Source organism: Lissotriton helveticus, chromosome 5_1 (genome assembly GCF_964261635.1).
Source record: "Lissotriton helveticus chromosome 5_1, aLisHel1.1, whole genome shotgun sequence".
Classification (NCBI taxonomy): domain Eukaryota; kingdom Metazoa; phylum Chordata; class Amphibia; order Caudata; family Salamandridae; genus Lissotriton; species Lissotriton helveticus.
In genome coordinates this window covers 1,328,912,040-1,329,056,218 of record NC_136065.1, presented here as the reverse complement: position 1 = coordinate 1,329,056,218, position 144,179 = coordinate 1,328,912,040, and positions in this window count along the sequence as shown.

Here is a 144,179-nt window from a genome sequence, read left to right as displayed (position 1 = left end):
ATAGAAATCATGACAAAAAACTTGGAGTGAGGGATGCACGATGCTCTGCACTCCTAGACTGTATTACAGACAGTGCCCCCAGGGGGCAACGGGCATGTGCACCTGCTTTTTATTCCCCTACAGCAGTATTATATTACAGAAGGGGACGCTGACATTTGTTCCTGCCCTTCTGTCATGCGTATAGCACTGGAGCACATGCAGCACCTCTTTTGCATGGAGTGTGGCCCCATGCCAATGAGGGAATCACTTTCATTCTGCACCCATTCCCTATCAATGGTGCAGGAGCAGAGGCAAACATGCCACTAGGAGGCATATTAACAATGCATCCGAAAAGGTGGCACATTATCTGTGTCCCCACGGGGTTAGCCCTCTGGAGTTGAGGAAGGTGGGTGGGGGAGGGTCCCATGGCTCCTGTCAGACATCCCTCTGAGGTGAGTGCAGTCACTCACTTCACCTGCCTGCAAGGGGATCTCTCTCCCCTCTTAAAAGTGGAGGCATGTTGCCAACTGCACTGTGCAACATGGAGCAGCTTTGAAGCACTGAATGTGCTGACACCAGGGCAGTGTGAGCTCATGACTGTCCATTTATTATAATAGGTCCCACTGTCCCTGTTTGCGCCTGGTGCACCTGTTTAAAAGGTGACGCAAAAAAAGACAGTGCGCTCTCAGCTTAATACAGGTCCTGATATAAATGATCTACAGCTCTTGGTGTGTCGTTTGAAAGGTAGTTTGTCATTTGGGTCACTTGATTTATTGCATTTGTATGTTAGATTATTAGTTTCTGTCTTGGCTTCTTTTCCTTCTTGGTGAGACAAGAGGTCATTGGTCAATGGTTAGGGCTTGAGGATATTTTGAGGGGTATTAGTCTCAGAAAAGCCAGGAATATAGTTGCTTTGCTTTTGATATGCATTTGGGTGGGAAGCAGGCAGATAAGTGGGAGTTTCAGATGATCATGCTAAGCTTGTTCCAAGGTCAATGCAGTCTAAGCAGTCTTGTTGTTCATCATTGTTGTAGTGGCTTTATGGTTACTCCAAATGGTGGGTAGATTTCCTGGTATTTTATTGAGTTCAGGCAGAGAGAAGCATGCTTAGAGGTTGTGCCTAGTTGAGTGATTTGGCTGAGAGCCAAGCCTGGAGCGAATTATTGTGATGTCTGTGGTGGCATTGAGAAAAACTCATGCAAACTCTTAGTTGTATGGTGGAGGTCTGTAAATAAACAGGAAATAGCATGACAAGGTCTGGTGGCTGAGGAGCATACAAATAGTGATTCATATTCAACAGTTGCACATTCTTGAAAGCTTATGGTCTGTACAGTGTCATTGAAGATGACTGCTTGTCCTGCTGCAGGCTTCTTGTTGGGTTTCTTGTGAATCTTCTGTCTCCAGAAGACTTGCCCTTGGTAATGATCAGGTCCATGTTATCTCTTAGCCAGGTATCAGTGACGGTTTGAAGATCCAAACTGAACACAGAGATTAGGTCCTACATATTTAGTTAGTGTTTGTTCATCAATTGTTCATTGATTAGGAATCAGTTTGCCTGGGGGAGGTAATGGAAGGATGGGGTGGGTGACTGTTCTGGCAGGACCGAAGATGGGAAATGGCAAGAGATGGAGCAGAGTTGTAGGACATCTTCATACTTCAGGAGGTGGAGTAGACATAACTTGAGATTAGTAAAGTAGGATCTGGTTTTATGGTTACCCCACTATTTGCCTGGTGCTAAGCTGTTATTAACTAGTCTGACCTGTTAATAATGACCCCAGTCTATCTGTTTTCTCCCTTAAATAGTTGGGGATAGTACTTAAGTACATCTCAGATTGGATACTGGGGTACCCTTATCAGTCCCCAGTATATGGTACTAAGGTACCCAGGGCATAGGTATCCCAGAGGTCCCCCATGGACTGAAGCATGCATTATGCCACCCATGGGAGACCATTCAAAATAAAATTACAGGCTTGCCATTGCAGCCTGTGTGAGCTGGTTCCAGCACCACTTACTAAAGATATACTTTTCCTATATCTAGGGTAACTGCACTTAAAACCTATAAGTCACCCCTTTAGCAGGACTTTGCAATCCTGAAGGCAGGGTGCTTGGTTCTAAGTGAGAGGGTGCCCCTGCATGAGCAGGACACCCCTACAGCCTACAGAGTCCTTTCTCCTGGGTTGTCAGTGAAGCAGCCATATACCATATAGGGGGGCACCGCGTAATTGCGCGATGACCATGTCGAAACTGGTTGCAATGAATCCTATCATGTTTGATATCAAACATGCTGGAATCATACCCCCCCATACCGTAAACAGTGTGGGAGGTCTGATTCCAAGCACTGGAAGAGCCCTCCGTTAGTATCTCTGCATTCCTGGTGCCAGCCTCCTAGACCCAGACAGCACAAAATGGTTGCTGCTGACCAGAGACACGATTCTGCCCTTCGGCTGCTGAGCCAAGCTTGAGCAGGGTAAGCCAGAACAATAGGCATCCTGACACAGGGAGGTGTGACCACCTCCCAGACAGGGTTTAGTGTATTGGGACTAGGTGGGTGCTCTTGCCAGCGCCACTAAGTCTGCATGAGGGGCACATTTGTTGTCCCCATGCGTAGCCCAGTTCAAACAAGTCCTGGAAGCCGTTGGCTCCCACTCTGGTGCGAAACTGAACAAAGGACATGGGAGTAACCTCCCCCTTGTCCAGACCCTCCCCTGGGAGGGTCCTATGAATCGTCCCAACCTTTTCTTTAGGGTACTTAAGGGCTGACCTGGGTGTAGGTCCCTAGATTCGTCGTGGGACAAGATTCAGATCAGACACCACTTCTTCTACCGTCTTGACACTCTGGACTACGCTGGACTTTGTTTAGGCTCAACTTCGTCTCCCTTCCAATCTGCTGCATCATCTGTGCACCATACAGGAACCTTCCAAGGCCTGTGACATCAAAGGAACCTGAAGGAATCTTCCTTGAAGTGAAGGAGTCGCTTCCCTGCATTCGCAGGCACCGCAACTAAGTCGACCGGTCTGCTGATCCTGAGCTCCTCTGGACTCCTTAAGGTTCTACAACACAGGTGGTAGTTTGCCACAGCTCTCAAGGTCTGCCCTGCCCTCTCACCAAGTTTGAGGCCAGTATCCCTCGTAGGGCCTACAATAACTGAACCCATGTGCACAGGGTCACCTTACAGTTGGAAAGACTTGTTGGCTTCCTTCCGGGAAGATCTTCAGGCTCCAAGTACCCCCAACCGTAAGCATCTCCAGTGACCAAAATATTTGGCCACATCATATTGTGTGCACCGGGGCCTGCATCTTTCGGTGAGCTGCTTGAGGTCCTCTTGTGACTCCATTTGAGGGTCAAATTTGCTTCTATTAGGCTACCCTGATTGCTCAGGGCCTGCCCTGACTCCCATGCTTGTGTTAAGGTCCCCTGGACCTTTCCGGTCCCAACGTTGCTCCTTCTTCAACTCCTGTATTGTTTGCATTAGCCAAGGATTGTTGGTGCTCCCGACAGACACCCACCCCTCAGCACTTACCATCCTTTGTGGGACAGCTCGTGCATGGCTCCTGGTCTTCCTTAGTGATGCCTGGTCCTCACAGCTGCAGAGTCAAGGTCATCCTCATCTCTCCTGCAACACCCGACATCGGAGGGCATTCATCTTCCAAGTCTCCTGGTCACTCCTGAGTGACATAAACTCTGCCCCCCCCTACTTTCAGGTACCTCTCATCTAGTATCCACCTTCGGATTCCACCGGACACTTTCTCCTTCTTTAGCAGTGGCACTTTCCTGAAGTCCTCCATTGGGTTCGACAGCGGTTTCCGACACCACTTCACACCTATGCACCCGGCTTCCCTGGTTAAGGTAATATGGGTACTAGTGTATCTACGGGTGGGGTGGCTCTCTAACCGTCTGTCTTCCACAAGGTTTCTTCAGGGTTCACTGTGAAGGGTCCTTAATTTTTAAAAATCCAACGCGACTTACTCGTAGACTTATACAGAGCACTCAGTCATGTTCCCTCACTGCACATGCTCTCCATGTGGTTCCTAGTCACTCACCTTGGGTGGTTCCTTGGGTCCCCAGCACTTCCACGTCCTCTCGACATTGTCTTAACCCGTGTTGTGGTTCTTATACCACTTTCTTAGTATATGGTTTGGTCCCGCCCCCGGGTCCACTGTGTTTTTTGCTCTTTACTGTATTTCTATGCAAAGTATTGTGTGCATTGTGTTTATCTCCGTGTAGGAGACATCTAAATGTATTAGAGAGTATTATATAATAAATATATATTTTTATAAATTGATTGTGTGGTTCGTTTGACTTTTTCACTTCATCTATACTATATGATTGCATTCTGGTTAAACAAGCTGCTTTACACTCCTTCTGGACTAAGCCCGAAGGCTGCTCTCCACATCTACCACTTAGGGAGATTTCTAGGGTTGTCTTAGACCTCTTAAATTACCATAAGGATTGTCTGGACTGGTGCACGGTGCCCACTTACATAAGCAGACATCATACACCAGGCCAGCTTCTCACAGAAAGGGCACAGGTACAGTGGACTGGGATTGATTAGTAGGTGAAGAGAGAAGGGATATTAGGATGAGGTGAGCATAGGGGTATGTGGAGTTAAGAGATTTTTAAGAGAAATGGAGAGAGAGTTGAGCAGGATTTCATAGAACTTTAGGCATAAAAATGCTCACTATGTTTGTAGTTGCAGTTCACTTAAGATAGATCCAGACGCTTTTAGCCGGCAGCTCAATACACAAAGAATGTTTGTGAGACTACCTTCGACTGAGATGTATACATTTGTCCATATTGATGAATGCTAGTAACTGATACAAACCCGTACATTCCTGGGTATTCCCAAATACTTTACAGGTCGTTCCAGACTCTGGGCACACACACAACACTAATTCTGTAAATGTCAGTATTAGGTGCCTTTTCAGGTCGGAAAAGTGTAGGAAACAGTCCATACTTTATGTGATTAAAAGGTTTCTACACAGTCAGGGATATTTTGCCCTTCAATTAAACAGGAAACAATTCTAGGCCTGATGTACTATTGCCATTTGCAACCAGGAATGTGCATCTTGCACACTGATTGGCTTGCAAATTGGGTTGCAATTTGCGATGTGACCGATGTACTAATGGGTCTCGTCACAATTTATCAATTACCGGTGGTCATTTTGCAACCTCTTGTGATTCGTCTTTGAATGCAGGATTAGAGGCCTGCAGGGGACAGTTAATTTCTGTCCCTGTATTGACTTTCACAAATGGGAACATAATTTTAAAAAGCAACCGTTATCCCATAATGAGACAGTTGCTGCCACCGACATTATTTCCAAAGAGAATTGTGTACATGGGGACAGCTTCCACTTTGCGAATCAGTTGCTATTCACACTCCAGGGCAGATTTACAAGCCCCTTGCAACACTTTTACGCCCCCGTTGCCTCACTTTTGTGACGCAGCGGCGGCTTAAACAATGCTCCACTATGCGACATATTTACAACATGATGCATCCAGTTAGATGCTTCACGTTGTAAATCCCTGCGCTACATTATACCTGCGTCAGGTATAATGCCACGGAAACCCGAGCGGGCTACAGATTGCATGACAGTACCACCTTCACAAGTCAAAAGGAGGACTAGCAGATATTTACAAAGACTCCATCAAGTGCTCAACGTCCACAGAGAGTACTATCCAATTCCAGGAGCAAGTGCACTTCAAGCTTCAAACCTCTGAAAACCTCACCATAAATGGAACCCTTGCCTGCTGACTACCTCAACTACACGCTACCTTCACCAGCCTCATCACGGTCTTGATCGCCGCTCTCACCATTGACTCCAAAGTCTTCATACTCCTTGGTGACCTCAAATTCTGCTCATAAGACAGGACTGGCACCTGCTCCACAGCACTCCTCGAAAGCCTGAACAATATTGGACTAACCCAGTTCATCACAGAACCAACACACACTGCAGGACACACACTGGAGCCCAATTTTACCACCAGCGACAGAATCAAGTACAACTGCACCTCACTGCTCACATGGACCTACCTTGCCATCTTCCACTTCCAAATTAACACACCGCAAATGAATGCACCCACCAGTGTCAGTCTGCCCAGCCACGTGTGGGGCAAAATCTCTGAAGCAAACTAGCTCAACACCCCTCAGAACAGATAAACTTAAGACCAGGAGCCCCAACAGGCAAAGAAGCACCAACGAGCAGGCCAGCTGGTATTTAGATGACCTGTGAGACTCCAAACTGCACTGCAAATATCTAGAAAGAAAATGGAGAGCAAGCCACTAAAACACTCAAAGAACCACCTACAGTGTTGCTCTCACATGCTACCACTAGCAACTGAGAAAAAAGAGCGCCTGCTGAAGGTATCCAAGGGAGCTCTAACAGCTGCATGAGATTTTCTCAATTATCAAGTACTTCACCGCACCCTCATCCTCCATCAACAGCAGCACCCCCTCCCGACCTATCAAACTTCTTCCACAGCAAAATTACAAATATATACAGCAACATCGCACATCAACCAGACCCCAGAAATCTCATTGTAAACCTACTAATCACCAACCAAGACAGCCGCCTGAAAGAATGGAAAACTCTAACCAGAGACAATACAGCGAATAACATGCAGACCATCCAGCCAGGAGCCCCAACAGACCCATGCCCCCACCATGTCTACAACCTCGGAGTATTCCCCTTCAGCACGCCCCTCACCAACATCACCAACACTTTCTCTCATGTGCCACATTCCCGGAAAACTGTTGCACTCTCTGGAGTGGGAATAGTCAATCAATCATATCATTTGTAAAGCGCACTACTCACCCGTGAGGGTCTCAAGGCGATGGTGTGGGGAATGCTGCTACTGCTCAAAAAGCCAGGTCTTGAGGAGTTTTCTGAATGTCAGCAGGTCTTGGGTCTGCCGTAGGTGGATGGGGAGGGTGTTCCAGGTCTTGGCGGGGAGGTGGGAGAACGATCTGCCGCCTGAGGTCGCTCTTCGGAAGCGGGGGACTGTAGCGAGGGCGAGGTCGGCGGAGTGGAGCTGGCGGGTAGGGGTGTAGAAGCTGAGTCGTCTGTTGAGGTACGTTGGTCCGGTGTTGTGGAGTGCCTTGTATGTGTAGGTGAGGAGCTTGAAGGTTTCCTCTTGTTGACCGGGAGCCAGTGCAGGTCTCTCAGGTGGGGTGTGGTGTGGCTGTGGCGAGGGATGTCGAGGATCAAGCGTGCAGAGGCGTTCTGGATGCGTTGGAGCCGTCTCAGGAGTTTGGCCGAGGCTCCTGCGTAGAGGGCGTTTCCATAGTCCAACCTGCTGCTGACAAGGGCCTGGGTGACTGTTCTTCTCGTTTCAGTGGGGATCCACTTGTAGATCCTACGGAGCATTCAGAGGGTGTTGAAGCAGGAGGAGGAGACGGCGTTTACCTGTTTAGTCATGGAGAGGGTGGAGTCGAGGATGACCCCTAGGTTGCGTGCGTTGTCGGTGGGTGTTGGAGCGGTTCCCAGTGCGGTCAGCCACCAGGAGTCGTCCCAGGCTGAAGGGTTGGATCTGAGGATGAGGACCTCCGTCTTGTCCGAGTTCAGCTTCAGTCGGCTGTTCCTCATCCATTCAGCAACGGCCTTCATTCCTTCGTGAAGGTTGGTTTTGGCGGTGTGGGGGTCCTTGGTGAGGGAGAGTATCAGCTGGGTGTCATCGGCATAGGAGAGGATGTTGAGGTCATGCTGACGGGCGACATGGGCGAGCGGTACCATGTAGATGTTAAACAGGGTTGGGCTGAGGGATGAGCCCTGGGGTACGCCGCAGATGATCTCAGTGGTTTCAGAGCGGAAGGGGGGAAGGCGGACGCTCTGTGCTCTGCCGGAGAGGAAGGAGGTGGTTCAGTCCAGGGCCTTCTCTTGGATCCCAGCGTTGTGGAGGCGTGTTCGTAGTGTGTGGTGACAGACCGCGTCGAAGGTGGCTGACAGGTCCAGGAGGATGAGGGCTGCCGTTTCTCCGTTGTCCAGCAGGGACTTGATGTCATCGGTGGCGGCGATGAGTGCAGTCTCGGTGCTGTGGTTGCTGCGGAACCCAGACTGGGAAGGGTCCAGGATGTTGTTCTCCTCGAGGTAGCGGGTCAGTTGTTCGTTAACTGTCTTCTCGATGACCTTTGCCGGGAACGGGAGCAGGGAGATGGGCCGGAAGTTCTTGAGGTCCCTGGGGTCCGCCTTGGGTTTCTTGAGTAAGGCGTTGATCTCGGCGTTCTTCCAGCTCTCCGGGAAGGTTGCTGTCTCGAAGGAGGTGATGATGATTGTTCGGAGATGGAGTGCGAAGGATGTGCTGGCTTTGTTGAAGATGTGGTGTAGGCATGGATCTGACGGAGATCCGGAGTAGATGGTGTTCATGATCTTGATGGTGTCATCGTCGTTGATGTTGGTCCAGTAGAGCAGGCGGTTGGTGCGGATGGTGGTCATGGGGGCGGAGGTCTCAGTGGTTGTCGGGGCGGTCGTGTCGTTGAAACTATCGTGGATGTCTGTGATCTTGCGGTGGAAGAAGGTGGCCAGCGAGTCGCACAGGTCTTGCGAGGATGGGTCGTTGGTGTTGGAGCTGGGGTTGGAGAGTTCCTTCACGATGTTGAAGAGCTCTTTGCTGTTGTACGCGTTGTTGTCTAGGCGGTCTTTGAAGGAGGCCATTTTGGCGGATCTGATGAGGTGATGGTGTCTGCGGGTGGCATGCTTATGGGCGGCGTGGCTGTCCGGTGTTCGTTCACGGAGCCAGATCTACTCCAGCTTTCGGCAGGTTTGCTTGGAGGCCCGGAGGTCTTCAGTGAACCAGCTGGCTTTCTTGTTGGTATGATTGTTGGAAGGTTTCTTGATCGGGGCAGGGTGTTGGCGCAGTAGTTGATCCACTGTCTGAGTTTGCGGGCGGCGGTGTCGGGGTCGGTATGGTCAGCGGGTGGGCTCTGGGCGAGGGTGGTGGTTAGCTGGTCTTCGGAACCCTCCCGCTATCCAATGCTTTCCCTACTGTTGCACTCTTTGGAGTGGGAATAGTAATTTTTACCCCTACGCTATCCAATGTTTTCCCTACTGTTGCACTCTCTGGAGTGGGAATAGTAATTTTTACCTCTACGCTATCCAACGTTTTCACTACTGTTGCACTCATTATTAATTACCATAAACACATTTATTTCAATTTATTTAAATATTATATTGTATTTATTTTTATATTAATATAATATGTTTATTTATATATTTATGTCAATCTATGTTTATTAATGTTCTAAAAAATGTATAATTAGGATTAATAATTATTTTATAATATGTTAAGTACATTTCTATTAATAAAATGTGTTCTAATATGTAGAGCCATCTTAGCCGCCATCTTGCTTTGGGTAAGGCTGGCAGTCTAGTTGTTCGTCCCTCCCGCCCTCCGATCACATTTAAGGGTGTGCCTAGAGCTCCTCGCCATATTTGTGTATTTTTCCCCTGAGGCGGAAGCCGGGGGATCTTTGCTTTGTTCTGTGCTAGATTTTCATAAACTGTTTGTATGCTCGTTATTGACTACTAATAACGATCTTTTTAAAAACTGTAAATATTTTAGCCAGCAACTTTTAATCACTCCTCCCTACCTCGGTGCGAGACTTGCGTCGCTCCGAGGCTGATCACCGACTCGCACGACACAGCGCTGCTGTTGCTAGGCGCTGTCCACGTCACTAGAGCCACCTTAGCCGCCATCTTGCTTTGGGTAAGGCTGGCGGTCTAGTTGTTCGTCCCTCCCACCCTCCTCCATCTCCCCCTAATCATGGATAAAAATAGCAGGCCATTCCGTCCGCGCAGCGGGCGTGCCGGCGGCGCGCCAGAGGTGCGCCAAAGGCAAGCCCGTCTGTGCCCGTCCGTGCCGGGACCGGGCCCAGGGCCGGGCCCAGGGCCAGAACCCCTGGCCATATTCCTCAAAAGGGTCCATTAACTTACACTAAAAATGCTTTGTTGGAACTGGACACTACCGCTAACACCCAATGTGTGAAACATAGCCCGTATAGTCTCCTGGATTCCACTGAACTCACATGTCTCCATTGTAACATCAGGCTACATATATCTAATGAAAAGGTTAAGACGAACACGACTACAGTTGCTAACACCAAAGATTTTTTGGTAGCCCTCATCAATGCTCGCTCCTTGGTAAAACACCGGCAGGAGGCATCCGATCTCATCTTGGACAACAACCTAGACTGTCTCTTTATAACAGAAACATGGACAGATGAAACGTCCAATCCAGATATGGTAGTCGCAATCCCCCCAGCCTATAAAGCCTATAGTTTAGACAGAACGGTGAAGCGCGGAGGGGGGCTAGCCATTATAGCCCGCGATCATGTAACTGTGAGAATGTCTCATATCCCCTCCACCTCGTGTGAAGCCCTCCAATTTGACCTTAAGCTAACCCCGTCGTCTCACTTTAAAGGAATCCTTTTATATCGACACCCAGGAACCCGTACTGGTTTCCTCGCCAACCTAGGCTCGATACTCGAAGCTGTGGCGATGGAAGACTCATTCACAGTTATGGGTGATATGAATTTCCATTTGGAGAAGTCCTCTGATAACGACACCCGTACCCTGATATCAGACATGGATATCTTGAGTCTACGGCAACTGGTCACCACTCCCACCCACAAGGCCGGCCGTACCCTGGATGGCATCTTTTTCAATATGGAAGGACTAAAAATAATAGAAACTATGCCCATGCCTTGGACTGACCACTATGCCATCTTAATGAGAATATCAGTCAAGTCGAATAGGACTAGAAGAGAATCCGTAAGGAAACCAGAAGCCTTTAAGGTCTGGAAAGATATCGATCAGACAGAGCTAACTGCTCTACTGGATAGGAATCGGCCTTGTCTGTCCACTGATCCCAACATTGCCACACGCCAATTTCAGGAGTGGCTGGGCACGGCTACAGACACCTTAGCCCCAATTAAACAGCCTTCGAGAAATAGAACAACGCCATCGGCCCCGTGGTTCACAGAGGAACTGAGCAAACAGAAACAACTATGCAGAAATAGGGAAAGGCATTGGCGTAGATCCTACAGTTCAGAAAGTAAGGCTAGCTACAAGGAAGCACTAGGGCTGTATAAAACCCTTATTGTCGAAACTAAGAAAAAGTTTTTTACAGAACAGATAGATAACGCCAAAAACTCCAGTAAAAAACTATATGACATCACCAAGATCTTAGCGGGAAACAGTCCGGACCTAGCTCCGCCACTTTCCCAAGGTTTCTGTGATGCATTGGCCAACTTCTTTTTTACCAAGGTAAATGATAGATATCAAGCATTTTCCGTTAAAACGGTAACCCACTCACCCACGCCAGATAGCAAGACTAAGGACACCGAACTGCTCCAGTTCACAGACCTAGCAGAGACACAAATTAAGGATTTGATTGTCACCATCAAATCCGGATCAGCATTAGATCCCTGTCCTCTCAAGGTCATTCGTCCAGTCATGGATTGTTTGGCCCCTGACATCGCCTCAATCTGTAACACCATGTTCAGAACTGGGATATACCCGGACTCACTGAAGAACACACTGGTGAAGCTTCTACTGAAGAAAGCCAACCTGGACAAGGAGCAACTAAAAAACTATTGCCCCATAGCTAGCCTACCTTTTTTAGCCAAGGTAGTTGAGAAAGCCATGAATACACAACTTTCAGAGTTTGTAGAGAAGCACCAACTACTGGACAACACCCAATTTGGCTTTCGCAAGTACCATGGTACTGAGACTGCCCTAATTAAAGCGACTGAGGATATATTATTATTATTAATATTCGGTTTTGTAAAGCGCGTAGTCACCCGTAAGTATCCCAGCGCTAAGATCCGATCAGTCCAGAGGGAAGCTGAGGGGGGTCGGGGGGGGGGAAGATCAGGGGAACAGGTGTGTCTTCAGCCGTTTCCTAAAACGGAGATAATCTGGTTCCATCCTAAGGTCCCGGGGGAGGGAGTTCCAAAGACGGGCCGTATTGACGGAGAAACGTCGTCCACCCGTGCGCACCTTCTTCACTCTGGGGATAGTGACCAGATTTTCATGGTCCGAACGGAGGGCTCTCAAGGCTTTGTAGGGCCTGATGAATTTTTTTAGAATAGGGGGTCCTTTGTCCTGTAAAATTTTGTGTGACAGGCAAAGAGCCTTGAATGCCACTCTCTCTCTCACTGGGAGCCAGTGGAGCTGTCTCAGGGCTGGTTTAGCGGAGGATCTGGCCGGGGTGTTAGTGAGAATCCTTGCTGCAGCGTTCTCGATTCTCTGCAGTTTATTGAAAGTTGCCTCGGGAGCTCCAAGATAGATGGCGTTACTATAATCCAGCCTTGATATAATAAGGCCTTGGATTAGTAATTTCTGGGAAATAAAAGGGAGCAAGGGCAGAATCTTCCTAATAGCTTTAAGGAGCCCAAAACAGGTCCCAGCGATTTTTATGGCTTGTGTCCTGAAGGTCAGGTCTTTTTCAATCCATATTCCCAAGCTTTTAATCTCAGACTTGGGGGTAGGGGGTTCACCCAAACCGGGGGGCCAGATGTTCTGCGGGAGAGAGAGCCCTTTCTGGCCAAGGAGGAGAATGTCCGTCTTTGAACCGTTAAGTTTCAAAGATGACCTATTCATCCATCCTTGAATTTCTACCAGACAGTTGTAACGGTCTGATGGTTCCTGGTTCGGGTTGGTTCGGGTGAGATAGAGACACCACTAGTTGTGTATCATCAGCATAGCTGATGATTCTCACTCCGAACGGGGTGACAACCTCCTCCAAAGGGGACATGTAGATATTAAATAAGGTCGGGCTTAATGATGAGCCCTGGGGCACACCACATTGGAGGAGGGTTTCGGGGGAGCGGGCGTCATTCTCCCAGACCTGAAAGGAGCGGTGGTCGAGAAATGATTTGAACCAGTTCAGAGCCGTGCCCTCAACACCAATGTTCTTAAGTCGCTCGATCAGCACCCGATGGTTGACAGTATCAAAGGCCGCGCTGAGGTCCAGGAGGATCACTGCCACTGATCCTCCTGCATCTAACAGGGCTCTGGCCTCCTCCACTGCTGCGAGCAGGACGATGTCGGTGCCCTGCCCTGGGCGGAATCCAGTTTGTGAACATCTGAGCAAGTTGTTGGTTTCCAGATATTGCGACAGTTTTTTGTTTACTAGTTTTTCCGCAATTTTGCTGGTACCGGGGAGAAGAGAAATTGGCCTGTAATTGGTCAACTCCGAAGGGTCCAGAGAAGGTTTTTTCAATAACGCCTTCACAACCGCCGCCTTCCAGCCTGTAGGGACTTTACCTTGAAGCAGTGAGGCATTGATGAGGTGCGTGAGAGGGGGGGCGATGGTGAGGGCCACTTTTTTCAAAATGCGTAGAGGGACAGGGTCCCTAGGGGAACCGCTTTTGATAGAATCTAAAGTGGCTAAAACCTCTTCAATGGTGACTGGCCCGAGAGAGCTTAAATGGGGAGTGGTGTAGTTTAAGTTTGTGCTGATTTCCTCAGCAGTGCTAAAGTCAACGGCCGGGAGGGAAGCGAGGATATTCTGAATCTTCTCCTTGAAAAATTTGGCCAGTTTGGTACATTTCTCTTCGTCTGCCTTGGAATCAGGCAGATGTTTTGGAGCCGAGTCTGGGACCTTCAAAAGTTCTTTATACGAGATATACGAGTGATCCGGGACCAGGGAGGAACAGCGATACTGGTATTGCTCGATTTATCCGCAGCTTTCGACACGGTCGACCACAAGATTCTGGTGGACCGTGTCGGAAAGATGGGCATTCTCCACCTGGCAAAGAACCTGCTTTCCACCTTTTTGGCTGGGAGAACGCAGGTGGGTACATTGGGGCATTCTCAATCAGACAAGCTGTCACTGCCGTGTGGTGTACCCCAAGGCTCATCCCTAAGTCCGACACTATTTAATATCTATGTGTCGGACCTGGCGTCTGTCATCAAGGCCCATGGGATGAGCCTCACCTCCTACGCAGATGACACGCAACTTGTGCTGGCCATCAATGGTGATGGAGAGAGGGTAGCAGAAAAGTTTCAAGGGGGCATGCGGGCGATTGGAGAGTGGATGGCATCCAATTGCCTGAAATTAAACTCCGAAAAAACGGAGGTGGTCATTTTCGGACACCTCTCACCCAGTTGGTCTAATACTTGGTGGCCACCTACTTACGGGACCCCCCCTAAACCGGTCCCCACTGTCAGAAATCTTGGAGTGACTTTTGACGGGAACTTGAATTTCATGGCCCACGCAAACAAAACAGCAGCCACCGCCCATCATAAACTCAGGTTGATTAAGAAAATCCTACCGTTCCTGCCAGTCGCAGCAGGAAAGACACTGGTAAGCTCCCTAGTGTTGTCTTCCCTTGATTACTGCAATGGCTTATTCATCAATGCCCAGGCTAGAGTGACTAATAAACTGCAGACAATCCAGAACGCTGCAGCCCGTCTCCTGTCTGGAACCCCGAAGTTTATGGCAATTACGGAGACCATAAAAAATCTTCATTGGCTCAAGATCCGGAACAGGATTAAGTTCAAAACCCTTTGTATAGTATACAAGGCTCTGCATAACCAAGGTCCTCACTTCCTAAAAGCCCATCTTAGGTTCCACTTACCCACAAGATCGCTCAGATCTAACAACCTCAATCTTCTGTTGGTACCGCGAACCAAAACAGTCACCTGGGGCGATAGGCGTTTCTTGGTGGCTGCTCCCAGATTATGGAATTCATTGCCAGTAGCCATCAAGGAAAGCCCGTCCCTGATGCAATTTCGCAGAAAAATAAAGACCTGGCTGTTTGGTCAAGAATAGCTGCCGACTTAGCCTCTGTGGGAACTCTACGCATTGCTTCTAGCACCGAGACGCCTAGGGGCATTTGTTCGCGCTGTATAAATTGTAAAAATAAATTAATAAATAAAATAATTATGTTTTATTTAATTATGTTCATTATTTAATTAATTTTTTTGTATTTTTAATACATTTAAAAAATTCGATATTTTAGTTAACTATATTCTAACATTCTATATTTTGGAATCGATACTTTAGTACTTACCTGTTTGTAGATATGCATTCTATATTCTATCCCTCGATATTTTGGCGTCGATATTTTGATAATTCGATATTTTGTCTCTCGATATTTCGATACTGATCCGTCTAACAATGGTGTCTGTACTGGGCTGGCTATGCCATAGTCAGGTATGTACACAAAAATTGCCAACACCACCCTTATTTATTTTTTTTTTTTTTTTTTAGTCCTCATTACGCAACTAATTTTAATGTAGGAGAATCTCAGAGTCACTCTCTCTTACTCCAGCCAGAATGTGTCTTTTCGGATACCCAAAACCAAAACCTTCTGGTGTTTCAGACAAAAAGCACCCCTTACTTCCATACATTTAAGAAAAAGAGGTCTTCGTTCCCTGGATCTGAGATAAGCTAGCCATGATGGCTACTTCGAAGTACCATCAGTTCCATTTCGTTGCAACGGCGTAATCATTGGACATATGTTAGGAAAAAAAAAAAACAACCACGAAATCTCACTATCCCACTACGTCCCATATCCCTAGTCACCCCTTATTAAAGTCTTCCCATATATCCCAAAATGTAAACTTTTTCGAACTCACACTCTTTCTTCTGTCTAATTTGTACACCCTTAAAATTGACGCTAGCCATTCATTTCGAGAGGGAGCTACCGGGCTTACCCATTTAATACAAAGCTCCCTCCTAGCCAATAAGATTAGAATAAAAACTAAGTTTTCCTCAGCTTTCGATAAAGCATTCATAGCCGGCATACAGGAGACCCCAAAAACAACCAAATCCGTACTTACAATTAGTTGCTTTCCTAAGGCTCGTTCTAATATCATACCAACGTCTTTCCAGAAACCTTCGAGGCTGGGGCACTGCCAGAACATGTGCAAGTCATCCGCTTTGATCATACCACATTTTGGGCAGCTTTTCGATGCATCTCCACTCAGTTTAGAAAGCCTCTTCGGAGTCCAATACGCTCTGTGTGTGGTGAATAAATGATTTCTTTTGAGGGCAGCAGAAGATACAATAGACCAGCATTTGCTCATAGATACTTGCCATGTATTATTTAGATCCAGCGTCGGCAGGTCTTTTCCCCAGATGCTCTCCGGAATCCGAAAGTCGTCTTCTCCTGCTATTATTAAAGCCCAATACCAGTAGGATATTTCTTTTTTGAATTGATTAGTCTCCAGGAATTTAACTTCCAGATCAAAGTTTCCTTTTCTGGTTTCTTTTAGAGAGTTCGACCAGCTCAACATCTGATAGTACTTAAATTTAGAAAGTGTGTAATTTGTCCGTCGTGAGAGAATTTCCCATTCGAGAAGTTTATTTTGGAAAAGGAGTTGACCCCATTCTATTATGCCTACTTGTTTAAGTGGACCAGCAAGTCTGTCCTTAAGGCAATCTGGTGTAGTTGGTGAATCCCAGATTGGGGCTTTCTCACTGTATAGAGGAATACCCAAGGTACATCTAACGCCATACCATAATTTTGATGCTGCTTTTAAAATCTTCAGTTTTATCTTTTTGAAGAATTTTGGGTGACCAAATGTATAAAGGAAGTGACTCGTATGGTTTGTTATGCTTTGAAAATACTGTGGATAAAGTTCGAAATGGCCCAACAATGTCCTGACATATTTAAATTGAAATGCCCGACAGTATTCTGATAGGTCAGGGCTAGCTATACCTCCCTGTTCTTTTTTTCTTCTTAACTTATACCAGGCTATCCTTGGTCTTTTTGCAGACCAAATAAACGTGGATATTTTCCCCTGATTTTTTTTTAAAGTCTCTTTTTTAAATTCTAAAGGAATTGCACTAAAAATAAAAGTGAATTTTGGCAAAATTGTCATTTTCATTATGTTAGACCTTCCTAGGAATGTAAGCGGGAGACTGCTCCAGACCTTCAAAAGTTTATTAACTTCCGTTTCTACTCTCTGTAGATTAGTTTGAGAGATCTTGTCTATATCTTTTACTAGGTCTATTCCTAGATATCTCATTTTCTCCTTACCAAATAGGGGAACAGATACCTCGTTCCAACTCATAACTTCTGTTTTAGTCTGGTTCATCTGGTAACCAGATATTTTACCAAAGCTTAGTAAGGTGTCTTCCACTATTCTTAAAGCCCCCCTCACATCTGATGTAAAAATCATGAGGTCGTCAGCATAGAGGGCTATTTTTTTTTGCCATCCTTGATAGAAAAAGGGCTGGATTGAGGGAAGATTCCTTAGACATTCGGCCACAGGTTCAATATAAAAATTAAAAAGGAGGGGGGAAAGAGGACACCCTTGACGAGTTCCTCTACCGATGTGTATATCGGTAGTTAGTTTACCGTTGATCAGGATTTTGGCCCTGGGGGAGTTGTAAATGTTTTCCACCATTTTGACTATGTTGTCTCCCAGATTAAATTGTTTTAACACTTCACTAAGGTATTTCCAGCAAACTCTATCAAATGCTTTGGCCGCATCTATTGCGATTATTGATAGGGGAATTTTTTCTGTGGTGGCAATATCTATTGCCCCAATCAATTCTTGCGTGAGATCCTGAAGGTGTCTTCCTGCAACGAAGCCCTTTTGGTTGGAATTTATTAGAGTTCCTGCGATTTTCCCTAATCTTTTGGCCATGATTTGAGTGAATATTTTGTAATCACAGTTTAATATTGAGATAGGGCGATAGGACTCGCATTTTTTTGGATTCTTGCCAGGTTTTAGCAGGACTGAGATAGTTGCGTCATTCCATGTTTCTGGAATTTTTCTGTTGTTTAAAAATATCTCATTGAAGAGTTCGGTCAGATGGGGGATTAGGACAACTTTCAGATGTTTATAAAACTCATAAGGTAGAGCATCAGGGCCTGCCGCTTTGCCTCTTTTTAGATCTTTTATTGCTGCTTCTACTTCCCCTGTTGTGATTGAACTGTTTAGTCTCTCTTTTTCCTCCTCTTGAAGAGTGGGAATGTTTTGAGCAATCAAAAACCTGTTAATCTCTTCTATGTCCGGGTTACAGTCTTCCAAGTATAAATCCGAAAAGAAGGCCATAAATTCCTGTTTAATGACCGTATCGTCTAGGCCATTTTGAGAGAGATCTCTTGGATCTATGCAGTTGATTTTATTTCTTACCAAGTCTGTTTTAGTCTTCCAGGCCAACAACTTCCCACAACCTTCACCATACTCATAGTGGGCAAGTTTACTACAGTCCCATCTGTCTCTGATTTTGCTCTCCAGTAGTTCTGTTAGATTTTCCTTTTTTCCTGTCTTTCTTTAGATAGTTCTTGAGTTTGAAGATAAGAAGGTGCCAGGGACAACTGGCGATCTATACATGTAATATTTTCCTCTAATTTTTTTATGTCTTTTTTCATCTCTCTAGCTTTGTTACAGGCTAACCCTCCAATTCTGCCCCTTATTACGGCCTTATAAGCCTCCCACACAATTTGAGGTACCGTACTACCCTTATTTTCTTTGAAGTATGTCTCTGTGTCTTGCTTGAGTAACTCCACTATAGCTGAGTTTAGAAGGATGGACCGATCAAATGTCCATCTTGGTGGATCTAAGTCATTTTTTATTTTCAGGTTTATTTCAACAGCCGAGTGATCAGAAAGGTGTGCGGGAAGGTGCTTTACCATCAAAGTACTATCCAGAAGACACTGGTCTATTAAAAAGTAGTCTATTCTAGAGTGGATACCCAACTTTTTGTTAGAGAAAGTGAACTTATCCTGTTTGATCCCCTTTTTGTTCCATATATCTATAAGATTTAGGTCTCTCTTGTATACCCCCAGCCACTCCCTCATTTTTGGTAGACTATTTTGATTACCCCTGGGGGAACGGTCTGTTCTTGGATCCAAGATAATATTGAAGTCCCCTCCCAAAATTACGGGCGATGTAGTGGAAATCAAGTGGGAGTATAGAGATTGAAGTGGGGTTGGGTCGTCTAAGTTGGGCCCATAGTATCCGGCCACCGTAAAAGTATTATTTAGGATACTTATATTGGCTATTGCCCACCTTCCCTTAGGGTCTGTCTCAGTGGAGATAATTCTTACATTCAGAGATTTTTTAAACAAGATTGCGACCCCTTTAATAATACACTCCTGGTCTGTACAGATATAACAGTCGACCCACTTGAGGGTATTAATTAGTTCTTCCCACTCTTTTTTGACTAAGTGTGTTTCTTGTAATATTATAATTTCACTGTCCAGACACTTTAGATATTCAAAAAATTTCCGGCGCCTACTCTTAGTTCTTAGACCATTAACATTCCATGTTGTTACTTTTAAATATCTTTGTTTTTTATCCATTATTGATTATGACAATATTAACAAAGCTGGGTAAGTTAACTTTTAAACAATGTTTCTCCTTTACAGAAGGCATGATGAGGACTTTTTTTCATTTTTCCCTAGTTTGCTCCCCACCCCCTTGTGTTCCCCGTCCTTTCCCTCTCGTGTATATTTATAAGGAAACTGTAAAGTAGTTGAAAAAATGTGAAGTTGAAAAGAAAAGGCACGGGGAAACACCTTCCCTCCCTGGGAAAGCCTCCCTTTTCTTTGGGCTATACTTTTAGCCCGTTTTGAGCCCGTGCCAAAAGGAAAAAAAAATAAATAAGAAAAAGAGAAAATGCCAATGAGTGAGTTCACCCCTACCGCCCCCTATTTACAATCATTTCATACCCCTTTCCTACCCCTTCTCTTTTTTTTTTTTTTTAACTATGTTTATGTTTATAAAGTATATCAGTTTTTATGAGTAAGGTTCACTTGGATATCAGCGCGGATCTGTTCAAGCAAAGAGTCAACTTCCAACGGGTCTCTAATATTGAACATTTTATTCCTCCACATGATCCTCAATGCGGCAGGGAATTTCATTTGGACTGTAGCCCCCAGTGATCTTAAATCCGGCATTCTCTGGCCCAGCTCCCATTGTCTATCCTGTGTTACCTTGGCAATATCCGAGCGGATTTTAAAAGACCAACTACCTACGCTGTACTCTCCATTTTTCAATCCCTCATTTAGAATTTTTTCTTTAGTAGTATATGACTTGAAATTTACTAAGATCTTCCTTGGATTCTTCCTTTCTTTAGTTTTCCTAAAAGGATCTCTATGTACACGTTGGATATCATCTTCCAAGTTTAACGCCTTGCTCCAAGGAAAGTGTTCTTCAATCAAGGAAATAATAAATTTTCTTATATCGGACCCTTCCTGCCCTTCGGGTATATTCAGAAATCTTAGATTAGATCTCCTTGATTGATTTTCTAGGGACTCCAGTTTCTCTTCTATCGATTTATCTTTTGCCCTTAAGTCTCTGATGTTCTTCTCTGAAACTTCTGTTCTCTTTGCCAACCCCTCCGTCTCAGCTTCCACTGAGGAGACCCTTTCGTTCAAAGTAGAAAGCTTATTGTCTAGAGATTCAAATCTCTCATGAAGCTTATTCTGATTTTCCTCAGAGACTTTAAACCTAGACCTCATCTCCTCCAGCATCAGCTCTAGCAAAGCCTCTGTAGTGTTACCAGAACCCTTTCGGGGGATGCTCTGCGGGTTGTCGCCGTAAGCTAATGGAGTGGGTTGGAAAACTGGATGGGTAACTGGCTGAGATAGGGTACTAGACCCTATTGGTGGGGGTTCCAGTGAGTCAGGCTGTAGTCTCAATATAGGGTCCTGCTCAGGACGACTCTGAATGAGGGTTTGTGAAGACACTGGTGTCGATGCCGATGCCGAAAGTTCCGGTTTCACCATTAGAGATTGAGGATCTTGCACACTTACTGAGTTTACTAGGTTCTCCTGCCCCTCCACGCTTTCAGGAGAGTGATAATCAGTTACGACTTGGAGAGCCGCGCATTCTGCCATTTCCTTACCACTGATCCTTTCCTGTGCTTTAAAGTAAGATCTTAAGGACGGCGTAATTTTTACTTTGTCACCTTTACCTCTCTTTTCTAGGGCCAAATTATCGCCCGGTGCCCCCTTTTTATTTACGGCTACCCCTACCTGTAAATTCAATGTTTTCCGTGTAACTCTCCTTGTAACTCTAGGGATTACCGCCTGCTTTGGAGTAGGGGGAGCCAAGGTTTTAAGAAACTGCTTATTTCTGAGGCTATAACTAGATTTTACTGTAGTGTCAGACCCCGCCGTTTTAACCGTATTGGCCTTACTTGCCTTACTTGCCTCTGTCTCTGCCTCAGTTAGAATTGAGTTCTGCTCAACTCTCTCCTCCTCCTCTAGGACTACCGAAGAGAGGGGTCCTGACTTTTTACTTGGGGGTATAACCTCTTTTAGATCTTTAGATACAGCTTGCGGTGCTCTATTGTCCCCTCTCAGCCCCTCCAGTTTCATACCATCTGGCGTGCCTACAACGCCAAGCTTTATATCAATTGTACCCAAACAACCAAAAGGATCTGACGCTGCAGATACCTGAACAATCCCCTCTCCTGCCTCACTGATATATGTTAAACCAGACGGCCTTGTTAACTGCTCTGCCACCTCTAGATTGTTTACGCAAGGGACATCGAACAAATAGGGCAGATTGTTAGACACCTGACATACCTCTCTTTTTCCCCCACATTCGGGTTCTTGGACTGAAGATAGCAGATCGGCCTGTGGGTTTTCATTTGAGCCGACTAGATCAGCAGAGTACTGATAGAGTCTTGGCCATAATTCTGCCCTACTCGCACTTCCTTTGAGTGTTTGGGCTACTTTACTAAGAGCTTGTAGACATTGTTTTCTAGCTCTAAGCGCTATCCGCCACCGTCTTAAACCACTCTCCGGGCAGGTAGTAGCGCTTTGGTTCGAGCGCTCACAGGCGGCACCTGTAAACTTAGAATTTTCCTCTGTGGAGAAAACCATCCCCCTATAATTACCTATAGTTCGCAGAGTCACTTCCTTAAACACCCCCTGGCTCTCTCCTTATTTGATACGCTAAAACTACTCAAAGCCAGACTGGGTCGGCCCCCCCTCCCCGCTTGCCTCACCTCCTCACCTGCCTCGCCCTTTCAATCCTCCACTGTGCTCTCTGCTCTGCTCTCTGAAGAAACGTCACCTCACCTCATCTTACAGTAGTAGCTGTTGTCAAAAAGCTGTTATCAAAAAAGCGGTGGAACTCCTAGTTGTTTGTTTGCTTTTCTGTTTACCTGCTGAAAACGGCTCTCTCAGTCTCCTAGTGTCTGCCCGGCTCCGCATACCATACTATGCTTCCGCGTTTCACGGGCTCCTCCCTCCTTTCGAACCGCCGAATCTGCAGCGGATTGAACGGATTGAGGCTGCTGTAGTTCGCCTATATCAGCGCGAAGCCGAAAACCGAAAACCACGGAGCCGCATCAGCTGCATCAGCTGTCATCAAATCTGAAAACGGGACCTCCTAGATCCCGCGTCTCCTTCCAGTGCACCAACAGGGGCATGCATAACTTCTCCGGCGTTTTCAGGGGGTAAGCGGAAAACGGCAATGGGCGGCAATGAGGCTCTCTCACTCCGGCATTAGCCTCAGGCACGGAGCTCCCGACCGGACTTATGGACCGGCCGCCATCTTTCCCCAGTTGCACTTCCCAACACCACCCAAAAGAAAATATAATGTATGATGGTTAAATAAAATTACTGGGTCTAACCAAAGAATCTCTTGTTTGACCTTCAGAATGAATTTTGTTCCAAAAAAACAAAACACCACCCTTATTTTTTAACAAAATTCATTCCGAAGGTCAAACAAGAGATTCTTTGGTTAGACCCAGTAATTTTATTTAACCATCATACATTATATTTTCTTTTGCAAAACTCTTTAGTTAATTTAAACATGAAAAAAGGATACATCTGTACATTCACATTCACGCTATTTCCATCAATTATATATGAGTATTTGAGTGGAAACGTATTAGGTAACACTGCCCGCTGCCTTTGCATATAGCATTGACAGCCAGCATTATTTTGCTGTCTATTCTCGTTTTTGAATGAGTGATTGCAGCTACAGAAGCCGTTTGCACAGCTGCCTTCGTGGCTTCATCAGCCAATGAATTCCTTTCAACATGAACGCCATCACGTTGATGACTCGGCGTGTGTATCACGTGAGTGTTTTGTAGTCCTTCTCATAACTGAACTACTTGTTCCCAAAGTGTTTTATGCTTGTTTGTGCCACCTTTTGCATCTTTGAACCCGTTTTGAAGCCAATTCTGTAAATATTCATTGTGCGATTGGACACAGTAGAAAGAATCGCACACTATGGGGCCCATTACGATGTCGGGCGGATTGCCTCCGCCAGGCTGGCGGTAGCCACCGCCGGCCTGGCGGAGGCAATCCGCCCGACATCCACACTAGTTTTTCCCCAGCCATATAAGTATGGCGGGGGGGACCTCGGCGGACGGAAAGACCGTCCGCCACTTTTCCACCCCGGTCACCTTGCGGCTGGGGCAGAAAAGGAATAATATGGTAGCGGTGTCTATCAGACACCGCCAGCCATATTATGATGTGCATTTTTCAATGCCTTTAAGGCATGCGGAGAATCCCTGCGGGGGCCCGTTGCGGGCCCCCAGGCACTCCGGGTGGTAGGGAGTGCACATGGGTGTACCTATGGTACCCCTCAGCAGTTCCATGCACAGCATGGCAGGCACCGCGCGGTGCCTGCCATGCTGTGCATGGAAGTGCACAGCATGCTTTCCTGCCAATGTAGCGGCGGTGCTGAGTGCACCGCCTGCCACAATGGTAGGAATGCGGGATGCGCCGGCCACTGTGGCGGGCGCATCCTAAAGCTGGTGATGGGACCCCCGCCCTTACGGCTGCCGGTCCCTATTACCACGAGGATGGCAGGCGGGCAAAGTCCGCCCGCCATCCTAATGACCCCCTAAGAATGTGGGGAATTCGCGATCCATATTTTCAAGTGCCATTGTAGTTCAGCTCGCTGAGCTGTACAATCTCCTAGAGATTGCGTTTTTGTGACCATAGGTTGGAATTTGCCATCGCACGTACGACCGTTAACGATCGCGCATGCAGCACTATTAGCTTGTTTACCCCCCGTAGCGGGTTGTGCTGATCCGTCAGTATAAATTATACATTCATACTCTTCTAGAGGCAGAATTTCAGTAGGCAGAGTACATTCTTGTTTGTGTTGCAGGAATGCTTGTGTTTTTAAATAAGGATCAAAAACGTATTCAACATCAGTTGCAGAAAGAGAATTAAGCCATTGTATCCATCTCAGATGCAAAGCTTTAGCATTTGGAATGCTCGCTTTTGTCTCTGCTGCTAAGGCAGGTACAGGAGTTACGACCATAATGTATTTTCCCTGTGCTAGGGCTCTCTCTTTTACTACAGTGGTTTGTACAACTGTCAGAATTTTTTCTGTGGATGTAAATTTCATTTCTGCTTGTGTGTACAAATGTGATTTGTAAGGTATTGGTACTTTTTAACCTTCGTTAAAAGTTAAGTAGGTGAATCCGCATTGACCCTGAATGATTCGGATCACTAAGTTGCGTATGTTTAAGCGTGTTTGCTAATGTTTTGTTGCTAACATGTCTGTTTGGAGTGAACGCAAAATTTCTGTGTGTTCTTTTTTCCAATGAATACGTTTCAAATCAGGTTTGATTAATTCGTAGAGAGGTTTAACCCTTTCTGCGTAGTTTAGAATGTAAGTTCTTCCGAAATTCAGGAAACCTAGAATCGACTGTAAGTTTTTCAGTGTTTTTGGAGTTTAGAACAGCACACAATCTTCTAAAAAGTTGGCTGCCAGGCTTTTGCCTTCACTTGATAATTCATATCCTAGGAAAAAGGCGTTGAGATGGGCAATTCTTGATTTCTTAAAATTGAATTTGTACCCTTCAGAGACAAACCCCAATATAATGGTGTTCGCCCTGTTCAAGTGCCTGTCCAAGTCATTGTCTGTCAGATAGATGTCATCGACATATGACAATGCCACGTTATCATAAGTTTGTAGTAACTCTGTTACCCTTGCTGAGAATAACCCCAAACTATTCTTGAATCCTTGAGGGAGACGACAGAAGTGACCCTGTGTCCCCATTATTGAGAAGGCGGTCAAATACCTACTTTCAGGTGCAATGTTTTGACAAAAGAAACCATTTAAAATATCTAATGTGGTTTTATATCTTTTACGCACAATGGTATTAATTAATGCTGCACTGTGTGCATTTTGCACTGCATATGTTTTGCAACAAGAGTTTAGATGTCTGTAATCCAATACTAGACAATATGTATTGTCTGGTTTGGAGACAGGAAACAAAGGATTGTTCATTGATGAGGTGCATGCCTAAAATCACCCCCTGGTATTCAAGTTGATCTAAGATCTCCCTGACCTGTTTTTTAGCTTTGTGCTTAACTGGGTACTGCCTTTGTGAAGTTGGTTGATTTTTAAATTGAATTTTATGGTGAAGTGAGTCCTCATACCATCCTACATGATTTTGTATAATGCTGGGGCTTGGGCTACTGCCCATTTCCTGGCATAAGTATATTTTAAATGTATTGGAATATGAATAGAGAAGTCTGGCATAATGATGTCTTTGCCATGTGGGCACTCCCAGACAAAATCTGGTGGCCAGTCTTGTTCAGCTAGAAAAATGTCATAACCCTTAGAAAGTCGCTCCTAAAAGAGTGCTTTCACTTTTCTTGGTATGTCTCCCTCCATCCAGAGTGTTATTTCATATAACCTATGTGGAGAACTAACCCTGGTGTCTGCAGTTTCAACTTGAATGTCTTCATTCAAGTCCACTGTCTCCAGAAGACCCTTCAGGTTCTGGCGAGCTATTGTGACTTCTGCTGCGCTGTCCAACATTGTCTGAGTCCATTCTCTGTTCTTGAGTTGTGTCCTCAAGATCCTCAGCATGTCTGATTTTTAGACCTGCTACCTTCTTTTTGGTGAATTGAGTTTTTTTATTCTTCTTAACGTGTTGATCGTCTTTGGACTTCACGCGTTCTTCCTTGTTTTCTGTCCGTCCTCTTCTTTCAGATTTCTGTGATGAAGTCTGAAAGGTACGAGAGGAACGTGTATCAGTGTCTTGATATCTATCAATTTTTTTCAAATTTTCTCTATTCCTGAGGTTGTACCTCCTTTCAGAGGGCTCCTTTTGAGGAGACCTGCCTCGGGAGTGAGAATGCTTCTCTTTAGAAGTTTGTTTGCTATGTTCCCACTTCTTTTTAGAAGGAGCAGGAGTGCTTTTAGTAAAGACCTTTTCAGGACTTTCAGACAGTTGGGGTTTCACTGGTTTCCCACCCAGAATGTCTCTGCCTAATTCTTCAAAGGATTTTCCAATTATTCTGGCTAGTTCTTGTGGTTGCTCTGTTACATTAAGTTCTCTTAATTTTTGGCGGATCACCACTGATGCTGCTACTCCTTTAATATTAGATAATATTAATATAGAGACCTGTTTGAAATCTTTCAGTAGTTTCATACCTAAATTTAGAGCAGGCTCTGACCCGTATTCGGTTTGAATCTGTTTCAGGACATCAGGTATTACCGCCATAGAGGAAACACCATGTGTTTTAGTGTAGATTGCAGCGAAGACCATACCCCAAGTGCTCCAGTCCTCCAGATGTGGTGTGATCCCCATTGGTAGCCATATTGTTAAAATTCTGTGTTTTTCATGAGGGCTAGTATTAGGAAATACTGCTTCGATCTGAGTAATTTTTTGAGCTATCCAGAATGGAATTTGTTTTATGTTTTGTAGGTAATTTTCCTATGACTGCATGTAAAGTCTGTGGTGTAATTTTTAGTGTATTCCCCTGGTGAGAGGTTTGTTGTGGAATAACTATGATAGGTTGGACTGTAAGAGTCCGCATGACAAATTGGCCCTATTGTCTGTAGATTTTGATTAACTCTTTGAGTTGAGCCAGTAATTCGACACCTGACATATCGTTAATGTCAGGATGTGGTGTATAGCCGGCTAACACCAGCCATGTTGCTCCTGGTCTGCCTAGTGGACCGAGCCTGGTAATGTGATTTAAATGTTTTAGGGCGCAGTTAAACCAGAGCTCATGCTCGTGGTAAGTGAGTGGAATTTCAATATCCTCGAAAGGAATATATTCTTCTGGTGGATCATCTTCTTTGTAGAAGTGAATCATACGTGTTACTGGATTTGCTTCTAGGACGACTATCCATGAATAGAATACCTCTGTCTGGTGATATTCATGTGCATCTATCACAAAAAATGCACTACCACCTCTCAATGATAGGGCATGTTTTATAAGTTTTATAGTGATGGCTTCCCTTAAATTTTGAGGAATTATTACAGCATTAGCAACGGTTTCTTGGAAACCTGTAAAGTTAAAAGCTGCGTCGTCTGTATCAGCCGCAGCTCCACTGGCCCCGGGATTATCTTCGACTGCCATTTTGTTGACTGAAAGTTTGCAGAGCAAGTTTCAAGGGAACAAAGATAAGGTGCAAAATATTTTGGAATACTGTATCCTTGAACGTTGAACAAACCAAAAAGCTAATACATAGGGTTTTCTGTCCTACTCAGCTATGGCGGATATTATCCAGGGGCGGCCCTAGGCATGTGCAAGCTGTGCAGCTGCACAGGGCCGCCAAACTCCAGGGGCCACCACGCCAATATATATCCTTAATATAATAATCCTCTGAGGATGGATACATATTTGCGTGGCGGCCCCTGCCAGGGATTTGGCGGCCTCCGGCTCTGTTCCACTTCCAAACACCCTGACCCCCCCCCTCTTCACTGGCCTCTGCTCTCCGCCCTTCCCGGATCCCCTCTTCCGGGGCCCCTACCTACGCTCCTTGGCCAGGGCCGCCATGAGTCTAGAGCCGCCCCTGTATTATCCCTTACCCACTCCAGATGTCTATTGGAGTATTATGAGTAAAGGGGTCCCTGAGAAAAGCACGACTGAGTTACTTCAGTATCTAGCGTTAAATTAGTGCCTTACGAAACCGTTGGGTGCCATGTAGTGTAGTTCCTATATCCCTAATAGGCTCTGCGCATTGGAATAACATACACTATAGATTTGACATAGGACTGAGGTCAATATGTCTCTATTGAGTATATTAAACTTAATTGTGTGTGTGCCAGCTAACTTAGAGGTCGAGAAACTTTCTCGAATAAACAAGAAGGGATTAGTCTCTGACAACCGCATAAACATGACAACTTTGTTTCCCCTAGAATCTAAACAATATCTTCAGAGTCATGGAAACAATATATAACTGGTTCACTCAGTCAATCATGCATGCTTTGTTTCTACAGGGTTGCACAGAAATAGTGAGACGAGCGTTGCAATAAAAGGTTTATTGAACAGTTTTATTTCTCATGCAAAAGATATGAACAGCTACAATCGCTAGACAGAATGCAAAGTATAATGCGTACAGCGTAAACAGTAACATAAAGTAATACTGTAATAGCATTGTCTGTAACTAGGACATATATAAAAATACATACATAAATAACACAGGCTAAAACACTCAACTGGTGCTTCTAAAATATGCCTACCCCACTGTACCTAACCTAAGTCTAGTACAAGGGAAGAAGTAGGTGCTGTTTTAGCTAATTTAGTTGTGCTAGAATTCTGCCAAAGGTTTCTCTAGGTTCCAATCAGCTCCATACCTTAGAATGAGAGAGGTTGTTATCTCTTTCCCGGGACTCGATTTCCCAACACTCCACAAGGGGAGTCAGAAGCACTGGAGCTGGATTCTCACCAGGAGGATGGCAGGGGCTAGTCAGTGCATCAGCTGGAGAGTTGGCTTCCTTCAGGACTTGCTGTGGCAAGCCACGTCGTGCAAGTAGGTAGTCGAACTGCACCAAACCACACCGTTCTTTGCCATAGCAAGTTAAGGTATATTTATACCTTGAAGGTGTTTAAGAATGCCAGTATTGACGTAAATTGGGCATATGATTGTCATAAATGAACCCCTAAGGAATAGATGTTCATGCATAATAAATGAGTTCTTGGAGAAATCAATATCCAAGCAAGGGGAAGTCCCTAACGGCTTAAGAGTCTGGTTTTCCAAGAAATCGTTGTGATGTTATTGAATGGATGGAAGTAGCCATGCCTGTATTTGGGTTGCATGGGCTATGCCTAAATAAGGACTGGATTTCTATGCCTTTATAAGGGCAACGTGTCAATTATACCTATATAAGGGCATGAATCGGGAAATGCATACAGAATCTAAATCGATACACAACAGGCTTCCCACATCAATTCACTAATTACTTTTATCCTCGACTTTTATCCTGTTTTAACTAAGCTTTGTGCCTAATATAAATTCTATTTTAGCTCTGTACCTGTTGGGGTAGGGGAAGTATTATTGTATTGCACTGTACCACTAAATTTGAATGTGTGCTGAATAATTTATTTTTAAATACTCTACTCTACTATCACTGACCTGGGTATGGATGGATACACACTCCTTCTGCTGATTGTGGGGGGCAGTTGTGGGTTCTCTGGTCGGCTGACACTAGTAGTTTGTCGACGACAGCCATCTTTCCTATTGGGACAGCTAGAGCAGCCATTTTTTAGAGAACACGCTCTGGCTTCCTGACTCTTCATATGCATTTAAACAGGGTCGCTGCGTGGACTCCATCCGCCTTGGTCTGGAAGTAGGGGAGAGAGCACTGTTGGTCTTGTTAGACCTATTGGCTGCTTATGATACGGTCTCACACCAGATTCGCCTGACACGGCTCCACTAAATTGGCATTGGTGGGGCTGGCCTGGGAATGGCAGGCATCCTTTCTCAAGGGGAGAGGTCAGGTAGTATGGTGCCATTCTTACTCGGCCAGGTCTCGCATGCTGAAGTGTGGTGTTCCGCAGGGTTCAGCTCTGAGTCTGACCTTGTTTAACATCTACCTCGCACCTATGGCTACGATGGTAAAATCCTTAGGGGGGGAAATTGTGTCCTACACTGATGACACCCAGTTTTTGTTCATGTGGAAAAACAATGTGCCCTGCCCTGGCAAGTTAATTAATACCTGCCTTTCAGCGATATATGGGTGGCTGGCTACGAACCAGCTGAAATGAATGAAACTGAGCTACTTTTATTTGACAGGGATGCAAAAATGCCGCTGCAGTCATTCTGGCCACTAGACGATCCCACCCATGTTATACAAAATCAGGCAGCGAAAAATTTGGGCTTTAAGTTTGACAACCAGCTGCTATTCCACATCCAAGAAAACTCAGTAGTGGGCACTTGTTTTGCCCTCCTGCGTCTTCTTCAGAATTTTTTGTTCCTTCTGTCTGTGGCTGCCAGACAACAGGTGATCCAAGCCCTGATCATATCTCGTCTTGATTACGGGAACAGCCTCTATTTGGGCATGATCAGGTGTCTGTTGGGCAGGCTTCAGCTTATCCAGAATGCAGCTGCCCGAACTATCTTTGAGCTTCCCCAGAACAGTCACGTGTGTAACCTTCTGAAGAGTCTCCACTGGCTTCCAGTGAGAAAAATAATTATCTTGAAGGCTCTACTTGTGACTCAGAAAGCCTTATATGGGATGGACCCTGCCTTCCATAAAGGCAGGATCTCGTTCTATGTCTCACTGATAAATCTCCGCTCTTCTAACCTCTTCCTAGCCAGCACTCCAAACATTAAAAAGACCAGGTTTGGGGGTAAGACCCTTTCCTTCCTGGACCCAGGCCTATAGAACAAACTGCCCCATACCCTCAAAAGCATTAAATCTACACCCTTGTTCCAGAAAAAGCTGAAAACATGGCTTTTCTCCAGCCCATAATCTCCCCCCATGCCCCATTGTTACCATTCGGCATCCAGCGCCAGGACACTCCTTGGAGTAGCAGCTGCGCTTTAAAAATACCCCCACATAGACATAGATATGCACCTACGGGTGGGTCTCAGTGTGGCATATACTGTGAATGTTTGTCTTCTGTTTCGAGAGCGCTGTGCGTGAGACGTCATTGCCAGTGCCACCAGTAAAGGGAACTTTTTGAAAGTATATCAAGTTAAGAACTTATTGGGGTTTCTGCAGGAGTGCACCAGGAGGAATTCTAAGGGATTTTATTTACAGAGTGAAAACACGCTGGTCGAGATTTTACTGGGAGTACATGGAAATCTTCGGTTATATGAGTAACCATAATTCTTTTTAGTGGAGCAGATAAGAGTTGTTTTATGTTTTGTGTTATTTTGCGTGAAATCGAGCAAAAGAAAAAAGGACAACGAAAATTGTAAAGGGAGGGTCAGGCGCTGTTCCATGCTGGGATTGGTTGGCTAGTGTGGAGCTACGTTGGGATTGGTTGTTGAAATCAAGTAGTGATTGGAAGCTGAAACAGTCACACGGAAGAGAGTGCCGCAGAAATAAGATCAGGCTTCAGTGAAAGGAAGAAATCATGAAACTTTTTAAGAGATTAAGGGTTTTAATTTGCACGGACTGGCCTATTTCTACTGGAGAAGGAGTTCCTGTAGCTCAGGAGGGTACACCGGCTCTGCATATGTCTCTAGAGGAGGGGTATCACACTTGTACCTGGTTAGAAAATTGAGTAAAATGCATTGAAAAATAGGGTCCCTTAGCTTTCCTACAATATGGAACATTTAAACACGGATTTTAGAACATTTGAGAAGACAGATGAATGATATGAAACTGACACCTAGACCCATCCATATTGGAGAACCTGACCTTATGGGCCAGGCGGCGCAGGGCACGCCTAAGATCTCCAGGTTCACCTGCCTCGACCGACAGAGACACGAGACACTCTGTTAGGCGTAGAAAAGTAGTTTTATTAGCTGCAGCTAAGTACAGTTATCTAAGGAGTACCACACAGGTAGGTTCTCAAGAGACTGCCACTTCAATCCGTGGCGCACAGTCTATTATACAGAACAAGTTTACAATGACAACTCCCAATATACACAAAACTGACAAATAGGAATAGTTCGAAAACAAGCTATCGGATGTCTAAAACGCACCCTCCTTTCAGACCCCGTGTGCTCTCCTCCCCTCAGGTTAATCAACACTAGTGCCCGTAATTCAATTTGGAGGTGGCAAAACATGTGTAGAATGCTTCAAAAGAAGGGCTATGTAACAAGAGAACACATGGAGAGAATAGTGAAGGCCAGTTAAACAAGATAAAGATGAGAATAATGGTGGGACCCAAACAGTGGAGTAAGACGTGGATTAATCAGTCTAGACATGGTTTTACGAACTCGGCCAGACCCTGACATCAGTGCCGTACACAAGGACAAAGGTTGTTCTTTAACGGGAAAGACATGGAGTAACAGAAAAGGCAGAAAAGACCATTTTACCGCGTTAGCCGTGCTGCCTGAGTGAGGCAACATAAAATGGCGGCTAAACACAAAATGGCGGCTGTAGCGAAACGGAGCCGAAAACTACGTAACCTCAGACCCTCCTTTTGCCATACTCAGGCAATGCACAAAGAGACCCATGTTAGTCTGAGTCGATGTCAATGGTCATGAGGTCATTGAGGTGTTGTTGCACCATCATCTTAATATTTTCCGTCTGCTGTGCTACTGGTTTGGAGACACAAATCGTGGCACAAAGTCCACAAATGGCTGGACCACACTGTAGACAGGGACAACAGGAAAAGATAATCGCTAAAATCATTCCAAGGAAAGTTAACACTTTCCATCCCCAAGTGGACAGTAGTCCCCAAAACCATCCCATCACAGACCAATCTCCAGTATCTTGGTGAATAGACTCAGAGATGACATGTAGCTTAGAGATGGCTTGGTATACTGTAGGGGCATTGTCAGGAATATAAATGCAACAACTGGATCCAATCAGTTTACAGACTCCACCTTTATCTGCAAGAACTATGTCTAACACCATTCTATTCTGTAAAGTCATAAGTCGATCTGCCTGAAGCTCGGCGGTCAAATTCTTTAATGCTCGGGAAGTTACATTGATTGTGGCATCAACCACATGAACTAACTGTCTGATATTTCTGCTGTTGACCATCGGACCCCAAAAGGGAAGAAACCCTTTTAGAAAGTCTCCTCCTTCTTGTCCTGGTGTATCTTCCGAATCTACAACTCCTCTACGAACTCTTGTCCTATGATAATCAGCAGGAGCAGTATATGTAGGAGGGAGGAGAAAAGCTACATAACACGTTCCCGAGAAGTATGTGGGAAGCCATGTATAAGCTTTGTCATGACAGATAAAATATGTACCTTGGGATGCCACTAGTGGTGCAGGAGTGGAAGGAGTATAAACATAAGTATGGGACCAATTACTCCTCTCTTGCTTAGTTTTGGTATTCTGGCCATTTATTTGCAAACACAAACGACCTCTTTGGGGTAGGACCCAAATCGGTGTAAAACTCTGCTGCTTAACCTTGTCAGTGAGGCTGAGAGTAAAACGAGTTATATTCCACCCATCGTATGCTTTCTTCTCATCTTTGGGAATCTTGCTAATGTCAGCAATCTTTGCCATCATTACAATGCCCTTTATCAAAGGACTGTGACTGAAATCCACTCCACCATTATAGGATCCACCAGGAGGATATCGAAGTAAGTTCTGGTATGCATTGGAGAACATGGCCAGATAGGCCCAAGCAGAACCTTCATATGAGAGTGGGAGGACTAGATACGGCATTCCTCTTTGTGTATTATGTGGTATGAGACCACAGACCCAACAATCAGTAACATTTACTATCAATTGATGCTGATGTAGTAATTGATTGAATGAATTGTTAAGATATTCCATTCTTCTCATTTGCTCATGGTCTGGGAGTGAGTAAAATTTATGCGGAGAAATAGTAGTAGAGGGAGTTAGAGGGACAGAAGTGAGAACAGGTACTAACTGTAGGACGTGAATAAGCCACCCTATGCATGCTAATAAACTACATAAACATACTAAAATACACAATGCTACGCCACAACGACTGAATAATAATTTCTTATAATGAGCTCTTTTCATTATTTTAATATCGCTTCCTTTCCCTGCACTATCCATTACTCTAAAGGCGTTGCTCACGATAATCTTCCTTAATCACTTGGCTGTGATTGTTAGCCGTCCTATGACACTGCAAGTCCTGTTGACCTAGTCACTATTCAGGTCACAGCTCAAGACTCCTACCGTGACCCTGCAGCTTGATGGATAAAGGAAAAAGGAACGTTTCTTTTTGAAATACAAACAGAGTTTATAAAAGAAAAACAAAATTAATTGTCTTTAGGCAACCTCCTTCTCAGGTTGTATCGTCTCTTTCCAAGTATCGTCTGGTCCTTGAATACATTTTCGGGATCTGTTGTGTTAAGTCTCAATTGTACAGGTACAGCTTCCTGTAAGACGTCCTCGTCTTCCTTCTCTGAGCTAGTCCAATCCAGGCGTGCACTGCTGAACGGTACAAACCTGGGTACCTTCTCACACTCACTATCACCGACACTTTCTCGGACCCACTGGTCATAAGGTAAAGGCAATGGTACCCTTTTGCAATGCACGCCGTGGATCCAGTTCTTCTTTCCGATGACTTTGACAGCTGTACGAGTTGTGAGTAACACTTGTCTCGGCGGCCCCCAACGAGGTTCCAAGTTCTTTTTCCTCTGGAAGTTCTTCAGACACACCCAGTCCCCAGGCTGGATGGAGTGTCCGGGGTCTGAGGAGGCCTCCGGCAAAGCGTTTTGGACCTGTTGACGACTAACATGCAATTTAGTGGTGAGCTCATGCAAGTAGTCAACCAACAACGGGTACGGAATATCTGAGTACTTTTTGGGTCTGGGGACTCCCCAAACATTAGCTGGGCGTCCGAAAACAATCTCGTATGGGCTAAGCCCCAAACGAGAATGGACAATCGTTCTAGTTGAAAGGAGTGCCAAAGGCAAGGCATCAGGAAAAGAAAGACCTGTGCTGGCCTGAATCTTTGCTAATTTAAGTTTGAGAGTGCCATTATAGCACTCTACCAGACCTGCTGACTGAGGATGGTTTGCCGCATGAAATTTCTGTCTAATGCCTAGACCTACACACACCTTTTGCATAATTTGACCTACAAATTCACTTCCATTGTCACTCCAGACAATGCGCGGCAAACCAAACCTCGGGAAAAATTCTTTCAAAAGTACTTTTGCAGTAGACAAGGCAGTGTTGTCCTTTAGGGGGTAGGCCTCTATCCATCTGGAAAAGGCACAAACCACCACCAGGACATACTTGAGATTGTTAAAGCGTTCCATATGGATAAAGTCTATTTTCAGTACCTCGAATGGGTATGTAGGGGGTTCAAAGTGACCTGCTGGAGTTGGAGTTCCCTTTCCTGGATTGTGCATCAAACAAACAATGCAGTGTTTCACCACATTTTCTGCACATTTAGGAATACCTTCATTTTGCCACACCGGAGCTAAAAGCTTGCATATACCCCTGGCATTAATATGGGCTGGTCCATGAGCCATAGTAACTACAGGCAGTACATACGCATCTGGTAACAACCATCGTTGATGCTCTGACAATTCCGTCCAACATCCCATACTATCCAACATTCCCGTACTCTCTCTCCACGTACCCAATTCTTTCTCGGTGGCCTCCTTCTGAATCGCTTTCACGCTTTCCACTGTGTCTTAACACATACCACCTTCTGCGACCCATCTTGCAGAGCCCGCAACATACATGCGACTTTCAACATTCCTCGCTGTTTCCCTCGCTATCTCATCTGCAAATGCATTTCCTTGACCTACGTCATCAGTTATCTTTTTATGTGCACTGCACTTCACAATCGCTATTTGAATAGGCAAAGCAAGTGATTCAAGAAGGTCAGTTACCAACTGACCATGCTGTATCTTGGTGCCGTGGGAGGTAAAGAATCCTCTTTCCTTCCACAAACGACCAAAACTATGGGCAACGCCGAATGCATACTGACTGTCAGTATAAACAGTCACTCTCTTCCCTTTCGCCAACACACATGCTCTTGTCAACGCAATCAACTCTGCAGCTTGCGCTGAGTTTTGCAAAATGCGTGCAGTTTCTACCACTGTGTGCAAAGTTGTTACTGCATAAGAAGTGTGGTTTCGCCATTAGGAAGTTTGAAACAAGACCCATCTACCCATAGGATCCCATCCGGATCCACAAGTGGTGTATCCTTCAGATCTATTCGACCCTTTGTTTCTTCTTCAGTGCGAAGAAAACAATCATGCTGATCTTGTACATGGTTCGCATCCAAAATAGGCAACAATGTTGCTGGATTCAGAACATTACATCTTTTTATGTGTATATGGCTGGCTAGAAGTGTCAACTCATATCCAGACAAACGGGCACTTGTTAAGTGCTGAGTTTTCGTTCTGTTAAGAAGAGTATCTACTGCATGTAGCACCATAACATTAAGAGTATGATCTAACACTAATCCAGCAGATTGACGAATCGAAATTGCCGTTGCTGCTGTTGCTCTGAGGCAACTAGGCAATGCCTTAGCTACCGGGTCTAATGTTGCCGAAAAATAGGCACACGGCCTTTGTTTGTCGCCGAATTGTTGCATCAGAACTGATAATGTGCAACCTTCTCTTTCGTGGACATAAAGCGTGAAAGGTTTACTGTAATTTGGAGTACCCAACACAGGAGCAGAACACAAGGCAGTACGTAAATCAGAAAAACTCTTTTGACACTCATCGGTCCAAGGAAGAGGCTGGGGCGTATCTTTAAGTGTACGTGCCAACAGAGGTTTAGCAAGTAGGGAAAAATTTGGAATCCACTGTCTATAGTAAGAGGTAATGCCCAAGAAAGCACGTACTTCTCTTTGTGTGGACGGTACAGGCATCCGTGCAATTGCATGAATACGTTCTGGGGTCAATCGCCTTCCCTTCTTCGACAAGAGATGACCTAAATAGGTAACTTCTTGTCAGCAATATTGTAACTTAGAAGATGATACTTTATGATGTAGATCAGACAAATGTCGTAAGAGCGACACAGTTGCAGTTTTACAGACATTTTCCGAATCAGCAGCCACCAACAAATCATCCACGTATTGGATAAGAGTAGCACCCGAGGGCAAAGAAAATGTGTCAAGCTGAGACTTCAAAGCTTGGCTGTATATCGAAGGACTTTCACAGTAGCCCTGAGGTGCACGCTTAAACCGGAAGCTTCGGCCTCCGAGAGAGAAGCCAAAGAGATCCCTACTTTCTTCAGCAATAGGAATGCTAAAGAAAGCATTCTTAAGATCAATAACCGAAAACCAGACCGCTGAAGCAGGAATCATAGTAAGCAAGGCAGTTATATCTGGCACAACAGGGAACTGAGGGACAACAATTTTGTTGACCTCTCGAAGATCAATTACAAAGCGGTACACGGGTGGCTGGGAGGGATCAGTACGTTTAAGAATAGGTAAAACAGGGCTATTGCAAACATTCCCTCTAGTCTCTTCAACCACACCTTTCTGAACCAAATCATGAACAACGGCCAACAAGGCTCTCTCACCATCACTAGATATTTTATATTGAGGAACACGTGGCATCTTAACATTGGGTTTAACGGTAATCACATATGGCGGAATTTGCAATAAGCCAACATCATTCGGACCCGTAGCCCAAAGTGTAGCAGGAAGTGAACGCAATTCAGTTGGTAGCTGTTCTTTAGACACATACATCGGAGAAGTCAATTTATCACCCAAAGTGAGGTGCACACCAGAGGGTGAACAATACAGTGTAGCATGTAAACGTTTCAATAAGTCCAGACCCAATAAATTATCTCCACAACCTGTTGTTTAAAGAAGCGGAGCTTCCAAATCGTATGGACCAATAGAAATGGGCAAAGGACAAGAAACCGGATTTGAAACGGGGGCGCCAGAGAATCCTACAGAAACATTTGTTAAGCCAGAGGTGCCCCAGGGAGTTTAGAATGCATTATAGAACTTCTCATAGCACCAGTATCCAAGAGAAATGGTTCTGTAACACCTAATGCCATAACATTAACATAAGGTCCTTCCTGATCCACTGGAACTGATACGACTCCCTTACTTTGCCTATGGCTGTCCTAGCTAGTATGAAAATCAACGTCCCCATTATCGAGACAATAGTCATCATTATATTATTGTGCAGATTGAGAAGTCTGCTGATCAAAGTAATTTGTAGAATCCTGAGGGGGAGAGGGACGTTGTTCCTGAGTCGACGCACCACGTCCCCTACCTCTGGATATGGACCGAGAATCACCACGACCCCGTGGTGCTAATGGTCCACCATACCGCTGCAATAAAATCAGACAAGTACATTCTTAAAATGACCATCTTCCTTAGAGTAGGCACACTGATTAGGACTCAATGGAACTCGTGGAACTGAGGGTACTGGTTTCTGCAACAACCTCTGAAACTGCGGGTGCTGTTGAAATTGGGGCTGAGCAGAACGAGGGGGATAAGCCTGTTGCAGAAGAACCTTCGTTTTAATTCTTTAGTCTTTTTCTCCGCTTTCTCCTTATCTTCCTTATCCCTATTCTCATAATATTAAGCAGTAGCCAATATCTGGGCAGTGGAAGAAACAGCCCACGAACTCTCAGATTTTTTCAATTTATGTGATAATTCTGGAAGTAAATTAAAAACAAATTTGTCTACGAACAATCGCTGTCCACCTTCAGTACTCATGTCTTGACCACTATGGTCTATGAAAGTCTCCTCGAAACGAGTAAAGAAGTCGGAGACACTTTCATCCGGCTTTTGCTTACACGCCGCTAACTTATCCCAGTTAACGTGCAACGCAGGCATCATGGTTTTCATCAGATCTATTATTCTTCCAGGTAATTCCGTGATCAAGTCATCCGGTTTGGCACCACCTATTTGTCCTGCATCCGCAGCTGTAATAGCAGCCCAATTACCACCTAAAGCTGCATCATGATCCTGTTTACGAATACTGGTCCATATTGCTTGTGGGACTACATTTCCCATAAGCAAATAAATCAATGTCTGCCAGATTCATAATACAAGCGTCAACAGTCTGGGACAACTCTTTATAATACCCAGCAGGATTCTTACGAGGGTCCGGTAAAGACTGTTTAAGTGCCAATACTTCTGACCTTTTCCAAGGGTCATGTACCCATATACGCTGAAAATGGGCAGGGACACCAGGAACATTACCTGCCTGTGCAACCGCATCTCTCCATATTGGAGGAACTTCTCGCATTGGATATTGTGCCATCTTACGACGAACCGCGGGATCAGGCTCCAGAGAATTTTGAGAGAGAAAGGCAGATCGAAAAGTAACAAGCTTCTGAACAGCACGCTCTACAGCAGGACCCACAATGAGTCCCTTATCAAATTGATCCTGTATGATCCTGAGGAGGTGAATCTAGATCCACATCTCCCCATTCTTTAATCAAAGTATTGCACATAACATTAAACACGTATCTCTGTGTGGGCGCGTTCCATTGAAGGAAAGTATCTAAAATATCACGTACACTGTACTGTACACTACTCATAATCCAATTACGAGCAAGAGAATCTAATTTAGACCGTTCTTCCAAATCTGGAAACTGACTACGGGATTGTCTTCTAGACGACGCAGGAGAAAAGTAGAGAGGCCCATGAAAAGGCGACAAAAGACCTGAAACAGTGTCAATTAAACGTTGTCGAGCTGTAGGGGAATCTGACACTAAAACAGGAGACAACGTATTCTGTAATACAGAAGAAGAATCTGTAGCAAAGGAAACGATGGATGGAGGAGGCTGAGGCACAGGAGATTGGGGTACAGAAGTCGCTGGCAAAGGGGGCGGAGCTGGAATCACAGGAATAGGCAATTGTGCAGGAAACAAAACAGCTGGATTAACAGCAGGTTGTAATGGCGGTGCATTAGCACCTAACACATAAGGTGGAGGTAATGTCATCAAATGGGACATAAAAGAATCATCATCGGGGGTTTTACTCTTCAATACAGTAGGTAACACAGGATAGCATCTATCTATTGCCATACGATGTTGTCTTTCTGACACCTCAATCACCTGATCAGCTTTGTCATTTTTAAACTGTTGGGCAGCCTGTAAAATCGACATACTCTGCTCCTTCTTATCTTTCTTCATTTGCTTAATTTCTTTCTGTTTGGCTTCCTTACGCCAGAGGCGAAAAGAGTCAAACATTGCCGGCCGGGCTTTTCTCTTGAATAGAACTGTTTCCAAATTATCTAATATATCGGGCTCAAAAGAACCGTTTTGTGGCCACTGCAAAACACCCTCTTTTTTAGTATACCGGATCCATGTTTCATTAAAAACAATAGGACCCAGACCATGTTTTGAGTAAAGCTCGTAAGTAGGAGTTCCAACTGGAGGAATCGGACAAGAATCCTCTAGCCAGGAATCCCTAGAACAACCAAAACAGCAACATTTCTTAAACTTACTAAATCCAGGCATTTCGTAACGAACTGGACTTCCTTACAGACGTCAAGGGATTTTCAGACAATAGAGTCACAGCACAAACATACTTACCCCTTGGCTTCGGTAAGCGCGCTAATCGAATAACAAAAACAAAAACAAAGAGTGGGCGCTACCCACAAATACTTAACTAAATGTTTTTCTCACGCCAACAGATGTCCGTCTAACATATCGCGATACCAATCATCACCAAAGGGCCAAGGCAGGGCGACAGTCAGGGCAGCAGTCGTCAGCAGCCATCGGGAAGGAGTAGCCACGCTTCAAAAGACCTTCGGTGCACTTCGACATGCAGGGGTCGCTCACGTGGTTCGCGAAATCCTCCGGAATTTTCTTGCGAAGCTCCTCACGACTCTCGGGCAAAACTACTACCGCTGAAGTCGCCCACACGTTGGGCCGCCAATTGGAGAACCTGACCTTATGGGCCAGGCGGCGCAGGGCACACCTAAGATCTCCAGGTTCACCTGCCTCGACCGACAGAGACACGAGACACTCTGTTAGGCGTAGAAAAGTAGTTTTATTAGCTGCAGCTAAGTACAGTTATCTAAGAAGTACCACACAGGTAGGTTCTCAAGAGACTGCCACTTCAATCCGTGGCGAACAGTCTATTATACAGAACAAGTTTACAATGACAACTCCCAATATACACAAAACTGACAAATAGGAATAGTTCGAAAACAAGCTATCGGATGTCTAAAACACACCCTCCTTTCAGACCCCGTGTGCTCTCCTCCCCTCAGGTTAATCAACACTAGTGCCCGTAATTCAATTTGCAGGTGGCAAAACATGTGTAGAATGCTTCAAAAGAAGGGCTATGTAACAAGAGAACACACGGAGAGAATAGTGAAGGCCAGTTAAACAAGATAAAGATGAGAATAATCGTGGGACCCAAACAGTGGAGTAAGACGTGGATTAATCAGTCTAGACATGGTTTTACGAACTCGGCCAGACCCTGACATCAGTGCCGTACACAAGGACAAAGGTTGTTCTTTAACGGGAAAGACATGGAGTAACAGAAAAGGCAGAAAAGACCATTTGACCGCGTTAGCCGTACTGCCTGAGTGAGGCAACATAAAATGGCGGCTAAACACAAAATGGCGGCTGTAGCGAAACGGAGCCGAAAACTACGTAACCTCAATACTAAAATAATAAAGAGAGAGCCCAAACCTTTGAGGCGGGTAATCTCAGGAGCCACAGCACCAATCCCAATACCCAATACAGCATTGGAAAGGGCAGTTGCAGCAGAAGGACATAGGCTATGTAGACGCCCACCATATACATTTAAAAGGTAAAAGAACTGTGCCAGCAAAGTAGTCCCTTGTGGGCGAGTCTGCGTTGTGCTATGGGCGTGTGCTGGGGGCGTGACAAACGCTGGGGGCATGTGGTACGTTCCGCCCTTCATGCCATGTCTCATATCGTGTGCTAATCCCACCCTGCTCCCTTTAAATACCCCTGCACCCCATAATCATAACCCACCCTCACTCCTTAAAATACCCCAACACCCTTAAACACTAACCCATCTTAACCCTATAAATATACCCTGTACCCCAAAACCCAAACCTATCCCTAAACCCTAAAAATACCCCTGTACCCCAAAACCCAAACCTAACCCTGAACCCTATAAATACCCCTGTACCTCAAAACCCAAACCTACCCCTGAACCCTAAAAATATCCCAGTACCCCAAAACCCAAACCTAGCCCTGAACCCTAAAAATACCACTGTACCCCAAAACCCAAACCTACCCCTGAACCCTAAAATACCCCTGTACCCCAAAACCCAAACCTAGCCCTGAACCCTTAAAATACCCCTGTACCCCAAAACCCAAACCTACCCCTGAACCCTAAAAATACCCCTGTACCCCAAAACCCAAACCTAGCCCTGAACCCTAAAAACAACCCTGTACCCCAAAACCCAAACCTACCCCTGAACCCTAGAATACCCCTGTACCCCAAAACCCAAACCTAGCCCTGAACCCTAAAAATACCCCTGTACCCCAAAACCCAAACCTACCCCTGAACCCTAAAACTACACCTGTACCCCATAACCCAAACCTATATCTGAACCCTTAAAATACCCAAACACCCCAAAACATATACCTCAGTACCCCAAAACATATACCCCTATACCCATACTTACCTTACCCAAACATTAAAAAAACATGCTTTTATCATTCATGCATTTACAACGAATTTCGTTGTAAATGTATGCGTGGTAAAAGCATATAAAATGTAATGCCATGCGTTATAATGGCATTGTGGAGTCATGGTACTTTCGTAATGAAAGTATGCGGAGTGATGGTATGCGGAAAGAAAGTTGCGGAATAATGGGTGTTTACCCTCCCCGGTAAGTACATTGGTGGCACGGCGGCCCACATCTCCAGCAACATACTCATATTTTTTCACCACCCATTTGAAAAATGCACAGGTCTCTCTCATTGATGGCCAGCACCGACATACACTTTTAGACACACATCCCGCCACAAGTTCTAGAATTGCGAACTTTAGAGCTGGGGAGCTGCGTTCGAATCTCAGCATCAGCTCAACATCCTGTGATTCCAGGCAAATCGCTTTGTCTCCCCGTGCCTACCACAAATGAATGTGTTCTTCTGTAATGTAAATTGTGCTCATGCCATGTTGTCGAGTTCGCGCTATATAATATTGCAAGGAAAAATAAAGTAGGGAAACTCGAGTTCACACACTACTGAACGCGCACTCTTAAGTGCATCAGCAGTGCACTATGAATCGGAGCGTTTTACAGGCCTGTCACAGATAAGAAATGCTATCTAAACGAAATCCTACAAAACAACATACTACTGGCCGGCAGCAATTCATATCCGGACAACGTCGGGAGGGGCTGCTAGTGCAGTATGAAGCTCTCGAAGGATGAGAACATGAAGCCCATCGGAGAGAGAAAGAGAAATGTCAAGGCAGACATAACAATACTTTAAATAAATATGCAGAAGGGGAATCACAGAAAAGGATGTGGAGGCAGGATGTTGCCATGGGTGCCCGAATGTATCCTGTAATGATAGCTGTGGATAAGGAAGAAGAAAAATGTAAACAGAAAAAGAAACATATTGAGGAGCCACAAACACAAGTTCTCACATTAACAGAGGAGAATTTGGATAAAATAGACGACGAATTGTTAAATGAGTTATTGTTGAATAGACCCCCACCTTATAATGAAGAACAAATTAATGCAGAAACAAACCCGTTTGATGGTATGATCCCAGAAGCACCACCTATAACCTTAGATTCAGTACATTGAAATATCTTTTTGTCTAGAGGACAACCTTTGGAAGGAGCATGATTTCCAAATTATACTATAACAAATAGTCCAGATGCATTATCCGTTCCAGTTACCATAGGTCCAATTGTACCATTATATCAGGACGAGGAATTTCACAAGTACATGCTAAAACGATATCTTGTGGGACAGTAGGAAATTATCATTCCTCGTCAGAGATAAATGAGAAGGTAATGGATCAGGATCAGAATACATCATGTACATGAGAGAAAACTATAATAATATGGAATGATGAGGGAATGAGGAAAGGAGTGAACTCCACCATAGAAGGAGAACTAGAAACATTAATTAACATTTCAGAGAAACGTTTTGAAACACCAAATAGAGGTCCCCAGGTGATAACAGGAAGGTTTTTTACAAATGGGGCATCAAATATTAAACGCTCATGTAACACAACGAACAGGATAAATTAATGGGGAGTCTCAGAGAGAGGAGACATTTACATTAATAGGGCCATCGCCAGAGGAACTTGATGATAGGATTACGGACATTATTCCTACAGCTAGTGCAAAGGGAAACGTGGGTCAAAAAGAAAAATTAGAGGAGAATGATGCCCATACTAATAAAGATCAAAGCAGACTGAAAGTGGAAGACATTATATTTGGAACAATTAGTCCAGAAAGGTTGGCAAATAATCGTGACAAAGAATTATTATTCATTTGCAAGGCTATAACATGTAAAGCTTTGAATACTCATGAAACATTTGCTGAGGTAACTCAACAATATAGTGTAGATGTAGAGAAACTAAGGCCTTACAAAAAACATATTGATTGGAATTTAATGACAAAGATCTAGAAAGTCTAAAGCCTTCAGGAAAAAGGTTGCAGATTAAAGAACTGTTAACTACCTTGGAACGTTGAGGAAAAGTATATTTTTGCCTCTATACCCAAGTATGGAAAAAGAGATGGGAGAGGCAGGAGCAGCAGCATATCCTCTGATAGAATTACCAGGAAGAAGATATGTTCATGTCCCTTAGAATAGACAAGATATTTTGTCTTTTACAAATGACTTTCCAAAATTAGGGAGACGCCTGTTGAATGGTACAAGCAAGTGGAAAGATTTGCAAAGGTTTCAAGGGTTTTGTTGAAAGATTTGGACTCTCTGTTTGATATTGTAGTACCAACTGATTTGTGGACTGAATGTTAAATTGCTATTGATTGGCCAGAAACAGAGCCTGTGAGAGATTCAAAAACTGGTGCACCATTGGTGAAGTGATGAGAAAGTATATTCAGGTTATTACTTATCTGAAAGGGAAGATTTTGCCGAAAGAAAGTGATTGTGTAAAAATAGACAGAACTATACAGGAATTAAAGGAGACAGTGCATGCATATTATGAAAGGCTTTTACAGGCATTCAAGCAATGTAGCGGAATCAAGAATGTGACAGAAAAAGACATGGGACATTTTATGTATCGGTTTCTGTATGGCTTAAGACCTGAAATAAGTGCCATGATACAACAACATTTGATCTGTTGGCAAAGTAAGCCCATTTATGAGATTCTTCATTTTGCAAAATATTGTGGATATGATATTGATTCGCATCACAAGAAATTAAAAGAGAAATTGATGTTGGCACAATCAGGCAGAAGGACAGACAGTTACAAGTGGAGTTGTACAGCCCCAGGTAAATAATGAATTGCCAGATCAATCAGTGCAGATATTGAGAGGTCAAAATCTGAATATCCCACAAGCTCCTATGATTAAATTGAATGGACAGGTACAGAGATACAATGCTATCAAATGATCAGGTAAATTCGAATGTACAAGTGGCATCACAGTATTTGTTGCAGACTGATGACAGTGACTCAGAAATATCCCAATGATGGTGCCTGAGAAGGGAGGAAGAATGTGTGTTTGACATGTCCGTAGCGATAGATCAGAATGCTCCCTATGTGGATGGTAAGGTAAATAGAACACCTATTTCATTCCTTGTAGATACTTGTGCTACATGTTCCACTGTGAGAACTGTGGAAATTCCTAACCTACCCCTCTCTGGAGAGAGTCCAAGTTGTAGGAGTGCCCAACAAATTGATATTGACCCCAGTGATAGAACCTGTACAAGTACAACAAGCATTTGCAATGCAATAGGTCTCGCATTAGGAAAGTTTGAGCTATTGGTCTTGTAAATGGCAATTTTTTTATTTATGTGTTGGTTTTGAAAATAGCTAAATTAATAGCTTTGTCTTTACAATGCCAATAGTTAGAACTTTTGCAAATGTGACACCTATAGCATTTGTAATGCAACATGTTTTGTATTTACGTGACTTAGATCTATTGATATTACAAATAACAATGGCTTTTAATTTTTTTAAATAATTAATACTTAAATAAAAGTGATTGTAATTTATTATGGCAATAGCTTAAACTTTTTGTAAATAACTTTTGTGAAGATTATGTTCAGTGTATTTTATTGTGACGTAAATCCAAGAACAGAAGTGAAATATTAACATCTTTTTGTGACATTTGTAATAAAGCTTGAAACATTGAGAGAACATATTTGAACCAGTTGTTGTTGAATGGTTGCACAGATTGATGCTGTGATGGCACGGAGTGATGTTGTGGTGGCGACGAGTGATGCTGTGGCGTTCAGTGATGCTGTGGTAGTGCATAGTGATGTTGTGGTGCCCCTGAGTGATGCTGTGGTGGCCCTGAGTGATGCTGTGGAGGCCCTGAGTGATGCTGTGGAGGCCCTGAGTGATGCTGTGGAGGCCCTGAGTGATGCTATGGAGGCCCTGAGTGATGCTGTGGAGGCCCTGAGTGATGCTGTGGAGGCCCTGAGTGATGCTGGGGTGGCGCATAATGATGCTGTGGTAGCGCATAGTGATGCTTTGGTGTTCCAGAGTGATGCTGTAGTGTTCCAGAGTGATGCTGTGGTGGTGCTGAGTGATACTGTGGTGGTGCTGAGTGATGCTGTGGTGGTGCTGAGTGATGCTGTGGTGGTGCGGAGTGATGCTGTGGTGGTGCTGAGTGGTGCTGTGGTGGTGCTGAGTGATGCTGTGGTGGTGCTGAGTGATGCTGTGGTGGTGCTGTGGTATTGCTGAGTGATGCTGTGGTGGTGCTGAGTGATGCTGTGGTGGTGCTGAGTGGTGATGTGGTGGTGCTGAGTGGTGCTGTGGTGGTGCTGAGTGGTGCTGCGGTGGTGCTGGGTGATAATGTGGTGGTGCTGAGTGATAATGTGGTGGTGCTGAGTGGTGCTGTGGTGGTGCTGAGTGATGCTGTGGTGGTGCTGAGTGGTGCTGTGGTGGTGCTGAGTGATGCTGTGGTGGTGCTGAGTGGTGCTGTGGTGGTGCTGAGTGATGCTGTGGTGGTGCTGAGTGGTGCTGCTGGGTGGTGCTGTGGTGGTGCTGAGTGGTGCTGTGGTGCTGCTGAGTGATGCTGTGGTGGTGCTGAGTGGTGCTGTGGTGGTGAAGTGTCATTTCAGCCAACAGAGGGAGCCTCCGACAGATCAGACCACATTAGTGAGTCATATAACGGAGGGGGTCCCAGAATGCCATTAGTCACACAACACGATATACACTTGATGTAGGAGTTGACAAATGGGTCTTAAAATAAACTGCTAAAACGTTAGTCTATACAACACTAGTCCTGCTTGCCTTTAAGTTTTTAAGATGTTTGTGGTTTTATATACCTAATGGCAAAATGTAAATATAGTTCGGTTGTAACAGGAACAAACAATAATAATCACCAGGTCATTGAATATTGAGATTTGTGTGGTGCCAAAAACAAGGGAATAATATATTGAAGAACATATTGGAGAAAATAAGAAACAAAATGAATTAAACCGCTTTTCATTTCATTTCGCGGCCGCGAAATGAAATTAAAAACGGCCGGGAAAGGCTCTCGGCATTGCGGGGGCGGGGGCGCATTCCTTTGAAGTGAAGCTCTCGGCATAATGAGCTAGAGCTAAAGTAAAAAACGGCCGTGGGCAGCAACCAACGTTAGTCTATACAACACTAGTCCTGCTTGCCTTTAAGTTTTTAAGATGTTTGTGGTTTTATATACCTAATGGCAAAATGTAAATATAGTTCAGCTGTAACGGGAACAAACAATAATAATCACCAGGTCATTGAATATTGAGATTTGTGTGGTGCCAAAAACAAGGGAATAATGAAATTAAAAGCGGCCGGGAAGCAACAGCAGGGGTGAATTAGGGGGGAGGAGAAGTGAGGCAGAGCGCGCGCTGGGGAAGCTTCACGCTTGAATGCCTGAGGCAGAGCAAACGCTGGGGGAAGCTTCAGATGCCTGCCCTTCACCACAACCTCCTTCTAGTAACTTAGGACTTCAAAGTCTCGTTGGAGAATAAGTCTGTTGCCTCCTCTTCTCTAGAAGCTTCCTGGAAATATGTGACAACCTAGAAGTCTTGTCCAAAGATCACTTCTTTGCCATTCAAGTCAACAGTCATATAGCCTGGCCAAAAGTTCTTCATTTTTCCCCCACTCCATGAATCTCAGCAAAAGTAAACCCAACATCTTCAATTCTAAAACAAGAGCAGTAGCATGAGTGAACTTGCGACAAAAGCTGCTGCTGGTAAAACAAAAGCATTTTAAACGTTTAGAAACCGCGAACCAAAACCTGAGCCTGGCGGATTGGCAAAGTAAAAGCGGCATAAGATACAACAGCCTGCCACTAAAAAGCTATTGGGGGAAATGCTGATAGAAAGAAAGAAAGAGGGGCGGGGGAGTAACGGGGTGGCGAGGTAGGGAGGAGGAGAGAGAGGGGCGGAAGAAACGTGGGCGGGGCTTAGGAGAAGTTAATCGGGTGGGTGAGAAAGAGGATTGGATGGGAGACGGGGAGGGCAGAGATGGGGTGGAATGGGGAAATGTAGGAGTGATAGTGTACGAGGGGGCAAGAGCCTGGAGTGAAATGGATCCAAAATAAAAAAAAACAAGTTAAAGGCACGTACTTTATGACGCGGAAATCAGGATGGGGCAAGAGAGACGCAACATGCACGTTCACCATTGAGTGGGCGAGGAACAAGATGCGGCTTGGGGGAATGAAATTAAAAGCGGCCGGGAAATGCTCTCGGCATTGCGGTGGCGGGTGCGCATTCCTTTGAAGTGAGAGCATGGCCTCGCGGCCGTGAAAGTGAAACTGCAGGGGTGAATTAGGGGGGAGGAGAAGTGAGGCCGAGGGCGCGCTGGGGTGAATGTCTGAGGCCGAGCGCATGCTGGGGAAGCTTCAGATGCCTATGGGAGGGAGGCTGATGGGTTTGATGTGGACGCGCGTTTCGCACGAGTGCACCACATGAACTGTACGAAATCGGCAATGGTTTCAGAGCTTGATTTGCCTACTATACTCTCGTCTATTTATCCCTGCGGGATATAATAGTCGAGACCTAAAAAGGGCCTTTTGAAGATTTACACAAGTTTGGGGTGTGTGATTATAGTCCAGTGAATTTATTAGGGTGAGACTTGTTGCGCAAAATTTAAAGTTCCATTTATTGTTACTCCAAAGGGAACAGAATTTCATACAAAAGATGAAGATGTGGTGTTTAAAATGGCTAGACAAAAGACAAATAGTAGAGGAATTATATTCCTTACTGAAAATAATTTACCACTTGATCTGCGAGATACAGTCCTACTGGAGGTGTGGGACTTTACTGGAAAGGATATTGGTTTGATGAAAGGAGTAGCTCCAATTCAAATCACAGTAAAGCCAAATGTAGAATTTCCTAGCACTCCAGGGTATAATCTGAGTTCAGAAACCATTGCAGGCATAATATCTTTGCTCAAAACCCTAATTGAGCAAGGAATTTTTAGAGAGATTTTGGGAAATCTGTGTAATTCCCCTATCATGGGAATTTGAAAACCAATCAGGAAATATAGAATTGTCCAGGATTTAAGAAAAATGAAGTGTGATACCATGTTGTCCAATTGTATTAAATCCTGCTATGATTCTATCCAAGATTCCTTGTGAGGCTGAATGGTTTTCAGTGACTGTCTTATGTCAAGTCTTTTTCTCGATCACTTTACATCTGGATAGCCAATATTTGTTTGCATTTTGGATCGGAAACCGTGTCCTTGCATGGTGTAGAGTTCCACAATGATATAGAGAGTCCTTCGATTTCCAACCAAATATTGAGGAGAAATTTGGAATCATTGGAAATGCCAAATCACTCTGTGCTGGTGCAATACATAGAAGATTTGCTGGGCGCATCCGGTAGTAATGAGGCTTGTGTTTATAACACTATTGCCTTACTGAATCATTTGGCAATAAGTGGACATAAGGTGAAGTTCTCTAATTGGATCACCATATTGAAAAAGGTGTCAGGAAGGTGTCTATTTTGAAGATGAATCCACCGAGCACCCAGAAGGAGGTTCTCATGTTTCAGGGAATGGTTGATTATTGCAGGGAGTGGATACCAAATTTTTCCCTGATAGCTAAGCCACTTCAAAGACTTATACATAAAGATGTGTCCGATCCCATTCCATTGGATGAGGAATGCATTCGCTCTTTTCTTGAACTTTGAGACAGTTTGTGTCAAGCTCCAGCATTCAGAATGCCCGACTTTAACAAGAGTTTTACATTGTTCTGCAGTGAGCGCTAAGGTTGGACACTATCAGTTCTAACACAAATGCATGGAACTTCTCGCAGACCTGTTATATTCTTTTCAGCTACTTTAAATCATGTAGCTGCTGTGTTGCTTGGATGTTTCAAAGCTATTGCTGCAACATGTATGAGTGTGAAGCACTGTGAGAACATTGTGATGGGTCATCCTTTGAAAGTGTATGTACCTCATTCTGTCAAGATTCTGCTTACTCGAACTAGAACACAACATCTTACAAATAGTCGGTTAACCAAATACAAGCAACTGATTTTGGGTGCAGAAAATGAGATTGTGACAAGCTGCATGAGTTTGAACAACCCAGCTACCTTGATGTCTTTGCCAGTTCATTAAGTTGTGATGGATAAAGCGGATCATGATTGTTTGGATGTGACTGACTGTGTACCAAACCGCATCCTGACATCCAAGATGTCCCATTGCCTGAGTCAGATCATGCTCTGTTTGTGGATGGATCCTGTTTGAGAGATTCTGGAGGTACCTTGCGAGCTGCATATCCTATCTGTACTGTGGTGGGTGTAGTTGAAGCATCGTAGTTGAAAGGAGTGTATTCAGCACAAGTGGCTGAAATGATTGCACTTACCAGGGCTTCCAGCATTACTGAACAAATGGCAGTAGCTGTATTTACAGACAGTCAATATTGTTTTGATGTTGTCCACAATTTCGAGCAGTAGTGGTCTCAATGTGGGTACATGACCTCTTCGAGTTCACCTATACGAAACGGAGAGTGTGAAAATCCTACTGATGGCACTATAACTGCCAGCGCAGATTACGGTGGTTAAGTGTTTCGCCCACCAAACTGGTCACGATTATGTGACGGTTGGCAATTGAAATGCTGATGAGACCGCGCGCTATTGTGCTCTAAGTTCTTCCGCATTCAATGGAGAATCTTTGAAGGAACAGACTATTGACACAGAAGGCAGACAAATGTTTTCAGTTGTCGAAACCTGGGAAGAGATCAAAGAATTACAAAATGCAGTTCCCCAAATTGAAAGAGAAGAGTGGATTTATGCAAGATATATTCGTTCACAAGAAGATGAAGTTTGGGTGCACACAGATGGGAAGCCAGTTTTACAAGACAGTCTGTCACCTATGGCAAGGAGTTGTCATGGTCCTGCACAAGTGAGAAGAGATGCTGTGGTAAGTCTCTTTCAACAGACCTGGTGTAATCCCCGATTCAGAGCCATTGCAGAGAGTCTGTGTCAGAGATGTGTATTATTTCAACAACAAAGTGCTGGAAGAAAAACCTTGGTCAGTACAAGTAATTTGAGAAAATCAGGAGGTCCTTTTACTCGTATGCAGATTGGCTTTGTTGAGATGCCCCCTTGCAATCGATTAAAATACGTCCTTGTGATTGTGTGTTTGGTCTCTCATTGGGTGGAAGCCTACCCTACAAAACGCAATGACTGTCTAACAGTCGCTAAACGACTTCTTAAAGAATCCATGCCGTGATTTGGATATCCGACCTCTTTGAAATCAGATAGGGGTACACATTTAAATAATGAAGTAATACAAATGCTTTGTGCTGCATTGCAGATTGAACAGAAACTGCATTATGCCTATCGGCTTGAGGCCCCTGGAGTGGTTGAACAGGTGAATGGAATTCTAAAGTCCTGATTGGCAAAAGTGTGTGCATCCACATTTCTGAAATGACCTGATGCTCTGCCTTTGGTGTTGAAGAGTTTGCCAAGCATGGCAGACAGAAGAACTGGACTGTTCCCTAATGAAATAATTATGGGGAGGGCTATGAGTCAGCCTACCGTCCCAGCAAATCAGCTTGTAAATATTACTGATGACTTGGTACTCGATTATTGTAAAGAATTGGGCGATGTGGTGCATTCTGTGTCTCACCAGGTTGGAGAAGTCGCAACTACAGTACAACAGGAGCACTGCCTTGACCTGTGCTTAGGTGACTGGGTACTGGTAAAGAAGCATGTGTGAAAATCCTGCCAGGAACCTCATTGGCGTGGGCCTTATCAAGTGATTTTTGTACCCACAACTGCAGTAAAATGTGGTGGTCTACCTAACTGGGTACATGCCGCCCACACTCTTCGAGTCCCATGTCCTCTTCAAAGTATGGGATCTGCAGTGGACGAACCGGTGGTGACAGAGAGACGTCCCATTCAGATCGATCACAAAGTAGAAGGGGCGATGGCTACTGGGTCTTAAAACAGTGGTTCAGACGAGAGTCAAGGAGAGTTGGTCCCAGTTGGTAACGGGGGTCAAATTGAAGAGGAACTAACAAAGCGAAGTATTTACAGTGTATCCGAAAAACGAGTGTGAAAGGGAGATCGTTGGCCCAGAAAATCTGAAAGGTTGAGACACATACTGACCTAAGGAAGGATACCTTCAACTGTGATGGAAGTTTCGAGTCCATCTGAGCAGAATGACAGACGTAGAGGAAACTGCAGTGTGCAGAACGAAAAGAGTGAGAATATCAAGTCAAAGTTATGCAGCGCCAGAATGGACTTACTTAGATGCCGCAAACGACTGGGAAAAAGAATATCACACTTTTTACTTCACAGATTGCAACTCACAAAAACCACCTTGATGGATCTGTTGTAAAGGTGCTAGGAAAGTAAAGGGTGAAAAGAACTTTGAAGGGACAAGAAGAGAAGTACGTGATTGGACGCTGAAAGAAACACTCCTGTCAACCCTTACAATACAAAGCATTGTATTAAAAAAATGAGTACCTCTAGATTTGAGTTAGAAGATCCAAATCAGTCTTCACTGAGGCGCAAACGTACATGTGCTTGCTATTGGCTGCTTGTGCTGTAATATTTGTCTTGTTATTGATAATTGTAAACCTACCTCATCATGTTTATTCTAATTCTAACCCTGATGTGACTACCAGTACTGAAACGATAAAAAAGAAAAAGTGGTTGCGACTAACAAATTAACAAACACAGATTTACATCATGATCAGTCTATCAATGATTTCTCACTAAACATGTGTACTAAACTTCTCTACGCGTACGTAGATACTATGGATGTGAGAGACTGTTATGTGTGCATGCAATTACATTGTACTGTGTCTTCGGGAGTGACCTATCATCACTTACCTCTAACTTATATCATTTCCTGTAGTGTACTAACAAATGTATTCTATTGTAAAGGACAATTTCAATATTATTATTCAAATTATGATTTGATCCTTTCAGAAGTTCCAGTCAAGAAACATTTTAATATAGTACCAGATGCATGGAATGCTGAAATAATGTAAGATTTTTCCAACCTACAATAACCATAGATACGGTATATGAGTATCAACATAATTTGACTTGTGCTTTACATAGTGTAGAAACAGTTTTCATAAATTCAGTAGAAGATGGACGAGGGAAGATGAAAAGAAAATCTGAATCGCAAGTAAGATATCCCCATGGGAGCACAGGGAGGCTGAATTGAAAAATGGAGAGACACATGCAGCTATGGCTCTGGATTGCAACATAGAGGTAAATTATGCATATTGTGACACAAAACAGACCATAACAATACATTTGTTGGTTCAAGTGAATTCGATCAATCCTTTCTACTTTTAGGAGTTTGGCAATAATATGTAGCAGGGGCAGATCCTGTATTTCCAGGAGTCTACTACATTTGTGGGAGGAATACTTATTCCAGGTTACCAAAACAATGGTATGGATGTTGCTATGTGGGAATAGTATTTCCAAAAATGTATCATATTAATGAAAACAGTGGAACTAATGGGAAAGGACACACTTTTAAGAAGAGGAATTAGTGTTGCTGATATTATTGGGGATATTTTTGGAGCTGTAAACCCTCAGTGGGAGTAATACTAAATTCACACAAAATTCGGAAACTTTCAACTGTAGTAGATCATCTGTCAACTGATACTGCTGGTGAATTTCTTGTCAATGATATAGAAATGGTAGCTATCCGATCTATGGCTTTACAAAACCGGATTGCTTTAGATGTACTACCAGCAAAAGAAGGCGGAGTCTATCGCATGTTAAAGGCTCAACAATGTTGTACTTATATCACTAACAAAAGTAATGATTTGCGGGGATATATTAGCAACATTACTAACTTAGTGAAATAATTAACAGAGCTTAAAGTTGATGGTGCTTGGTAGACCATTGGAAAGGAATTCTCAACTGTGGGAAGTTGGTTTGCAGCACTGGGAATAAGTCTAGTGGGAAAAATACTGTCACAACTAATAACAATTGCTGTTGGCTTACTAATCATAATAATCATATATCGTTATTGTAAACGTAAGAGAGTTGAAGAAGAAACTAAAGGAAAGAAAATAAATATAGCAGAAATGTTATTAGAAAATAGACAATATGGATATTATGATGAAATGAAATATTTGGAACAGGCTAGGTTGAAATGAATGAAGACAACTGCATTTTAAAGTGACATCAGAATGTGATCAAATGATGATAAGATAAGATTGAGTGATGGCTTGATTTGCCATCAAGGGGGGGGTTGATGGAGCGTAGATATTATCTGATGTCTACCTTTATCAATTCTCACCTGTAAAAGATCATTATGAGAAATATTTCTTGATGAAGACATGTTAACCTGCTAAGTCGAAAAACGTCAGAATACATACTGCATCGTAAAATCATGCAGTGTTCCAAAATGATTATATAAAATGTAAATAAAATAATGGATACCACGAGAACTACCCATGAACACATTTACAAGTTGTGAGAAAACACAACACCGTTAACGTAGAGGGTTGTGTGATAATTACATTCAAATGTGCATCGTATCTGAAAATATATATATGCATAATAAAGTTCTTCAAATGCAAAATTGTTTAAAGTTTAGTGGTTTTGATAGAGCGCGCGAGGCCACCCGACCAATAATTTTCGCCGTTTCCGGCTTCAGGGCCCATATACTTTCAAATCACCATATACATTGACCAGGTGACTTCACGAGCTCTACCAATTTGTGTGTGTGTTCCCTACTATTATTTCTCAGTGCACCCGACTTACCATCCACCGATGCGGGTACCTAATGACCACAATGAATCAGGGAGCTAGCTGTAAAAGGAAAGGCAGCAAAATACAAACCCAACCAATAACATTCAAAATACTGATGAAATGACCACGGACAACGGGAAGTTTTAAAATGTTTATCTAAAGTTAATTTTCTTCATGCATAAGGTACATCAGAATAAGGCAATCAATAACCAAGATAATGTATATAATGTAACTATAGAGAAATAACGACAGAGTAATCATTGAAATACTGATATAAAATGTAACGAGAAGATACTATGCTAATCAGTAATATTTAAGCATGGGCAGACTATGTATGTATAACTACAGGAGGGCCTATAAAGAGTAACACGCTTCACTTAAGGTGAACGGGCCTTTAAACAATCTAGGCAATGAGGTTCTAGACCATATCAGAAAATGACAAACTGCAATGCAAAATATAATTTCTAACAAGTGAGAAGACATAAGAACAAACTTATGGAAAAATGCAAATGACTTTCAATAGTTGCGGAAAGACATGGAAAAATAACATATGCAATGGGAAACTTTATTGAAGCAAAAGTTAGAAATTCAGAAGGTGCAAGATTTAAGAGGTTCAGAGCAATATTTACCTAGAATGGTGTGGAAACCAAACCCTGGCCACGGGTCAGTTAAAGACAGGAAACCCTCAAGGAAGGATACCCCTCAAAGGACAGCAGGTGCAGAATGGACACCCCGGACAGGACAGGATACCCTCGGATTAGGAATCAGGACAGGACCTCAGGACAGGACAGCAAACCCTCAGACAGGACCACTCAGGACAGGACCGGAACCCACAGTTCGGAAGCAACGCCTGCGCTCCACCCGCTCTGCAGCTATCGATCAAGACCCCGATTGGGTCAGCGAACTCCCAGCAAAAGTGCTTCGCCAGCACTTTTAAGGTTCAGTAGAACCTTAGTCTATGGTCAATTTCAGACAGAGTGCTCCGCAGCTCTCTGTATCTTCAGTCACCTACTGAGTACGATGGGTCAGTGACAGGTCAGCTAAACCAGACAAGTCGGACGGTTCCCTAGGTGAACCCAGGGTAGATATACAGTTTGGGGACAGTGTACCACCCCCCAATGTTGCAAAGTGTCAGAATCCCTCAATTTCGATTGGTCCTAAGGTAGGATTTGGGTAACACACCAATCACAATGCAATATTTCAAGCCTGTATTTGCATGTTTGGGCACCGCCTAGACAGATTGGGGTTCCCATGAGAAGCTACACGGCAAGCAGTAGCACAATATTACATTGTAACATATAAGGAGCCACATTCGCTGTTCTCGCAGGGCAGAGGTGACTTTCTCAGGAGCATCTGGCCCATCGCTGCCAACTGGCTATGTTCCATCAGTCAGGGTCTACTGTGCCACAGAGAGTTGCGCAGGCGCAGAAGGGACCTCCAATATGGCTCTCCTCTCTCTCAGACCCCCATTCCCCGCGGTATATGAAAAGTAAGCGAAAACAAATTAATACATAATAATGTCATCATGAAAACACATCACAGGGTTCGTACTTTCTACTTATCATCATAAAATATCCTTATGCAGTTTAAATGTTAGCTACATGGATACAGGCACAAGAGCAGTTGCACGAGCAGTACCACATGATGGGCACAGTTATGCATCACGCATGCGCATAAATTTCCCTCCACTTCTGCAGACGCGTCAGGACACGTGAGTGTGGCTGACGCATGCGCAGAAACTAAAATACAAGCGGCGGCCATATTAAAGGACACGGATTAAATGCATTAGAAATACACATAGGCAAGCTTCGTAAACTTTTCCCAAACAAAAATAAATGTTAGTAGAACATACATTTGTTACCTTATTACACATAAACGAGGTTCTTGACTTCGGCAAGCCGCAAAACATGCGAAGCTTTGCTTCATCAATCCCCTCTTTGATGATATTTACTATCATCACAAAAATGGAACCAGATGCCAACTTTCTTTCACACTTTATATAGTTCTATCTCTTCCAGCAATCGTTCTAACTTTTCTCTCTCAGTTTTAGTAGGGTGAGAAGTCTTCACCTTTTTGTATATCTGATCATTCACTTCTTCCAATTCAATCTCATCCACACTCCGTTTCAACCCTCTTGCATTTACCTCGTGCTTCTTAGTGCGCTTGCGGCATTTACAACAGATAAAAATGAGAAATATGATAAGACCTATAATACCAATTGGCATCAGTATCTTGAACAATAAGCTTTTACCTACGCTAGCAAGCCAATGACCTACATTTGACAAACCATCTACCAGTCTCTTCCAGGCACTATCAACCTCGAGTGGTTTGAGTTCCTTTGTCAAATTAGTAATGTTTTTCACATATCTTTTGATCTGTACACTTTTGTCCGGAATATAAGTGCAACAATGTTGCGCCTTCAACATCCGGCAGACTCCGCCCTCTTTCGCTAATAAGGTGTCAAGAGCAAGTCGATTCTGCAAAACCATTGATCTGATCGCAACCATTTCGGTATTGACCAGCAGAAATCCATGAGCTGTTTCAGTAGACAGCACATCCACTATAGTAGACAATTTGCAAATTCTGTGAGTGTTCAGAACCACTCCCACTCCAGGTATCAGTGCACTGAAAATACTACCCATAATTTCACCTATACTTTCTCTTTTACTACGCACTAAGCCATTAGTATTTTCACTGCTTCCAGCGCCCCCATTCACATGGTATATTTTCGGGAAGACAATGCCAAAATAGCAGCTTCCATACCAGTGATCCGGCAATTTGAAATAAGCCTTGTCCCCACAAATATAATAAATTCCAGGAAACACAGGCTCTGACCCATTTTTGAAACCCCAACCTCCAATTACCTTGTAATTGTGTTCGCATTCACTGGAACCAATGAAAACATTATTATAATAGCTAGTCTTCTCGCGGTGAAGACATAGTTTGACTTTCTTTTCAAAATCCAGCAACAGAGCAGGTCCCGCCCCACCATTTGAGGTGCCTTCCATGTTCTCTGCCCACTTTGGCTTTTTCTGACTTTCGTCATTAGCCTTCTTTTGTATTTTAATTCTTCTTTTCTCTGCCATGTTCAGGAACATCTTTTCCTGTTCACGCAAAGAACAAGTCAAGTTATCTCTGTGTGCATCAGCTATGTCAATGTTACCTATAGTCAAGAAGTAGTCTCCCATATATCTTATGGTGTCGCTTTTGGTATGTACAGGATTCAAGTTCCCACGTATAGGCAGTTCAGAAAAGATCACGTCATTATTAGAGTAATAGTACTGTAACGGTCCTCTTTTGTAAAATAAACTAGCTAAAATGCTACAGGAGATTCCATATGTCAATGGCAAGTGATGGTATGTCACGCCTTCAGCTACAGAGGTAGGTAGCTTCATGCAGACATAACAATCTTCAATTTCCATAGTCTCTACATAGTGTATTAACAAGTTCGCAAAAACATTTAAGTGTGTCCTGTTCTTAATTCCATGATAATGTAGTCCTCCCTCATCTGATGCTTCTAAGTCTTGTTTTGTTTGTCTCAGTGCTCTCTCATGTCTCGCTACACTCTGTGTTGTCAACTCCTCACTGTCAGTATTTACAATTTCAGTAGGGACAATGTTAGTATCTTTACTTACAGTGAAGGGTATAAAGATTGTTAGTCCTATCCAAATTACTATCAGTACTACTATACTACATATACACACCTTGCAGCACGTCTTGCAACGACTGCAACTAGGTCTACCATTCACAGTTGAATCAGACATTTCGGCTCAGAAGAAGTTTCTCGACCCCTCTTTGTGTCTTTACACAACTAGCTTACTTTGTGCAAATTCACGGTGGTTCGTCTTCTTCTTCAGCAGAGTACTCAAGGACGGGCTCTCCGTCGCTTACGTCAGTTATATCAAGATCTTCAAGTTCTTCCAAAACGAGTGTCCATTCAGGAGACTTGTACTTTTTGTTTTGTCTTTTTATTCGTTCACTCCTTCTTTTGGAAGTGTTTTCTTCTTGCTCTGCTATCCGCGCACTTCTCCTTGCTTCTGCACGTTTTTCTTCCACCGTCTTTATCCTTAGCCTTAATTTCTTTATGAACCTAGGCTCAAGGTTGTTTCTTTTCTTAAGTCTCTTAGTTGGTACTTGAACTTCACCTTCTTCTCTTATCCTCTTGTTCTCTTTCGCTTGTTGCAATTCTGCTTCACTTTCTTCTTCTTCTTCCCCTATCTGGCTAGTTCCAGGGCTAGCATCAAATTCTTCTGCCTGGTTACTAATCTGGCCTTGTTCAGGAATATTTTGTTTTTGGCTTTCGATTGTCTCTGTTTCTGTTTCTGTTTCTGTTTCTGTTTCCTGAACCCGTTCTTCTAACCCTATCTGATCCTGTTCAAGCACTTCGATCTCTTGATTTTCTTCTGCTCGAACTATCACTCTATGTCTAAGCTGTCCCTTATCCACATCAGGAGTTAGCGGTGGTGTATCGAACACCTGTTCTGTCCCTGTATGACCTTCTCCTTCCTCAGTTTTGATGTGAATCTCAGGCGCCTGAGGTTCTTCGCCTGTGCCTTGCTTTTCCTGACTAGTCCACTCTCTACCTTCACAAAGTCGCTCTCTTGTTCGGATGGGATCTTCGGTCAGATCAATCATCGGTATCCATTCTTCTGGCCATATACTTGGCAGCTCGTCATCAGCTATTCCTGGCTCAGCTTCCTGGACCTCTTCAGCAGGCTGGATTCTCGGCAGTTCGTGGTCAACTACTCCTGGGCCAACGTCTGCTGTTCCTGCAGCCTGACTGGTGCTGGGCTGTTCGTTGTCAGCTGCTTCTGGTCTGGCTCCTGCAGAGTCCTCTGCTGGATGCCCTTCTTCTTCAAGTTCTTTGTCTGGTAATACCTTCTGGGTGTGGCCAGCGTGGATCCACTGGGGAATACCTGCGACCTTCACTGCAGTGGTTGTTACCAGGATTACTTGGCGTTTCTTTCCCCACCTTGGTGCCAGACAGCTTGATCGAGTGTGCTTCTTTATTTTTACCCAGTCTCCTGGAACCAAGTTGTGGAGAGGAGTCGTTGGATTGAGGATGCCGTCGTCTCCAATCTGGCGAGAGATAGAACGCACTTGGTCACCCAATCTTCTGCAGTATTCAAGCACCAAATCATCAGTAATACTCAACAGTTTGCTTCCTGGCACCCATGCTTGTCTCATCACTCTTCCCATAATGATTTCATGGGGACTTAGGCCTGTCTTGCGGTCAGGAACACTTCTCAGTCCCATCAGGACCAGGGGCAGGGCCTTCACCCAGGTCATGCCAGTGGCATCAGTCAGCTTTGCTAGTCTGTTTTTGATAGTTCCATTTACTTGTTCCACTACTCCAGAAGCCTCTGGATGATATGCACAGTGAAGTTTCTGCCTTATTCCAAAGGCCTTACAGAGTTCAGCCAGTATTTCATTCTGAAAATGTCCACCCTTATCTGATTCAATAATGAATGGCACCCCGAATCTAGGTATCAGTTCTTTTAGTAAACACTTTGCTACTGTCAGTGCGTCACTTTGGGGAGTAGGGTAAGCTTCTACCCATTTTGAAAATACGCAAACAATGACAAGGACATATCGCTTCCCTTCACAACGGGGCATGGTGATGAAATCAATCTGTATCCTTACAAAGGGACCCCCTGATCTCCCAATTTTGCTCAGTTCAACCATTGTCCTCTTGCCTGGGTTCATCTGTTGACATGACAGGCACCTCTGGCAGAGGGACTCTGCTACTTTCCTGAACTTCTTACTGTACCAAGTCTGTTGAAATACCAGAATCATGGCATCCCTACCAATGTGTGATCCTTCGTGTATTAATCTTGCCATTGTGCCAAGCAAGTGTCGGGGTAACACAGGCATACCAGTTGGGCCCAAAATGACACCATCCACACGTCTCGGTCTACACCCATCCTCCTTCCATTTCTCTCTTTCTTGCCAAGGGGCCGACTCCTGCCACTCTCTCACTTCATCCCAAGTAGGCACTTCCTCAAACACTTGAAGTTGGCAGCTGGCTCCGATCCCCCCTCGTTTAGGATTAACGATATAGTGATCTCTGGCGCACCATTGGGCCACTCGATCAGCATAATCGTTTCCCAGTGATACTTTGTCCATGCTCTTCTTATGAGCAACGCATTTTACCACTGCCAGTTCCTTGGGTAACTGGATGGCCTCTAAAAGGTCATGAACAACTTTTCCATTTCGAATGGGAGTACCTGAGGAAGTCAGGAATTCCCTCTGTAGCCACAATTGGCCAAAGTCATGCACAACTCCATAACAGTACTGACTGTCAGTATACACTGTTATGCGTATGTTCTTCCCAATTTTGCAAGCTTTTATCATAGCAATCAATTCGGCTACTTGTGCAGACTTGATGTTATATAGGTAACCTGCTTCTTCAATTTTTGTTAAAGAGACTACTGCATAAGCAGCACTCAGGCCTCCTAGTTCATGTCTTAGACAGGAACCATCTACAAACAGTTCTTTATCATGCTCAGGCAATGGCGTTTCTTTTATGTCTGGGCGTGGTTTGGTGCTGAACTCTGTCAGATCAATGCAGTCATGTTCATCATCATCCCCACCTTCCATTTCCAGGGGGTCGGGGAGTAAAGTGGCAGGGTTCAGAATACCGCACCTAACAATGCTTACATTTGCTGCACCCACAAGAATCCTCTCGTATTTAGTCAGCCGACTAGGGGTGAGGTACTGCGTTTTGGTTCTGGTCAATAGAATTACCACTCCATGTGAAACATACACAGTCACAGGATGTCCCATGACAATGGACTCACTTTGTTCTAAACTTGCGCAGGTAGCAGCTACTGCTTTCAGACAGCCTGGTAACCCAGCAGCTACTGGGTCCAAGGTGGCAGAGAAATAGGCCACAGGCCTTCTGGTCGTGCCATGTTCTTGAGTCAGGACTGACAATGCGCAATTATCGCGAGTGTCACAGAATAGGGCAAACTCTTTGGAATAATCTGGCATTCCCAACGCAGGGGCTGTACACAGACAGTTTTTCAGTCTCGTGAAGGCCATTAGGCTTTCATCGTCCCATTCTACAATGTCTGGCATTCCTCTCGTGGTCATTTTTATCAAAGGCCTGGCTAAGACTGCAAATCCCAGAATCCATTGCCTGCAGTACCCTAGTACACCCAGGAACATTCTGATTTCTTTTTGAGTACGGGGCAACTGCATCTTTTGAATTATTCTCACTCTTTCTGATGTAACTTTTCTGACACCCTTTTCTATCTGGTGTCCTAGATATTTCACTGATTTGGCACAGAACTGTAGTTTGTCAGGGGCCACTTTATGCCCTTTCTCACACAGATGATTTAGTAGGGCAATGGTGTCAACTACACAGTCCCTATGACTTTTAGACGCCAATAGAAGGTCGTCTATGTACTGCACTAAGACAGAGTTCCCAGGTAAGGTCAAAGTCTCTAGACATTTTTTCAAGATCTGATTAAAGATAGAGGGGCTCTCTGTATACCCCTGAGGGACCCGGTTCCAGCAATACACGTGACCTTCGAAGGCAAATGAGAAAAGAAATTTGCTGTCGGGGTGCAGGGGTATCGAAAAGAATGCATGACACAAATCAATCACAGTAAACCACTCAGCATCCCAAGGAATCTGGTACAATATCACTGCTGGGTTCGGGACAATAGGGCAGCAAGGAACTACAATTTTGTTTACCTTTCTCAGGTCTTGCACTACCCTATACTTGCCACTAGGCTTTTTGATACCCATAATCGGTGAGTTGCATGGGCTACTCATCACTTCCTGTATGATGTTTCCTTCTAGTAATTTTTGTATTTCCAGAGTGACACCGGCTTTCACTTCAGCATTCATTCGGTAGGGCTTAGTGTTAGGATATACTGCATTGTCCTTGATGGCTATCTGTATGGGGTCCACATCTTTCATTAATCCCACATCTTTTCCAGTGAAATCCCACACCTCTGGCTTTACTGCTTCCTGGAGTTCTTGGGGCAAGTCCTGCAGGGTCAATCTTTTAATTTCTGAGTCAGGTCTGAGTAACAATAGTTTATAAATGCCATCTTCATCTGGGGTCTGAATTTCAACACCCTTTGGTGTGCAAAAGATGGTACAGTTCATTTTGCACAGCAAATCACGACCCAGTAGATTCACTGGACTGGTGTCACAGACGACAAACCTATGCATTTGTTTAAAATTTCCAATTGAAATCTCCATTGGTTCGGTAACAGGAGTACTAATCAATTGATTAGATACACCCACTACTTGGATATTTTCTCCCGAGAGGGGTAGGTTTGGAACGTCCACTGTTCTTACAGTAGAACGGGTAGCGCCAGTGTCCAACAGAAAGGTGACATCATTTCCGTCAACCTTTCCTTCAATGTATGGTCCAGACTGGTCTACCGGCAAGGAAGCGCCAAGTACGCACTCCTCGTCCTCCCCTCTCAGGCCCCGTCAGTACTGATCATTACAAAGGAAGGTATCATTCAGCAGATACTGTAAAGTTGCTGTATTTCTGTTCTCACCGCTTTCCCAAACTTCTATCTCCTCACCCTCTGCCTGTTTTCCCCTGTATACCTGCTTTGGCGCCCGAGGCACCTGCACTGTTTTTACCTGTGGTTGCGTTTTTCTTGGTCTTTCTTTCTGCGTCTGTGGAGTTAAATCAGGTGTTTTGGGGTTATCATCTGTCAAATAGGGACACTCGTTTCGCCAGTGTCCAATTTCGCCGCACTGATGGCAGGGAAATTTCTTCATAGCCTCTTCCCTGCTAAATTTGGGCCGGGGCTTTCCTCCACCCCCTCCCCCAGGACTTTTGTTCTCAGCATTTTTAACCATGTTACTCAACTGTTTTTCCTGCTGTTCTGCGAGCTTTACTTGAGCCCACATCACCTTTTCCTTAAGGGCCTTTTTCTTTTCTGCCATCTCGTCCTCGCAGTACTTAGCGTACCGCAGGACCTCATCCATTTTTTTTGTATGCCAACAGATTTTATTATCTTTTATCCACTGACAAATTTCAGGTCTTAAACCATTTACAAACCTGTAAATAAAGTGTGTCATGTCTTTCAAATCGATGTTATCAATACCACTATATGTTTTGAATACCTGCAATAACCTCTCATAGAAGGAGTGCACTGTCTCGTCCCTTTCCTGTGTTGTTCTATCTATTTTTGTCCAATCAGTTTCCTTTGCGGGCACCTTTTCTTTCAAATGCTGAATTACCTGCTCATATTTTCGCATGACATCCTTTGATGGCTCCCCTGTTTCCTTATTTCTTGGGTACTCTTCACTAGGCCAGTCTATGGCTATTTTACACTGGGTCCATAAATCTACCGGAACCACAATGTCGAAAAACCCATCCAGGTCTTTCCACAGACACTTCTGTACCTTCACGAACCTTTCCACCTGCCTGTACCAGTCTACTGGTTTCTCTCGTAATTTTGGAAAATCGTTCGTAAAGGACACAATATCCTGTCTGGACCAGGGGACATGCACATATTTCCCTCCAGGTACTTCGCGCATGGGGCATAACTGCTCAGGTTTTTCTACCTCCCTTAAAGCAAACTCAGGAGTCACTTGTCGGGAGCGAGCCTCTTCCCTCTTTTTCGCCCACCTGCTTCTCCATCTTTCCCCGTCTCCCCATTTTTGCAGTACCCCCAATAATTCTTTGATCTGCAACTTTTTCCCTGCCACATTCAGGTGCTCTATATCTTTGTCTGAGAAGTCTGCTCTGTACGGTTTCTGCAAGGGCTTGGATTTTGAGATATCTACCCCCATACTAGCTGCGGTGTCTGTCAGTTTTTCGTGGAGCACTCTGGTGTTCCTTGTAAAACTTTTACACATAAACGACAATTCTTCTTCAGAGTAGGTATTTAATCGATCCAACCCCACATTTCCTGCCATTAATTCTTCTATTTCTACTCTCAGCTTGTAGAGGTCTAAAGGTTTCGTTTGCGGAGTCTGTTTCTCTAATTCGCGACTCCAACTCTCAATTTCATCCGGAGTTACCAGAGAGACACTCCTAGTACCTGTTGCTGACTCTAATTTAATTTCTTTCACATTAAAAGGGTTATGCCTCTGCTGCATTCCCCTCCCGGTCGGTTTGTTTGGTAAGTCCATGAACGCAACTTCAGACTCACACTCACTGGACTGATCGTCTATGATTATCGGTTCCTGTCTCGGGGGTGCCATGACTGGGGTCATAACTGGAGTAATCGGATTTCCCTGACCATTTCCGTATAACGGAACCACTGGTCCAATAGTTACTGGAATGGTCAATGCCTCAGGACTGGTATTTAACTGGGAGATTTTCTGAATTATTTCTGTCCTTTGTCTAGCTAGAGCCTCTTGCTCTTTTTCCACTAGTATCCTCCTTAAAGTCGTATCATGTAATATCTGTGGGGTCAATGGAGGAGTAAAACTCGGGGCAGTAGGATGCGTTTCACTTGGTCCCCCACCATAATTTGGTTTCGGGAATAAAGTTCCAGTGTTAAAGGACCTGCGCTCTTCCTCATATGGAGGTTGAACAAAAGGCAGTCCTGAATTCGATGGTTTCTCTTCGTTTTCATACAGGGGTCTGGGAAAGAAAATTTTCGTACGTGAATATTTTTCTTCCTGACTTGCGGGCACTTTGGGATATATATCCCTTGTTTCCGCCGGTTCGGGTTTCTCAAAATAGGGCAATACTTGACCACCCCCTCCCAGTCCTAGGGATCTGTCTTCTTCCTTGAGGAAGTGGCGTCGGGGAGCATCTCCTACACTGGAAGGTCGGGTTCCCTCATTATAAGGTGGCGGACTTCTGGTACAGATGTCATCTATCAATTCATCATCTGACTCCCCAGGGGCCCCCCAATGCTTACACTTTTCGGTACTTTTCTCACCCGCTGCAGGGTTATGACATGCCGGCATCATGGGAAACAGACCCTCAACAATCATGCTCTGCCTCCACTGTTTCATCCTTTTATCCCTGGACTCCTGTTTCAGCCTGGGGTACCACTTGGTCAAACCCTTGTCCATTCGGGGTCTTTCTCTTTCAAAAGCCTCAATCTCCCATTCCTCTAATGCCTCATACTGCGTTAGTCTCGGTCTGGGATGCAATTCATTCATGCGGGTTCTCAAATTAAATAAAATCCTGCCATTGAAAGTGCCGTCTAACGGAAAAGCCAATACTCCGTCATCTTTTGTGTACTTCACCCAATTCTCCAACCACACACAGGTATTGTACCCTCGGTCAAACATCATGAATGAGGCAGGAGTATTGGGTGGTGGGACAAGAACACCTTCCCTAGATTTAATCGGTTTGTCCATTTTAAAATAATTTTTCACCTTACTTACAAGGGACATTTTTCTCTTGGTTCCGTACATAATATCGTATCTATTAGTCTTCCACTGATCCCTTTCAAACCCTAGGTGCCTTGGATCAGGTCGAGTTCCTGTAGTCTGCGAGTGCCACATACGACTTCTACGCTAAACTTTGTTTACCAACTACCTCCAATCAGAACGCGCTTCAGAAATCCGTGCAACCAATGGGTGCGCGACTCTGAATAATCTCCGCCAATGGGTGCGCGGCCCCTTCGTGAGACAGTTCCCACGCTCTGGCGCTCACCCCTCCTTTACAATCTCAGCTCCGCTACCCGCCCGCTGCTTCTACCAATCCCAGCGCGGCACAGAGTGACGTCAGAGGCGCTTCGCGACTGACTCCCTCCCTTCACAAGGTAACGGAAACTTTCTTTCTTTTAAAGTGCTCAGTGCTTGGTTATTTTACAACAAATACACATTCGCCACAGTGCTCAAGTGTCTAGATAGGAACGCTTTGTTTTACTGCAAGTAAACTACTTCCATTTACTTTTCACGCACTGCGAGTAGATCTCTTCCGCCTACCCTTCACTTTAGCATCGGTGAACCTGTTATTCCCCAAAACTCATCCACTTCTCCGGGATATATCTGAGTCTAAGGTTTCTCAGCGGACCCCTTTGCTTTCATCCAAGCTCCGAGGAACCTGCTACTCTTCCGATGTGACCCTTACTAGGTTACGCCACTATGGGAATTTTGCCAATGAACCCCGTTACTGACATTTATTCACACATGTATTCAGAAAACCCTAGTTAGTGCTTCCCGGTTATCTTAACCTGCACCTAACTTTCCTCGAGCCTGTGACCTCAGGACAATGGATTCTATTCACCACTTGCCCTTTCAATTCCCCGGGGAGTTCGGACAACACAAAACTAAACGGTTGACAAACGCATGGATTAATACATATAACAATATAAGAACAAGAATAATAACAATACAGCAATTCATGAATTGTTTTTACAAGATATTATTCGTGCGCATTCACAAGAGATTGATCAGGTCTCTTTAGAACAGCCGCTCTTCTAGCAGCATTAACATACTAGCAGCTTCCGACTTGACTAGACCAACTAGTCCCTGCCTTACTCTCAACTAGTCCCTAACCATCCTCTGGCTACCAGTAAAACTGATAGAGCGCGCGAGGCCACCCGACCAATAATTTTCGCCGTTTCCGGCTTCAGGGCCCATATACTTTCAAATCACCATATACATTGACCAGGTGACTTCACGAGCTCTACCAATTTGTGTGTGTGTTCCCTACTATTATTTCTCAGTGCACCCGACTTACCATCCACCGATGCGGGTACCTAATGACCACAATGAATCAGGGAGCTAGCTGTAAAAGGAAAGGCAGCAAAATACAAACCCAACCAATAACATTCAAAATACTGATGAAATGACCACGGACAACGGGAAGTTTTAAAATGTTTATCTAAAGTTCATTTTCTTCATGCATAAGGTACATCAGAATAAGGCAATCAATAACCAAGATAATGTATATAATGTAACTATAGAGAAATAACGACAGAGTAATCATTGAAATACTGATATAAAATGTAACGAGAAGATACTATGCTAATCAGTAATATTTAAGCATGGGCAGACTATGTATGTATAACTACAGGAGGGCCTATAAAGAGTAACACGCTTCACTTAAGGTGAACGGGCCTTTAAACAATCTAGGCAATGAGGTTCTAGACCATATCAGAAAATGACAAACTGCAATGCAAAATATAATTTCTAACAAGTGAGAAGACATAAGAACAAACTTATGGAAAAATGCAAATGACTTTCAATAGTTGCGGAAAGACATGGAAAAATAACATATGCAATGGGAAACTTTATTGAAGCAAAAGTTAGAAATTCAGAAGGTGCAAGATTTAAGAGGTTCAGAGCAATATTTACCTAGAATGGTGTGGAAACCAAACCCTGGCCACGGGTCAGTTAAAGACAGGAAACCCTCAAGGAAGGATACCCCTCAAAGGACAGCAGGTGCAGAATGGACACCCCGGACAGGACAGGATACCCTCGGATTAGGAATCAGGACAGGACCTCAGGACAGGACAGCAAACCCTCAGACAGGACCACTCAGGACAGGACCGGAACCCACAGTTCGGAAGCAACGCCTGCGCTCCACCCGCTCTGCAGCTATCGATCAAGACCCCGATTGGGTCAGCGAACTCCCAGCAAAAGTGCTTCGCCAGCACTTTTAAGGTTCAGTAGAACCTTAGTCTATGGTCAATTTCAGACAGAGTGCTACGCAGCTCTCTGTATCTTCAGTCACCTACTGAGTACGATGGGTCAGTGACAGGTCAGCTAAACCAGACAAGTCGGACGGTTCCCTAGGTGAACCCAGGGTAGATATACAGTTTGGGGACAGTGTACCACCCCCCAATGTTGCAAAGTGTCAGAATCCCTCAATTTCGATTGGTCCTAAGGTAGGATTTGGGTAACACACCAATCACAATGCAATATTTCAAGCCTGTATTTGCATGTTTGGGCACCGCCTAGACAGATTGGGGTTCCCATGAGAAGCTACACGGCAAGCAGTAGCACAATATTACATTGTAACATATAAGGAGCCACATTCGCTGTTCTCGCAGGGCAAAGGTGACTTTCTCAGGAGCATCTCGCCCATCGCTGCCAACTGGCTATGTTCCATCAGTCAAGGTCTACTGTGCCACAGAGAGTTGCGCAGGCGCAGAAGGGACCTCCAATATGGCTCTCCTCTCTCTCAGACCCCCATTCCCCGCGGTACATGAAAAGTAAGCGAAAACAAATTAATACATAATAATGTCATCATGAAAACACATCACAGGGTTCGTACTTTCTACTTATCATCATAAAATATCCTTATGCAGTTTAAATGTTAGCTACATGGATACAGGCACAAGAGCAGTTGCACGAGCAGTACCACATGATGGGCACAGTTATGCATCACGCATGCGCATAAATTTCCCTCCACTTCTGCAGACGCGTCAGGACACATGAGTGTGGCTGACGCATGCGCAGAAACTAAAATACAAGCGGCGGCCATATTAAAGGACACGGATTAAATGCATTCGAAATACACATAGGCAAGCTTCGTAAACTTTTCCCAAACAAAAATAAATGTTAGTAGAACATACATTTGTTACCTTATTACACATAAACGAGGTTCTTGACTTCGGCAAGCCGCAAAACATGCGAAGCTTTGCTTCATCAGTTTGACATAGTGCAAGTCTGATATTCTGTAACCTTTACCTAAGAACAAATGTATTAAGAGTGGCACGTTAATAATATGAGTTGATAAATGATAACGTACAAATAATACTTTAGAAATGTTTTAGTTGTACCTAATACTGAGATGTACTACCTGAAAGAAACTATAACTGCTATAATGGAGAGAATCGAAATTAATTTTTGAAAATGTGTGATTTATAATGGAATTACGTGGTAGTGATTCAGCTAATTTTCTTCTAGGTCTCAAAAGCTTCTCTTACTCTTTGTTAATGTAAACCTATGTGAGACAGTCACCTAAGCCCTATGAGAACGTTCTATGAGAACTTTCTGTGGAGTTTCATTTCTGTATTCACTAACAAAGGACTCACTTCCCTCTAAGAAGAATATTTCATAGATTTGTAACAGTGTTGTTGCGCCTTTGAACGGACGGACTCTAACCAAAGTAAAGCTCCACCTAATTCTGTGGTAATGACAAAATGGGAACATAAATGGACTTAATGGAACTTAATGAAATTTGCAAAAAGGATGACTTAATTCTCTTGGATTTGTGGGATTCACTGATCACCATACAACAGCCCACTATGAGTGACAAATGAGAGCCCATGGACTGATGGAGTTGATATGTTATGGGGTGTAAACCTGGAACACTGGAGGTATAATTGTCCCGTCGGAGGAGGAGTTCGGCTGGCAATCATTTTAATGTCTTGCCTGGCATGCTGTCGGACAGTATTTTCTTATTTCCTATTGTCTTTTCTATGCCCCTTTCCCATCCGCTCTGGGTGAAATGGACTTTTATGAACTGAACTATATCAAACTGCGACCTCAAATCATGTACTTTGCTGGCTGGTAAAGTGTACAGGGAAATAACCTTTCGGATGAGAGATTATCTGACTTTGAATGTGGCATATGGTGCTGCAGATCAGACTTGACCAGATCCAACTGAGAAAAAACTTGAAGTGAATAGCTTTGCTTAGGTTGGATAATAACTGAACCTCGATTTTTTTCTGTTTGTCTCCACAGAGAATTTTCTAGCTGTCTAATAGTGTTTTGTTTCCTGCTGTAGGGCTACTTGTAATAGTATTTTGTCATTAAATCTGATTTGAAATGTATTTTGTAGTTTTGAGGTAACAATTATTTGATTCCAGGTCCTCATAGAATAATTGTTCACATTTTCCTAGTATTACGATCCCTGTCAGCTCAACAAAAAGATCCATTGGTGGACTATGATTTGTAGAAATCAACTAAATTATTGAGACTATTGTGAGACTGAAGGTTTGTTGATCCGACTGGCCTAGTCAGATAAAGTTGTTTGTAAAGTGAAGACAAATATGGTAAGCTTCGCGCTGCATGAAGAATTAAGGAAGTCTTCCAAAACTAGATAAAGAAAGTACAGACAGTATAGCACTGTGTGGTAAATGTCAGTTATGACATTCTAGTGCATGCCGGTGGTGCAGAACAACACCATGCTCTCCTACTAAGCTGACTCAAAAGAATCAGCAGCATCAAAGCTAGTGCCAGTTACTGAAGCTGAACATCAAGTGATTGCTACATCTTGGCTGGGGACACAGCCTTAGCCCAAGAAAAAGTCCATGATCTCAAATCTGTGCCACCACTATGCTCACTAACTAAACTTTGTGTAGGCTGTTCACCCATAATCTAGGATTGCTGAAAAAAACACTGAAGCCCTCATTATGAAAGACTGGATTTCGCCCAGTACGATTACACCAGATGGAATTTCGCCACCCACAATCATGAGCATCTGTGGGCCCAGAATTATTGGGTCTGCAAACTCTTGACCTGGTAATTCTGGCCCATGAGACACCAGACCCGGTTACATGATGCAGGAGCAGCGTGCAGTACGACATGTGGCCTATACAACAGCACAGACAGAGCAGACAGTGCTCCCCAAGAACAGGCCTTGACCACATGACGAACCATCCCATTTGAAAACGCCAACTGGTCCTCCTACTGAAACAAATCACCTATTCTGAGGTGAACAGGAAGAAAAAATCAAGGACTTTCTCGTAAAATTTTATTTGCACTGGTAAATGAGGGTGTTGTGCACCTAAGTGTCAGGCGGTATGAGCAGTAGAAAGATATTCAGGAGCATGGGAGGTCTGATTAGTGGAGGGAGAGACAGAAGAGGCACGAGAGAGAGAGGAGAGAGGATGGGGACAGCAAGGGTGCCATTGCGAGACCTACAAGGAGTCATAATAGCTTTCCTTTTAATTAGATTTTCAAAGGCAGTAGAACTCATCAAGCACAGTCAAAGCTAGATAAAAGAAAATGATCAACAACGCCCACTTAGCGGCTTCACATAGATCTCAGTGCAGAAAAGAAAGGCTTATTAAACTATCTGACATAAAGATGGATAGTTAATATTAGTTTAGACACAGGCACTGCACTTCATTCCTCATATAGTTTTAAGATCCCAATGAGTTTTTCACTTTTCTCTCTTGACTGAAACTTGACCCTTTACATAATTGCTGATGTCCCAATGTCTGTCAAGACTTTTATTGGCCTCCAGAGCAACAAAATTAACATTGTGTAATATGCTGTGACTAAGATTAATGAAAGCTTGGACTGAGGAGACGCCCGAGTTATGTCATTTTCAAAAATAAATCCTGCTTTACTGCCCCTCTTTAGCACTGCCGAGCTAGAGGGGACCACCTGTGACCTGCACGGAGTCATTGAAACAAGCTGACAGAAGGACTGCTGTTCCTAGCAAGGGGCCTTGAATGTATTTGTCGTTTGGCAGAATTGTCTAGGCGCGCAGTTGTGCAAGACACAGACTGAGGGAAGGGGTTCATCTTAGTAACTGATGATCACCATATCTGACGAAAGGTATTAATGACCCTTTGCATTACCACCAGCCGAGGTTTGAGGGAAATCTTTCGTTTGATGCAGCTATGGTCAAGGGCGTGAGGCAAAATGATGGAGCCCCCTTGCAAGATGCGATGAAGGACCCCCGAGCCTCTCTTATCTCACTAAAGGGGGGCCAGCGGAAAGATTGGGGCCACTCTGAAGGGTTTGTGTCCCCCTCCGTCGCAGGGGCTGCATGGGCCTGAGTTTCACTCCTGGCTATGTGCATGAGGAGACGTTATAAGGGAGGCCAGAGTGTTAGGGTGAGAGGAGAAGTATCGGAAATGTAACTTGCATTTTAAAGAAAATAAAAATGACATTATTTACATTAAACAGCTGCTCTGTAGCTTAACATTTTTACATCAGAAGCCTTTGGACTGATGCAACCACAATGGAAGCAGTGGTTTCGTTGCGACTGCCACTAGCTTCTACACAAAGACCCCACGAAACAGGTCATATGAAGGTTTCCAGGACTCTTTAAGGTCCAATGTGAAGCTAGCACCCCTCCCCCCGCAGCAGCTGTCAGGACATTGATTCTCTCAACAACATCGGACCCAAATACCTCAAGGTGAGAGTTTCCTTCCTCGTACCCAAAAGGAACCTCCGCTCCGCAGACCTCGCGCTGGCTGAGGTCCCCCGCATCCGCAGAACAAGAACAGGCGGGAGAGCCTTTTCCTACATCGCAGCTAAAACCTGGAACGAACTCCCGTGCACATCAGACGCTCACCAACCCTTCAGGAAGAACCTCAAGACCTGGCTCTTCGACTGATCCAAAACTGCGACTGATCCGGAGCTGCTTCCCCCTACTCCTGGCGCCTTGAGAACCTCACGGGTGAGTACTGCGCTTTACCAACCCCTGATTGATTGATTCACCAAAAAAGTCAGAGTTGCCCATAGTGAGAACACTCCCTTTAAAAGCAGCATCACTGAGATGACCACTTGTCCCGCCCCTGGACTCTACAGCCTCCTGTTTCTGCTAATGGGTGACCACTAAGCCAAAGAGTGGAATCTAAGGGGGAAAAAGCGCAGCTTTTCTAGTTCCTGTTCCTGTAGTGGCCTCCATGGCTCATGAGACCAGGCTCGGGAGCCGCTGCTTCTGTAGAGTCAAAGGATGATGCCATTGTTAGCCAGACTCAATTGTGCTTTGGCGTCATCTGTACGAGGTGACATTGTCTTGTGGTAGCTCTTTGGTTAATTTTTAGAAAGCATTAACATATGATTTTGAATTAGATACTCTCGATTTATATAGTGCAAGCCTTATGTATATATGAGAGGGATTATGGGTGATTTGGGATCTTGCACAGCAGGGAGGGGTCTCTTTTAGTTGCATCCATTGCCAGGGAAACAGAAGTGCATTTCATAGATGAAAGCTGGATTGATCCTGAAAGAGATATGTTTTTGATTCTTGTCTACAGCAAAACAGAGAAGTATGAGTCTGATCTGTGCTGGAAAGCTGCTTCACGGCCTTGGTGTATGAATTGAGAAGGCTTGTTTCTCAAGTCTATGAGTGACTGGAAATTCCTAGTGAGCACACATTAAATGAAGAAGCACAATTGTATTAAATGTTGTTCACTGTTACAGTGGCGGCTGACACAATGAAGAGGTGGTAGGGCGGGTGGAGGGGTTGCATCGGAGCATGGAAGGGGAAGCGGGGTTTAATATTTTTTAAAACACACTTACCTGGAGCTGCCGTTCCACCTCCTGTGTCATGCCTTGTACTTTCTTGTCCCAGCAGGCACTGGGACTCACTGTGCAATCTCCGTGCTGCTCTCATACTATGAGAGCAGCGCATGGATTGACCTGCGCAGGCAGAAAAGACACCAAGCTTAGGCCAAGAAGTCTGTGCTGTTTCTCCAACCCAGCTGTTCTATACAGCCGGGTTGGAGAAACCTAAGTGCACATGTGTGTTTGACCACCCTGAGACAGCCGGCTAAACACACAGGTGCACTTAGAAGTGCACAGAGCACTCCTCCTCCCCCTCCCATGCACCGGACCCACCCCTCCCTTTACTGCTGGTTCAGAGCAGGGAAATGAAAAATATAACGATGATAGGACATAGTTTTCTTTTTCACCTGCTGGCTTTGAACTAGTGGGGCAACGCTTCTCAACCATTGCGGAGTAAACTGAACTGCCAGGGCGCCCTTGTTGGCCACCCCTCTCAGTTCCCCTGACACAGGGGGCGACTTATTCCCCAGAATGCAGTTTATGGGCATCTGGGGACTAACTATGACCCTCCTCTGGGCCACTCCCCATCCCACTCCAGGGATACCAGCGCCATAGGGTGGTAAAAGTCCTGTCCATGGGCCTGAGTCACCCTACACAAGGGGCAGGTGTACTGCTATGGGGAAACTAGCATATCCAATATCATGGTCTGGCTAGCCCCAGTGTCCCTCAGACCAGAGATTGGGACCCTTTTCACCTGGTGGAAGTGACGACTCTCACCCTGAAGGTAACATCCTTAACCTCTGAGTCTATCTCCTAACTTAGGGATATCATGGCATGGTCAATGACCTGCCCCTGGGAACTACTTAAGCCTAAAGCCTTATTGACCACCACTGTTGAGGACCCACCAGTGGGTGGTTTCATTGGACCTGCAGAGTCCCCCTGCTTGTGTCCTAACTAGGAGCACTCAAAGCAGCAGGTTTGAAAATGGGCTGCCCTAGGCCAACAGCCACGAGAACCACTGCAATGTTTCTCAGATGGGGCAAGGGAACCCTTTCCTCTCCCCCTTACTCTGGAACTTTTCTGGCTCATCTTTACCCTTCCCGCACTCTGCTGAAGAAAACCTGAACCATCTTTCTTGGGGTCACTCCCAGTACGTTCTTAGACACTCCGTTGCTGACACAGAGGTCCACCTCCTTGGCAATCTTCCTGGGAGCAGTCAGCTTGTTGCCAAATAGGTGCTGGCACAGCTCTGTAAAACAGGTACTGAGCATGTGCCCTCTCAAGATTAAGTTGTGCAGCCAAGCTTAATCATTAACCTTGCTGCCCCTCACCCAACCCTCAGTGCCTTGCTGGCACAATCCACAACATCTTCCCCAGACTGGTTGGGGAGTTGCTGACTGTCCCTGAGCCTTTGGCTGTACTTTTCAGGAGTCAGTCCAAACTTAGCTATCAAAATGGCTCTCATGGGAGTGTACCAGGTTTGGTCCCCAACCTTTAAAGTGAGAATGGTGTCCTGCCCCACAGTAGGCATGTGTTTCCATACCCCCCTCCATGTGTTTCCATAAACTCCCCTCGCCCCCACCCCCTAATGCTTCTAGTGCACCCTCAGGGCTACCTCATAGGTAGAAAAATATTTGTCAATGTCATCTCCCACCATGTAATTGTGATAAGCGTGGCTCAAATCCACCCGAGTGACTTACCGCACTCACCTATTGTTACCCAGTAATAAAGTCAGAAGTACCCCAACGATCCCTACAATCCCCATCAAAATCTTCCAACCCCAGGAGGAGAAGACACTCCACAACCACGTCTTTAAGGACCAAGTGCCTGTATCCTGATGAAGATCAGCTGCCAACCGATGAAGCTTTTGCACCGCCAAATTAACAGTCGGTGCCGAGTCTGGAATGTAAACACAACAAAAGGTCCCGATGACGCGACAAGCTCCACCCCTATCTGCGAGGATGACGTCAAGCACCATCCTGTTCTGGATCGTAAATAATCTCATAGCCTGCATCTCAACGGACATATTGGCAGCAATATCAGCCTCCGTATTTACTACCTTCTCCATTACCCTTAGAGACGCCTAATGTCTCTACTGTTAAAGATGGGACCCCAAAATGGCAATAAACCCTTGGAAAAATCTGTGAATTGCTGCCCAGAGGTGTGAGTCTGATCAACATCCTCAACCTGGAGTGCCCTCCTTTTACGCTGACCGGGCATGATGGCAAACCTCCGATGAGTTTTATGATAATCCGAAGGTGCCACATAGACAGGGGGAAGTAAGTAGGCTAGGTAACAGACCCCAACCCAACCCTCAGGCAATCACAGATATCCAGTACTCCCGCAAACAAAATAAATATTCGGGGGAGTAACTAATGAAGGACTAAGGGGCAGGTGAATTGAAGCAGTCACATTGCAGGAGCTGTCCCCCACCTTAATGGGACCTCTCCCCAAAATACAGAAATAAGTTGAAGGCCCAACAACCGCCAGGGGTACCAGAGAACGACCACTACTGTTTGTCGCAGGGGGATGTCTATAGGCCAAGGAGGAATTCAACTGCAGAAAACTTTCCCTCACTTTATCAGTGTCGTTGGGTGTCACAAATCGTTCTACCTTCTTCGAACACGTCTCTAAGAATGTCTGATCAAAACTTCCGTCAGTGAACAACCGTCCAAGGGAGGAAGTGGGCATAGGGCGTACTCGCATTGTCAACGTTGACCCAGTACCAGGCAATCGGGGAGTCAGAGAATCAGGCTGCTGAAAGAATTTCACCATGCCAATCAAAGTATACCAGCCCACACAGCTGTTCACAGGTGTCAAGGGAAGTGCCAGCAGACTATCCTTCTTGTATGCAGCAGAAGGGAGCAACCCACAGACCCAGCAATCTGTCACATTATACACAGCATGAGCATGATGCAGAGTTTTAATGAAAACATTATCACGATAGCCCTTTCTCATGCATTGTTCACCATAATCAACAGTAATCATATTATGCTCCGGCAACGTTGTAGGAGTGGGGACGAACTTATGAACAGGGTAAGCTTCATCCAGAAAAAACAGTATCCCCAGGATTATTAGAAATACAATGATGAAAATCACAATAACCACTATTTTTCCCTTTCGGGGCAGAGCACGCCATGGTGAATCTGGTTCTGGTCTACGGGGAGCTGCAAAAGGCTGCTCCTCCTCTGGAATAGGACGGCCAAAAGGATACATATCACCTAGCTAAAAGTCCAAAACTAGTCTAAAACAATACTACAAAAATTGTCCCAGACACTCCAAAACCGGCCAGAGGGTTTCTTCACCCTTGAAAGGGATCTTCTCCCTGTGTCCGTTAAAGCCTCACAGGTAGACTTTTATTCAAGGCATACAGGTAGTCTATCAACAAAGAATATTCAATTTCCGAAAAACATTCAGGTCTAGGGACACCCCAGACATTGGCGGGCCTGCTGAATATGACTTCGTGGGGGGAAACGCATGTCTTAGAGTTAACTGTCACTCTGGTGGAAAGCAAAGCAAGAGGAAGTGCGTCTGGCCAGCGCAACCCTGTACTCCCCTGTATCTTGGCCATTTTGAGCTTTAAGGTACCATTGAATCGTTCAACCAACCCCGCGGTTGGGGGTGTTGGGCTGCGTGAAATTTTTGAGATATTTGTAATCCTTTACAGATCTGCTTCATCAGTTCAGCATTAAAGGATGTGCCATTGTCACTCCAGATCACCCGGGGCAAGCCATATCTCAAAAAGTATTCTTTAATCAGCATTTTTGCTGTCCAGATGGCTGTACAATCTTTTGTTGGAAAGGCCTCCACCCACCTACTAAATGAGCATACCACCACTAGGACATATTTCAAGTTGTTTACCCTCTCCATCTCAATATAATCCATTTGTATAACTTCGAAGGGAAAAGAAGGAGGGGCAAAATTTCCCACTGGGACAGGTGTTCCTTTGCCAGGATTATGTCTTAAACAAACCATGCATTGCTGCACTAAATGTGTTGCAACTTTGGAAATGTTCTTATTGCTCCATACTGGGTCTAGCAATTTGCAGATTCCTTTTGCACTAATGTGCGCTGGCCCGTGGGCCATTGTCCCACTGGGAGGACATATGCATCTGGGACTAGCCATCGTCTTTTGTCTGACACATCCGTCCAACATTCATCCGAGTCCAACCTCCCCCCACCATCCTTCCATGCCCTCAACTCGTCGTCAGTTGCTTTTTCCTGTATGTTCCGCACACTCTGTACAGTGTTCGCAAATATATTAACATCCGGTACCCACCTAGCTGGTCCTACCACAAACATTCGTGGGAGTTTTGTCCGAGCCGTTTCTTTAGCTGTTTGGTCTGCAAATGCATTTCCCCGTCCTACGTCATCTACCACCGCTTTGTGTGCACTACACTTGATCACAGCCAGTCTTTTGGGAAGTGTCAAAGCTGTCAATAGTCGTAATATCAATGGGCCGTTCTGAATCTTCTGTCCGTGTGATGTCAAAAATCCCCGTTCTGCCCACAGTCGCCCATAGCTATGGGCCACGCCAAAGGCGTATTGGCTGTCAGTTTAAATATTCACATCCAATCCTTCACTCAGCTCACATGCACGCATCACTGCTATTATTTCTGCAGCCTGAGCTGAATGATATGGAATCCTAGAAGTCTCTACCACAGTTTTCAAAGTCGTGACTGCATATGCTGCAGTTGAGGTACCATCTGCAAGTTTGAAACAGGAACCATCAACATACACTTCCCCATCAGGATCATCTAGGGGGGTGTCCATCAAATCTATCCTTCCCTTTGTCTCCTCCTCTGTTCTAAACAAACAATCATGTACTCCATCGTCCTTTTCGTCTGAAGGGATAGGTATCAATGTGGCCGGGTTCAGCGTAGCACATCGTTTAATTGTCACATGGGGTACAAATAACATCATCTCATAACCAGTAAGACGAGCACTAGCTAAATGCTGCGTCTGTGTTCTGTTCAATAAAATGTCCACAGCATGCGGTACCATTACTGTGAGAGCTGATCCCAGGACGAGCCCTACCGATTGTCTAATTGAAACTGCAGCAGCCGCTGTAGCCCTCAAACAACTCGGTAATGCTCTCGCCACATTGTCAAGCATTGCAGAGAAGTAAGCGCACGGTCTCTGTTTCCCGCCAAAACATTGAGTTAGGACAGACAACGCGCAACCTTCCGCCTCGTGTACGTAAAGCACAAAAGGCTTCTGGTAATCAGGTGTTCCCAACACAGGTGCAGAGCATAAAGCAGTTTTTAGTAACTCAAACGCTTCTTGACATGCTGGAGTCCAGAGTATGCCCAAGAATGCGCGCACCTCTCGCTGCGTGTTAGGTACAGCCATGTTAGTTATCGCCTTAATGCGCTCCGGCGTCAGCCTCCTCCCCTCCTTCGATAGGAGATGACCTAAGTAGGTAACCTCCTGTCGGCAGTATTGAAATTTAGGAAGAGACACCTTGTGTCCTTTGTGAGCCAAATGGTGTAATAATTTAACAGTGGACTCCTGACACCCCTCCTCAGTGTCTGATGCTATGAGGAGATCATCCACATATTGCAATAAAACATTACCCTTCGGGAGTTCCAAATCATCCATTTGCGCCTTCAAAGCTTGACTATAAATGCTGGGACTTTCTGTATAACCTTGGGGAATTCTACAAAATCTAAAACTTCGGCCAGCCAATGAGAATCCGAATAGGTAACGGCTATCTGGGTGCACAGGGATACTAATGAATGCATTCTTCAAGTCCAGAACAGAGAAATATTTAGCAGAGGGAGGAATCATTGTCAAGATCGTGGTAATGTCAGAGACCACCGGATACTGGGGCTCAACCACCTTGTTAATGTGGCGTAAATCAATCACAAAGCGATAGACGTCAGGTGTACCATCACTGGAATCTGCAGAGGGCCTCTTAAGGATCGGGAGAATAGGACTATTACAACTGTTGGAGTCCGTCTCCTCCACTATTCCTGAACGAATCAAATCCTGTATTATTTGCAACAAAGCCTTCTCTCCATCCCTAGATATCTTATACTGAGGTATCCGAGGCAATCGGGCTCCCATCTTAACCTTTATCGACACTGGGGCAGTATCCATTTTACCCACATCAGTATCGCTGCTAGCCCACATACTCTCGGTAAACCCCTCCATTTTCAGCTGGGAGGGGCTCATCTTTTGAAAAACACCGCTGCGCACGCGCGACAGTAGGACCCAACGTGAGGTACACACCATCTGGAGAACAGTAAATGGTAGCATTCAATCTTTTCAGCAAATCCAAACCCAGCAAGTTCTCGCCACACTGTGACGTTAGGAGGAAAGGGGAATCAATAGTAAAAGGACCAATCGTAAGAGCAAGCTGTTTAGAGATGGGGCTAATCACCGGAGTACCTGAGAACCCTATGGAGATATTATTCTTGCCAGACAGAGCCGCCCCTGGGACCTGAGAATGGGCCACCGAACTCTTTGTAGCGCCCGTATCCACTAAAAATTTCTGGGGTGACCCTAACAAATCTGCTGTCACGTAGGGTCCTCGTTGATCAATATCCACAGAAACTGGTCCCATGCTCTGTCCTACGCTGTCCTAGTTATGAGAAAATCCAGTCAAATCGTCCATAGCATAAGCATCATTGTAATACTGTCTGTCTCTACCATTGTCGCCCTCTCCCTGAAAGTGTTGTCGGTCCCTATCTCCATCAAAGTAATTCCCTCCTGGTCGCCTACCGTCATCAGACTGTCTATCATTCCTGCGAAATTCACCCCGACCACGTCCCCTGCCTTGTCCGGCAGTAGACTGAAGTTCTGGGCAATCTCTCCACCAGTGCCCCTCCTTTTTGCAGTTAGCACATTGATTTTGCCCCAGATGCTCTCTCTTCTCTCCCCTGCCATAACCACTTCCTCCTCGACCAGCTACCATGGGCGGGGCTCCCCGTCCCCGACCCTTCGCTACTTGCTGCAGTAACACTCTTGTCTTCAAATCCTTCACCTTCTTCTCTTGTCTGTCTTTATTCTCATTTTCCCTATGCTCATAATACTGAGCCATACTCAGAATACCAGAGGGGGTGGACGTCGTCCACGTACTCTCCGATGCCTGCAATCGACCCGATATTTCCGGTAACAAATTTGTTACGAATCTATTAACGAAAAGGCGCAGGCCGCCATCTTGAGAAATATCTTGACCACTGAAATCCATGAAAGTTTCTTCAAAGCGAGTGAAAAAATCTGAAACCGCTTCATCCTTTTTCTGTCTGCATGCAGTCAACTTATCCCAATCCACTTTCTTAGGAGGAATAAGGGAGTGCATATATTTTATTATGCGTCCCGGTAACGCTAAAATTTCAGCCTTCGGCTTCTCCCCTGGCTTCCGCTCCTTGTCCCAATCCTTAAGTTCCTCCCAGGTGCCACCCAGCTCTTCTACATGATCCGTACCCTTTACCTGCCTCCACACGTCCACCGGAACCAACAGTCCAAAAAACAACTCTATGTCTGCTAATGTCATGACCGTCGAGGACGCTGCTTCTGTCAGCTCTTTGTCATAGGCAGTCGGATTCTTTCTCGAGTCGGGCAACTGGGCCTTCAGTGCTAATACCTCACTCCTTTTCTAAGGCGTATACACCCACTGTTCTTGGAAATGAGCATCGACGCGGACTCGAGTGACATTATTAGTGAGCGGGTCTATCACCTCAGGTATTTCAGGGTGGAAAATAGGGTGTACCTCCCGCATCGGATGCACCCCAGGGAAACGAGGTTCTCCCGCCAACGGCAGCTCATTTCTATACTCCAACAAGGACCTCAGACTACGTAACACATCCTTCATACCAGTATTAGCTCTGTAGGCATTATTCTTTATGTCATGAAGAATCGCCGGTGCTTCCCCACCATATCCCTGTTCCCACAACGCTATCAATGTCGTCGACATGTGCCATAAAGCATGCTGTTGCATCGGTGGTTCATAATCTTTCATCGTGGACCAAATATCTTCAATCGAATAAATATTATTCCTAGCCCACTGGCAAGCCTGATTAGCCACCACCGTTTTCTCATCCAACCCAACAGTGGAACGCGTGAGCAACTTCCGTACCTGATTGAGCAGCCCACTTCCCGCACCCCAAACCGGGGTCACCAACCCACCTTGAGGGGTAGCGCTAGCAGAAACAGTAGGGAGCGCAGAGGGGGCCACCGAGAGGGCAAGTGAGCTCGCCGCCAAGAGGGAGACCAAGGGCGCCGTCAACGAAGAAGTGACAGAAGACAAAACTTGTTCAACATCACTCAACAATTTTGGAGCAGAAACGGAGGAGGTGGTGGGGGCGCCAGATGAAGGAGAAGCACCTGCCTGCGGAACCGAACCCCCCGCGAGGAAGCAGAACCCGTCAACACAGGGTACAAGGGTTGCGGGCATATGGGGGAGGGGGGGCGACGTTCAAAATATCCTCCATCTCATCTTGTTCTTCCTCTCTAACCACATAGCTCTTACTATCCTGTAACCTGAAAAGCCTGTCTGCGCGCTCAATCCGCTGCTCATTCTCTCTCTTAGTATGCTCTCTCGCCTTTTGCGCCATTGTCTGTGCCGCTCTCTTTTGAGCTACCTTCTCTTCCCTCAACTGTCGCTCCTTTACTTCCTTCTGCCACATCCTCAGAGAATCGAACATACTCTGGCGACTGCGCCTAGCAAACAATCGATCTTGTAAATAATCTAATTTTGCCACGTCAAAAGAACCGATCAAAGGCCACTGCAAATCCACATTTCCTTTCGTATATCTGCGCCACAAAGTGTTAAACAAAATCGGAGGCAGTCCATGTTTAACGTACATCTCAAAATTAGGGGAGCCCTCCACCGGGGCGGGTTGGCTCTTGGCCAGTCTAGTGTCCGAAGAGCCACAGCAGCACCCAAGGCACCGCAGTTTACTAAAACACGGCATCGCCACTCACTCAACCTCACACCAACACAAAACTTTCGCTTCTCCGGGTCACACAATCACAACGAGAAATTCACACCCACACGCAGTTGCACTTCCTATTTCCCCAACACAATCCCTGCCAAACACGTGTTATCAAAAATGGGACGAGGCCCGTCGACAAAGTCCTGGGGAACCTGGACCCTTCCGCAGACCGAACAGTATACACACCGTTCCGAAATTGAGGAACACATCCACCTCCCGGGCGGCACTACAGATCGCTGCGCACTATGCCATGCGAGAACCGGAACCCGCACCCAGCGAACCACACACCCTAGGGTTTCGGGTATGTTCCAAAATTCATCCGCAGCAAGCCACGCCTCGACAGCAGTACCATCCGGTCGGATGACAAACAGACGTCCACCCAATCTCCACTAAAGTCTGTCAGGGCGCCACTCATACCCTGAGTTCCCCGGAGCACACTAGGCCCAGGAGCACACCAGCTCCTCCAATCACCAGAGACACACCGGTCTCAGAGGCACACCGGCCTCATGGAGCATCCCCGCTCCCTCAATCAACAGTCGGACCACTCACCTTCTATGCGCGGTACCGACTTCTACCGTTCTCCACCACCGGCTGCCAGGACCAACACGGTCAGCTCCAAAGTTACGCCTTCCGGACTCCGGCGCAGGATCATGAACCGGGACCGCTCCCGATCAGCAGGGCGGGGCAGCGCTGCAAGAACCAAGCTCGGCATCAAAGTGGGTACCCAGACCCACCGTGCTGACCAGAGGGTCCCCGGTCTTCTGCTACCCACCTACGGGTGAGAAAGATCCTTATCGCGGAGTCCCTGTTCGGGCGCCATCTGATAAGCGTGGCTCAAATCCACCCGAGTGACTTACCGCACTCACCTATAGTTACCCAGTAATAAGTCAGCCGGACAGTGGAGAAGAATGAACAAGGTAATTTTATTAGGCCACAAGCTCCCATATGAGAGGGCCCTGTCCGACCTCACCCATAAGAGTGCGCCGAGAGGACTGACCCATCCCAACACAGTAATACATTATATCAGGATACAGTAGAGAAAAACACGCCCAGTGTGGAAAAATACTGGACCCCTGGAAGAGCGAACAATGGCCTCACACAAGAGGCATCTGCACCTGCGATGGTAACATTCTTATCTCGGCCCAAGGCCACGGAGCCAGGCCTCAGCGTCTCCAGCACATGAGAACACCACTGATAATGAACTTGTTATAGTTTCGATCACAGTTAGCTGAGAAGGGAAAACTACTGCGTTAGCATTTCTTTTCTCTATTCCTACGGGAGGGGTGAGTGAGTGCGACTCGCACACAGAGAGAAACACTTCCAAAATGGTGGCACACAAGCTAAGCTAAGAAAACATGATAGTGTAACACGCACAAATGAAAATTAGATGAAGAATATGAGCAAGAATGCATAAATGAATATACCATTGGTTAGGAATGGCGTCCCTTCGATGCACTCGGGAAACAAATTTTCATCTCTTTCATTCAATAAAATTCAATAAAGTTTTTCATAGACCGGTGAATTCTTGTTCTTTATTTTAATTCGTGATCATTCTTTTCTTGTATCGTTATTAATGCATAACATTATTCAAGACTTTCTTCATAATTGTGCCCAATGCATTTCGGGCTGAACCCTTCGTCAGGGGACTTCAGACGGTTCGTAAGTCGGAATGGGATTAGTGAAGCCGGGTTCACTAATCCCATTCCGACTTACGAACCGTCTGAAAACGTTCACGAACGAGACCGCGGAACAGGGACAGTTCTCGAATCGCACCGTACACGATTAAACTTCATCGTGATTTAAAGCGTGCACATCGCAGCGACAGCACAGCATTTAATAAGGTCCCCTTACGAAGGGTTCAGCCCGAAAATGATTTGGGCACAATTATGAAGAAAGTCTTGAATAATGTTATGCATTAATTACGATACAAGAAAAGAATGATCACGAAATAAAATAAAGAACAAGTATTCACCAATCTATGAAAAACTTTATTGAATTTTATTGAATGAAAGAGATGAAAATTTGTTTTCCGAGTGCATCGAAGGGACGTCATTCCTAAGGGGTATGCCGCTTCTTTGATATGTACCTGCCCTGAGCACAGAGGGCTGCACTTCGATAGCACCAACCACGTTATTAACTTTGATTACATTCCACCACGAGGAGTGCGACTACAACTTTACCACATTTTGTTCTATACCATTGGTTAGACACATCCTGCTAACTCATAAATGTAAATGCAATGGGCGGGGCATCGGGAAATGACAATAAATCCTTGAGAATGTGAACCTTTCTGTCCCCTTCAGGCACTGTAGAATTGCTGCCACCATTGATGGAATCAGTTTGCTTTGCTTTGAGTTCCAGCTCTCTAAGTCTTCTTTCATGAGTCATTCTTTCCAGTGTTAACATCTTCTCTATTTTTAGTTTGGTCATTTGCAATTGGAACTCCCTCTCTACCTTCCTGTCTACCAGCTTCTATAGGGACAGGCCATATGAAGAAACACTGCTTCCTGCTCTGACAGGGGGATCCAACTCGGGGTGACATGTGAATCTGGCAATCCCCTTTGTCGTGATCTTTGCTTTCTCATTGCCTTTTGTTAGGTGGAGGTTGCAGTTTTGAGGAATTACAAAATTCCCAGGTAAGGAAAGGATGGCACCTTCTCAGGAAGAATCGTTTCTCCTAGCCTTTATTGGTTACCTGACTACAAGACATGGTTTTAGATTAGATTCAGCCAATTCGTCTATGGAGACTTTGAAGGTGTTTTTTGCATTAATTTGGCTGCTGTATGCTATGGTTGATATTTTTCCTTTCAATCAATGATATAGGTGTTAAGGTTCACACAGGGTCTGAAATAATGAAGAACCATGGCTTTATGGCCTTCCAAAAGGCAAGGTGGTTTTGTAGTTTCATTATAGGGTTGTGGTGAGTGGATTTAAAATTACATTTGGAAAAATCTTGGCCCATTTCTCTGTATTACTATTTAAATAAAAAGCAGTTTCTTGGAAGTGTGAGAGTCAATAATGATAAGGAACACACACCTCAGTTTTTAAGATGTGGGAGTAGCCTTGCTGCTGAGTTTTGTGGCCAATGCAATTTGTTTAGCAGGAACTTCAGAGTTCCTATTCAAAGTCTGTTACTGTAATTCACCTTAGCCAGACCCTTAGTGGTTTTCGCCTGAGCTCTGTGTGAAACACCAGGTAAGAGAAAATCCATGTTAGGATTCATAGGCTATTTACTGTGCCTGTTGAGGGTTGAATGCCGGTCCTAAATCTCCAGGCCAAGCTGGGGTTTCTTGTGTCAGTGGTCAGCTTCCACCTCTGAAGATTTCTATTTTGTTCGAGCAGAGGTTACTATGGCTAGCAATGATCCAATCCTTTAAGCCGATCAAGCAAGGTGCGAGCCTTTGAACAATAGCCTTGCTCTCGCATAGGGTACTGCGCAACACCAGTGGACTCACAAATTGTTGAATGAACTGGGGTAAACATTTTAGAGACAATAGAAAATGTATGTAGGGCAGGGTGGCACATGGCAGTCCCATCTGAGTGATGCAATTCCTTAAACTCCCTCCTTGTAGCCTACCAGCAAAGTAAGTGCTGCCTGTCCCCTCCGATAGTCAACACTCTTTGAAGAGGCCAATACATGGATGAGCATCTAGTCTGGACCCCTTTATTACAACGAGAGAAACTCGCTGTGCGTTCAGCCTAAACTTGAGGACTCTCAATCATGCTACATCAAGAACACCTATTTGTACCTTGAACTCACGCAAAAACCTAGAAGTGACTCCGTTCATAGTATGTGCTGTACAAGAGGCATATGTAAAATGAAAAACAAAACTGTAGAAACGCAGCTGGGAAAATAAGGTACGCTCAGGAAAGAGGGACATATATGTAGTTTGTAATTTGAAATAAAATATGTTAACTTTTACAGGGATGGGAGTGTCCCCTGCACGATATACAGTTGCGTCCCCTGACCTGCAAACCCCAAACTGCATTCCGGTGATCCTGATATTTGGTCATGCTACATACTAATCCCATTCCTGTGCATTGACTCTGGCCTGTTCTTGCTACAATGATAGGTTCTGAACCTAGGCCTGGATTGGAAGGGGAACAGCAAGCACACTCTCATAGTAACAGGAAACAACCATCCCTGTTGCAGGTTTCATGCGTGGAGCGTGGTGGTGGTAAAGCAACGTATTAGTAAACTATAGAGACAAGCTTTTATCTGTGATACATGAATGTGCACATAAACACCCTACCATCTAAAGTTCTGCTTCTCGTGAAGAACCCTGAACATGACATCCCATGAATTGTACATGACCATGTGTGCTAGACGTGATAGTGGATCGTGGCTGAGGGATACAGGCCAGCGGGTACCATTTTGGGAGCCCGCAGCCTGAACCAGAGTACAAGATGGAGGAGAGTTTGCTTCATCCAGATGATCTATGAGTACTGCTGGCATCTCCTAGATGGGAGATTGGACGCCATATGCAATGGTGAGGAGACAGGCTTTTATTAGAAGTGCTAAAGCCCTTTCTGATACAGGTGCCCGCAAAGGAGGACTACAGCTGCCATTAGGAAGATGGCAGGGGCACCTGGTGCAGCCTGCAGTATCTTTTGTTAGGGAAAGGAGACCTTTGAAGGGGCGCAGACACTTGTCTCTCTTCCAGATCTTTATGGGGAGGGGCTGTAAATTAATGGGTGCAGCCTGGTCTCATCTTTTTGTACTTCTGTGGTGAGCACTCCACTTGGAGAAACTCCTGCTGGGCAGAGAATCCTTTCATGGAGACCAGTCCTGGAAGGCAGCCTGGCCAGGACTCATGGTAGGCGAACCAACCAAAACTGGTTCCAAGGAATCAGACCAGGAATACACATCCTCCATCTGAGAATTAGATATAAATATTGGAGCACAAGATCTGTTTTGGTTTGTTATTGTAGTCTCTCCTACCAAGGATGGGATACTTCGCAGAGTACTGATGGACTACTGTGTAGCTAAGAGTTGGTGCCGTACTAACAGCCAACTCCCCCCGAAGGGATGGGAAGTTTGCCAGGAGTTTGATCTGAAGAAAAATTACAGGGCTCTTCTTTGTGCCAAGATGAGGGGATGGGACGTTTGCCAGGAGTTTGATCTGAAGAAAAATTACAGGGCTCTTCTTTGTGCCAAGATATCCTGACAGTGAGCAAGGTAAGTCACCAACCATCTGGAGTATAACAACCTCCATGACCCGTCCCAATCTGGATTCTGAACAAACCACAGCACAGAGACTGCCCTGATCGCAGTCATGGATGATATCAGGACTCTCCTAGTCCAAGGGGACACTGCAGCCCTTATCCTGCTCGATATCTCAGCAGCATTTGATATGGTATTCCACCACACCCTTCTAAACAGACTCCACCATTTGAGAATCCAAGGGAATGACCTCAAATGGATTGCCTCTTTTCTCACCACAAGAGCACAAAGTGTCCTCCTCCTGCTCTACACCTCAGACCCCAAGAACATCATCTGCGGGGTCCCTCAGGGGTCCTCTCTGTGTCCCACCCTGTTCAATGCTTACGTGGCCATCCTGGTCACATCACATTGTATGAACATCATCTGATACGAGATGACACACAACTCATACTTTCCCTATGTGCTGACCCCACTAACACCAAAGAAAACTTCCACAGGTGTATGAACACTGAAAAAACAGAAGTTCTTATCTTTAGAAACAACACTTCTCCCTGGAATGACAGTTGGTGGCAAGCAGAACTGGACCCTTCCCCCACACCAGGAAAACACTCCAGAAACCTCAGCATCATACTTGACAGCAGACTCACCACGAAAAGCCTGCTAACTTAGTATCCTCAGCTTACTTACTCAAGCTGCACATTCTCCGGAAAATCTTCAAGTGGAAACCCACTAGCTCCCCATCCACAAGCAATGCCAGGTCAAAATGCTGAACCATGCCTACAAGGCCTAGCATAACATAGGAATAGCCTACCTCAACCGCAGACTGAACTTCCATCAACCCACCAGACAGCTGCAATCTGCCTCCCTCAACCTCGCCCACACCCCGAGGTCAGCCGAATCAGGATCGACGGCTGATCTCTCTCCTACCAGGCCACCAAAATCTGGAACAACCTCTCCTCAGGACCTCCCCCACACTGCAAGAGTTCAGAAACAGCCTCAAGACCCAGATCCAGTTTGATTGCTTGATAAGGAAAAGACAACCGTCAAGGGAGGGCATATCATGGAAGGGAATGCTGTAATGGACCTTGGTGTAGGGTCAATCTGATAGAGACTCACTAAGCAAACGTACCAAAGGACTCAGGGACATGTAAGGCCCAGGGTTTGAGACCCTGGGCCAAACGTCTTTTTGGGGCCCCTGTTTGGAACATCTTTGAATGTATGATCCAATTTCAGCTCTTTCATGCCCTCTTTGGCCAGGTCACTGACAGATTTAACAACATGAGATTGTGGACTAGTGCACCTGTGCACTAATATTCATGGATAGACATGTGGGTTTTCAATCTTGTAACACAGCAGCAGCTCACTAATATTACTACATTAATCTCTGTGATACTGTAAAAAAAAACTGGCTCTATATATACTGCACCAAAGTGAGGTACAGTGTGTATAGAGTCAAAGAGTCCCCATAGCTAGGCAGAGGTTAAAGTTAGATAGAGCCTTACTCTCTAAAGTGGTAGCTTGGTCATGCAGTAAGACAGTATCAGAGGACAGTGTTAAGCATTTGATGTACACACTCAGTCAGCAAATGGATTCATACACTCAAGAACTGAACTCTAGGCCAGTTGTGTTTGTATAAAAATATACTGTTGTTTATTTTTAGAACCAAGCAAGCCTGGTACAGGTAAGCATTAAATACTTTCATTAATAAGTTACTGGATATAGAACAGTTTTAAAAGGCAATAGAAATTGTACTTTGTTTGATTTACAGGGCAGCAGTCGTACGTAACAATTAGCAAATACAGTACATTGAAATGAATAGGCTTCTACAGTAAATTGCAGGAAGGTTACTTTTCACGTTACTTTTCTAACTCAGTGCTGGATACTTAGATTCAGCACTGGCACATTTCCTGCAAACAGGTAAGTAAGCACGTTTTGGTTATTTGTGTAATTTTTAAAGAATATTTTTAGGTTTCAAAACTCCACACTTAGAAACTTTAAACTTTTTGGAGAAAAAGTGTCAATGTTATCCTGTCAGAGGAAAACAGGTTAACGGTTCACAGGTAAGTATTCGACTGTGGAAGTTAAGGTTCTGGGGTTAGGCTCAGGGGTCCCCCAAGGTCAGTGATGCACTGTTGTTGCACCCTCAGCGGCACTAGGGCGGCCAGGTGCAGAGTGTTGAGGCCCAATGTTATCTAATGGGGGATAGGAGGCCTCCAGTTGGTGGCTGCTGGCAAGCAGGCCACTGGGTTGTGGGAGCAAAGCTCCTAGGGTTAAGCTCAGGTCACATTGGGAACCAAAGTAGAACCAAAGGTGCATCCTCAGCGGCACGAGGGCGGCCGGGTGCAGGGTGCTGTTTTGAGGTCAGGTGCCCTTTTGTTTTCAATGGAGAACCTCTGGAACAAAGAAACACTGCAGGCTCAGGGACGAGGATCTTCTGGGTGCGACCACCACTACGAGGGGTAAGTTGGGATGTCATAGGTTGGTTAGGCACCGTCAGGTTGGGCACACAAGGCCGTGGGGTGTCGGGTGCAGGGGTACCTTTGGACGTTGGATTTTCTTACCCGCTCTGGTCACGGTAGAGGGGGTCCTTTGGATTGAGGCTGCAGGCGTCGGTTGGGGATTTGAGGCAGGTCAAGGGGTCGCTGGATCTCGGGTCAGGATCACCGGGGGGACCTCCTTGTGGTGTTTTTCCACTCGAGCTTGGGTTGGGTTCGGTGGGAGCAGAGTGGGCTGGAGTCGCGGTCTCTGGCTGGCAGCAGTTTGAACAAATCCGGTGTTCACGGGAGATTTCAGTCTTTGAAGTGAAGGCAGGCAGGTCCTCTGGGGGTTTTGAGGTTGCTGGCTGCAGGACACACCGGGGTTTCGCAGGAGCAGGTTCGAAGGGAGTCAGGCCTGTAGGGCTGGGGCCAAGTCAGTGGGCGTCATCCTCTTGTGAGCTCTGCATGGCTCTTCAGTCCTTCTTCTTAACTTATTTTCTTGTTGTTGCTGGATCTGCCTTCTTGGTTCAGGGCTGCCTCCTAAATATTGGATTTAGGTGCTGTTTTAGGGGTCTTGAGGTCAGTAGCCAATCGGCTACTGACCTTAGGGTGACTACACCCTTGGTGTGCTCACCCCACAAGGGGGAGTGAGCACAATCCCTAGTCCTGATTGGGGAGTGCCTGTCTTGTGCCAGATGGTGAGCACTGGAGAGTGGGCTTCAACTCGCCTCCCCCACCTGAGTGTTGGAGTTGGCAGAGTTGGGCACACCTCCTGGGCTGGCTAGTTTTTCCCACCCGTCTTCCCGCCGAAAGGGAGGGGAGAATGTAAGGGGGCCTGCTTCTGATAGCAGGAGAGTTTGGAGGTCGCATTACAAAGGCTGCCAGGCCTTTGAAGCTCCCCTGCCACAGATGGCTCTTCCTGGCCTGGGGGAGGTGTGAACACCTCCGCCCAGGAAAGGCTTTGTTTCTGGGATCAGGGAGCATAGGCTTCCGCCCTAGGGGTCCAGAAGCATGTCTCGTGGTGGCAGGCTGGTGTGTACCAGTCAGGGAACCCACCAGAGGCTGGTTGTTTTTCAGGGGGCATCTGTGAGATGCCCTCTGTGTGCATTTCTCATTAAATCCCACACTGGCATCTGTGTGGGTTTAATGGGTTGAGAAGTTTGATACCAAACTTCTCAGTTTTCAGTGTAGCCATTATGGTGCTGTGGAGTTCGTAATGACAAGCTCCCAGTACCATATACTCTTAATGGCAGCACAGCAATCAAAATACCTAAGAATGGACTTAGACACTGTAGGGGTACGAGGCTCATGCACCTGTACCCCCACCACTGGCATAGGGCACCCAGCTTGAGGGGTGACTGATCAATGCCAGGGCAATGGGTTGTAGGCATGGCACACAGGGATGTGTGCCATGTCGACTCTTTACTTTCTTCTGCACCAAAACATGCAGCCTGCAAAGGCCGTGTGTGTGTGTAAAGGTGGTACACAGACATAATATCGACTCCAAAATATCGTTTGGACATAATATCAACTCCAAAATATCGTTTGGGGGGGCGTGGCTAGCAGCCAAGCATGGCCGCAGCATAACATAGGAGCTCCTGAGGGCACTGTGGCCTACCATCAATCCGACACACTAATCCGGTAAAAAAAAACACCTGAAGCGGCGGCGGCTGGGACTGGGTCCGAAGCGGTAGATCCTGATCCGCTTTTGAACAAACGGCCGCTGCAATCTGCTCCGGCGTCGTCCGACGCGGTTGGGCCTGCACTGGCGAGGGAAGCACCGGGCTAAAGTGAGCCTCCGGCCCCGGCGGAAGTGGGACCAAACCGGCATACTAGTGGAGACGGCTCCCGGTGCCCAGTCGACACCTACGACTCACCCGCAACAGGGATCAGCCAGACGGTCGGGACCCGGCGTTACAGCCCCGGGGAGCAGCGGCCTGCTGAGCCTGCCGGTGAGTGCCCCAACTGGAAGGAGGGGGAGAAGCCTCTCGGGGACTGGCGGGAGGAAGCGCCACAGAAACCGCAGCGGGAACCCCGGGGAGACGCCGAGCGGCGGAGTGCAGTATTCAGTGGCAGACGCTTAAGTGAACGTCGCCGGCCCCCCCTGAGACTGTCGGACTCCGAGGGGAAAGGTCCGGCCGACGGAGGGAAAAGGCGAGTACCCCCGGGGGACTATCCAGCGCGCACTCAGGAGGCAGGCCGGAGCGGAGAAACAGCACGGATCGGAGTTGCAGAGACAAGTGGGGGCGGCGGAGCCGGAGAGCCGGAAGGCGAGCCAAAGCGCTACAACTTTCCTTCACAAGGGAAAAATAAAAAAGGAAAAGGGGGAAAAAAAAAAATATAAAAAAAAAATAAAATAAAAAAAACGGTGCTCTTTCCGCGTTCGCAGTAACGCCAAAATAACACCACATAGCTCCAATACTGCCGTGGTGTGGAGCCCGGGACGAGGGCTTGGCAATAAAGGCACCCCGCTGAGACCCTGAAAGTACAGACAGCACGCGTCTAGTGCGTGGCGCATCGCGACACACTCGAGCCGGGACTCCACGCCAACAGAAACATCATTCACCCGAGCCGAGGCATTGGCATTCAGACTGGACATTGCACACTCCAGAAACGGGGGGGTTAAGTGGCGTGAAAGTGCACGGGCAACCAGCGGCAGCTAAGACTATTGTGACGCCAGGCGGCAGCGGAGTGAAGAAGGGGCTGACCACAGTGGGAAACGGAAAGAGGGAATCCTCTGAAAACGCGACCGAACTTTGCTCCACGGAGCCCAGCCCCGAACACAGCTTCCTCCGTCATCCCGGCACGGGAGGCTCGAGACCACGTCCTGCGGTCCTCTCGACATGACAGGGAAGACGAACAGGAGTGGCTCAACGCAGGCCAAGCTAGACAAGTTCGCCTACAGCCAACATGCAAGATCACAGCCCAGCGGGCGGAACTCCGCCGGGACTTCTCAAGATACGGAAGAAACCACAAAGGTAACGTTGGAGGACATCATGAGAACGCTGTCGGATGTCAAGACCACGGTGGGGTCTATCTCGACTGAAGTCACACTACTGCGAGCGGACTTTCAAAAAATGTCAGAAAGAGTATCCCAGGTGGAGGTGGTGACAAAGTCCCTGGTGGAGGACACGTCGGAGCTGCAAACGGCCGTGGAACGGATGGAGAAGTTCACCAAGCTTCTACAGGACAAGCTGGACGACCAAGAAGGACGCTCGCGAAGAAATAATGTGCGAATCCTTGGCCTTCCAGAGACGGAGGGTAAGGGAGCCATGGACCTCTACATTGAAGACCTCATCAAGACCAAGTTACAACCGAAGGGGCTTTCCCACTTCTTCTCTGTGGAAAGGGCGCACAGAGTCCCAGGCGGAATGCCCAAAACTGTTGCTGCTCCGAGGCCTGTGCTGGCGAGACTCTTTAATTTCAGAGACAGGGATGCCATCCTACAGGCGGCGAGAGTCTCCCCCCCAGTCAATATACAGAACGCAACCCTGGCCTTCTTCCCGGACTACACGGCAGAGGTAGCCAGACGCCGCAAATCGTTCACGGAGGTTAAGAAAGCGCTGAGAGACAGAGAACTTCCATACTCCATGTTGTTTCCGGCCAAACTGAGGGTGGTCGCCGACGGTAAGACTTGGTTTTTCGATAATCCGGAAGTGGCCCGGGACTGGCTCGATGGTTGGCGCCGGAATGGGCGACAACATCGTACAAACAGGGAGCAGCCCGAACAACGGAACGGCAGCCAGCGGAATGCACAGGTCGATCACTCACCACGTCGGGACGGCACGGACGGACCTGATTTTGAGGCGACGCAGGATCTCTTCGATTCGGGGCAGCCGGCCCCGGTATGATGACTCCCTGAAGCGGAGCAAGACAAAATGAGACACAATGGACCTGGGTTCCGAAGCAGCTGAGTAGGGTGGGCACAGTTAGTGCCTGTAAGGAACTCACCAACCCCACGAGAAAGTAAGATAGTTGGGGAGGGGCTAAAGCACTGTGCGAAGTTGGGGTCACGGGCGGGGGTTTGTCCGTGGAGCAGGGGAGCAGGGAGGGGGGAAAGAGTTACAGTTATGTTATTCTTGTTTTTGTTGCTAGCCATCACTCGAACCACGCACTACACCATCTCCTGCAGTGGAACCGCACGCTTACACTCTAGCATCACCCGTCAGGTCGGCAATGCCGTAAGCGCCGCGATAAGCATTCCATTAACTCACCAGTCCCGTGACCCATTCACTACATGTAGCGCCCGCGCGGGCTGACTCCGAGACAATAGCTGTGCCTCCTCTGCGCCTCTTAACTTGGAACGTCAGGGGCCTAGGGGACCAAATTAAGAGGGGGTTGGTACTACAAGCCATAAAGCGCCAGGGCCCAGATTTAGTCCTCCTCCAGGAGACACATATGGCAGGGACGACATGTAAAGCACTTGATAGGCGAGGCTATGAGATGGCAACGCATGCAGAATTTACTACCGGTTCGAGGGGAACGGGAATACTAATAAAAAAACATTCGCCCTTTATCATCACTCACCGCGTGACAGACGACCAGGGTCGTTTCGCCGCTATACACGGCCAATGGGAGGGGAGACCGCTTAATGTTGTCTCTGTCTATATACCCCCGGCGCTTCACTCCGTAGCTCTGCCTGTCCTAGGTAAATTCCTCCTAGACCTGCCGGAGGGAGACACGATTATAGGGGGGGACATGAATGCCATATTGGACCCAACGATGGACACCATGCCCACTAGGAACACTCCAAGAGGGAACACAGCATTACCTGACTTTCTAGAAGCCCTAGGCGTCACGGATCTATGGCGGCATTTACACCCCACGGCGACACAATACACTTACTACTCGGCGGTACATAACAGTCTATCTAGAATAGACTACTTCCTATTCCTTGGGACGGGGCTGGGATCAGTGGACAAGCTTGATATCCTGCCCAGAGGTATATCTGACCACTCATTTTATCGCTCACCACCGGGGACAAAAAACGCGCTAGAATCTACCCCCTATATCCGGCCTACCTACAAATCCCTAGGATCCGGAAACAACTCAAATTAGCGACGACACATTTCTTCGCGGAAAACACAGGAACAGTGGCTTCACCATCAGTCTTATGGGAAGCGTACAAGACGGTCCTCAGGGGCGCAGCGATAGCTTCAATAGCGGGACACAAACGGGACTCCCAGAGGGAACTCGCGGAGAAGGAACTGTTACTGAATGACGCTAACGCCGCCCATATGGCGGACCCCACCCCAGCCACAACGCACACATTGCAATTACGACAGCAGCAATATCAGAATCACCTCAAACTGACGGTTCAGGGCTACATCACCAACACCGCACATAGAATCTACGATGTAGGCGACAAAGCAGGTAAAATGCTGGCATGGTTAGATAAAAGAAGGGGAGGACCAAGGGGTATCCAAAAACTTCACACAACTGATGGCCAAGTACTGACACACCCGGAGGACATTGTACACACTTTAGCTACTCACTTTCAGGACATATACACCCCGAAGCATATCATCACCGCCCCACTGGCGTCGGAATCACTGAATGCAATTGACGTCCCCACTATCTCCCATGAGGCTCGGCTAGAACTAGAGAAAGACCCGACAGAAGAGGAAATACACTTATCAATCCAGGCATTGCAATCAGGCAAAGCGCTAGGCCCTAATGGGCTACCCATAGAGTGGTACAAAACCATGGCGTCGGAGCTTAGCAAACCATTATTAGACATGTATAAAGAGAGTAGAGACAGGGCGGAACTACCGCTTGACCAGCGCATGGCGACGATCATAGCCATTCCCAAACCCGGAAAACCGCAGACAGACTGTGCCTCCTATCGCCCGATCTCGCTGCTTAATGTGGAGGCCAAGGTTCTGGCCAAGATTCTTGCCACTCGTTTGATGCCACACCTACAGGCCCTGATCCACCCTGACCAGTCAGGCTTTATGCCTAATAGAAGTACAGCGTTGAACCTGAGGAGGGTCCATGGCATACTGGCTCGGGCGCACCTCCTCACGGAGGAGGCGGTCATCATCTCGCTTGACGCCAAGATGGCCTTTGACCTGGTGGAGTGGGAGTACCTCTTCGAGGTTCTCGCACGTATGGGCTTTGGGCCGAAGTACATAGCCTGGATACGACTCCTATACACACAACCGATGGTGCAAGTGACAGCGAACGGGCACATTTCGCCGCCGTTCCCACTGGGCAGAGGGACCAGACAGGGGTGCCCTTTGTCACCTTTGATGTTTGCACTGGTGCTCGAACCCCTGGCTATCCTGCTTCGGGAGACGCCCCTGTTCCGGGGCGTTGAATGGGAGGACAGAAGGGAAGACAAGGTATCGCTATATGCGGACGACATGCTCGTCTATAGGGTAGACCCTGACGCCGGGATCCCGGCCCTATTGGAGCTTTGCAATACACACGGGAGGTCCTCGGGCTATACTTTAAATTGGTCGAAATCAGTGATATATCCGCTAACAGGCCTGGCGCCACACCTGCAAACGGACTGCCAGTTAATGACGTCGTTGTCCTCCTTTAAATACCTGGGCATAGTGGTCACGCGGGATGCCGCAGCCTTCCTTAACTACAACTTAAAACCGCCTCTGGAACGCCTACGTGCGGATGTGAAACACTGGGCCACGCTGCCACTGACCCTCCTGGGGAGAGCAGCCTTATATAAAATGATGGCACTGCCCAGGTTTTTATATATATTTGAAAACACCCCTTATCTTGTCCCACCACGGTATTTTCGGCAAATTACGGAGTTGGTCTCCAACCTGCTCTGGAACACTGGCCCGGCTCGTATAGCCTATGACAAACTGGTAAAAAGCTGGTATGAAGGGGGAATAGCATTACCCAACATACAGCTATACTACTGGGCAGCTCAACTTAAAGTGATTAACCAGTGGATCCATGCCCCAAGGAACGACCCGGCTTACCAAGCAGACTGGTCCCAACTGGGGACGGATTGTATGCTCTCGGTGCTCTATAATAGACAGCATCTGGGGCACCTAACGGGCCCAACGCGACACACAGCGACACTATGGCACGTAGCGCAGGCACGGATGGGGTGGAAAGGGAGAATAACGAAACTGACACCATTATGGGACACAAAGGCACTGGGATCCCTGAGGATATGCAAGGGGTTTACACAGTGGGACCTTATAGGCATTTCCACAGTTGGAGATATGTGGGACAAAAACACAGTAGTATCGTTTCCACAATTACAGCACCTATACGGACTTAGGTCTACGGAGACGTATAGGTATGTCCAAATCAGGCATGCACTGCTACGAGCGATTCCGGCGGGCACGAACTTACCGGAATCCTCACCCCTAGAAGATAGACTGCTAACTGATTTCATGCAACACAAGGCGACCTCTCTTACCTACAAAAAGATCATTAACAACCTAGCTGACCCCACACAAAAACTGAAAGAGAAATGGGAAAGGGAGGTAGGAGAGATGGATGAAACAGAATGGAACGAGGCATTGGCCTCCCCAAGAGAGGTGGGAATTTCGACGAAATTCAGACTGGTACAGCTCAAGATCCTGCACCGCATTTATTATACCAGAACACTGCTTCATAAAATACAGAGAGCACCACACCCCTTCTGCCTGCGAGGATGCGGGGAAGAAGGCACACTGTTTCATACATTATGGGACTGCACGCACATACAGGAATACTGGAGACGGGTGCTACGTACTATCTCTCAAGCTCTTAAAATCACTATTCTGCCTGACCCACGCAAATGTCTCCTAAATGTTTGGGAACCCAACGACTTGGGTAGGTATGGGAGGCTGTGGGTTACGCTGGCTATGACGGTGGCTAAGCGAGACATCGCGCAGAAGTGGGGGGCTCCAGATCTACCCACGGCGAGCAGGTGGGCTAACAATATGGACACGCTGATGGTGACAGAGAGAGTGGTCTATGTCCTCCGAGCCTCCCCCCGGAAGTGGAACAAGGTTTGGATGGCATGGAATGTATATCGCGGGGACATATGCGACCCACTTCCGGAGGAAGAGAATATAGACTCAGAGGGGGAAGATGAGTGAGGATGCGACTGGGAGTAAGCAATGCTGAGGGCAGACCATGGGATTAAATTGCTATATGGAGACTGAGTGGAGCGGGTTACAGCAACGGACCTGACTGCGGACAATGGGAGATGATAAAGTGAAAGATATGATGGCATAAGTTGGGGGGGGGAATGTTCAAAAAGGTTATTATGAGTAGAGGGGCAAACTGGGTACAGTCACTAAGACGATAATTAGTGTTAACTCAAATGGTAATGTTATCAACAAAACGTATGGGCACACCCGTGCCGCGAGAAATGTATAGTGAAATTATAAGGAAATCTGTGAAACACAATGTATGATGCAAAACAATCAACTTCTTAAATGTAACTCAAAAGGAAACCGAACAAGCAATCATAACAGAAGAATAAGAAAAAAAAAATGCAATGTTGTAACGCGATAACTGTCTAAACTGCCTATATATCAATAAAGATTTTCAAAATATCGTTTGGAGAAAATATCGACTGGACAGAATATCGACAGCCAAAATATCGTTTTTAAGGTAAGTGAAGTAATATCGTTTTTAAGGTAAGTGAAGTAATATTGTTTTTATTTTTAGGGTTCAGGGTCAGTTTTGGGTTTTTGGGTAAAGGGGTATTTTTAGGGTTCAGGGTCAGTTTTGGGTTTTTGGGTAAAGGGGTATTTTTAGGGTTCAGGGTCAGTTTTGGGTTTTTGGGTAAAGGGGTATTTTTAGGGTTCAGGGTCAGTTTTCAGTTTTTGGGTAAAGGGGTATTTTAGGGTTCAGGGTCAGTTTTCAGTTTTTGGGTAAAGGGGTAGTTTTAGGGTTCAGGGTCAGTTTTCAGTTTTTGGGTAAAGGGGTATTTTTAGGGTTCAGGGTCAGTTTTCAGTTTTTGGGTAAAGGGGTATTTTTAGGGTTCAGGGTCAGTTTTCAGTTTTTGGGTAAAGGGGTATTTTTAGGGTTCAGGGTCAGTTTTCAGTTTTTGGGTATTATTTTATTATATTTTATTACTATATATATATGTTTAATAAATATGAAATAAAAAAATATTTATTTAACTTTCATTAATTATTTAATTATTATAAGTTAATTTAAGTAATTTTAAGTATATTTTAGTAATTAATTATTAATATTAATTTAATTTAACACTGTTTTTAGTAAATACGATATTTTTTACAACTATATTTTTGTAAACGATATTTTGTACTCGATATTTTTGTACTTACCTGTTTGTACATACAAACTCGATATTTTTGCTGTAGATATTTTTTCCTCGATATTTTGGGTAGTCGATATTTTGGTAGTCGATATTCTTTCAGTGATCCGTAAAGGTACAGGGCATCTAAGGGTGGCACAATAAGTGATGCAGCCCTTAGAGGTCTTCCCCGGTCACAGTGCCCTGGGTACCTGTGGTACCATTTACCTGTGGCCAGAGATGCCAATTGGGTTAGTTTTGGGGAAAGGACACAGGCCCTGGGAACCTGATTGGCAGGGACCCAGGGCACACCAAGAAAAAGTGCATCAGTAGTCTGGCAAAAAGCGGGGGGGTTACTGCAACAGAAACCCACTTTCCTACAGACACCCTCCCATTTCTCATGTGTGAGGTCCTGTTTTGACCAGAAACAAGCTTTTTTTATGGATGTTACACGAAACAAACATAATATTTATCTGCAAAATGTCTGTAATAGGCTCTCACACATCTCAAACACTTAAAGGGAAACAGTATTTAAAACAATCTCTTGAAGACTTTTCCAAGCTCATCAGGGCAAGACTCTGCAGAAAAGAGCTGACACTATCAGGGACTCCCCCTGAAAGGCCTGGGCCCTGGACCAGAGCTCACTTTGCCCATGCCTTAAAACATTTCTGAAAGGACTGGTAGTGCTATAAGATCGAGCAGTGAGACCTTCATCAGTTATCTCTGTCGGAGCCACCGGGCATCTGGAGTGTTGTTCCCATGTGGTAGGCCTCGCTGAAGCCGGGATAAGTGCCTTCTGGTGGCCCATGTGCCCAACAAGTGGACTACACTGCAAAATGAGTGTGGTCACCAGTCCAGAAGCTTAAATGACCCGATAGGTGGCCAGGAGGCCTTCTAAAGACTCAGAAGGCACAGCATGCCCAAGATAACACCTGGATTTTGCCACACCGTTGAATCATCAGATGCAAGCGTGTGGCTGTTGCTCTCAAAATGAAGTGCCAAGTAGTGACCAGAGATTCAGAGTGAGCCATGCAGTGAGTCAAGTACCCATTTGAGTGCAGGAGTAAACCACAATCTACAGTCTGCCATCTGGAATATGGCCCGCGACAGAAGCTTCAGCTCCTGCCATGACCCATTGAGCGATGCGACGCGCTGCACACCAGAAGCCGCATAGCCTCAGGGAAGGCAGCTGCCTAGAGGCTTCCTTCAGCTGATGCGATCCCACTGTTGCGGGAGGGCCTACAATAGCCCAGTGCTAGTGCTATGAGCTTGGTGAGAGGCTAAATTGGCCTCGGCTGGAAAGACTTATTGCTAATACTAATCTGGGGGGCACGAGCTGCACCATTAGACCTACTTCAAACTCTAAAATTAGGAATAGGGTACCCAGTGGAAGGTGGAGGACCCACTAGAGACAGGTGGAGGCCTATATTGCAGAATGACCTACAGCACAAAGACGTGCACTGTGAGCTGGGCATCCGTGCATTAATGAATGCGTAGTGAAATGATATGTTTTTTAAGTAATTGTCTTTTTTTACAAAGAGAAGCACTGGGTTGGACATTAATCTTAATGTGTTTCTGGGGGGATGCTAGTGGTTATTTGGCCTGAGTGACCCCCACACTAACCTCCCTGAGAAGCCTGTGACTACTCACTCTCGCTACTGCTGAGAGTGAATTGTAGAAAGGATTGTACTTGGCCCAGTTTGCAGAGCTATAGTACGGTAGGCTGTCTAACAGCAGTGGAAAAAGGCCTCAACTCTGGTGACGCGTTGTCAATATTTTTCATTTGTTTAACAATTATACTAATATAATCTTACAGTCTGCTGCTACCAGTTGTTAAAGGCCCTGAAACCGAGTAATAGGCCGGAGCCTCAGGCGATTGCCTATAATAAGGGTGAGATATTATTTAAACAATACAAGGGAACCCAGGGCGCAATATACTAGGGACCTTGGGTGGATACTTGCTAACAGAGACAGTGGTCCCTAGACAAGAAAGAATGAGAACAAAATAAATATAGACTAGATAGTACTATATTCCAAGTGTCCAGCCGGACAGTTTAATTTCACATAATAGAAAGATAAAGGTAGTGCATGGTGTGATACAAGTGGGACACCAGCCGATGTCCGACTCACACACTGGGGGGACAAAAACACAAGGGGATTATAGGCAAGGTAGGGTCATCTGAGTATCATAAATCATATACAGACAATCCACGACAAACACATATGCATACACAAATTCACTGTGCAACTATTAGTGCGTTAGGTCTTGTTCTCATTCTTTCTTGTCTAGGGACCTCTGTCTCTGTTAGCATATAATGAGGGTGAGGGCCTTTAACAACAGGTATTGCCTGAATCATAAGGCCTATAAGGTTATTCCAACGTTCCACTCACTAAGGGTAGAATGTTCTCAACTAAATCGGGAGAAACCTGCAGACAAGCATTGGAACGTTGGAGAGTCGGGCTCATACCAGCCTATAAGGCCCCCAGAGCTACTCCATTGTCTTCAATAGAGCACTCAACATTCCAATATTCTAATGCATATTATACACATATATCTGAATTGTGATTTTCATGTTATGTCTGATCTTAGTCAGTGATTTATATATCAATGTAAATATAAGGTCTGTTAAAGATCTTTTTAATGTCAGTGTTTAATTACTGCAGGTGCTGAGCAGAGCAGACCATCCCCAGTTAAAGAACTGTCACTGTGTCTACAGTCCCTGCACACCTTACCCAAAACCTCTGTTGGTCCTCATTATCCCCCCGCCCATCATTGACAAACACAAACAGCACTCTCCTCACAGCAAAGGAAATCACTACCATCAATAAATCAATCAATCAATCAGCATTTGTAAAGCGCAACAATGTCACCCCTAGGGGTATCTCGGCACCTCGTGCATCCAAGTCAGAATCGCAGAGGGTGGAAATAGGGCTACTGCCTGCATCAGCACCCTAAAGCCGTCAGGTCTAGAGGGCGCGGATACCCCTTGTCATATCAGCGCTCATCTTTTGAGAGCGGTTGAGGTGCCAACGCCGGGCAGGCGACTCTTCCTCAACCCAGTATTACGTAAAATATGATTCCTCGATAGCACTCACCCCCAGCACTGAGGAACCCTCGACGGAATCCCCCCACCCTCCAAATCCGCCAGGAATATCTCGGCAGCATCAACTCTCATTTAAGAAAATCCTTTAAGAGTCAAGCCCCCCCCCCCTTACCTCACTGACTCCCAGCACAGGGACTCACTTAACAGTCCCCTCCCCCCAAAGACCCTCTTGCCCCTGCGGAAGCCTCCCGAGGCAGAAACCACGGGCAGCTCTCTCAACACCCCTCCATTTGGATTTTTTTAGCCCTTCTCCTCCCCCCATTAGGAGAACCCTCGGCCGCCCCCGCGAGCCCGCCCCGCGCCCGTGCCTCGCGCACATTGATCTGTGCGGGATCACCCGGAGGTGCGTGCGGCTGTGCGGTATGTGAGAGGCATGAGAATAGGGGAGGGGGAGAGGAGGCAGCGAGCTGTACTGCTGCAGAGGGAGGGAGGCAGCACTGCAGCAGCGGCTGGGCAGGACCGGGCTCCCCAACTTCTGCAGCGTCCAGAGGGGGAACCGCAGGGCAGCAGACAGGTAAGGAGAGAGCCCGGGAAGGAGAGAGAGTGGGGGACGGGGGACTGTGGGGGGAAAGGGGACAGGAGTAAGACGGGGGGCACCGAGGCCGGGCAGAACTGCAGACATGGACCTGACCCCACCCCCTGAAAGGAAGGGGCTCTGGAAAAAACTCTCCGAGTCAGCAGAGATCTGTGGAGGGAAGCTGCAGGGGGGGACAGAGGGGTCCGTGGGGGCTCGGAGGGGACAGGGAGTATGTAAAGCAGACTGCGGGGAAGAGGGTAGTGTAAAGGAGCATCTGCGGGCAGACCGCAAGGTGTGTTAGACTGGAGCCGGCTGCAGACAGGGCAGAGGGGCACACACGGAGGCTCTGCGGGGACAAGTATGTAGAGGATGTACATGGACATACGGTCTGTGGAGAAAGACTCCGCAAGGACACAGGGTGGACAACCCACGGGTCTGCAGAGCCCGCGGGCACGTAACGGAGGGCACTGCAGAGACCGGCCGGCATGGGATACTGTATGTAAATGAACTCTGCAGGACCGCGGAGCATGTAATGGAGCCTGTGGTGCAGGGTGCGGGGTGTGTAAAGGATGCTCCGCGTGGAGACGAGGCACGGAACAGAGATGTAAGGCGGAGGCGAGCGGAATGTAAAGAGGTTCTGAGGCAGAGACAGCGGTTAATTAAAGAGGAGATCGGCGCGGGCCGAGGACAGAGGCTGTGGGGGGCCCGGGGGTGTAAAGGAGGCGCGGATCATATGGTGTAGGCAAAGGGGGCTCTGCTGGGACGTGAGGTGTGTAAATGAAGCTCTGGTGTTCATGAGGTGGGTAAAGTGAGGCCCGGCGGAGCCACGAGGGGTGTAAGGACTCGGCAGGAGGTGTGTAAAATGAAGCTCTTCTGGGACATGGGATATGTAATCGATGCTTCGGGACTTTCAGGAGTACGAGGAGTACAAGGTGTTTACAGGAGGAATTTACAAGGGCCGGGGTAGGTGACCGGGGGGCCACGTTGTGATGTGAGGTCTGCAAAAGAAACTTTGCAGACCTGAGGTGCGTGATGTATATTAGAAAGACATCTGACAGGGACTTGGAGTGTGTAAAGTGAGGTTCAGAGGCAGGCCCTTTGAGTTACACACTCAAAGTCAGAGGCAGGTCCTTTGAGCGTGTAAATGGAGGTTCAGAGGCAGGCCCTTTGAGTGTGTAAACGGGGGCTCAGAGGCAGGCCCTTTGAGTGTGTAAAGGGGGGCTCAGAGGCAGGCCCTTTGAGTGTGTAAAGGGGGGCTCAGAGGCAGGCCCTTTGAGTGTGTAAAGGGAGGCTCATAGGCAGGCCCTTTGAGTGTGGAAAGGGGGGCTCAGAGGCAGGCCCTTTAAGTGTGTAAAGGGAGGCTCATAGGCAGGCCCTTTGAGTGTGTAAAGGGAGGCTCATAGGCAGGCCCTTTGAGTGTGTAAAGGGGGGCTCAGAGGCAGGCCCTTTGACCGTGTAAATGGAGGTTCAGAGGCAGGCCCTTTGAGTGTGTAAAGTGAGGTTCAGAGGCAGGCCCTTGGAGTGTGTAAAGGGAGGTTCAAAGCCAGGCCCTTTGAGTGTGTAAATGGAGGTGCAGATGCAGTCCTTGGAGTGTGTAAAGGGAGGTTCACGTGCAGGCCCTTTGAGTGTGTAAAGGGAGGTTCCGATGCAGTCCTTGGAGTGTGTAAAGGGAGGCTCAGAGGCAGGCCCTTTGAGTGTGTAAAGGGAGGTTCGGAGCAGGGACTTGGAGGGTGCGAGATTCACAGGCAGCCCTTTGAGTGTGTAAAGGGGGGCTCAGAGGCAGGCCCTTTGAGTGTGTAAAGGGAGGCTCATAGGCAGGCCCTTTGAGTGTGTAAAGGGGGGCTCAGAGGCAGGCCCTTTGAGTGTGTAAAGGGAGGCTCATAGGCAGGCCCTTTGAGTGTGTAAAGGGAGGCTCATAGGCAGGCCCTTTGAGTGTGTAAAGGGGGGCTCAGAGGCAGGCCCTTTGACCGTGTAAATGGAGGTTCAGAGGCAGGCCCTTTGAGTGTGTAAAGTGAGGTTCAGAGGCAGGCCCTTGGAGTGTGTAAAGGGAGGTTCAAAGCCAGGCCCTTTGAGTGTGTAAATGGAGGTGCAGATGCAGTCCTTGGAGTGTGTAAAGGGAGGTTCACGTGCAGGCCCTTTGAGTGTGTAAAGGGAGGTTCCGATGCAGTCCTTGGAGTGTGTAAAGGGAGGCTCAGAGGCAGGCCCTTTGAGTGTGTAAAGGGAGGTTCGGAGCAGGGACTTGGAGGGTGCGAGATTCACAGGCAGCCCTTGGAGTGTGTAAAGGGCGGTTCAAAGCCAGGGTCTTGGAGTGTGTAAAGGGAGGTTCAGAGCAGGGACTTGGAGTGTGTAAAGGGAGGCAGGTCCTAGGCGTGTGTATAGGGAGGATCAGCAGAGGCGGAAGGCCTGTACTGGTGTGGACTGGGGACATGAAATGTGAAGTAAGGCTCCGCATGGACATGCGCTGTGCAAAAGAGGACCCGCAGGGGTACGGAGTGTGTAAAGGACGCTCGGCAGGCATGGGATGAGTAAAGGGCGGTTCTGCAAGGATATGGAGTGTGTAAACGATCTGCAGATACACGAGGAATACGAAGAGGTCGCGGCAGGCAAGGGCATGACATGTATGTATAAAGGGTGGCTCGGAAGCAATGAGTTGACAAAAGGGTGGTGGGGGAGGCTGGCTGCGGCCACAAGACGCCCCTCCAGCGGGAGAGGCTGGGCAGTCAGTGCTGAGGGACACCCCCGCCTGCTGGTGAAGTTTAATGGCCGTCCAGGCTGCTGGGGAGCAGGTGTCCGAGTAGCGGAATAATACGAAAGGGGCAATGCGGGCGGAAGGCTACATAGAGGGGCGGGGCAGAGCAGGGGGCAGTGCCCCCGGGTGTTAAACGGGGGGAGGACTGTGAAGATATCAAGGGTCGGCTGGAAGGGACGGGGCTACTAAACACCCAGGTTAGAAGCAGACTCGGGTGGGAGAGGAAGAAGAGGGGGCAGAAATAACTAGAGAGAGGTAGCGCGTGACTCGAATATTAATATATTCAAAGCACGCAGGAAAGAGACTTCGTGGAAAAGGGAAAGAACGACAGAGAATTCGAAGAACTCGTCCGTTTTGAAAAGGGGACAGCGCTAGGGAATCCGAGGGGTGGAATAGGAGACTCCAGCATTGAGAAAGAGAGGAACGAGATAGCGCGAGAGAACAATTGGAGTGAGAGGTGAGAGAAGGCACTCGAAGGCAGCGAGGGGAGAACAGAGGGCAGAGAATTCAAGAGAAACGAGTTAATGAACGTGAGAAACTGGGAAATAATCAGGGAGATAAAACTGCGCAGTGAGGGTGCCCGCATATGAAAAGAACATGTAGGCTATATCGAGAGTGTACAAAGAAAGAACATAGATTTAAGAGAGATATACGCTTGTACAAGAAGCCGGAGAGATGAAAATCGAGGGCACGGAAACAGAAGGGAATTGAGTGGTGAACGAGAGATGGGGAAAAGCGAGAACGTGAGGAAAAGACGTCGATGAAGAAAGTAGTAACCTGTGAGAAAGGATGTCCTGGCGAAACGGCCGACTGTGGGACAAATCCCAGCGCCTACAAAATATGAATGTGTAATATAACTGGTGCTCATGTAAAGCGCTGCATTATCCTCAAGTCCAGTTCGCGCTATTAAAACTGCAACAAAAAAAAGGCAACGGGCAGGGGTAGAAGAAAGTGCCAGAGGAAGGGAGACGGTAGGAAGGGGCAACCGTGTTAGTGCTGTTTATGCACCCACCCAGGCCAAGGTCCCTTCACCTCTCTCCGGCCGAAGTATCATCCAGGAAAGGCAGCAGCCCACAACCGCTCCCCCCACCCGTCGAGACGACAGAGCTGTGGGAAACTTTAGTGCAGAGGAGGCTGATCCCGGGTGGCATCACCCCTCCGCCCCTAATGTGGCAGTGCCCCGCGCAGTCTTTGGAAGCGGGGACAGGGTTAGAGAGCACGGAACAAGAGTGGCGGCGCTAGAGAGGAGGAGGCTGGGAGGGGGCGGGCCGTTCGAAGGGGTCTACTTCACTATTGTAAATCAGCATCGTGGTGGGAGAGGCTGGGCGTGAGCTCGAACCGACCCGCCCCTTACTCTACAGCATTCCAGGGGCCTCATTTATGAGGCCTTGTGTCAGTTTTGCGCTTCCGATGCGTCGCATCGGCGGCGTAAAACATGCCTCCTGATGCGCACTATTTACAAAGCGACGCATCTAAGCAGATGCGTCTCTTTGTAAACCCCTGCGCTACATTATACCTGCGTCAGGTATAATGTAAGCAGAGGGGGCGTTCACCCGCAAAAAGCCTCGTAATAGTGACGCAGTGAAATCTATGAGATTTCACTGCGTCACTTTTAGGATGCTGTTGCATCAAAATCTTGCGCCTGCCTCACAGCAGGCGTAAGACTGACGCAAGCCCTTTCACATGGGGCTTTCCCCATGTGAAAGGAAGCATTGCTGGAGTTGCGTCACTTTTGTGACACACTCCAGCAATGCGTGACTTTTGCGCCTACAGATACGTCAGAAATACTGACGTATCTGTAACTCCTTGCGACATGATGCGTCATATTATAAATATGACGCATCAATCATGTCGCAGGGAGAGCGCAGTGAAAAGTGACGCATCGCTGTTTTCACGCAGCGATGTGTCACTTTTCATAAATGAGGCACCAGATGCCTCATTTCTAAGTATACTTGACCCCCTTGCCCACCACCCACAACTTCTGACAGTGATGTAGGATGACAAGAGCTTGAGAACCAAAAACCGGGACATTGTGCAAAAATAGAAGAACTACAATTTTACATCAACAGTGCTGAGCAGAATGACAACTCTCATCAACGTAGGAACACACAGGAGGCACAAGAAAATAAATAAAATGTAATTTTTAAAACCAGTATCATACCTGTTAATTAAATTGGTACCTTTAAACAGCAGCTAACTAGGAAAGTTTTAAAACACCCAATAAGTGCTTCTCACTTCTAAAAACCAGGACATGAGCAGGAGGGACCAGCAAGGCTTGTCTCACCCTCGTAGTGTCGCTCTGGAGAAGAGAGCAGTAGCGGCTCGTGGAGGGAGTGCTGCAGGGCCTTGCGGCGGGGGAGGGGCAGGGTGAGGAGGAGTAAACTACGGCATACGGCCGAACAGGGTTAAGTAACTAAATAAATAAATAAAACAAATTTAGTTGTGCGTGCTGCATCGCATTTGGCATTGCAGCGGGCGCAATGTAATTTGTTTTATTTATTTATTTAGTTACTTAACTCTGTTCGGCTGTTTGCCGTAGTTTACTACCCCCCACCCTGCCTCACTCGGCCTCCACAGTGTTCTGGAGGCCCGTACTTGCTCTAAAGCTATCTGGGTTACAGATGTTTAAAGTGCACGTGTGGCTGACCTTTGCAAGACAGCTGGCCAAAAAGACATGCACACTTTAAACTGTGCACATACAACCCGCCCTCCTCTGTGCTGCTGTTATTCACCAGGCCCCGCCATGTCCTGATGCTCTGTTTGGGACGGGGGATGAAAAATAAAATGGTAATGAATTACCATTTTAATTTTCATCTCTGGAGCTTTGGGGGTAATTTAAGTTGGGTGGCGGCCCAATGGAGGAGCCCACCTGATCACAATACATATCAAAACCCCAGTTGACGTCATCAAAGAAAGCAGCATTCTAGATTGCTTATTGTGGGTGGCTAAAAGGGTTAAAAACATCACCCGCCGTAAGATAATGAAGGACTAAAACCACTTTACACTGGCAAATCAGACAGAAATGAACAGGCAGGGACAAGCTTGAGCATGATAAGAATGATGCTGCTGTTGGCATAACGTTAAAGCACACAGCTCCATGCGCCCCTCAGGAAATTGGAGCCCTGGACCCAGTTTTCCCAAGCTAAAAGCCAAGCCTGACCACAGGGTCCCATGGTTTGCAAATATTTGTATCCAGTGTAAGAGCTACTGGTTTATTTACATCAGTGCCACATGGCAGAGGGCAACGTGATAGGCAAAAGTACCACAAAACACTCCTGCAGTGCACAGGCAAGGACGTCACAGGCCCAGCTTGACAGCACTGCAGCTCAGGATGTGTGCTGACGGTGTAGATGAGGTTGATAACAAGGTTGTCAATTCAGAGTGCTGTAAGTGGGACAAAGCCTGCCACCGTGGATCCCTGGCAAAGCAAAAAATGGACATTGTACCGGGGCCCTATGGGATTATCTATTTCGGTCCTTTGTCATCTAAAGAAAATAAATGGTACCCACCTGCCTGTAAGACACCAAACCTGTAACTCAACCACTGCAAATGCCAAAACCGATGAGTTTTCTCCCATAGTATGGAGGTCATTTTTAGGGTTGAGTCTGCGAGAGCATGCACTAGCGCTTGCTTCTCGGGTTGCAAGAGACTGTTGTTAAAAAAAAGGGCTTGGAGCCCGCCCATTGCTTATCATTTGTTGGCTTGCGTGGCACTCTACTTTATTGCCTCGTAATGCGTCAAGGCAGGCCTCACATAATTTTAGTTCCTCTCTGTGGAGCAGGGAACAAGCACCGATTGATTCAGCTTCATCAGTGCCCTCCGCTGCTCCCGACATAATTGAGGTACTATTTTGTTCTGTTTATCTTTTAGTGCCTTGCAAACAGAAAGCATGTGACTGGCAAAAATGGGCCCATCAGGACAAACAAAATTGCAAAGATATATTTTCTACAGTTAACTTTCTTTATTTTGCCAAGTCTTCTTTTCTCACTTTGCACTCATGTTTTGTTTTGTTTTTGCTCTTGGGCACTGTTCTCAAAAGATGTGGATTATTTCATTGCAACAAGACATTGTTTCTTTCTTATGTGTAATTTCTGAAATGATGCTTTAACACATAATCGTGCAGTACACCCCAATCCACCCCATTTCAATTCTCTCCACTCCCATCCATGCCAATCCACCTCACCTCAGCCCACACTAATCCACCTCACTCAATCCAGTCCACCCCAGACCAATCCAAATCACTCACCCCTATCCAGTCCACTCCAATCCACCACACTTCAATCCTCCCAACCTACCCACTCCAGTTCACACCATTCCAATCCAAAACTATCTGCCCCACTCAATCCAAAACAATCCGCCCCACTCTAATTCAAAACAATCTGCCCCATTCCAAAACAATCTGTCCCACTCTAATCTGCTCCACTCCAGTCCAAAACAATCTGCCCCACCCTAAACTGCCCAATTCAATCCAAAACAATCTGCCCCACTCCAATCAAAAACAGCTTGCCCTCTCCAATCTGCCCCAGTAAAATCCAAAACAATGTGCCCCACTCCAATCCAAAGCAATCTGCCCCACTCAAAGCTGTCCCACTCCAATCAGCCCCACTCCAAACCAAAGCAATCTGTCGTACTCCACCTTTCCCCACTCCAATCTGCCAAACTCCAATCCAAAACATTCTTCCCCACTCTAATCCAAAACAATCCACCCCACTCCAATCTGCCCCAATCCACCTCATGCCACTCCAATCCAATCCACCTCACTCCAATCCAACCCACCCCACTCCAATCCAATCTACCCCACCCCAATCCATTTCAATCCAGCCAAATCCAACCTAACCTACTCCAATCCACCGCACCCCAATCCAATCCAATCCACCCCACACCAATCCAATTCACCTAATTTCAGTCCACCCCACCCCAATCCAGTTCACCTCACCCCAATCCAATCCATCTCAATTCAAACCACCCCAATCTAATCCACCCCACTCAATCCAATCCACCTCACTCCAATCCAATCCGCACCACTGCAATCCAATCCACCAAACACCCACGCCATTACAATTCACCCACTCCATTCCACCTCACTCCATTTCACCACAGTCCAGTCCACCCCACCCACTCTACTCCAATCCACCCACTCTAAGGCACCACACTCCAGTCTACCTCACTCCAATCTACTTTACCCCACCCTATTTCAATCCATCTTTCCTCCAATATAACCCCCCATCCAGTTCACCCCACTGCAGTCCAATTGACCTCACCCACAGCCGTCCAATCCACCCCACTCTACTTCAGTCCCATCCACCCTACCCCAGTTCAGTCCATCCCACTTAATCCAATCCATCCAGTACACCACACACCACACACCAACCCACCCCACTCCATTCCATTCCTCTCCAGCCCAATCCACCCCACTCTAATCCAATCCACCCCACTCCAGCCCAATCCACTCCACTCCAATCCAACCCCTCTAACCCAGTCCACACCCTCCACTTTAATCCACCCCACTCCAGCCCAATCCACTCCACTCCAATCCAACCCCTCTAACCCAGTCCACACCCTCCACTTTAATCTACCCCACTCCAGCCCAATCCACTCCACTCCAATCCAACCCCTCTTTTTTTTTTCAGTTTAATAAGTTTTTATTTTGCGTAAGAAAAAAAATAATACAGCATAATATAACAGCATGACATAGATCAGAACCAATATGAGAGAATCATGAAAGATAAGTGGAGATGAAAGAAAAAAAAAAAGTTCAGATAAAATATGAAATGGAAGACAATAGTAGAGAGAAAGAAGGAGAAGAAAAGAAAAGAGAAAGAGAGGAAGAGAGAAAGAAAAGGGGGAAAGGTTAGGGAGGGGGAGAAGAGGATAAGAAGGTAGAGAAAGGTAGCCAGGTAAGATCAGATTTGATTTTTAAGGCGACAGAAGTAGAAGAAGCAATTGCAATTCTGTGCTCATCACATACAAAATTCCACCAGGTATGCACAGACAATTTAGAGTTATCCTTCCAGCAAGACAAAATTACTTTGAAAGCAGTTGCAATGAGAAGATCAAACAACTTAGCGTTATACGAATGTAAGTCCAAAACTTCAGATAGGGAACCTAAAAAAATATGCAACGATGAAAAAGGGACAGACATATGAAAAATACGCATGCAATATTTCCAAACTGCGTTCCAAAAAGTGAAAACTGATGGGCAGTCAAAGAGGAGGTGATTGAGTGTGCCAGGGAGAGATGAACAGGACCAACAAAGGGGTGAGGAGGAAGGGGAGAATTTTGTTATGCTTACTGGGGTAATTAGAGCTCTATGGTAAAGAAAAAAAAGTGACTGAGTAATACGGGCTGAAATCGAAGTCTTAAACAGTTTAGCCCATAAGTGATTCCAAACATCAACAGATAACGAGAAAGATAAATCAGTTTCCCAAACAGTTTCAGTAACAGTTTTAGGCCTAAGGCCAACATTTTCTAATAACAATTTATAAATTAGAGCAGCTTTGGGTATTTGTTGAGTAAAGATAGTATATAATGGAGTGGAAGGAGTAAGGGAAGGAAGGAAATCAAAAGTAGGAAGGGTAGATAGGTGAGATAGAATGGCAGAAGTAATAATGTCAAATTCTTTGCGAAAATGTACAGGTAAATCAAACATAGTTTGCATTACATCAAATGAAATAATGGATGAATCAGAAAAAAATTGGTACACAAACATAATATCCTTTTCTTTCCAATACTTGAAATAGAAAGATTTACCCTTGCACTTAAGATATTTGTTATACCATACGCTAGAGGAAAGAAATGTTTGTAGTGGGGACGAGTCTTTCGAGAATATATTATGCAACAGAGTATGTGAGTATTTCAGTACAGGGTGTGTAGTCAAGAAGGAAGAATTGGACATAAAAAGTGTTTGCTGAAAAGAAAAATCCTTTAACAAGGACCTCTCGATAGCAATCCATCTAGGTAGAGGGGTATCATTGAAATCAAACGCCAATGAGAAGGCTTGTTTTATTAAAAAGGCAGAATGGTACGATTGAAAATCAGGAAAGCGGACCCCACCTTCAGATTTTGGGCGTATCAGTTTATGTAAGGCAATACGAGGTCTTTTATTATTCCACAGAAACTTGGAGCAAATGGAATTCAGCCGATTGAAAAATTATTTAGGGATTTTCACAGGTAGCATGGAAACAGTGTAAAAAATATGTGGAGAAATCATCATTTTGATGGTGTCTAAACGACCCCACCATGAAAGGAAAAGGGGAGACCATAATTGAAGGAGTGATTGAATCTTTTGAGTAAGGGAGGTAAAGGTCAGTCTGAGTGTGTCACATAGGGTAGAGGAAAACCAGATACCCAAGTATTTGATCTTGGAGGGACACCATGTAAAATCAGTTGATGCAAACATATATTGGTAACAAGATGAGTTAAGGGGTAGGACCTCCGTTTTAGAGAGATTAAGTTTATAACCAGAAACAGAGGAGTATAAGCGGACTTCTTTTAAAAAAGGAGGAAGGGAGGAGACAGGGTTAGCCATGTAGACCAGGACATCATCGGCATATGCTGAAATTTTTGTCTCAATCGATGACTGTTTGAACCCCTGAATTAGGGGGTTAGAACGGATTTTGATGAGGAAGGGCTCAAGGCAAAGAATAAAAAGTAAAGGGGAAAGAGGACAGCCTTGTCTTGTTCCTCTGGATAAGGGAAAATTTTTTGAGAATTGGTTATTAACAAAAACACTAGCACGGGGAGCAGACTAAAGTAATTTAACTAAGGAAATGAAGTGGGGACCAAACCCAAACCATTGTAATGCTTTAAACATGAATTTCCAATTAATTCGATCAAACGCTTTCTCAGCGTCTACGGATAGAGCAGCTAGGGGGGCTTTGAATTGTTTACCCAATCCAACCCCTCTAACCCAGTCCACACCCTCCACTTTAATCCACTCCACTCCAGCCCAATCCACTCCACTCCAATCCAACCCCTCTAACCCAGTCCACACCTTCCACTTTAATCCACCCCACTCCAATCCACCCCTCTAACATGGATGAAAAAGTTATAACTACAGATGTTATTTTATGCTCTGTAATTAATGCCTGAGTCGATTTTTATTTAGGTAGATTGATGTTTTCAACGCTGATTTTTATTTCAATTATAATTTGTATTTATTTGGAACAGTTTTAATTACCTAATAGAAATTTTTCATTCATGCATTGGGTTTACAGAGGAGCAAGCCACTAAAAGCTCGAGACAGGTTAGAGCCAGGTGGCCGTCTCTGTCTCGGACCCTGGAGCCCAAATGAGCCGAGCTTTCACGTGGCCTGCCACTCTCACTCTCACCTCATGCGCCAAGAAGAATTGTAAAGCATTAACCTTTGATGTAAAACACGAGAGAGAAAACGTTACCCTTCCGATGGCTGAATTGCACAATCTGAAACCAGAAACCTTGTGATTAATCTCAGCTTCCCTGCTTGCCCTAATGTTGTGATCCTAGGCAAATATGTTATTCAAGTGAGCCTCTTTGTCTTCATTATCACATATGAGTGCAGCTTTTAATGCGTGAGTTCAGGGTGTGTGCTGTACAATAGCCTCTTGTATTTGATTTAATAAATTATAATATTCCTCCATTTATATTAATAGTAGGTTGCATATAGGGTACACAAGACTACACACTTGCCCTTTATTTCACTAATGGCATTGTTGTCAGTTCGTGGGGGCTGGAAAGTTTCCAAGTTCAGGATAAAAAGCTAACACATACAAATTACCTCTCTGATGTAATAAGGTAAAACTCTTCCACATGTTAAAGCAAAATATTTTTTTAAATATTGACAAGAGTGTATCATATTTTCCTAGGAGTTTTTTTGCATGACTTATATGTCGATTATTTACACGGCTTTGCATTTAATTTGTTGGCTCGCCCACCTCTTGGCTGTGCCCATGGTTACATAGGCCACGCCTCTTGTACAGAGTTCTTGGTTACTCTTCTTAGGACATACCGCTCCTTCATGTCCACTCCTCCTCTGTGCTCCCATCCTATTAAGTCCACGAAAAGCACTCAGTGTGAGTGTGAATTCCAGGCTGCGTCACTATCAGGGCTGGTCACCTGCAGGCCTCTCTATCTGTGTGGTCAGTCCTCCATCTTGGTTGTTTTGGACAGCATTGCGGTCTCTGCAGGGCTGGCCGGCTGTGTCATTGGATCATGCCAATGCTGTCATTTTGTTGGAAGATGGTTTTCAGACAAGCAATTCGAAGAGACTTCAGGCTCTAGGGGAAAAATTGCCTCCATCGTGGTCTAAGTTGGACAATGGGATAGGGGTGCAATCAATTCTGTGTCCAGGCCGTCACGAGTCAGACCCATGAGCTTTTCGAGGCCATGTCAGGGGTATGAAGTGCTGCATAAGATTTAGAATACAGCGCAAGTAATAGATTTCAGACTGAGGGTTGCACGAGCTATGCTCTTATCTAATTTAGGGATCTTGGCAAGGGGCCAGCTCTACGTTCAGAGAGGAGCTGTTGTGACATTTTAGCCGGCCAGCCTCTCAGGATGGGGAGCATTTGTGTAGACTCTTTCATGGGCAACCTGAGGGGAAACTGGCTGGGACGGAAAGGAAGTGAATTCTAATTAAAAGTCAGACAGCTGTGATACATCCTCTTTCACTGGCACAGTAATTCTTCAGGGGAAACGCCATCATTCCAAACTCAGGCTCTCCAAGAGAAATTAGTATGCAGCAGGGTTTTTTCAAGCAGGGATCTCAACCACATATTGCAGCCATATTACCAAACGTTTTGGAATATAACATGAGTTTTACATTGAGGGAATGGGGTTGGCAGGACCCATGCTTTAAATGGGTAGGTACTTCCCAGTACTGAGTATCTGCACTTCTTTAATTTGAAATTGAGAGTACCTGCACTTATAACACTTCTTCAATACATTTCATGGGAAAGAACCGGCACTTCTCAGGAGCAAACACTCTCAATAGTGAGCACCTGCAGTTCTATGTTTCCATTTAAAGCACCACAAGCCCAAATCTCGGGTGTATAATAAAATGGCAGTATTCCTAATATGTAAATGGTTGCCTCCACCCTCCTTGTCTGCCCTTGGCCAGGCAAGGGCTATTACAAGGGAGAGGTGTGGCGCCGCGTCTAGGGCGACTGACTCCGGAATCTGGGGATCACGGTTCGATCCCCGGCACCTGCAGCAGATTAGCCCAGCACCATGTGATGCTGGGCAATAGCTTGCTTAATCTTCCCGACGGCCCCCAGCGCCTAGAGATCCTTACGGGTGATTTTGCGCTTTACAAATGTGGATTAATATTATTTATTATTATTACACCCGGGTCGACACAGAATGGTGGCTCTTTTGATGTCTGCCAAGGTAGCAACAGACTTAGGCTCTCCTGGTGGAGTCTCCAGACTCTTCCTCTGCGTTGCAAGCCTCCGATCCCTGACATGTATTTCCCTGCTAGAAAAACACTGGCCTTTCATCGGCAAGACAGCCCTGTGCCAAGGATTCGCCTAAGCTCCAGTGCCCAGGGTCCACCTAAGCTCCTGTGCCAAGGATTCGCCTAAGCTCCTGTGCCCAGGGTTCATCTAAGCTCCTGTGCCCAGGGTTCACCTAAGCTCCTGTGCCCAGGGTTCATCTAAGCTCCTGTGCCCAGGGTTCATCTAAGCTCCTGTGCCCAGGGTTCACCTAAGCTCCTGTGACCAGGGTTCACTAAGCTCATGTGCCCAGGGTTCATCTAAGCTCCTGTGCCCAGGGTTCATCTAAGCTCCTGTGCCCAGGGTACATCTAAGCTCCTGTGCCCAGGGTTCATCTAAGCTCCTGTGCCCAGGGTTCACCTAAGCTCCTGTGACCAGGGTTCACCTAAGCTCCTGTGCCCAGGGTTTATCTAAGCTCCTGTGCCCAGGGTTCATCTAAGCTCCTGTGCCCAGGGTTCATCTAAGCTCCAGTGCCCAGGGTTCACCTAAGCTCCTGTGCCAAGGATTCACCTAAGCTCCTGTGCCCAGGGTTCACCTAAGCTCCTGTGCCAATGATTCACCTAAGCTCCTGTGCCCAGGGATCATCTAAGCTCCTGTGCCCAGGGTTCATCTAAGCTCCTGTGCCCAGGGTTCATCTAAGCTCCTGTGCCCAGGGTTCATCTAAGCTCCTGTGCCCAGGGTTCACCTAAGCTCCTGTGCCCAGGGTTCATCTAAGCTCCTGTGCCCAGGGTTCACCTAAGCTCCTGTGCCAAAGATTCACCTAAGCTCCTGTGCCCAGGGTTCACCTAAGCTCCTGTGCCCAGGGTTCATCTAAGCTCCTGTGCCCAGGGTTCACCCAAGCTCCTGTGCCCAGGGTTGACCTAAGCTCCTGTGCCAAGGATTCGCCTAAGCTCCAGTGCCCAGGGTCCACCTAAGCTCCTGTGCCAAGGATTCGCCTAAGCTCCTGTGCCCAGGGTTCATCTAAGCTCCTGTGCCCAGGGTTCACCTAAGCTCCTGTGCCCAGGGTTCATCTAAGCTCCTTTGCCCAGGGTTCACCTAAGCTCCTGTGCCCAGGGTTCATCTAAGCTCCTGTGCCCAGGGTTCACCTAAGCTCCTGTGCCAAGGATTCACCTAAGCTCCTGTGCCCAGGGTTCATCTAATCTCCTGTGCCCAGGGTTCATCTAAGCTCCTGTGACCAGGGTTCACCTTCGATCTGCCTTTCTATCTGCATGGCACCCCTGTGCCCAGTGTTCATCTAAGGACTGCCCTGTCTGCAGCAGGGCACCCCTGCACCCCGTGTTTTACCTAAGATTGTCTCTCTCTCTTCCAGGGCACCCCCGCACCCAATGTTCCCTAAGATCTGCTTTTCTACTACATGGCATGCATGTGCTCAGTTTAATCTAGACAATGCCCTTTCTCATGCAGGGCACCCTTGTGCCCTTCCTACACTGCAGGATCGGTCTGGCCTATAGGGCAATCAGCCTGTGCCCGAGGGGCTGGTCTGACAGGTCAGAGTGTGCGCTAGTTTCGTGGTTATTTGTGGACCTGTTTTATAGCTGTTGATTTTCCTAATATTAAAACAAGCAGTCTCTGGTGATGTCATCAATGCCCTCAATGTCAGACATAGAATCTTAAGGGGGATTTGTGTGTTAGTGTTCTAGTGTGGACCGTTTATCGTGATACTGCCGAGGTGTGGGCTCCGTGTTTACATCGTAATGTGATGGTGTTTTATTGAACGGATCTAACACACAGTCCCTGCATCAAGCATAAATCAGTGCACTCTTCCAGACCTTGCAGATACTTACACAGAGTGTTTTTACAAGTTCAAAACTGCCCAATTTGCAAACATGGTCCACCTTTTTAGTCATCTAATTCACTAACGGGGCATCTTTTATTTTGGTAGCCAGGCCTATTTTCTGTCCCAGTCCGACCCTGCTCTACTGTAGGTGTCTAGTACCCATGAGGCTGATCCCAGTTAGTGGACAATGAGGGGAGGTACAAAAAGTGGAGGGTGAGAGGAAGAAGAGTTCGAGATTGTGGATATTATTGGCGACAGGTGAAACGTGTCCTGGTGGACACTGTGGGTGATGGAGCAGGAAGCTTTGGGTCGATGATCAGGTCCCCAAAGACAGCCAAACCAATGAAAGACGTTTCACTGTTCATTTCCTTCATCAATAACTGCATTGAAGTGATTGTTCCAAAATGTTATTTTATTATGGATGCTTTCTAGCTGCGTCAGCGGCACCAAACATATTCTGTGTAGGCAATCACGAGTTTCAGCAGTTATAGAGGCTAGGTCGGGGCGCTAGCTGAAGTGAAAGATGTTGTATAAGTTGGAGCTGATATTGATCCAGAAAGTTTTCATAGAGTGACAATCGAGTAACATGTGTTTGAGGGTACCTTGATTTATCTTGCAGGACCAGCATTAGTTTGACTCAATGAGTCCTACTTTGAGTAGTTTAAAAGGAGTCCAATGAGCCATGTGGACTGCCCAGAATCCACCTTGTAGCAAGGACGGGACAATTTTGGATGTGGCAAGTCTTGACCAAATTCTTTCCCACTCTAGCGAGGTGGGGTTATGTGAATCATAGTCATTCAGTAAGAGTTCCCATTTGTAGGCATAGTAGGTTTAGATGTATGGGGGAGGGTGTTGTCAGACGAGTGTAGATTTTAGATGTTCAATAGCTTCTTTTATATATTTTTCTGAGCGTGCAAAGGAGGCTGGGTTTATGAGGGGGCTAGATTTTGACATGGCACTTCTGATCAGATTTATTTGCAGAAATAGGGATTTGATCTTCTTTTGATTTAATGTCTTAATAAGATTTATTCCTTTGTTTGCCCAGTTTTGGTAGAAGAACATTTTGCTGTCTGATTTTAAACTGGGATTGTTGCACAACTAGATGAGAGTGTTTCATTTTGTTTATGTGTATTGTCTATTTGTTGTATGGCCTATAATGTCCCCATAAGGATAGGCTTTGAGTGTTCTGAATTTTAAAAAAATCCTGTAATCAAAGTGGTTAAGTTGAATAGATGAATAAATTGTTGTTCTATTCTAAGCCATATTGGTGGGTTATTATGAAGTTCCAGGATCCACTGTATTCCATGTTTTGCAAGAAATGCAGCTTAGTATCTACGATAGTCTGGTACAGTAATGTCTCTACATTTTTTAGGTAGTGTTATAGGCATATGACTGATTAAAGAAGGGGGTTCATTCTGGGGAATTTTGTACCTGATAAAGGGATAGAAAACATACTAATGAGATCATTTATGAGAGCGGAAGTCATCATTTTCATGGTTGCAATGCAACCCCGACCACGTAATGTATTTTGGTGACCAACTATCAAGAAGATTATTGATATGGATTCATTGAATTTAATGGGGTTATCGGAATTGCATTCAAACCATATCCCACAAGACTTAACTCTGTTATATTCCCATTTTAGGAATGTATTATTTAATTGATTTGTTACAAAGAATGTGTAGGGGGATATCATTCCGTTTTACCCTGATTACAGTGTTTAATTTGTAAAACAATAAGTGCTGGGATTCTCATAAGGAGGCCACTGCAACTTACACCACTCATTGCCCCAGCCAAGCTGCCAATGATAGGAACATATGTTTATGTTTATAGGCTTTATAGAGCGCGTGATTACCCTTGGACACCTCAGAGCTAATGAGGCAGTTAGCGGGAGTAGGTACTAATCCTGTGGAAAGAGCCAGGTCTTTAGTTTTTTCCTGAACTGTGCTTCTTCTTGGGTGGATCGGATGTCTGAATCTAGGCTGTTCCAGAGCATAGGTATCAGATGGGAAAAAGACCTTCCACCCCATCTGGCTCTTTTTATTACGGTATCCTTCATGAGAAACTTTGAACTTGACCTGAGCTGTCGTTTGGGTGTGTAGTGAGTGATCAGGTTTTGAAGGAGTGCCAGACCCTTTCCGTGCATGGCACCATAAGCCAGATTGAGGGATTTAAACTTAATTCTGGCTTGCACCGGAAGCCGGTGCAGTTCCTTCAGTCTTGATTTAATTGATTGACGACTGGGTACGTTCAATAGTAGTCGTGCTGCTGCGTTTTGAACAATTTGAAGACGGTTGATTACATATTTAGGAGAGCCCAAGAAGAGGGAGTTACCATAGTCCAGCCTCGAGATCACCAGGGCCTGAACCACTGTTCTCCTTGCGTCTTCCGGGAGTAGGGACATAATCTTCCTAAGCAGACGTAGTGTCCGAAAGTTGGTGCCAGATAGCTTTTTGGCATGTGTCTCCATTGTGAGATTCTGATCTAGCCACATGCCAAGATTTTTTTATGGCAGGTTTGGGGAAAGTGGTGGTCCCCAACTGATTGGCCAAGGAACTTACGCACGGGGATTGAGCGTGTTTCCCAGAATCATCAGTTCTGTTTTGTCGCCATTTAACTTGAGTTTACAGTCCGCCATCCAAGATCCGATTTTCTCAAGGCAGGTAACAAGCTGTCGATGATCAGAGTTAAGGGTGTCTGAGATTGAGAAGACTAATTGCGTGTCATCCGCGTATGACACTATGGAGATGCCGAATTCTTGGATGATATGGGCCAATGGACTGAAGTAGATAACAACTACTAACCATCACACGCCTACAGATGTGACAACCCGGACTATTCCAGGCCCCCAAAACTATCAGAATGGCTGGACAGCAGGTAATAGTCATTTTTTATGTATATTGAATTCATATTTGACTGTTGTGGTCATCTCAGACAGGCCACCTTGTGGCAGACTGTCACAAGCAGCTGTGTTGACAATTAAGTCTCCAATTAAGCACGGTTAAGAGCATAATCAGAGACTTTGGAGAAGCTCTCTCTGCCCTTTAGGATGGCTGGGATGGCCTTGTGAGTATTTTCTTAGAAGATAAGCATATCATCCGCATATGCCGCTGCTTTCTGGATGCCTGACTTGAATAGAGCCCCCAAAATATTATTATTGTTCCTTGTTTCTATGAGAAGTGGTACCATTGTTAAAAGGAATAAAAGAGGTGAGAGTGGGCAGCCTTGTATAGTGCCTTGTTCAAGAATGAAGTTGCTCAGGAGGTGTCCATTGATGCCAATCCTTCCAGAAGGGGTGCTATAAACAGCAGCGACCATTTTTATGAAAGAAGCCCAAAGATTAAATCTGTGTAATGTTGCCTTTAGAAAGGTCCAGGATACCTTGTCAAAGGACTTTCAGCATCCAAGGTTCAAGCAAATGATGGGTTTGGGAAAATGTTTGCTTTTTTGATCACATGACTGAAGTGTCTAATGTTGTCAGAGGCTAATTTGCCCTCATTAAGGCCAGTTTGGGATGGATGGAAGATACTTTTGAAGACTGGTTCCAAACTATTGGCTAAAAGTTGTGCACAGATTTTATAGTCTGTATTACATAAGGATATGGGATGGTACATTTTAGGATCATGTGGGTCTTTAACTTTTTTGGGAATACAATAATGGTTGCATTCAATGTGATTCATAGGATTTCACTGGTATCCATGTAGTGGTCAAAAATGTTTCTAAGTGTCACAGAATGGAGTTGTACCAGTTGCAGCAGACAGAAGCTTGAAAGCCATCTGGACCTGGTGCTTTCCCTAATTTTAGAGAAAGGATAGCTTTGTTTTAATATCTTGCATACAAATAAGCTCATTGAGAGTTCTCCTGTTGTGATTGGTTTATAGTTGGTATGAGGAGATTTTTCAATGTTTGAACACATTCATCAGAACCAGATTTCTGGGTTCCCTTATTAACCAACGTATTAAATATGGGAAATAAATGTGGTTTTATTACCACCTGGTCGGACGCAATCGTAGTCCCCATATTTAAAAAAGGGAATAGGGACGACCCGGCTTGTTACCGTCCAATATCCTTATTGGACGGACTCATGAAAGTTGCTGGCAGGATTGTCCTTAAGAGGATACAACACTGGGAAGAAGAGAAGAAGGTTATCTCGGAGTTCCAATATGGGTTCCGAAAGGGACTAGGGACATTGGAGCAATGCCTAAACTTGTCCCTATTAGTCTCTAAATACACGCAGGCAAAAAAAGGGGACCTATTTGTCACCTTTGTCGACCTCAGCTCCGCATTCGACTGTGTGGACCATGCGATGCTCTGGTCGACACTGGAAGACATCGGGGTGGATTCAACTATCCTCACATTTATCAAAGAACTATATAGAGAAGCGGGGGCCAGAGTAAGATTTGGGACCCAGGGGCAATGTTCACAAAAATTCGCCATAAACAGAGGGGTGAGGCAAGGCTGCATACTTGCGCCCTTGCTTTTCACATTTTACATAAACTCTATCGCTGAGAGCTTAATTACTCTGTCAAGCGATTACCCGGCTGTTAATGGTAGGCCCGTACCCATTCTTTTATATGCCGATGACGCGGCAATCATGTCTAGGACAAAAGTAGGTTTACAGAGAGCAGTAAATGAATTTTCATCCTACATGGGTAAAAGAAATTTAAAGGTGAACATTTCCAAAACTTTCTCCATGCCCTGCTCCCAAAAGAACAACAGACCATCATGCTCAATATATTTAGATCAGCAAAAGATTGCCATTACAGACACTTTTTGCTATTTGGGCATTGTGTTTGATAGGTGGGGAAGGTGGAAACACGCAGTGTCAGCTAGGAAACTCGCCTTTACCCGTGCCACAGGTGCTTTAAGAACCTTTGCAGCCAAAATTGGGGGTAAACCTATCCAGGAAATGTTACAGATCTACCGGGCAAAGTGCATACCTACGGCCACATATGGCGCAGGTCTCTGGGGGTTTGAGAATGTGTCCTCATTACAAACTTGCGAGAACATTTTCATCTGCTACTTATTAGGTGTGTCCAAAACAACGTCGACTTTTATGACTCACATTGAGACCGGCATTAAATACCTTAGCGACATTATAAAAATATCACCCTGTTTGCTCTGGCATAAGATTTGGACCACAGAGGAGTGCAAATTGAATAGAAATCTCATAAAAGACTGTATGGCTTTGGACGGTGCAGCAAAAGTCAAGTGGCTGCGATACGTACAAACGATGTTTACTAACATTGGGCACTCTGAATTTTACGATGAACCAGAGACCCTACAAACCTTGACCAGACCGGCCCTTAAAAAACTATTATCCATACACTTAGAGAGCGCTAGATGGGACTCTGAGAAACTTAAAGGCACAACCATGAGCTATCAGCAAATTACCCCTACTGAAGGCCTGCAATCTTATCTTGGGATTGAAAAAGCACCCTATGCTCGCATGCTTTTAACCAGGCTGCGCCTAGGGATTTTCTTCCGCCTGGTCACTTTGCCGAAACAGAATGACTGGGCCTCATTGAAATTAATATGTCCATGCGACGACCATTCAACACAAAGTAACATTCACATCGTGTTCTTTTGTAATCTATATACCAGCCCGAGGAAATCATTTCTTCTACCTTTACTTAAACGCTGGGGGATAAGAACATGTAAATCTGCGTATTTAAAATTATTGCTTTTAGAAGATGTGGATGTTATCTTTGCTGTTTCCCGCTTCTTAATGTCAGTGATGAAATTTAGAAACTCAATGAGGTAACTAATACATGTTTATATTGACTGATTAGTGCAAAACGAGGCCCTTCATCCGAATGATTGCTTTAGATTTTAATTTTTGGAGAAACGTTTTATCTATCTTTGTAACTTTGTTCATATGAAAACTGTTCTTAAACTGTCAGCATAAATTGTATTTGTATGCTTTTATGATTTATTGATAAATCGAATAAAGCTTATTTGATTTGATTTGATTTGACATTCATCTTATGTAGAAAAGTAACTTTTAGAGTATTGGTTACAATAGAGTGCTTCCAGTATTGATAGTATATCATCAGACAGACTACAGGATTTCAACAGACAAATTACGCGACTACATACCAACCTGACCCTTGTAAGCGGTGGCAGTAGTGAGACATACAATCTCGGTACACAGTTTCTTAGTTCGAACAGCGCAACATCAGCTCTCAGTGTTCATTTATCAGCAAGATATGCATCTAATCGCTTACCTCTGTGAACCTATTGCTCAATTTTGGCAAGAGCGTTGCACTCCATCAAGATGGCAGATGACCTGCTGTACAGCGTTAGCCCGATCTGATCGGCCACCCTATTTTATTTTATTTATTTATTCATATATTTAATGCGATTTTATATAGCGCGAACATTACCCAAAGGTGTCAGAGCGCTTTACATAAGAACCGGTTGCGATACATAAGGACTCAGGATTACGTGCGTTGCATAAAAGATACAAACAGAAAAAAAATGCAAATGTACAAGTTATAGTCACACAAGGAGGAGCACTCAAGGAAGGGATACGAATGGATATACTCTAAGAGTCACATAGGAATGGTAGAGAGTACAAAGGTCTACTGCATATACTAGTGATTAGAGTTATCTCTATATACATAGGGAAGGGATACAAATGGATATACTCTAAGAGTCACATAGGAATGGCAGAGAGTACAAAGGTCTACTGCATATACTAGTGATTAGAGTTATCTCTATATACATAGGGAAGGGATACGAATGGATATACTCTAAGAGTCACATAGGAATGGCAGATAGTACAAATGTCTACTGCATATACTAGTGATTAGAGTTATCTCTAAATACATAGGGAAGGGATACGAATGGATATACTCTAAGAGTCACATAGGAATGGTAGATAGTACACAGGTCTACTGCATATACTAGTGATTAGAGTTATCTCTATATACATAGGGAAGGGATACGAATGGATATACTCTAAGAGTAACATAGGAATGGTAGAGAGTACAAAGGTCTACTGCATATACTAGTGATTAGAGTTATCTCTATATACATAGGGAAGGGTTATGACTGGATATACTCTAAGAGTCACATCGGAACGGTATATGGTACAAAGGTCTACTGCATATACAAGTGATTAGAGTTATCTCTATATACATAGGGAAGGGATAAGAATGGATATACTCTAAGAGTCACATAGGAATGGTAGAGAGTACAAAGGTCTACTGCATATACTAGTGATTAGAGTTATCTCTATATACAAAGATATACAAATAGTAGATTTTCTCAGGTCAAGAACCAAAAAACCAGGAGAGCAGAGTTCCATTAAGTGGGGTCGGAAGGGGGACGCAGTCACAACACCAAGGGAGGGTGGGAGGGATACAAGGGTATGGTGAAAAGGCAAATCAGAAAAAGGAAGAAACATTTAAGGATCGTCAAGGGGGAAACAAGGGAAAAGGGGAAAGGACGAGGGAATGGACAAGATGGCGGCTCAGGGTCCAGAGAAAAGCGGCCGTGAACAGCAACATAATGGCGGCCAGGACAAAAGAAAAAACGTAAAGAAGTCCATGAGGGTGACCCAGTGAGTATGGATTAGAGTGCCAGGAGAAGTCCAGGGGTACATAGTTCAGAAATCAAAGTCAGGAAGCGCTCTCCCGGGTACAGGCTCATGGCCTGCATGTTGCAGTGGTAGCTCCCTGCGCTGGAGCTGCTGTTCTGGCTGCAGGGCGAGCTGTAGAGGGAGCCCTTTCCGGGCGCGTAGAAAGCTCCTAGACACCCAAATACTCACCAGGCTGTTGGGAGAATCTCAACAGGGCATAGAGCAATATATTAATTCAGGCTACTTCCCTAAGTGTTTCCCTAATACTTTGAAGCAGATTATAGTGTGACTACAGCTCACGGCCTTCAGGTCTCCTTTAGCCGCAATATAGATTCCAAAGAGACAGACAAAGAACCAAAGGAGGTAAAAACAGCTCGAAAGAGGACATAACAAGACCCCCCCCCAATAACTAAATGAGCAGTACTAGGGGAAACTGAAGGAGGCTCCATGGGATAGAATCAAACAAAAACTCAACTCTCCACACGACCTGGTCCGATCTGCAAAAACAAGCACTTATGCACATTGGGTTATACACTTAAAAAAATGTGCACTGAAGCAAACAAAGTAAAACAACACACACAAAGGGCATGAATCCGTTTCTTTCCATGGTTTCCTCATATTTTGCCATCCACAGGTCATCTTCTACAGGAAGGACACATTTTGTAATAAGAGCTGAAGCGATTGAGATATTAGACATTTGTTACAACCTGCAGGAGAACACTTTGAGTCTATGGTGGATACATAAAATGAAGAGTTATAGCACAAGTGCGTCTCATTCCTAGCTCCGAGAACCGTGTGGGTTCATGGTTGTGGCCGCCCAACTCCACGCACAATAAACTTCCCTCTTGACTTTCAGCACCCCTGCTATTTATTTGGGTAACACACATCTCTACATCTGCACTTCAGTCCTAACCTTCATCACTCTGTGTTATTCCATTGCCAACACAGGGTTTTGCCAATGCATCTTGCTTTAAGAACCCCTTCTATCCATTTGAGACACACAACTCTGCCAATCCACCTCATTACTTAACTGCATAAGACTTTGCTTTTTCTCTCTCAAGTACTCACATTCTACCTCTGTCACACACTCTCTCTCTTGACTGACAGACATCTGGCATGCCCCATCCCTACTATTCAGTGAAATAGCACACATCTCCACTAGTGTGTGTGTGAGCCCTGACATGTAGTACTCCATTTCCCTCTGGTCCCGACACGCTAAGTGCAGTGACTCCAGTTCTCTCCCTCATGACACACGGAAACACACGCTCTGCTGATGCACACACGCCTGATCACCAGCAGTCCCCACTATTCCACACTTTTTGTCACAGCTTTTAGTCATGATCTGCAGTTAGCACACCGACTCTTCCCATGTCAGAGCTTCAGACCTTACGCGTTTCCTAAATACAGACATGATTGGATGCTCCAGGCCAGGGGTTTTTCATAAATCTAGGACTTGTAGTCTTCTTTGTGCCATTTTGAAACCAGGACAACAAGTCCCAGAAGGCAACAAAAAACCCGGACTGAAGCAACTTGTAAGCCATGCACCTTGGAAATGTGGCACCTGTGGAGCTTTGAGAATGTACCTGGCACTGACCTCAAGTCACTGCTAGATTTGAGGAGAATGGTAATGTGACAATGATCCTCTGGTGCACCAGTGAATGACGTCACGCCCAAAGTCCCTAAAACACTTTAAAGACTATCAAGATGAGGTAAATGCAGATGTGGCGGAGCACCTGAACTAATGAAGATCATGCACAATTGTAGAAGTGGAGGAATTCAGGGGCCAGTCTCTCCTCTGTAGATTTCTTCACACATTTAAGACTCCTAGGCAGGCAGAAGGGGAGGGGGGCTCTGAATCCATGAAATTCCAATAACACTGGCATATAACAACAGCGGCAGATGGCAATAACTCAAACGTCTTCATACCTTGGTACCTGTCTTTGTAGCAAGATCTGAGGCCAACAGAAGTAGCCACTGCGCTTCGAGATGCCCTCAAATGAGAGGAAGAGCCCTGGCAGGATAGGTTAGTTGAGCACACGTATTCTAACCTTTGAAAACGAGGACTCCGCACTGATGAGTGACCTCAATGGGAGTGTGCACAAGTCTGTGATCAATGGCAAAACACAAGTTCCTTGTATAGTACAAGCCTACGTTGGATTGCCACAAGCTCAGTTATCAGGTCAGATTTCTATAGTTTGAGCTCCGGCCAATTTAATTCTATCCACTTCACAAGTTCAGGCAAGCATATGACGACTAATTTATGCTCTGTTCCTGAGTGCAAATCCATAAACCCAGTAATCCAGAGAGCAGATAAACCAGGAACCAGGGAATCCAGACATATGTTTCTCCAGAGATGGAGGTCTTAAGAAACGTGTACATTCACAGCCTTTGAGAATAAAGAGGTGACAATTTGGATGTTGGTAAATTCTTATACATGTGAACCTGCATACTCATGTGTGAATCCTGATCAGCAAGAATGCTGCTGCAAACACACTTACCTCGGAGAGCCTTGGGAACCAAGAGACTGGGGAATTAAGACACCTAAGTATTTAGAATCTTAGAGTCCACAGACTCAGGAAATGGTAGAACTTAGAATCAATGAATTCAGGAATGAAGCAACACAGATATTCAAAAATTACATACTAGGAAATCCAGGAGCCTGTGAGTCCAGATATGTACAGTTAGAGAGTCTTTACAACCAAATTCACTAGAATCCAGAGACCTGAGAAACCACTGCCCCATTAATTCATAATAGAGAGATCAACAGAATAAAAGAAAGATCTGGGAAAAGATATTCATGCATTCAGGGATCCAGAAATAAGGAAACTCACGTATACAGAGATCTGGTAATCCAGAGTTGTTTTAATTATGGATGTAGGAATTCAAAACAATGCCCAAATAAGGAATGTGAAGCTTAAGGTGGATATAGTGGTAACTGCTGCCATCGGAAGCACTGGTCCCGGAATCATAACATGATGCAAAACAAGATAGGAAACCGTCATGTTCTACGGGATCCTGTATTTGGGAGTCCTAGCTGAGACCCAGCTGACAGGCTCTTGCCGTCCCAGTCAAATCCAGAGTTTTCGCAGGAGCTGGCAACACTGAGGCTGCAAGACAATTCCTGACTTATTTTTTGCTTTTCCTGCACTTTGAAAAAGTATGTTCACCAAATCCATATATATGTCTATTCCTTTAGAGTGCTGGAGATTAAAGCAAGAGGTGGGCGAAGCTTTTTCCCTACTACCATCCTCATTATGCTGTTATAACTGGAAACGTATGATTTTCTGTGTCTGAAACGCCACACACTTACCTTGAAGGATTTTAAGGTAGACAAAATATTGAATATGCTGAATAAATATCTTTAATGTTCGGTTCTCATCACTTTATTCCCATAACCAGAAGTTCCATAGTTGCACAGTGGCTCCACAGCAAACATGCTTGCCTGGCCTGGCAGAGTCCCCTGTTTGATAGAGTGCACAAGCCCTGCTGCCTCCTCTGCTGTCTGTCACGCCATGTTAAGCCTGCTTTATAACAGCATGTCAGTGATACTGTACAGAGAAAAACTAATAAAAATAGAGACACTGTTAGCCTACGGCCGGATAGAGCAACATAGCAGGAATTACATGAGTATTGGCGCCTGTGATCCATGGTGCAGAAAAGATGAGAGGCATTAAAGTGAGCAATGGTGGAGATCTTCATTCTTGCTGCAGCCTACTTTAGAAATCCTCTGTACCCTTGCTGAAATGACTCTATTTCTCTCTCCTCGTTCTTGACTAATCGTGTAAAAGTGTACTTGGTCTATCACAAATGCAGCCTTGATTCCAAGCAAATCTAAAACTAGGATGATTGTCAAAGAAGACACACACACTGTCTTTGGATCAGGTAACCAAAAGAAAGAGGTCCTTTTCCGAGTTTATCCAAATAAGGTGACCATGTTATGGACACAGCTGAATAAAGTGATTGCGGCTTTTCATTATAAGTTGTTCCAGTTCTGGGTTCAGCAAATGTGCTGTTCTGTTTCTGCACTTAGGAGAACAGGTTATGTAGGAATTATCTATATTATTCTAGACTGATTCAAACCAGATGTGATCCAGTACTATACTTTTTTTTTATGTTTGAAAAGCTTTATTTATTATAACAATTATAGCAATTGACATCAGGAAGGAGGATGTAAAATATACAATTCAAATAAGGAATATAACAATCCTAATGACAAGCTAGAGAACAAAAAGCATTTTATGGTATTTTGAAAAGGAAAAGGGGGAACAGGAAGGAAGGGGGAAGAAATAAAAGAAACCAAAATATTGTTATAAACCTAACGGTAAAGGCAAAAAATAAACACACAAGCGAATATCATAAGGTATATGGGTTATGCAAAAAACATTTTCCATAATAAGGACAGTAAAAAAAAAACAGTATGAAAAACATACAAGGAGGAGAGAGTAAAATCATTCAAGGGGGATTTAAATTTTTCGGAATTAGTAGGAAACGTTTTCTGTTGAGCTAAATGATCAAGGTATACGGTAAGAGGTAACCAGTAGAGAGCAACATTACGAGGTGGTTTACGGGAGGAGGCGAAGGAGACATCAAGTCTATGAAAATGACATAAAGAGTTCCACCAGTGTTGTATGGAAATACTTGTAAGAGATTTCCAATTAGCGGATATGTGTTGAAAGGCAAGTGCCAGCATAAGGTCGAAGAGACCCAGGGAGTGTGAGGGTAAAGTTAGCGTATCAGAGAGACTGCCAAGAAAAAGAAGAGGGGGTGAGTATGGAAGCGAAAGAGAGAAAATACGGGAGATACAAGACCAAACCTGTTTCCAAAAAATTAAAACCGTTGGACAGAGCAAGAACATATGCAGAAGATCAGCTTTAGGTGACTTACAAGTCCAACAGGTAGAGTCAGAGGAGGCTGAGAAGCGAGAAAGAGAAAGAGAAGAAAGATAAAGTCTATGATAAAGAAAAAGGAGAGATTGAGTGAGGGAGGCAGAGCAAGAAATCTTCAAGGATTTGGACCATATTTTATCCCATAGGGAAATAGGCCAAGTACAACCCAAATCGGCTTCCCAGGAGAGTTCCACGTTAGATTTGAGACGCTCCGGATTAGGAGAAGAAAAGAATTTATAAATAAGAGACGCCTTTGGAAGAGTACGGAGCAGGGTCAAAAGATGGGAAGGGGAAGCGATGGTTGTTGATGAAGGAAGAGAATAATAACGCTCAAGAATAAGTTCCATAAGAAGAGTGTATTTCTGCAGGAAAGAACGAGGACAGTAAAATTGAAGTTGAAAGTGTGGGAAAGAACAAGGCAATGCACCATCAAAGAGTTGACGAATCCAGATAATACCCTTAAGTCTCCACGAGGTCCAGTTGATAGGTCTATTATTTACAAGAAGAAGGGAATTATACCACAGGGGTAATTGTAAAAAAGATTCACGCGACATAGGTGCAGGAGAGAATAAAGGTTTAACCTCTTGGATGCTATGGGAATTCCCCTGCTGTGCTGGGATTTCGCGATCCTCGCACATTCATGACGAGCTGGGCTCGTCATGAGCGTAGCAGGAGGCTACTGCATGACGAGCCCAGCTCGTCATGAGCGTCGAAGGGGTTAAGAAGAAAGGAAGTGTGTTTAAACAAGGGGAATGAATCATAAGGAGATTTAGAAGAGAAACTTATGAGTTCGTCAAATGAAAAGGGTGATAAAAAGGAAAGCCAAAGAGGAGAGAGGGGAGGAGAGTCTAAAGAGAGCCAACGTGAAGCTTGACGAAAAGAAAAGGATTTATGATAGAGACGAAAATCTGGGAAATTAACACCACCATTTGATTTAGGTCTACGAAGAGATAGGAGAGAAATTCTAGATCTTTTATTTTTCCAAAGGAATTTAGAGATGGAAGAGTCAAGACGTTTGAAATAGAGAGTAGGTATATGTACAGGCAGCATGGAGAGCGTATAGATAAGAATAGGAGCAATGTGATCCAGTACTATACTAACCTCCACAAATATTGCTTGTGTTGTCAATTAACCCTTAGCAGCTGTGTTCCATGACCAGTCAAACCGAAGCAATCGTTGGTGGTTCTGCACGTCAATCAATGCACATCTGGACTACAGGCTGTGACCACATGTGTGAATGATGGTTAAATCTCTGGAGATGATGGTTCAAAGGGTACAGGGCCTGTAATGAGAGATGTGAACATTGATTCCTGGCTAGTGGTGGCAGTCTGATAATATGAATGGCGGTAGGATGGTGTGCGTCATGATCTTTGGATGTGACAGCAGTTCTGAGGCTGTGTACGGGGATCAGAGGGACTTCTAAGAATGTCACTGGGAGTAAGGATGATATCTGAGACGTCATTAAGAGATGAGAAGGCCTGTTTGAGGATGGAGGCTGGATTGTAGCAATGGGTGCTTGAGGATGTCATTGTAGACCCTAGGGTCTTAATGAGAAGTGAGGTGGTATTTGGAAGTGTTTGTGTGTGACTACAAGTTTTAGGTGTGATTGGAGTTCAGACGGGATGACTGACAATTTGATCATGTCAGTGGAGGTTTGAGGATGTGATGGAAGTTTTGAGGTGAGACTGGAGGTCAAAAGCTGTGGATGGGCATTCAAGCATGTCAGTAGGGGTTTGAAGTTAATATTGAAATCTTGAGATGGGAATGATGGATGACTTAGCAACATGGATTTAACAGACAGGCATTTTGATTGTGGTCTGAGGATAATACGCCAGATATATGGATAATTATTTGAATTTTGAGAACAGTAGTACTGGCTCCGCCGTATTGATGTGGCATTGAGTTTGTGCAGTAATCTAGATTTAGGTGATGCTTAAACAGTGAATGGAATCCCTTTTATTTATTCATGCGTGAGGTTTTGAGGTTCTCTGTGTTTCTTTTATTTTATTTTATTCCCTTGTAGGTTTTGAGAGCAGGTAGGCTTCTGACATGACTTATGTGTAGGTGTTTAAAGTTTATGGAGCAATAACAAGCATAGCAATGAGATGTGTTGTTCAGGGTGAAGCGACTTCTTCATCCGCTCCACTTGCTAAAATATGAGACAAGCTTGTCAACGTTCCGAACTTGAGTATAATAGAGCAGTCAATATTTACGATTTTGACGTTTTGCATGGAGGAACACTCATTCCTTTGTGATTCATGTGTATCTCAACAATTTTTCTAGCTCTGAGGATTATGATCCTACATCTTAGAATAACGAGCTAGGCCTGTGACTAATAGCTCATTTAGGTCTATGAAGAATGTGCCTAGTTTTGATAAAAACGATTTCATGTCTATGAACATTAATTTAAGAAACACGAATAAAGATTTACAGTCTGAGAATTGTCACTTTTGAGGGTTCTGGGCATTATAGGTCTCCGTTCTTAGTATTTGAATGAGGATTCACTGCCTGCATTTATTAACTTTGAGTTCTAATACCCAAGCTACATCCGGTAAGGTTGTTTGGTTATTGCAGAAAGATTTCAAGTACACGAATAGTTTAGGGATAAATGGTGGCAATGGGGTGGTAAATGTTAATTTTACACCAGGGAATATTTGTACTATGTTTGTAAATTAAAAGTTCATGTATGTAAATAATGAATTTAAATTTGTGAGAAATTCATTAATTTATCTGACACTCTGTCAGTGAATAATTTGTTTACATCTGCGAATATAAGCTCTAGGTATTTGTATTTGATCTGGGCCTGTCAATATCCATTTGTATTTGAATAATAATGTTCTGTCTTTGGAAATTCTGTCCTAGTGTCTGAATATTAAGCCGCCCCTTGAAAATAATGATTCTGAGTCCTTAAAAAATGATTTTCGTGTATGGGTCAAGATAATAGTCTACTTTGATGATTTCAGGGCAGTGCCTGAATATTCTTGGTAAAGTAGTGTTGTTAAGCCTCAGATTCTGAATATTGATTTCAGGCCTGTGGATAATTGCCCATGTCTGTGTTAGTGATTTACCTTTAGGAAATAAAGAGTGTTTGTTGAAACATGATTCCTAGTCTGTTCACAATTACGTCAGTCTCAAAATAATTATTTTAGTTCAGTTTATGTTAAATCTAGGCTGTTAATCAATTGTACCACACTGTTGAACTGGCAAATATGAGGCTAGAAATTGTGATCGTAGGACCATCATGTTGTTGCCTGGTATTAGACTGCATCTAATACATTGAATTCTGTTACCAATGACACTAGTATATCAATTGAGGCGATTGAATTAGAATCAAATTAGAATATAAATGATTGCAATGAGGGGAATAGTTAGTCTAAAACATATTAATGATGATTGTAGGGATAGGCATAATGATTCTTTATTGGCAAAAATATTATGTGAACCTATCTGTTAATGGGTTAATGCTTTTATTTAATTGGATGTTTGTCAGGAATAATTATAGGTCTAAAGGCTGAGTTCAGTTATTTGAATAATGAGTCTTGTTTTTTTTGTTTTTAATAATTGTTCTTTATTTGGTGAAAATGTATTCTAAGACCTCGAAAAACTACCCTAGGTCTATAAATAATAGCAATAGGTCTGTAAAAACATTTCTGGTCTCTAAATAATTTATATTTCTTGGTCTGATAGAAAATTACTCCATCTCTGGGAATAATGCACATGCGTTTGTGAATAATGACTTTATCTTGGAAAATAGTTATTCTAAGCCCTTGAGTAACTATTCCTAATTTATAAACAATGAGCTACATAGTGGGCATTTGTGTACATTGAATTCAGATCTCTGAATAATCTTCTAGGTCGATGGACGTATTGTTTAGGTCTTTGAATAAAACAAATCATGGTCTGTGACAAATGATTCATTGTCAATAATTAATCTCAGTTTGTGGGCAATTGTAGTAATTTTATGACTGATGATTGTGCATCTATAAGTAAGGAATTCAAACATGTGACTAATGATTCAAGTATATGAATTCTGTGTGAGGTACAGAATAGTGATTACACATCTCTGAATAAAGCTTCTAAGTCAGTGATTAATATTTATAGATCTGCAATTTATATCTGCAGATCAGTGATTAATGATTCTAGGCCTCGATTTATTATTCCAAATCAGTTAATTATTCTAGATGTATTTGTAAATATTGCCCATCTGTAACTAGAGGCTTTTATTTTTCGGAGAGAGAGAGACATTCTTGATTCATAATTGGTATTCCAAGTTTCCGAGTATATTTTCAGGTTTATAATAAAACTTTTTAGACTGGAAATTACAATTATTTGAAAGAAGACACTAGGGGGCATATTACCAAGGGGGGCGATAGACAATTATCGCTGATTTAGCGGCCGTTTTCACGCGCTAAGCGGCGATAATTCTATCGCCCTATTAGCAAGCTGTCGCTAACTGATGTTAGCGACAGCTTTTAGGCGATAGCGAGCGGTTTGGGGCCCGCTTTGCATGTCAGCGATGTTTATCGCTAATGACATGCAAAGTGGGCGTACCCAACCCGTTAGCCACTGAAAGCAGTCGATAACGTCGCTATCGCCTATTAACAAGGCAGGCGTAGCGTTGGAAATATTCGCGCTCAGCACGAATATCTCCAAAAACTAATGCCTGCTCAGACCAGTTCTTAGCCATGTTATCCAATGGGAGGTGGATAACCTGGCTAAGAGCATTTTGTCACTAATGCGTGAATATCGCTGTATTCTCAGCGATGTTCATGCTATCGACGGGAAATTTTTTCGCTTTGGATAAAGGTTGCTAATAGCACGTTATCTCAGCAATATTTTCTGGCGATGCTTAGCGATAAAATATTTGTTGCTAAGCCTAGTTAGCGATAAATATCGCTAATCGTTGGTAATATGCCCCAAGATCTATAAAAGAAGGCTCTAGTTCTTAGCATAATGATAGTTTATTCATACATGATCAACGTAAATTAACTACCTGCGTCTCCAAGTACGTGAAAGGGGTGTACACTGTGAAAAAAGTGTATGGCTGAAAGGTAGGCATGTGGTACGATGTAAATAGTGAGTAATTGTGAGTAATTGTGAATGAACATTAGTAAAAAGCTGTGATTTATGAGTCTACAGGGTAGATGGACACTCAAAGCCATGACTAATTAAATAATTCAAAATCGCAAATCCGTAACTACTAAATTCAGTAGTTAAGAGATTTTGCTGTCTACGCGTTGCATGCTGTCAATCCTCAATTCAATGATGAATTAGTTGTAGGAATCCACGTTGTTAGCCTACTCAAATCTAAAGTCGATTAATATTGCTGAATTGCATAAGTTGAGGCAAGCATGATGCAATGAGTTGTGTTACTGTCTGCTACAAATGCTATTCTTGGTTTGTTTTCAAATGGATATGCACATTTCTGGTGGTTAGTTGCTTTTCTCATTTCCAACTGAAATAAAAGCAAATCTTACCTAGCATAGCAGAGAAACTAAAGGGGATCGAGCAGTGGACAGGGTGGATGCCGGGAGCATCAATACCTTGAGTATGAGGCATACATTTCCAGGAAGGACACCTCTGTGGAGGTCTGTGCTTGATCCTTAAACCAAGTGGCGGGCTTCTTTTATGCAGTAAATATCTGCTGCTGATACACTCCAGCATAAGGAGCTTCACAATAAACCTTGAGTGGGGCAATGCTCTGGGAATATGCTGGTTTAAAGTATGTATGCAGAGTTAAATCATGCGCACTTTTACTTGCAAAGTATAATATGAATTCGCATTTTTCTCATTGAAGCTTGCACATCTCTCGGTCTTATGCAGGGCAGATTACTGCATGTCGACGGGGAGTAAACCAATTCATAGGGTGTGCTGGGCTCAACTCCCCTCTGATGAAGCTTTTTACAGAGCATCCGTGGCCTAAGCGTGTTTGTGCATAGGTTTTGCTGCTGTCCTATGAATGTTTTCCACAGCACGGGAACTGAGAAAGGCTCTTTCTTGCACGGCCTCTGAGAGAGGAATGAAGGACCTCCCAATCAGCTGATAAATTACCCCTGGAAAATAAATGCTTCTTGGTTTCAAGCTAGGCTAATGTATGGACTTTCCCTAAAACCCATTATCCCTCCACTTAAGTGTTCCAGGGTCAAGTTAAAGGTCTCGCTCTTTTCCCAGTCGGGACTCTCTACCATGACAGCACCATTTCCGTGCACTGTATGTATCTAATATGTAGCTTTCTGCTGGTAGGTAATATATATATTTAAGTATAGGTTCTTCATGTACTGTATTTATAACGCATATATTCGACAACCTGTATTACTGAACTCGACCTAAAAGGACGAAAGCAGAAGTGTATAACGTGGATTTGGAAATAATGTACTGAAAAATGCACAAAATGTCTTCCCCATTGTGGCAACAGTTCTTTTGGCAGAAATAGTTGCCTCCAGTCGATAGCAACATAGAAAGTGTCATCAGCGCCAACACTCTTTACCCACCATATATCTCATGTCAATGACTCCATCTAACGACCAGGGCCGGACTGTCGCCGGGGCCAGTTGTGCAGCAGATCTGCAATATCGGACCCCTGTAACAACAAGCATTTGCAATGCAATAGGTCTCGCATTTACGCGAGTTTCAGCTATTGTCATTGCAAATAACAATGCCTTTTATTTTTGTTTTTGTTTGTAAAACATAAATAAATATCATTGTCATTTACAATGCCAATAGCTTAAATTCGAGTAAATGCGAGACCTATTGTATTGCAAATGCTTGTTATAGTACAATATTCTTCGAAACATCAGTTAAGTGGATGTTGTATTAAAAGCGAATTCCCCTGAATAAAAAAAAAACTAAACTTTTTTATTCAGACGAATCTGCTTTTAATAACACATACGTAGCTGGCGCTGCAAAGAAATTGGCACAAATAGCTGATCACTTTTGCGAGCATGCATCACCGTATAGAAGAAGATTGATATACACACTTCTTTCACTTTCACACAGCGCTCTGCATTGGTTTTATGCTCTGGCACAGCATACAAACAATGCATTGCGTTGTGTGAAAGTTAAAGAATTGTGTATGTCGAATTCTGTCGCATGCGGCAAACACTGCCATAGTCAAAAGTAGCTGCAAAATGTGGAAATCTGATGTACACCACTTTGTTTGGTTTTTCTGACCACAGATGCGGACTAGAGTAAGCTCGTAGAATGTATACACATTAACGCAGCCTCTGAGTCCAGAAAACCTTATGTTTCCTGAAAGATGCAGTGTTCAGTAAATAATGCACACACGTTATCTGCTCATTCACGATCCTTTTTTTAATGTAAACCGCACACTGTGTTGTGATTGCATCTGCCACGGTAGCATTAATGAGAGTAAACAAGGAAGTAGGCGATAACTTTTTAAACGAGTGGTGCGCGCGCGTGCCACACCGAGACATCTGTTCCCTATTATCGCGCATGCCTCTATGCATGATAACTGCAAACAGATGTCGGGCCTGCAGGTAACCGACACCAATAGGCCATGGGCGGAGCAATGCGCCTGGCTTTGGCCAATTGCGTGCTGTCTTTGTTTAAAAGACGCACGCAAAGGCCAATAGCGTGGGTAAAACAAAAAGCACACGCACGAGCGTGTGCGATTCTTAGGTTAGTTTTAAAACCTCCTACATGAAGTCTTCGCCAGAACAGCGCATGCGCGTTGCTTCAGGCTCGACCTAAAAATGGCAGCAGTGAGATGGGAGTGGTGCTTCTAACTAGACCCCCACCCCCTGGGGCGGGCCGAGCTGTTTCCCAGGGCCGGTTTCAGTTTCCAGTCCGGCTGTGCTAGCGACTCATTATTAGGGAGTGAAAATTAACCAGAGTGACTGCATTACTGATTGGGAGAAGACCCCTTCAGTGGTGTGCTTATTTTTTTCAGTAATATGTATTTAGAGACTGCAGGATATCACACACTTGCTTCTCTGACACAGTATGTGAATGACGCAACACATTCTTGAGTTTTAAGCGATAGCTCTGTTGCGGAGCGTCATTTTACCAGCAGAGTATTATGAACTCCTAACAGCCACCCTCTTTGTAGGTCTGACGTTAGCCAACACCATTTGATTTTAGTAAAATTACACTTATAAGATACATATAAGAGCTTTCAACCAGCCCTCTCCATCCACGTATCTGTTGTTGTGTCATTCACATTTCAACCTCCACAGCATGCAGAATGGGGCAGTGGGTCCGCCCACTTTAGTCAATGGCTAACTTCACTGTTTTAAAGAAATCAATGCAAAGCAAACAAACATTGTCAAAGGCAAGAAGCTGTCAGACAACATCAGAACAATTGGCATTGCCAATACTTGTTTATGGTTGTTGTCAGACTGAGAGTCCTTAGAGGGGACATCAAGCGTTATGTGTGCCTATTTGTGTGGCTCTGTTCACTGTATTTCAATTGGGCCCGATGTAGAAAACGAGTAGCAAATCTAAGAGTCCCTTGGCTGTACAAAACATGTCAAATGTGAGCACAAATGGCAGAACTCTGGTCATGGAATCAGGATCTGGAAACATTCGTGATTGCCGATGGGCCTGCAGCTGCAGAAATGACATGAGATGCCCAGATTTTACTGCCATAATGTATATTGGAGGGGAAGGAGTGAAGAGAACCATTGGGAATATTTTAGGAACACTCCCAGAGACGTCAGAAATGTGGCGATATTGACAAACTTTACCCATGACATTTGATATTGCATGCCTTGCAGGATGGTCAAGGTTCCCTTTCTTGGTACTGTTCTGAAAATACGTGTACTATTTTATGAAAGGTTTGCATCAGTACTCAGAATAGAGCAAAGACGATTTATTTTACTGCTACCTTGTCTGAAACGAAACAAAAAACAATAAAGGGATGCAAGCTGATTTCATTCCACTTTCTCTGAGCCCAATTCACAAATCCCACTGTCTATAAATTACAATTCTGCTCCCAGATGATCTCTTCGCTCAAAAGAGGACGAAGACGCATATGTGTAGGTCAGTAATTCCGTGCAATTTATGTGACACTACCCACTGCTTTGATTTTTTTTTTTAGATTTCCTTTGTAAGGTGCCACTCCCAGAAATACCTAAAATCTGAAACCTGACCCTAAATCTATCTATGTGATAATTCCGACGTACTGGCAGAATTTTCACACTCGTGAGGTCACGCTATAAATGTAAAATTCAGCTAAACCTGATTCTTTGATTTCAAATTGGGATTTTAAATCGATACGTTGCTTACTTGATGCATGCATTCGACATTGTTTGGTGAAACAATGCAAGGATCGGGCCCTCTGGTAAACAACCTTTACCACGAAGTTTTTACCACGCGTTACCTTTACCACGCGGCCGTTACAACGCAAGTCGTTACCACGACTTGCGCTGGAGGGCGCTGTGGGATAAGGAATTTTATAAATTTATATTCCAGCACCTTCCCTACTGTTACGGGGACTGGTGTTGGAATATAAAATTATAAAAATCCTAAATCCGCGCCCTCCAACGCAAGTCGTGGTAACGACTTGCGTTGTAGCGGCCGCGTGGTAAAGGTATGCGTTGTTACAACCTGCGTTGTAACAACGTACATCCGGCCCTCTTTCTTAAGAAATTGTGTAAATATGTTTGTATATGTTTTAAAAAGTTAATCAGGGACCTGGTTTTAGTTAAAAATCTGCTGAACGCATTACCGTCTTTATAAGCAATAAATGTGTGATGCATTTTTTTTGCAATGGGTTCATAATCGGTTTCCTACATTTATGCCCTGATGCAACAATCCTTGTGCAAAATGAGTTTGTACACAATCTGTAAGGCAAGCAATAACATTGTGCAAAATGTATTTGCTCTGGTTGTCGCACAAATGCAAAGTTTACATAATGTGGCCCAAGTCTTCAAGTAGAAGAAGGAGCCTGTAGGTAGGGGTGGTCGTCACAGGTGTAATTTAGTGTAGTGTAATCACATGAAATTGCCTAAAATTTCCATGAGATTACGCTTAATTATGTGAGAAGAATAATTCTGCCGCTAGTGCGATTTCTTACCGCAAAAATGCCTCCTTGCCTCTTAAATGATTGCCAGCATGCAAGAAATAGCACTAAATGCAACAGAACATGAAGATCCAGCACTAGGAGTAGCTCGCGCTCGCTCAATGTGCTGTTGGAGTAGGATTTCCCCCCAACTTACTTCCCGACCTTTAGAGCTATATTTTTTTAGCACAAACTGACCCCTCATGTCCAAATTGGGTACGAGTGCTCCGACACCTTCGGGTAAAGTCTACGCTTTATAAGAATGCATTAAATAAATAAATACGAGAATGCATGTTAGGCTAAGAAATAGTGGCACATGTGTTCTTGCGGTAGGATTTCCCTCTCCGAAATTACTCATAATGATACGACCTGGAGTAATTGTGGAGTTATCTGTAATTCCTCATTAACGCGGAATTACTCCGATTACCCCCCCCGCGTAATTGAAATTACGCCCAGGCCTACTTGCTGGGACTTGGACCATCTGAAAAGACCCTTCTTCCTAACACAGCATGTCCCGCATCTAACCAGGGACACCTTCCTGGGGCGGAAGCGGAGGGTGGTCGCACCGGGTTGGGCGGGGTGGGGGACATTGCCCTCACAGTATTCTTCCGGGTCATTATGGCACATCCAGTCGGAGTCCGGCCCTTTCGGGGTGAATGCGCTGTGCAGTGTCTCTGAAAATCATCAAATTCGATCTCCCTCTCAGACAGCTGCCATAATGGAGTGTTCCCAAATTTCGAATAATTTTTAGACATGACTTCACCGCTGACTTATCTCTGCCTCCCAGCTCCCCAGAGAAATGACGTTGTGCAACAAATCTAGCGGCCTGTCGAGCCCCCACCGCCCAGCCAGCCAGGAGTGGCCCGGACAGCCAGTGTGCTGGACGGGGGAGGAGGGGGGGGCAGACGAGCAGGAGGCCTCTTATCGCTCACAGACTGTCAGACGGAGAGCCGTCACCCCGCCATAAATCCATGTACTGTAAATATGCCTCGTGAAAGGATCCGAGACAAGGCCGAGGGGTCCGAGTGAAAGACCGCAGGACAGAGGAGGGAGGAGAGAAAGAGGGTGGAATGAGGGAGGACAAGAGGGGAAGAGTGGAAGGGAAGAGGGGTGGAAGAAGAGGCGGAGCGAGGGAATATTGAACATAGGAACGAATGCCGAGAAGGTGGTGGTATGGGAGAGGGCGAGGGAAGAAGGTGGGAGGGGAGGGAAAGAGTAAAGGAGACAAGGAGTGAACGAAGGAGTGGGGGCAGTGTACAGGATGAGGAATGTAGAAGGAAGAAAAAGGGGATGGAGGAAGGAAGCAAGGAAAGAGAGAAGTGAACCTGTTAGTAACACAGAAAAGTGCAACAAGGATATAGAGGAAATAAAAAGAGGCAGGTGATTTGAGGGGAAGGGCAGAAGAAGGGAGATGGAAGTAGAAAGCAGAAAGGATGGAGGAAAGGAAAATAAGGAAAGGTAAATGTGGAAGGGAGACAGGATGGATGGAAGGAATAAGGAACAAATTATGGACGGCCTATCGAGCCCATATAGGAGGGAGAAAGGAGGTGGAAGATGGGATGAAGAAAGAATAAAGTAGAACGAAGAAGGAAGGGTGGAGAGCGAAGAAGACTAGATGAAAGAAGGGAGGAAGACGAGAGGAAAGACGGGAAGAAGGACAAAACGAAAATTGCAGAGGAAGAAGGAGATGACGGACGGAGGATGGAAGGAGGAGAGAACGAACAGAAAGAAGTGATTCGTGGATAGAAGAAAGATGGAAAGAGTAAGGAATGATGGAGCCTGGCAGAAAAGAAGGTGGGGGTGTTGGGGACTGGATCCAGAGAGGGGGATAAATCGAAAGTTTTATCAACCATGTCCTGTTGGGTTGCTACACCAGTCCTCGGTGTTGGCCTGCCATGAGTAGAATCGCCCCTCTTGGTTCATGTTCACAGATTATGTTCCCTGTTCTTCGCTTCCTCTCCCGCTCTTTGGGCACTGAAGAGGCGTGCGTTGTTTGCCCTTGTGTGAGTTAGGAGCTTCACGTGTTGTCGCGACTTCGAGGCACCCTGTAATATGTGTGTGGGTGTAAACAGTTCTAGAAGAAATAGGGTGGGCAGAGAAGGAAGGTAGCAGGGACGTAGAGACCCTAGCTGGAAGCAAAAAAAAAGAGGAAAAGTGCGAGGATTATACACTCAAAGCACAACAAGGAGGGGAACAAATAAAATAAAATCCGGAAGATTAGAAGGCAAGGAAGAAGGAGGGTTTATGGGGAGTGTGTGGGGGAGATGAGAGGTACTGGAAGGGAAGATGTAGGGACACGAGAGAGCAAAGGAGGGGAACATCTGCAAGAGAGGACAAGAAGAAAAGTAAGGCAAATGAAAGAGCAAAAACAGATAAGAAAACAACAAGAGGGAGTGTGTAAGGGTTAACGGGAAAGAAGAGGGGCCAGGGTGGGAGAGAGTGGAGTCAAGGAGAGACATCAAAAGGGAACGAAGGAAAAGCACAGGAATCAACACCAACGTTTCTAGGTGGCTTAAGTTGAAACAGGACGTTCTTCTCAGATTGGCGGCTCATGGGTATGTGATGCGCAAAGTACCAGTTAGAGTAATACCAACATTGCCATCCAATCAAAAGCCAGTGTTTGTGCGCCATGTTCTTTCTTCTATCTAAGTTTTAGAATCACAAACACAGCGTCTGATGGAGGGATGAGGGTCCTGAAGACCTTTCCTCCAATCACAGAGCAGTGCAAGCAGGGGTCCAGGCGATGGTTATGATGCCTCTGTTGCCCAAGGTGTGAGTAGGAGAACCATAGTGTGATTGTAGTGTTTCTGAAGCCTGAGATGTCACTCCATCAGACTATAATTATGAGACTAATGCTAACTTGTGTTCAGCGGAGTGTTTGAATTGGGTGAGAGGCAGCGGTCGAAGTGCAGTAAAAAGAGTAAGGGAATGGGAATGTTGAGCACAATGTGGGTGGGGTGAAAGGTGAGGCTTAAAAATAAAATATTCTGTAACTGTTTTTGGTCTTTCACCTAAAGGTATGTACATATAAAATAGCACGCAGCTTAAATGTAAAATATATGCAAGTTAAGTTATTCAGTGGGAATTCCGCCATTGTACTTTATGAAACTTCTATTAGTTAATGCACTGCGGAGGTCTTTGTCTGTAGCCAGAGAGCCAGGAATTGAATCCTGGTTGGAGCAGTGGAGAATACCACAGGC